Source organism: Felis catus, chromosome E1 (genome assembly GCF_018350175.1).
Source record: "Felis catus isolate Fca126 chromosome E1, F.catus_Fca126_mat1.0, whole genome shotgun sequence".
Lineage (NCBI taxonomy): Eukaryota > Metazoa > Chordata > Mammalia > Carnivora > Felidae > Felis > Felis catus.
Genome location: NC_058381.1, coordinates 43,866,847 through 43,989,080, shown reverse-complemented (window position 1 = coordinate 43,989,080; position 122,234 = coordinate 43,866,847). Strand labels below are relative to the sequence as shown.

Below are 122,234 nucleotides of genomic sequence, written 5' to 3'. Positions count from 1 at the left end.
ACTGCATTTTGTTGTCCGGTTTCTCCGGTAGTCTAGAATAGTTTCCTTGCCTTCTTTGTTTTCATGCCATTGATATTTTAAAGAGTTCAGACCAGATGTCTCGTAGCATACCTCTCCGTTGAGATTTTTTCTGATTGTTTCCTTCTGACTAGATTCTGGTTAAACATTTTGGCAAGAATTCTCCTGGGGTGATGTGTGTCTTTCTCTGCGCCGGCTGTCAGGAGCCGGGGGATGTCTGTTTGCCAAATTACCAGTGATCTGGGGCGCCTGTGTGGCTCAGTCGGTTAAGTGTCTGACTTCGGCTCAGGTCATGATCTCACGGTTCATGAGTTCGAGCCCCGCATCGGGCTCTGTGCTGACAGCTCAGAGCCTGGAGCCTGCCTAGGATTCTGATTCTGTGTCTTCCTCTCTCTGCCCTTTCCCCACTCATGCTCTCTCTCTCTCTCTCTCAAAAATAAATAAGCCTTAAAATTTTTTTTAAAAAAGCATTACTGGTGAGGTTGAAGTTCATCACTTGGCTCAGGTGGTTTCTACCAGATCTGTCTGATGCAACGTGCCCATCTTCCCCTTGTGATGTGTGATTCACCTGCGGGGTGATCACGTTTTGACATGACGCGAATATCTTGTTGCTTAACAAACATTTTCCCAAAAACTTCCAGCATCCACTGGGGTCCTTGTCTAAATTGATCACAAATGGTGATTTTCGAATTCCATCATTCCTTGCCTATTTTGTAGTTTGCCTTCTTTTTTTTTTTTTTTTTTTATTTTGAGAGAGAGGAAGCACAAGTGGGGGAGGAGCAGAGAGAGAGGGACAGAGAGAAAATCCCAAGCAGGCTCTGCTCTGTCAGCACAGAACCCGACTCAGGGCTGGAACGCATGAACCATGACGTCATGGCCCGAGCCGAAGTCAGATGCCTAACTGACTCAGCCACCCGGGCACCCCATAGTTAGTCTTCTTCTGTAGAGTTTTCCCTTCTCCCTTACCCCTCTGGTATTCCTTTGAATCTTCACAATCACCTCGCAGGGTAAGAATTGTTACCCCCATCTTGCAGATGAGGAGACTGAGGTTCAGGGGGCTTCAGGCATTGGCTGAGTGAGTGGCAGAGCCAGGATTCAAATTCAGGCCTTTCTCATATCTGAGCTCTCACCCGCTGCCCTCTGAAATCTTCTCGCATTTCTGGGTTTCCTCTCTGATGACTGGACTCTGAGCAGGGGTGAGGAGCAGTGCCTTCTTCCGCAGAATTCCTGTAGCAGGTGGGAGAGGCCTTTAGAGCAGCAGGGGTGGGGTAGGAGGTGGTGGGCAGAGATTTCCTCTCTTGGAAATCATGAGATGGCCTTGTTCCTGCCTCCCGGGCCTGCCTCCCACCTTAGAGGCTCTGCAGTGCTGACACCTCCCTCTTTGCTGTTCCCAAGGAGCCCCACCCTCTGCGGGCCATGCTCGGGTCTTCGCTGGGTTCCTAGCTCTGTGGAGCAAGACTGTGGTGACCCCAAGTCCCAGAGCCCCCGAGAAGGGCCCAAGGTCAATGACTCTGCTCCACTGACTCCTTTTTTGTTTTTTTTGAGAATTGCATTTTATTGAAATCTTTTTTGTTTATTTATTTTTGAGAGAGAGAGAGAGAGAGAGAGAGAGAATCCGAAGCAGGCTCCAGGCTCTGAGCTGTCAGCACAGAGCCCAACGCGGGGCTCGAAGTCACGAACCATGAGATCATGACCTGAGCTGAAGTCGGACGCTTAACCAGCTGAGCCACCCAGGCGTGGCCCCCACTGACTCCTAAAGACACACGGAATGATCTCACATCCCATTGTCTACCCAGCAATCATGGCCTGCCTAAGCCCTACTCCGGAAGAAAAGCTGTAAAGGACCAGAGGGATGGCCTGTGATTTTGGGGGGTTGGAGGGGACCCTCAGGAGTGAGAGCTGCCGGGTGGGCCCTCTGTCTCTACCTCCTGCCCTTCCCATTCATTCTCCACTTTTACTTGGCATCGCCCTCTCACCTGGTGTCCCTTCATGTACCTGCTCCCTCAGCGCATTGGCGTGCTAGGCTTTGCTGGGGTGCCAAGGAGACAGGACGAGGAGACGGGCAAGGAGAGAGGTCGCTAGGTGTTAAGCTCGGTGAGGGACGCTGGACTGCATGGGAAGCACGGGCTGCTGCCAGGACCATCTCCCTTAGCCTCCACGGCAACCGCAGGGGACACATCCAAACACGATCCCCATTTTCCAGATGAGGAAACAGAAGTTCAGAGAGGTTCCCTGCCAAGCCCAAAGCCCTACAATAAGTGACGGGGCTGGCCATTAAACAGCCCTTTCACGACTCTTCTCCCAAGTGCAGGGCACAGCTTGTGCAAAGGCCGGGGCACCGGGGAGGGGAGGGGAAGGCGACAACAGGAAATCGAGGATTCAGTGTGGCTGGTGGTGTCCCCTCCCTCTTCCTAGGTCCTCCTCCTCCTTGTCTTCCTTCTTCCCTCTCCCTGTCTCTCCTCCCCGCATACCTGCAGCAGCTGAAGCTGCCTCTTGGGTGTCTGATCCCCTCTACCCGCCCCCCCCCAACCCCGTCCCTCCTCTAGTCCCCAGGGGCTGTGAGGCCCACATTCCTCCCTGGCTCTCTCGGTCCCATTAATGTGTTTACGCTGGAGCGGGCCCAGGGGAGCCAGGCCGGACTCTCCCCACCCTGCCCCCACCAATGGAGAGGGGACAGGTGAGAAAGTCGAGGCTGGTCGGAGTCGCAGGAGATCCTGACCCAGAGTCCGAATTCCTGCCCCCGTCTGAACAAGTCCAGGGCGGCCGACGGTGGCCCCCGGGTCCCCGCACCCCTTCCCGCACAGCCCCTCCAGTGGCTGACAGGCCCTAATCTCAGCTGTCTTCATGCAGCCAGCCCTCCACGCCTGGGGTCACCTGACGCCAACACAGTTTAATTCAGAAGCTGATTTCTGCTTGTTGGCAACATGTCATTTCTGAAATTGCTTTCTCTGCCCAGAGGCGGGAGATGTCAGAGCCGCGCAGGTGTTACAGCGGTGCCGCCCCCACCCCCCCCATCCCCCACCCCAAGTTCAGGAAGGATTAAGGGGCGTGGGGGGCGCACATTAGATCCTCGAGCTCTGCTTCTCATGTTTCCCCCAAGGGGGGCGGGCGGGATGGAAGATGCCGGGAACTGCCTCGGCTGTCCTCTCCTGCCCGAGGACAGAGGCCCAGAGTTGGGTAAATGAAGGGCTGCTGTGGCAGCCGATATCCCGAGGATATCAACAGTACATTGTTTGGAGCCTGTTCCACTAGGTCACACAGCAAGTATGTGGCGGACCTAGGACTCAGACCCAGTGAGGGTGCAACAGCTAGACTGGGGTGTGGAGGCTTGGGAAGAGACGGGCCACAGAGCGGGGGAGCACTCGGGGGCTGGTTTCTATGCCTGCTTCATGGCTTGGCCTCAGTATCTTCAGTGAAATTTGCCTGCCCCCTTAACGCCCCCATTCCTGCAACCCACCAAATACTAGGTTTTTTTTTTTTTAAGTTTATTTGCTTATTTTGAGAGAGGGGTGGGGGCAGAGAGAGAGGGAAAGAAAGAGACTCCAAAGCAGGCTCCGAGCTGTCAACACAGAGCCTGACGCGGGGCTTGATCTCATGAATCGTGAGATCGTGACCTGAGCCGAAACCGAGCATTGGTCGCTTAACCGACTGAGCCATCCAGGCGCCCCCATCAAATAGTAGTTTGCCCCCTTGTTTACATTGACTTGGCATTCTGCATATACCTCGATTAGCAAATATCTCTCAATCTTGGCATCCTTTGCTTTATTGGATGAATGCATGAAAAGATGAATGAGAAATGAGTTTATGAGTCTTGCCCTCCATACTGATCCCTATCCCCAGTTCCCTCCCTAGAGGCGTCCTCCAGCGACCTCCAGAGCAGGCTTCCTGTTTCAGCTGGCGCCATGGCCCTCCCTGACACACTGGTTCATCATCTGTCAAATTCCCTGTCCTTTGCTCTCCTCCCTTTCCTTCCCCTCACTCTCTCTTGACTCACCTTCCCAACTCCCAGGACCCCTGGCTGCCCAACCATCAGTAACAAGGCCATGCAGAAGCCCAAGCCTGCTGGTCTCCTTATAAAGATGGCACCTGGGCCAACCCGCCCTCCTGAAGGAGGTCCCCACCCCTCACCTCCACCTGCTCCCTCAGGGTGAGCTTCTCCCTCTTGCCTCTCCCCTCCCCCCCCACCCACTCTTCAGAGGACCCACGGCTGTGTGTACTCGATCCTCGGCCTGGGTCAGGGCTAGGACCTGGCCGGATTGACTGGTGTTGAGCCCAGGACAGACAGAAAACGGTCCTGACCCACCTCACACATTTCTTGCAATAGTATCGAGCATTCGCTTTAGCCAAAAAGCCTTCATCGCTCCCATTTCATCTGAGTGCTGGCATAAAGCAGTACCAGCCGGACGGGGTAAAAACAGGAAATACATCAAAGACCCACAGAACTTCAGACCTAAACGGGCTTCTCCCACTTTACAGATGAGGAAACTGAGCCCCCAGGCGAGCAGCGGCGGTAACATTCTGAACGCAACAGTGGGGTCAGGGGCGGGCGGGTACCAGAGGGCCTTCTGAAGTGGGGAGACATTCCATTTCTTGACACATGGCTCTTCTCTTGCGATCATTTATTGAGGGATACTATTCATGTTCAATTACACATTAGGGTTTAGAAAAATGAAATCAGGATCAGTTTCACAGAGGATGACCAAATGTCCAAGAAGAAGGGATAGGTAGGCTTTTTAAAAAAAAAATTCATTAATATATTTTGAGAGAGAGGCAGAGAGAATCCCAGGCAGGCTCCCCACTGCTGGTGCAGAGCCCGACACAAGGCTCGAACCCATAAACCGTGAGATTGTGACCTGAGCCAAAACCAAGAGCTGGATGCTTAACTGACTGAGCCACCCAGGCATCCCAAGGGGTAGGTAGTCTCTAAAAGGCAGATAAACAGAGTCCTGGGTAAGTCAAGAAACATGTTACCTTTCTTCTCGGAGCCTCAGTCACTAAAACAAACAGGACAAAAACCTCTATGTAGGTATCCCTAGATAGACAGACAGATAGATAGACAGATAGATGGATGATAGGTATATAGATGATAAATACACATATAGATAGATAGATGATAGATAGACACACATATAGATAGATGATAGACAGATAGATGATAGATAGATAGACAGATAGATGGATAGATGATAGACAGATAGACAGATAGATAGACAGATGATAGGTAGATAGACAGATAGGCAGATTGCACACATAGTTACTCCTTTATGTACCAGGCACTGTGCTGGGCCCTGGGGATGAAGCAGTTAACAGGGCAGGCACAGTCCCAGGTCCTAAAGGACAGAAGACAGATAAACAAGTGACCACTATGCAGCAGGATGAAACCGACAACCCTGGTCGCCCCAGGCAGCTGAACTCGGTGGCTGGGGAACAGGGCGGGGAGAGCAGGGAGGCTTTCCACTGTATTCCTTGCTGTTGCTTTTGGATTGTGAGCCGCGTGAATGCATCACTTACCCCTCAAAGCAAACACAATAAAAAGGAGAAGAAAAAATAAAGTGCGAAGGGTGTTGACACGGGGTCAGTACAGGGTGCTCAAGGGGAGACTGTGGGGGTGAGCGGGGCGCAGACCTGGCCTGGGGAAGTGAGGGAAGGCTCCCCGGAGGAGCCGTAGCCCAGCTCCAGCCTGCAGCTCCTCCAGATGAGGACTTTGAGGGACAGGATACTGGAGGTGCCGCTGGGAGGATCAGAGGGTATTTCTCGAAAGTGCCTGGCACACAGGATATGCTTAATGTACAGCGGCCTCTACTGCCATTGCTGTCCAGCGAAGGCTGCTGCCACGGCCAGGGGTGAGGGAGAGGGGGCCCCCCCGTGCTGCCGCGGACTCTGCCCGGAGCCTCTGGGCGTCCCTTGGTGACAGGCAGTCCGGGCGCTGGCTGCCGCAGCATCTTACCGTTCACACGGATCCAGCCCCAAGTGCAGGCAGACAGGGAGCAGGCCTGGGCTGAGGGTGCCGTGTTCCGGGAGCGGGAGCTTGGCTCCCCTGGCGTCAGTTGCCCCTCGGACACGGGACCCAAAGCACCGCGGACCTCTGATGCAGAGGACACCTGCCTGGGTGCTTTCACGCCACAGACCGAGAAACCTCCCCGTGCCGGGAAGGCACGGAATCCCCTCCTAGCCGCGGGGCCAAGACGGGATGTGGCCACGAGGACCCGTGTGGTAAGCAGCGATGACGCACTAGCCCCTCAGCCCCATGACCCCCATCAGGAGCGAGGGGCTATGATCACTACCCCCACTTTGCAGATGGGGAAGCTGGGCATGCAAAGGTTAAGTCACCTCCGTGAGGTCACACGGTCAGACTTTGACCCCAGGAGGCCTCTTGGCCACTCACTGGCCCTCGAGGAGAGCTCCGGTGTCTCAGATTCTCTCTGCTTGTCTGCTCTGCCCTCCCCTCCGAGAGGAAGACAACGATTTCCTTCGACTCAGGAAAGCCCACTAAGCACAACTCAAACTTTATTTGTGTTCTAGACTTAGAGCCCCTGCTCACAGCAAATGCAGTTTTGGAAGTCTGATTTCCAGGGAGGCCGGATGGTCAGGGGTTGAGGACATCTAGACGGAGGATGGGGTGGGGGTGCACAGCTCACTGTTCCCTTTGGAGTCAGGACCTCTGGGGTGTGACAGCCTTCGCCTGACAGGAAGTGCTTCCCTCGGGAGGGGACTCAGCATGTCTCCCGTTGGCTGGGGGCCCGAGGGGAAGAGCCCTGACCCCAGGCAAGCTGTGAGCTGGTGACGCTGGTGACCATGGCCCCTCGCCTACTTCTCGGAAGAAAGCAGGAGTCACGTAAGCACATGGCTTCATCAGGGCCTTGGCAGGATCCAGCCAACTGTCAGTGGTCATGGCCTCCGGCACCTGGGTTGGCTAAGTGCACCTCTGATCTCTGGCTCCTAAAGCCTCATTCAGACCTCTGACCTCTGCGATCCTGGCCCCCCTCCTCCCTGGCACTCACCTGACCCCCCGAGATCTGTGCCTGGGTGGTAGTTATGAGAACATGTCTTTTCTTCCCTTCCGGACCCTGGAGGGAGGAGCCCCACACACTCCTCCCTGTGGTAGTTACATCTCACTGATCCTGAGTGGGGCCTTTGACTTTTGACCTTTAGAGAGCAGAAGAAGGCCTCTTAAAGCAGCAGACCCCGGCCTTGCAGAACAGGGTCAGCGATCTCTAGTGATAGACCTCTCTGTGCCGTAATTTCTACATCATCTGTGAAATGAAGAAAGTGATACTAACACCTACATGGTGAGGATAATGCTCACTAATATGGGAGCTTAGAACAGGGCCCGGCACACTATCAGCTCTAAGCCAGCATTAGCTGCTAGTATTATTATTATTATTATCATCACTGTTATTACCAGAAGACTCTGCCCCCAAGGTTCCTGGGCTGCCCCCCTCATACCACCACTTTGGCCCTACCTGAGCCTCCAGCCCCAGGGCCCTGCCTCATTCCCTGTCTGCTCTGTGTCTCTGTCCCCAGTCCCCCCTCCCCCTGTGTCCCCTTCCCTCCCTATAAACCCACTGCTCCTAAGGCCCTTGGCCAGCTAATAATGCTGCTGTCAGTTCAGATTAGAGCCCATTACGTTCCTTCATCTCAGCTTAAAATTTTTGTGGTTTCCCAGCTCTGCCTAATGTGCTCCACAAGGGGCAAGGGCTGCCCAGCTGGAGGAAGCTTCCGGAGAAGGAATGCGGGTCTGTGAATTCCCCAGGTGGGTTCCTGCCTCATGTGGGGCTGCAGCGGGGGTTGGGGGCCAGGAGGCGCGGCCCCTCCGTGGGCTGTGAGCAGGAGACCGGGGAGCTGGGGGTCTTGGAATCTTGGCCTTTATAGCCCCGGGGTAGACTTTCAGCCCAGCGTCCTGTGACAGACAGAGCCCTCTGGGGACCGTGGGCGTCTTGGGCACTCAATCCAAGAGGAGCCTCAGAGTCACGGAATTCTGCAACTGGGAGACTCCTGGCAAAACCACTGGGTCAGGCCCTGGGGCTGGGGTCCAGCGCCCCAGTCCCAGATGCTGCCTCTCTCCTCAGCCCTGCTGCCCCTCGCCTCCAGGGGTCACCAGCCACGGGCTTCCTCAGGAAGAGAGAAGAGCCTGAGCAGGGGGCTGGGAGGGGGCTGTATGCAAGGTCACTGTGGCACGTGCTCCCCACGGCCCAGCAGTGGGTGTGCCGGGACTCGGCAGGCCTCGACTTCCTTAATTCCTACAACAGCCCCCTAAGGTGGGATCTCCAGTCACACAGCTAGGAAGGGGGGAAGCAGGATCTGGATTCAGGTCACTCTGTCTCCCTTGCAGAGCATCTAGTGAAGGGTGACAGAGGAGGGCCCCCTGCAGGCCTCGGGGGCTCTCCCTGACTAGTCCCAGCCCCTGGCAGGGTTCTGGGTACAGAATCCCGACACACCTGCTCTGTGACTCGGGTATTACGTCTTACGAATCACGTGTAACTTTTGTGTGCGACTTTCCCGTTTTCAAAGTGTCTTCCATGGCTATCGTTCATCTGTTGAGTCCGCCAGTAGCTCCCAGGGGAGGCCGGGACTCAACAGCCCTTTTGGCAGATGAGGAAACTGAGGCCCGGAGAGGTGAAGCCCCTTGCAGGTGGAAGGTGGCAAGCCAGAACGCAGAGAGAGGTCCGCAGGGGCACCGCACTCTGGTGTCTAGAATGGGAGAGTCATTCTTCAGCTAACCCTCCGTGGCGTCCCCAGCCATGCTGCCCTAAGAGCTGAGAGGGCTCCGGGGGGTACCCAAGTAGCAGGGGTTCATCTGCCCCGCCCCCCAAACCTTCCCCAGCCCCAGTCCACCCGTTCAGTCAGGAAATTGTCAGCTTGTAGAGGATGTCAGGGAGCAAACGAAACGCTTCCCATACTACCTGGCCCGAGAGCCTTCCAGCTGTGATGTCCTCACCCACGGCCCGGTCTGGCCCTGACACCTGGTCCTGCTCCCTTTTTTTTTTTTTTTTTTTTTTTTACGTTTATTTATTTATTTTGAGACGGAGAGAGAACAAGTTGCAGAAGGACTGAGAGACGGGGAGGGAGAGAACCCCAAGCAGGCTCTTCACTGTCCGCACGGAGCCCGATGCAGGGCTCGATCTCACAAACTGGGGGATCGTGACCTGAGCCGAAACCAAGAGGTGGACGCTTAACTGGCTGAGCCACCCAGGCACCCCAGTCCTGGTCCTCTTTGAGCTCTGCTCAAGAGGGTGAGAGGATCACTCTCTGTAGAGCCTCAGCGACCCCAGAGCTTTCTTGGCCCCAAATAGAATAGTCTCTGTTTCTAGTGAAGGTTAATGCCAGTCCTCAGAGTTTCAAAGCCCTTCCTTACACTTCCTATGGGCTGGATGTGTCACAGCCCTGCTGAAAATCTTGGCTGTTACCCCCAGGCGTGGCCCCTCAGCCTTTCCCCACCGTCCCAGCCCACATCTCCAGGCCCCAAGCAGCCGAGTGCTTCCACTCTCCCTGAACGTGGCCACATTTTCCCACCTCTGCGCGTCTGCTCACGCCTGTCCTGCCGAGAATGCCTTTCCTGCCTTTGTCCACCTCAGTCATTCCTGCCCCACCTTCAAGACTCAGCTCTAGAAGGTTCCCACTGCTCCCCAAAGTGAATCATGCCTTCCTGGGAGTTCCACCATCAGACTGTTTTTTCCCGTCGTGTTCGCACTAACCGCCTTGCACTGTGGGCAACAGTGCAGCCGTCTCTCTCCCTGACTGGATTGTTGAGCTCCTGGGAGCGAGGCCTAGCTCTCATCCACCTTGATTCCTGCAAAAGCTCTTCCCTGTCTTCCTTCCTTCTTCCCTTCATCCATTCCTCCCTCCTTCAACAAATGTTTATTCCAGGAGGGTCAAGGCCTGCCCAGCTGGCAGAAGCTTCAGGAGATCTGAATCATAAATAAATTATTATTCACCCTGGGGAGAGGTGAGAACAGCACCAAATTTCGAGTTGAGGTTGAAAGCCTGAAGAAACCAAACGGGGGGCGCCTGGGTGGCTCGGTCGATTAAGCGTCCGACTTCGGCTCAGGTCATGATCTCGCGGTTTGCGAGTTCGAGCCCCGCATCAGCCTCTGCGCTGACAGCTCAGAGCCTGGAGTCTCCTTCGGATTCTGTGTCTCCCTCCCTCTCTCTGCCCCTCCTCCCCCCCATGCTCTGATTCTCTCTCTCTTTCTCAAAAATAAACATTAAAAAAATCAATAAAAAATGAAAAAAAGAACCAAACCAGAAAGGCTCTGGCTTCTAGAGGCTAGGAGGAGAGAAAGACGCAAGGAGACTAATTCATCCTTCTGGGCCAAGGGCAGATGCTCAGAAGAGCCAAGCTGGCCACATAGGGCTCTGGGTCCCTAGAGGGGCCAGAGAGTGGACACCATGCTTCCAGGGTCTCTGTGGGGGTGGAGACGTCTTCGTGGACGTCTTTGTCAAGACGCACAACAGGTACTAGCACGGGTGGTCGCCTTAACGCCATCTGCCTACAGCCGGTCTGCCGCGGCACCCAGCAGCCCTCCTCCCCCAACCCCTGCTTTGGTTTGTTCTAGTAACTCAAGACCGTAAGAGCCACCTACATCTCTTCTTCGCGACCAGCGGATTCGCTCCCAAGATTTGGAGAATGCTCCAAATGGCCATGACGCTTCTTAGGTGCTTCCTTTTTATCATCCACACGACAAGCACGCATTCGCTGAACACCCAGTGTCTTTAAAACACCATTGGGTGGCAATGACGTAATGAAGTTGCCCTGCCCTTGATTACTCAAAGCGAATCCCTCCAGTTCCTTTAGGCATAAAGAGGAGAATTGAAGACGGAGCGCACATCCTCAAGGGACTTACAACCTCCTGGGATGAAGCACACAGTTAAAGTGATTGAGTGAGTCCCTTTCCTTCTCTGGGCCTTCGGCTCCTGCTTTGTGATAACGAGGAGGATCAGACGCCCTGACCTTGAGTCCTTGCCAGGCCTCATATGATTCCAAAGTAGGTTCTACATACAAGGTCACTGAGTGATGTGCAGGGATCATTTCAGTCCCCCAAAGACAGGTCCCAGGAAAACTACCAATTGGGTAATTAGGCTTGCCCCGACCCCTCATCCCTTGAGGGAGCAGATGTGGACCTCAGCCGCCCTCCCCGCGGTGGCTGGCGGAAGTGTCGGGCGCTGCGGGGGTCCCCTGGTGGAATGTGGCCATGGTGGGCGCTGGGACAGAGGCCTCGGCTGACAGATCTAAGGCTGCCGCCTGCCACCAGGTCTCTGTAGGGCGGCCTGCCGGCCTCCCTCCTGTGGAATGACAGCCCTGCTCCCCCCTACCTGGCGTTTAATCTTTAATGCAGCCCCAACTGCCCTCGGGCAGGACCCATCAACCCACCCGCTCTGATAAAAGCGATAATTAGCTCTTTTTCAACTTTTCACTTCTCCCCCCTCCACTCTGATGTGTGAGCATTGGGAGAATTCCAGCTAATGGGTCTGCCCTCAGCCAATTCCCTGGCCCATGCAGGCCGGAATGCACGGGGTCATTAGCCGGGCCTCCCGGGCAGGGGCCTGCGCTTGGGACGTGCCTGCCTGCCCGCTCTGGGGTGCCCCAGCCACCCAGGAGAGGGCCCGGCCTCGGCAGAGCAGACCTGCCCAGACCTGCTGGACCCCACCGTCCTCAGCGGTGGCCCCTTCCTGCACCTCAGTAGAGCCCACGGGAAGGTGGCCTTAGGCTCCCATGGGGCCAGGCGGAGAGGACACGAGGCCATCCGTCCCCAGGCATCGCCTTGCTTCAGGGCAGGGAGCCCAGCCTGGGTTCAGCCATCGGTCAGTGTGGAGGCTGCTGGCTGGGATCCCCCCAGTCCCGCCCCGTCAGTAACTTGTAATAACTAACTTGTACACAGTGCCTGTCCCTTTCAAAGTCCCTCCAGATAGCTTAGCTCAGAGGTCGCCGCAGCCCAGGGCTTAACCATGCAGGCTCAGAAGCTGCCCCTCAGGAGCGCGGCGGCGGAGGGTGGGGTGGGGACAATTCTGGCTTCGTTCCTCTTCGCTTCTCCTCTGACCAGCTCCAGCCAACGCTCACAGACTCGTTGGTCACCTAGTACCAGAGGCTGCCAGCGCCTAGTACCATGGGGCCTCCATCACTAATGCCACAGGGTCAGAAACACCCAGATTGGCCACCAACGTCTAGAGCTGTTGCCTTCAAGGGTCGTAAATAGAGTCACTGACCCCTAGAATCAGAGGTTACCATAGATCAGGGCTACCTTCATCTAAAAACCCAGGGTTACCTTCACCTGCTGCTGTTGACATCTAGAACCACCTAGGCCCACAGGACACAGGCCCCTAAAACCCAGCAGAGCCCAGCCAGGGATGCCATAAACTAGAACTCTAGTATCACCACAAGCCAGTAACCACAGAGTTACTGGTGTCTAGTCCGTCCTTGGACTTTTGTTCATTTATTTTTAAAAGTTTTATTTATTTATTTATTTATTTATTTATTTATTTATTTATGAGAGAGAGAGAGAGAGAGAGAGAGAGCAAGCGGAGGAGGGGCAGAGAGAGAGGGGGGCCGAGGATCCAAAGTGGGCTCCATGCTGACAGCAGAGAGCCCAATGCGGGGCTCGAACTCGCGAACCGGGGGATGATGACCTGAGCAGAAGTCAGGCACTTAGCAGACTGAGCCACCCAGGCGCGCCACCCCCTCCTGCCCCCCATCCTTGGACTCGTATTGGATTGAGGAACTTTGTAGTAAGGTCACGCTGGCACTTCTGCATGGCTTTCCTCGCATGGGCTCTGCGTGTATTTTCCTTTACTGACTCCGTACGGCAATAAAATATCACAGAGTCTTCTGGGCTGCTTTTTCTACCTCCTGAACCGAAAGGCTTCCTGCCCACCTGGGTCCTGGGTTCTCACTGTGAACTTTTCAAAGAGGAAAACCAGAGATAGTGTATACAAGGAGCATATGGCCTTTTAATACAGTCTCCTCTTTTTGCAGAAGGTATTTTGGGGAGTCGGATCAAGGGACTTCCTGGAAGAGGCGGCATTAGTTTTGCAGAAACAGAGCAGACCATTACCAGGGACGGGGGCTCGTGAAATCACATGCTCTCCAACCCGCCCACTCAAGGGCTAACATTTCTCCACACTTTTCCGCCTTGGACACCACAGTGACCTTGTTGAGATACCCCAGGGAAGATGCAGAAGAAGACTGTTCTCTTTCTACTTCCCCATCCTGTCCTAGCCAACAAATACACAGCTTCGGAATATCACAGATGTACCCAGAGAAAGTTCCAAGCTTTTAACGCCTGACATCTTAGTAATTTCGATTTTTTAAAAAAGTACACATTTTCAATAATTCCCCTGGGATCCTTGGCCTGCTACTGCAAGAGTTTCCACCGCCAAGTTCAAGGGTCCCCCAGGAAGTAAGCTACTTGGCTGTTCTGCTCTTCTCTAGCCATGGCCTGTGCCCGTGGCTGTTGTCATGAGACCTGGCCTCATCTCTGGCCCACTGGGGCCTCCAGCTGCCCCACTGTGTGTGGGGGGGGGGGGGCGGGGGGAACAGGTGAGACCTGCAGGGATGAAAGAGCCAGGGGAAGAGTTAGGACTTAGGACAAGGAGGAAAATAAGGAGGCAGGTGAAGAGAAAAAACAACAGAACAAAAATAAAGGTCATGCTGGGGGAAACTCTAAATTCAGGGAGGATCCTTGCATAAGGGAGCCAGCCTCAACAGAAGGTCAGACAACTGTCTTTTTCAACAGTAATGATAGCAGCATCTCGAATCCCTCGTGCATGATAAACCTCATAACCTGCTGGTAGGAACATAACAGGTGCAGCTGCTTTGGAAAACACTTGGGCAATTCCTCAAAATGTTAAGCATGAGTTACCGTATGACTCAGCCATAGCATACCTAGATATCTACCCAAGAAAGGCAAAACACGCATCTGTACAAACACTTGTACGGGAATGCTCTCAGCAGCACGATCTCCCATCGCGTGAAGATGGAAACAAGCCGAGGCCCGCCAGCTGGCGAACGGATAAACAAACGTGGTCCATCCACACGACGGAATAGTATACGGCCATCAAAGGGAACGACGTGCCGATGCGCACTGCTACGTGGGTGAGCCTTGGAAGCGTTCAGCCGAGTGAAAGAAGCCAGTCACAAAACGCTGCATAGGCACACTGCACAAGGCCGTCTACAAGAAATGTCCCCAGTAGAAAAAGCCACAGAGACGGGAAATAGAGCAGCGGTTGCCTAGGACGAGGGGGGAGGGAGGAACGGTCATGGTTGCCACTTGGCATGGGTTTTGAGGGGAAGGTGGTGAACATTCTCTGAGAGTAGGGGAGTGGCTGATGATGGCCGCGTAACTCCGTGAACATACTAAAAACCACTGACTCGTGCGCTTGAAACAGGGTGAACTTCATTTATGTGATTTCTCCCAGTACAGCTGTTATCTAGAAAATGCTAGGCAACTGGGTCCGGTAAGCCGATTGTTACGTCACTTAAATCTTACGGTGACCCACATCAGAGGTGGGGAAGTGGCCAGCGGAGTAGTTCAGAGTGCAGAAATTCCAGGCCAACTGTTGAGAGTCTAACCCCAACTCCCCCCTCTCCTAGTCCAGGGACCTTGAGCAAGTCCCTCCGCCTTCATGAGATTCAGAGTCCTCATCTGCAAAATGGGCACCGCGATCCGAATGCCAAACGCACAGCACGGTGCCTGGCACGCGTGGGCATCATTGCTGTTACAGACCGTATACAACCGTCTCCCCTTCGTTTCTACTTCGCAAGCCCCCCAAAGTGCAATCGCTCTTAGAGGATAAGATGAAGAATAAGGAGGAGAAGCAGTAATGGGGGGTCTTACACTTGCTACTTTCGGTCAATTCCCTCCTGCGTGTTCTGCACTATGGGACAAGCAGAGTGGGAAGACTGTAATTGTAGCTAATCTCTACCTGGCACTTTTGATTTCACTTTTTTCGTTTTTTTAATGTTTATTTTTGAGAGAGAGAGAGCGAGCACAAGTGGGGGAGGGGCAGAGAGAGAAGGAGACACAGAATCCGAAGCAGGCTCCAGCCTCTGAACTCTCAGCACAGAGCTTGACGTGGGGCTCGAACTCACCAACCCAAGATCATGACCTGAGCCGAAGTCGGACGCTTAACCGACTGAGCCACCCAGGCGCCCCTCACAACAATTTTTTTAAGTAAGCTCCACGCCCAGAGTGGGGCTTGAACTCACAACCCCAGGATCGAGAGTTGCCCGCTCCACCGACTGAGCCAGCCAGGCACCCCAACATATCAGGCACTTTCCCAGCAGATTGATGTTTGCTTGTTTGTTTGTTTTTCATTTTATCCCAGAGAAGTGGTCTGGTCTGGAGATATCGTGAATTCGTTCATTACTGAGCACCATCTACAGGCCAAGCTCTGTGTTCTGGGATAGAGTGGGGACCAAGCCTGTCCAGGGTCTGGTCCTCATGGGGCTTCTATCCTGAGGGGGGCGGGGAGAGAAGTAAACCTATAAATAACTTGTTTTCTGTCCAGCTAACTGAAAGAAATAAAATGAAGGTAAGAGGGACTGCCTTATACAGGTGTTCACTGAAGTTTTCTCTGAAAAATTGGCTTGTGGGCTAAGATAGGATGCGGGCATTTGAGGTAGAGGGAATTGAGGCAGGAACAAGCCTGGCACGTTTCAGGAGCAGCAAGAAGGCCATGGTGTGGCTGGAGCTGAGAGAGCAGCAAGGGGAGACCCCGAGGTAGGCGGGGGTCCTATTACACAGAGGAAACAGGTCTGCATCAGGAACTTGATTTTTGTATTTAGTGCCGTCAGCTGCATGGGGAGTTTCTCCAGACCTCTTGTAGGGGGCGGACAGGAAAGGAACAGCACAACCCCAACCCATATACCTAGTATAGTGTCTCCCTATGCTCATAGCAACGGAGTGAGACTGGGTCATTTGCCACGAATCTTTTGGTTCCCTCCGCAATGTCCAGCTACCAGGCACCGCCTCGGGGCTGTCTGGAGCAAGATTTTTACCACTGAGATTCCTTCTGGTGCCTGCTATGGACACAGCTAGCTAAGCTGCGGCCCCTCCCTGAACGTTGCCTCGTAAGCATCCTCCTTCCGGTTGGGCCACGTGGAGCATGTGAGGTTAGGTGTCATTTTGCCTTTGCTTTAAATCAAGCCCAGTATTTGGCTGTGAGTTGTTTATGAAAAAATGGAGATTCGTAGATGCCTACTTGTGCCAACCTTGTCAGAAACAGATGGGGGTGGTGTCTGTGCCGGGGACTGGGCAACACGTCGGAACAGGCATTTTGCTCCTACCTATGTGGGATTCAGAGTAGTTCAATGGACACTAGTGTGTGTGTGTGTGTGTGTGTGTGTGTGTGTGTGTGTTTAAGACAGAGAGCGAAAGAGAGAGAGAGAGAACACTATGGCAGGAAGTTTTCACTTGGCCAAGTTTTAACAACAAACAAGGAGAAGTTTGTGGCCAAGCAGTCCTTCTAGAGGGAAAAACAAACAAAGCAGGGAGCTGAGAAAGCCAGGGATGGGTTTACCATCCTGGGGTGGGGGGAAGAAACACAAACTCCTAGATCTTTCTTCTGATTGCCAACAGACACTGTGAGTAGCCAGCTCCCCCGTCTTCTTGGTAAAAGAACACTGGTTCTGGTGAGACACCCATTCCCTCTGGAGAAGGGATCTCCACCCCCAGCTCAGGAGTAAATCCAGGTGTGATCATCCCTTTTCTGTTTTAAGAGATTAATTTGAACACGGGCAGGTGACGCAATGCTAGCCAAAGAGACTTGAAGGCAGGTTCTGCTGGGCTTGTAAGAATGGCTCCCTCTCTCTTAAAAAGGGACATAAGAGGAAACTGTTTCTCTTATGCTTCAGGCATTTACCGTATTGGTCGGCAGTCCCCGGGTGTGTGGCAGCCACTTTGACACCATGAGGTGAGCTGGCAAGCACGTGGGGAGTAGTCAGGCAGAAAAATAGAAAAAATTCTTAATTCTCAGTGGTGCCATTGAGTCCATGACCATGAGCCCCCTTGCCCAGGGTGTCCTGCAGAACTCTGCCTCTCCCTTGGAGGTGAAGTGCTCCCATCTCCTGGGCCCCCTCCCTGGGGCTCTACCTCCCCAAACACAGAGCAGGAGATACCCACTCACACCACAAAAAAACCAGCTCTGGGAGTTTGGAGCAGGTCTCCATGTGTCTTAAAGTTTCTATTTTTTTGCACGGCGGCCTTAGTGAGATGATCTTCACCTACATCACAGAATCCAAAGGTCCCCCATGAAGATGATGCTTAGAATAACCCACCCCCAGCCGGGGTAGGCAGCAGCGAGAAGATGCAGTTTTCTCCTTCTGCTGAGTCATCGCTGATCCCTTTTGTACATGTTGCACATGGGTGAGAGAGGAAGCCCCGGTGCGGGGTGGCACCTGTGGCTATGGAAGAGAAGGAAATCTCTGGCCCTATCTAAGGACTGACCCGTGACCTTGACTTCTTGGGCAATGAACACAGACAGCTAAGCCATCACTCCCAGAAGTCCACTGTGCATCCAGGCAAGTGGGCCTTACTTACAGCCTGGGACAACCCAGTGGAATGTCAAGCAGATGGCCAAGTCAGACACTGGTTGCTTCGTCCCGCAGGCTCTGGACTGTGTGTATGGGGGGCCAGGGAGTGCAAGGCGGAGAGATTTTGTGCCTCTGAGTGTGTGCCCAGCCCTGCAGGCCAGAGTCCTCCAAGGGACCAGCCCCAGCGTGAAGGAAAGACCCCGCCCAGCAATGACGAAGTGACTAGGACATCTTTCCATAGCATCTGGGAGGAACAGGCAGGGCCGGATGTGGGCCGCTGACCTTCTCCCTTCCTCCTGGAGAGGAAGCTCCTCCTGTAGCCACCTTTGTGCTGACCACTGGGCGGTTACAAATGCATTCCCTGCCTGTCGGATCTCTTCCTGAGAGTGAGGGGCAGCCCACCCAGCCCGGCCCAGCCCCCACCCTGGAGAAAGCCAGCCCAGGAAAGGAGCAGCAAGCCCTGGATCCTGACCAGTGCTGATGGGTGGGAGGCGAGGACCCGGAGGCCAAGCCAAGGCCTTCCCCCCACCTCTCTGGGAGCTCGGCTCCCTCCCCTCTCCCATAAGAAAATAGACACAGGGTCAGAAAGGACTTCCCTGAACTAATAGGACAGAGCCCAGCCAAAGGCCTGAACTGGGGCCAGCAGATGGATGGTGAGCATCTCTGGGCAAGGAAGGTGGTCAATAAATTTGATTGATTTATTTTATTTTTTAAAAATTGTGTTCATGTTTACTTGTTTTTGAAAGAGAGAGAGTCAGAGCGTGAGCAAGGGAGGGGCAGAGAGAAAGACACAGAATCCGAAGCAGGCTCTGGGCTCGAGCCATCAGCACAGAGCCCAGCGCAGGGCTCGAAGTCAGGATCCATGAGATCGTGACCTGAGCTGAAGTCCAACACTCAACTGACTGAGCCACCCAGGTGCCCCTCCATAAATTTGATTTAACAAAACACGCTTGCAGCATGTAGTATGTGCCCTTTATAATTATTACTTTATTTAACACCCCCTCCCCCAACTCTATGAGGATGGTGTTACAAATGCGCAAGTTGAAGCACACAGAAGTTAAGTGACTGGCCTAAGATTGCCCATCCAGTAAGGGGCAGAGCCGGCTTTTGAACTCAGGCTGCAGAGTCGATGCTCTTAACTCATATGCAGCCCTACCTCCCAAAGGTACAAAAATAAGAGCACTGCTTGAGCACCATATGTATACTAGGCGCTATCACAGTGGCCTGCCTGGAACCCACCACCTGAGAGACCAGCATATAACTGCCACAGCTACATTGCAGCTAGGGTGATTAGGATGATCAGAGCTATATTGTGAAGGCACCAAGGGCGGTTATACCGTGAAGTGGGGGGAGGGCAGGAGACAAGGGGATGAATTCCATCTGGTGGCGCCACCCACCGTGCGTTGTGCCAGGTACTTTCAAACATGTGATTTCACTTAATCCTTGTAAAAACCTCATAAGGAAAATGAAGGTCAGATCAGTCAAGTAACTTACCCAAGGATGCACAGCATGCCACTGGCCCCACTCAGGCCTCTCTGATAGCCAGACCTGATGGCTTTCCAGTATACCAGAGCGTACTAGGACTACTTGCCAATTAAGGAAACGGGGCTTGGAGAATTCAAGTAGCCGGCCAAGGTCAACAGGTGGCAGGGGGCTGAGCCAGGATCTGAACATAGGTCTTTCTGATGCCTTGATGAGCAACTGTCAAGGTTTGGGGTTCTTCCTGGCCCGCTGTCCTCTGGGTCCCAGTGTGGAGGGAAGGAGACAAGGGAGCCTGTGCTCTTGACCCCCTGGCAGAGAGACCTAACCATGTCCACGAGCACTCAGGCCCCCTGAGGCTGGCTGATCCCCAGTGGTTGCGGACGGTCGGCCAGTGCAGGTGTTGGTTTCAGTGGGGAGGACCGCACTGGTCCTCTGCTCTTACCTAAGGGGCCCTTTCCACTCTCCAGCCCCAGCCCTTGGCTCTAACAAGGCTTTGGAGACCCCCGCTGCGACCCACGTCTCCCGATTTAAAAAAAGAAAAGATAGTAAATATCGCCTCTCAAACTGTGTGCTATTTTCTTAAAAGCAGGGGCAGACAAAAAGGCCCCACCAATTTCTGCCTTGCCCTGGGCCCCATAACCGCAGCTCCAGTTGGGGGGCGGTGGAGGGGGGGTTCAGTCCCAGCACCGTGGGTGAGCAGGCAGGGGCCAGCCCGGCCTGGGTTGCCAACCCCCTAATCCCTCTCCGCTGGAATGTGCTTGATTTCAGGAGGCTAAGGTTTTGGGGTGGGGGAGCTGCAGAAGTCCCCTTTAAAAAGCCTAACGTTCAGGCAGGCTTGTGGCCCTGCTGTTTGACGGTTCTTGATGGATGAGCCCCCGACCCTCTTGTCGAGCCTCCTTGTCCCCCCTCCTCACGCGCCCCCCTCACTCTGTGAGGTCTGGCTTGTGCAAGGAAGCCTGTCAATGTTGGGACACGTTGGCCCCATGGCCTGCAGCGGGACGGAGGCCTCTGAGGGATGCCTGCTGTCTGGCCCTCTCCTCAGAGAGCTCCTGTAGCCCCCACGCCTCAGGGTTTTGGGCGCTTCCCTTTCAAAGCTGCAAAATTATTGCCATTAATGCCGCTTGTCTCCTGGAGGCACTCAAAGTACAGCGAAGGGGCCCGGGATGTGGAGGAATCAGGGCTGAATCGGGACTATATGCGGAGTTGACTTGGGGGGGTGTTGAGTGGGGGGTTTTGCCCTGGAAGGTGGCTGTTAGGATCACCCCGGGACTGCTGTGAGTTTAGCTGTGGACCCCTGTGGAGATGTGGTTCCGGCCTGGGGCCCTCCGAAGGAACCATAGCGGAGGCTGGCAAGGCTGTGAACAGCCAAGTGGCAAGTAAGGTTTCTAGCCCCATCCTGAGAATGAGTGACTCAAATTTTGTGCCCTTGGCACCCGGCTTGCCTTATCCTGGCCCCGAACCCAAAGCCCCATTCATCTCCAACGGAAAGCCTGCCTCGATTGCTCCCATACCCAGTTCTGAGACTCTGTGGATCCAAGGCACCCCAGAGGAGCCCATATGGACAGGCTATGCAGTCTGGAGAACTAAGAACCCAGTTTGTGCATCAGCACGTGCAGGTCCTGGGATGCCGGACTTAGAGGGACCACCTGAGTGGACAAGTACTATTCAAGGCAGCTCTCTGCCCTCCAGAGCCTGCAATCTCAGAGGGAAGCCAAGGCCAAGTACCCTGGACCAGTGCCGTCCTGACAGAAGCACAGCGGAAGCTACAAATGGGAGCCACGGATTTAATTTTAAATTTCCAGACGTCATATTAAACAAGGAAAAAGAAACAGGTGAAATTCATTTTAATAACGTTATCATTTCAACACGAATTAACGTGAAAAGGTATCCACATACTCTACGTATTTTTGCGCTAAATTTTGTGAAAGCCATTGTGTCTCTTACATTTGCAGCGCGTATCGGTGTGTGTTAGCCACACTTCGAGTCCTCAATAGCCACAGGTGGCTGGTGGCTAGTGACCGCCATGTAGCTAGGGCTGTGGGGACGGCACCTTCCTTTCAAGGGGAGAAAACAACCAGATGGGACGCACCAAGGCGTGGCGAATTTGGGGGCCTTGGAGAGGCCTTGAAGAGGGGCCTAGGGGCCTAGGGACTCCTTCTTGGATACTTTTCAGTCTGGATTGGCCTGTTTCGCCTCTTGGCACGTTGAACACAATCTGGGTCCTGAGCTCCGATTCCCAGACCTGCGCTTCTAGAACCCCTGTTTACAGGGCCTCATCACGTTCAACAGGCAGCGTGAGGTAGGGGAGTTAAGCCCCAGACAGGAATCGAGACATGTAGCTTCCCACCCCAGCTACGCTTTGAACTCTCTGATGTGGGTAGGTCATATCCCCTCTTTGGGCCTCAGTTTCTCTGATGGGAAATGAGTGGGTGGATTGGTTATCAGTTCACTGTTTATGAAGGAGATTTCTCCATGCCTCTCACTGCCCATGCCACACCTAAATCCCAGCGGACTCTTTGAATGGCAGAAATGAAGGGATGACACAGGGGCTCCTGCACGCTTAGGGCAAGCCCACGGGGCCATAGAATAGAGGCCTTTAGATTGGCACCCTTTGCCAAGGCCCACTAAGTTGCCACCTGCTAAACACAATCCCTGTCCCCCCCCCCCCCCCACACACACACACTGCCACAGCTTTGGTTAACTCATGGGTGTATATTGAGTCCTCCCATAAGCCGGATCCTCAAAGTACTGCCGTTCAAGGGGCTGAGGTGTTGAGGTAAGGCACTGTCTCCTGATATTCAGCTGGATTGATTCCTGAGGACATCCCCTGTAAGCCCACTGCCTCTCTAGCCTAGATTAGTTGAGCAGATTCATTGAGAGATACAAGCAGGTCTTTTGTCCCCAAGAAGCTTATGATCTAACCCGGACACTGATTATCCACAGAGAGCCAAGACTTCCACGAGGTGAATGCTAAGGCACAGAGGAAGATAAAGACAAGAGGGTAGAGAGGCTGCTGCAGGATGGGTGGTCAGGAAGTCCGCTGCAGGACGGGCTGGGATCTGAGCCAGCTTGGAAGAGGTGATGGATCGGCCCAAGGAGCCACAGGCCCGCAGATACGAGGGGATGTGAACACACAATGTGTTTGGACCCCCCATCCCCCGCCCACCCCGGCCCAAGTGAGAGCTGTGACTCAAGCCCATGGTCAGGCAAGGAGGCAGAAGCTCTAGGTTTGGGCGCTCGTCATGGATCAGACCAGGAAAGGTGAGTTCCAGGCCAAGGAAGCAATAGCAGGGAGCCACTGATGGTTCCTGAGCAGGAGACATGCATAAGGAGGCGTTTTAGGCAGGTGGATCTGAAAGCAATATGTCTAGAGAGGCGGGCAGGCTGCAGGGAGAAAACTGGAGGCAAGAAATGGACTCAGAAGGTCCCACGACAGTCACTGTGAAAGTCATTAACACTCAAATCTTGTGCGAAGCCCTTCGTTCCCCTTCTCTTGAATCCTCTTTCAATTCAGTAAAAGGACAGGGAGTGTCCTAACAGTCCCTGTTAGTACACAGGGAGTGTACTAACAGATAAAGAAGCTGAAGCTCAGAGGAATGAATTGATTTGTCCAAAGGGTCAAGTTGGAAAATCAAACTCAGGCTGTCTTTATCAAATCCTGAACTCTGCCTACTACCCTTTGCCTCGATGGTCCGGGAAAATGGGAGCCCGAAAGGAAGAGACCGGAGATGACCAAGGAAAGCTCTTGGGGTGGGGGAGGTATGTTCAGAGGGAAGTAAAACCCCGTGGAGCCAAGCATCCCTCAAAAGTTGTCACACTCAAGCACCGACCTGGCACACACCTGCTCCCACTGGTGCTGAGGTGCCCTGGCCGCTAGCTAGTGAGGCCACCCACTGGGTAACTTTGGGCACTTAACCTCTCTGAGCCTCTGTTTTCTCGTCTGTAAGTTAACATACCTGCACACCAGGGGCTTGGAAAGAATGAACGAGATCATTAGGGTCCAGACAGCAATCTCTCAGTCGGTCCCTCAAGTCTAAGTTAGGCCAATCGGTTCCTCCACGTGCTGGCACACAGGTCTCCTTGTCCCCCACGATGAACCAGGAGACCACCGCCCTCCCCCTGCAACTTCTCCCAAACCTTATGCCACCTCTGTCTTCCTCCGACCTCCCCTCCTCCCAAGCATACCCGCACATACACCTTGTTCCGTGGGGGCCCAAAGAGCTGAGGACTCGGAAGGCATTTCTCCAGTCTGGCAGAGGGCCCCCTAGAAACTGTGCTGATCCCCATGGGAATCACTTAGCAAGAGGAAAAGCCAGACCTTTGCCCTGGCTCTGCTCACAGGTGATGGGGTTAATCGGGAATTCTCTTTCCCTTTGCTCAGGGCTGTCGGTGAGGGTCTAGCTCCCTGATGACCTGGGGACACATTAGTCAGTGATAAGTGGGGCTTTCCAGCCCCTTTTATCCTGTTTACAATACATTGGCTCTCCTTGGACAAAACCCTGCTCCCCCCACCTCGCTCCTGGCTGTTATGGCTACATGAGACAATTTGCTGATGGACTGTCCATGAAGGGCAGCTTCCTTGGAGACCCCTCCCCACCTCCTGCAGCCCCCGGGGCAACATCCCCTCCACCTGGTGGGTCCTGGAAGGAGCCACACATGCTTGGTGGGTTTTTTTTGTTTTTTTTTTTTTTTTTTAGCTTTGTTGCAGCCCCTGAATTCAGAAATGCCATCCTTTCTGTCTGCTCAGCTTTAATCGAGGGAGTTTGGGAGCAAACCCAGAGGCAATGAGATTATGTTTCTCTGGCTTTGGAGAGTGACTAGGGTTTTGTTGCTGTCCAAAGCAGAAGCCATCAGAGGCATCTTAACTTATCTGTGGCAAGGCCCTTTTTGGGTCAAAAGGCAGGATAGTACTACGTAGTCTGGACCTTGGCTCCCCTGTCCCACCATCAGCTTGGCCAGGCATGTTCACTTCTCGAAGCTCAGCACACTTGTCTAGAAAACCAGGGTCCTGCCTCTCCCAGGTAGTTAGGAGCACAGAATGAGAACCTGCTGAGAAAGTCCTTAAGGAGGAGGCATTGTGTTCAGCACTCCGCCTCGATTTCAAGTGACAAGCCTTTCAGCAAGAGTGGCTCCTCTGATGCAGACAGCTTATAATCACCTAAAAGTCAACCTCAAATAATTCTGGGCCTCTGAAACGGCAGGCAAAGGTTCCAGCGTATGTATGACAGCACATCTCTGTGTTTTAAGGATCTCTTGGGCATCATTCAAGAAGATGATGGAAAAGGGGAGGGAGTGGTTGAGGAGTGATAGGGTGTCTCGATGGGCTCTTATAGGCTGGTAGGGGAAGTGAGACATAGTCCCAGCTGACACAGGGGTGTGTGAACATCAGCACGGGTGGGATGGACAGTAGGGGCAAAGGAGGCTCAGGAGGAAACAGGACCAGAAGGTGCACTGGGAGGGAGGGGCAGAGACCAGGGTGGGGGAGCATAGGGAGCACTGACCGTTTGGGAGAAGGGCTAACAGAATTGCTCTATTCAATCTCAATTAGGGGGCCAGAGACACACAACAGATTCATTGGGTTTCAGAGATAAGAATTAAGTTCCATCAAGTTGGACAGATCACTTCCCTGCTTGCCAGGAATGCCCGGGGCCCGCTTCTCCATGCGTCTTATCTTTCGTGTATTTCAAGGTCCAGCTGAAATCTCGTCTCTTCTGGAAAGCCTTCTTTCATCATCCACATTCAAAGAGATCTCTTTCTTCTCTGCATTGTGGCAGAACTTAATTGTCTTCTCTGCGTCGTTGCCTTTTCATAAGCCCTGTACCCTGTCTCTCCATCTAGATGATAGACTTTTTTTTTTTTTGGATGATAAACTTTTTGAGGTCAGGGGGCTATTGCTGCATAACAAACGACCTCCAAACTCAGTGGCTTAAAATACCACCCATTTTGCTATGTCTCTTGATGTCCTGGGACAGGAATTCAGGCATAGGCTCAGCTGGGTGATTCTTCTTTTCCATTCTTCTTCCTGGAGAGGTCACTTGAGGGGTTCAGCTGGTGGATGGACTGGTATAAAGGTTACGAGCTGGCTTCACCTACATGTCTGGGGCCTTGGCTGGAAGAGTTGGCTCAGTTGGGGCATGTTGAGTGAAGCACCTACACATATAGACTTTCCAGAATGATGGCCTTAGGGTAATTGGACTTCTTCCAAGGTGATTTGGGGTTACCAGCATAAGCCTTCCAAAGAGCTGGGTGGAAACTGCAAGGCTTCTTATGACCTGGCCTTGGAAAACCCAGAGTTTCTCTTCTGTCACATTATATTCATTAAACAAGTCGCTAAATCCAGCTCAGATTTAAAAGGAAATAGAATTCGACTCCACCTTTTAATGGGAGCAAAAAATATGAAACCACCTTTATTCAACTACACGGTATAGTCCTAAGACCCAGGCAAGTAAAGTCCCTGGCCAAGGACCCAGGCCTCAGTGGGCCGCACACTTTGGAGTGCTATTTTTGAATCTTTCTAAACCCCCCTTCAGGGGAGGCAATCATTCTAGTCTGTTTCTCCTCTTCAGGGTACTCTCCAAACTCCCGTCCCATGCATGGGACTGACCAAGTGCCCTGAAAAGCTTCAGGGCCCATGCCTGTGGGTTGTCCAGGGAAACCTGGCGAGCATATTGCTTCTATCCACCAGCACAGTATTTCTTTTGTGGCATTGCAGAAGATCAGGCTGCCTGCGTGGTAGTGACTTGCTGATTTGGGGCGATTCCCATTCACAGTGGATACAAGATGAGTTCAGGATTCTGGGGTACTGACAGTTGACCATTGACCCTTGGAGTTAAGCCACCTGTTTGGGTCTGTGCCATGGCACTTGCCAGCCTGTGTTCTGACCACAGGGCTGCCTCCACTCTACAACACACCAGAATAGTGGGGCTCCCCACCTTCACCTGGTAAGGGTGGTCATCCCACACCCACCACAGGCTTTGCACTGCAGGTCAGGTAGTGCTCCAGAGGTGGCCATGCCTATCTTCTGCTGGAGACCATTACTCTGCCAACTGGCTTTTACAGTCAATGCCTTTCCCTTCTTTTGATCACTGTACTGACGCCATGAGCCTCTGGGTCAGTCTTAAGTAGGGCGAGGTGAGGGCCATGCATCCCTTACATGCGTGGGACTTCTCTTTTTGTTTCACCCATGCCCCTGTAGCCTAACTACCCTTTGCCCTCTGCCAAATGGTTTCAGTATGTGGAAAGCAGTGTTGCAGTCAACACTGAAAGAGATCATATTCTAGGAAAGCTGTGATTAAGGCCTAACAAATTTCAAGAAGAAAAAAACATAGTTGGAAGATATATTATTGTAAATTTATACTGAGTAATTCTGAACAGTGAATTATTATTCATATTTTCCTGCATACTCTAGGGAAAACGTGCCATTAGTGTCATCATCAATGAAGCACAGTGACAAACTTTGGGTCATTGGAAGTCAGCATTCACGTTCAGTGTGAAGGATGACGCAGCATCACGAGTAATAATGTAACTAGCATTAAATAAATAAATCAAGACTCGGTTCAGGTATCATCTCCTCTTTGAAGCCCTCTTGAATCCCCAAACTAGGCTAAGTGTCACTTCTCTGTCATCACACAGTTCCTAATTACCTCTATCCCACACTAGCTACATAGTATTCTAATTATTTCTGTAGATGGTTCCCTCCTGTGTAGATGTGTATATTAAAGAACTTCTATGGCAAGCTGATGTATGTTTTACTCATCTTTGTGCCCCAGTCCTTGCACTGTGCCTGATACGTAGTATGAACTCAATGAATACCTGTATGGAGAGTCATGGAAAGACACCACCGGACTAAGTCAGGTAGACTCTGGTGAGCCTAGAAAAATAGTTCTAGTAGAACAAAGGAGAGGTTGGAAGGCAAGCTACCCATAGAGATGTTGACAGGGTAGATCTGTTGTCTATGTGGTTTAGTCATAAAAGAAATGAGAAGTTTCAAGTGCAGCAAGATGGGGAGATGGAGTTTTCTTCTCTTTAGAGAAAGGCCATGTCCATATAAACACCTTAGAGACTGAGAAGCAGAGGGGAGGTCTTCTGGACCTCAGTATCCTTATCTGCCTAACCCACCTCACCAGGATGCTCTGAGGTCCAAAGAAGAGCAAAATATTGGCATAAAAATTCTTTGAGAAAATTTAAAATTTCTATCCAACCTCTAAAGGCTTCTAACTACTTATAGAATTAAAAAAGAAACCTATAAATCAAAATCTAAGCATGACATTTAAGATCCCCCATGATCTGGCTCCAGCTCTCCTTCTAACACTATTACTGCCCCCAAGCCCCCTAAACCCAGCCACAGAAGGTCTATGTTCTTTCCCCCTTTTTTCCTTTTCTCAAGCTATCCCCTCAGCTTCAAATACCCTTCCCTTCATCTCCATTAGGCCAACAAGATCAACATTTACAGAGTAGTGAGCTTGTGTAAGATACTGTTAAAACTCCATTGATTCTTGAAGGCCCCATTCATAGGCTGTTTAGTCCATGAACCCTTCTTGCTTTTCTCCAGAATATCAATTGTAGTACTTACTCGACCTGATAATGTTGCTTGAGGGCGTGACTAACCCTCTCAACAGGCTATGAGAGAAGATGAGAGATTTGAGGGTTATATTACTTGTATTCCTCCTCCAATATGCGTGCCTGGTAATAGCAGGTGCTCATTAATAAGTATTAGAATAAGTGGGAAAATGTTAGGGAAAGAACGTACATGGGTGGACGGTCTCTTAGGACACAAGACTGGGTGGGCTCCAGGATACAGGAAAATAAAAGCATCAACTTGTCAAAGGAAGAGGAACATCTCCTCCCTTGGGAGGAACTGCAGATAAGCCTGGAGGGTGGACATGGGTCAGGTCCACGTGGAGAGACCGAAGCGTCCAAATCCTTCAAGTCTTAACTCAAATGCCACCTCCTACATTAAGTCTTTCCTGAATCTCCGACGGGGCTGACCCTAGCTCGGCTGTCTCTTTGGACTTTCTCCCTTGCAGCTGTTTATTTGTACCCTTATCTCACTTCCTTTCCTAGACCGCGACCTCTCTTGAGGGCAAGAGGAACCCGGTTTCCCCACAGCACACAAGACACGGTTACCACTCATTCATTGGGAGTTTATTGGAAGGATAAATGGGGGGCGGGGGGGTAGTAACCGGACATATTTGACACAGGAGATGCTTGCGCACAAGAGTTCAGCGGAGCGCAAGCTCCAGACCCACAACCGAGCAGTTTACTGGAAGCAGAGCGAGAACAGCCCCCCCAGCCAGCCTCCGCTGGGGAATGGCAGGTGTCCACCAGCTCTCCTGCAGCTTTGCTCTGAGGACCTCACGTCCCTACTTCTCCGACTGCCCTTGTCAACGCCTGACTCGATGCCGAAGCCCGCCCCCCTACCCACAACTATGCTTCCTCGTCCCCGATCTGCGGCAGTGCCTCTGACTACCCTTAGCCTTTTTGTCCGGGCCTCTTCTCCCGTCGCCCTCCTCTTCTGTCTCCACCACCACCGGCAGGGCGCGCGCCGGGGCAGCCCTGGCGGGCAGGAGGGGGCGGGTCCTGCGACCGGAAGCCGGTAGCCGGAAGCCGGAAGGGGGGCCGTGAGGACGTGTTCCAAGGAAGCCAGGGCCCGACCCGGCGGGGCCGGCGACATGGAGCCGCTGTACCAGCAAACGCACAAGTGAGGGCCGCGTCGGGGCACGGGCGGGGGCGCAGCCAGGCTGGGCGAGGCCGGCTCCCTGGCTGGGGCCTCGGGCGCCCGCCAGTGTGGAGGCCGAGTCCTTCCGCCGGGGCGCTGCCGGGGGCGGCTCGGAAGTTCTGTCTCTGGCGGGACGCCCAAGTCGGCGGCGGATGGAGGGTCCGGCCTGATGCGTGGGGACGCTAGGCCGGACGGCTCATGGGATCTTGGAGGCCGCGACTACCTGCTAAGTAGACTAGGTGAAGGGAAAGTCACACTTACAGGTTATAAATTGTTTGTCCAGCACCTGCCAACTCACTGCTCTGGGTTGGTAGAGATGGTGGGAGTCAGGGCCCCTACACCTAGTTTACTATTCACTTGGAGAGCCCAGGGACGGCCGAAAAAAATCTAAGGTGTGGCAGGATTGGATGGAGTGTAAATGAACAATACAAACGGAATCTTCTTTAGTTTAGAAAGATCCATCATTGAGCTAAGGTCGTCAGAATAAGTTTCATTGTAACTCACAGCTCCTAAATGACGTCGGCCCCAACTCTTGCTTGACACTAATCTGTTGTTGCTGCTACACTTTTTTCCCTTTTCTTTTGATTTGGTTTATACCAGAGACCATAATGATGAAGTGTTTGGTTTGAGTGCAAATATAAAACCTACTTTGTAACAGTTTTAAAACGACAGAATTTGCTCTTACCCTGGGAGCTCTATTCTCATATAAAAATTATAAGAAGGGACGGGTCGCCTGTGTGGCTCAGTCGGTTGGACGTCTGACTCTTGATCTCAGCTCACGGCTTGATCTCTGGGTGGTGAGTTCAAGCCCTGCGTTAAGCTTCAAGCTGGGCGTGGAGACTACTTTAGAAAAAAATTTTTATATCTCTATATATGATGGAACTTAAATAATCAGACCTGTGAGTCCATTGGAAAAGGAATGAAATAGAATTATTTTTGTGTTACTAAGAAAGGACAGATCTTTTAGTGTGTCTTTCCCCTGAAGTATTGAACCAGTCCTGGGAGTTCTGGTTCTAGACTTCTTTTTCTGATCTATAAAATGTTAGTTTGGAGCTCATAAACTTTGAGGCTCCTTTCAGCTTCACGATACTGGCGATTGAGCATCTTAAAAGGAAACACACAATCCTGCGAGCGTCAGCAATTAACTTTTGCAGTTGCAGAAATTAATGATTGAGGCTGAATTGACACAGCAGTAACTGAGCATCTGAATTTTACTGGAACTTTGAACCCACTTTGTGGTTATCTCTGGCCATGTCCCTGACAGTACATTGGAATGAAATCAGTACTTGAAAGTTCTGTATCTTGAAAACTCCTTCTTAACTGCCTGAGCAATGAGTGGGGGAGGGAGGGGAGGTGAAAATCAGAATAAACATTTTATGCTTAAGTAATACTGCATTAGGATGAACTTTATAGATGAATAAGTGGCCAGGCTTCTATTTTTGATATTCAAGTGGTTGTAGAGGTGTCTATGTTTGTCCCCTGTATAGTCTAGGATCACTCAGTGCCCTGGACCTTATTATCTCTAGAGATTCTTTTCGGTTTTAATTTTTTAAAAAATATTTATTTTTGAGAATTAGAGTGTGAGTGGGGGAGGGGGAGAGAGAGAGAGGGAGCTACAGAGTCCGAAGCAGGCTCTAGGCTCCAAGCTGTCAGCACAGAGCCCAAAGCGGGGCTCGAACCCACGAATCGTGGGATCATGACCTGAGCTGAAGCCGGACACTTAGCCGACTAAGCCACCTAGGTCCCTCTATCCCTAGAGCTTCCGATTCAGTAGGTCTGGAGCACAAGAAGCTCTATTTTTAACAAGCTCTCCAAGTGATTTTGGTGAGCAGCTGGGTGTGAAAACTGTTACCTTATCTGAAGACCAGTTTTCCCTTTTTTTGATTTTGCCTTCTGGTGAGAGGCTAAATGTAGAAGCGGCAAGGTGGGTGAGGTGAAAATGACCAGATGGTTCCCACTACTTTTAAGTAAAGCAAAAACAACCACAAATGTTTGTATGATGCCGTAAAGGTTATACAGCAATTTCATATTGCATTTGGATCTATGAGCCTTTAAATAGTTGTGATTATTTATTCATGTGTGTACCCTGTTTTATCGGAGACTGAGGCACCAAGGAGTTAAATGGCCTGTTCCTGGTTCCTCAGCCAGTCCATAGTGGGACCAGAACTTGCAACCAGTATCTTTTAACTCTAAAACTGTTCCCTGCTCGTAGGGGTCAGAGGCAGCATGGATACAAAATAGGTGTATAGGAAAGGATGAGAGTAGTTCTATGGACTTTTAAAAAGCAATTTCAGGGGCGCCTGGGTGGCGCAGTCAGTTGAGCGCCCGACTTCAGCCAGGTCACGATCTCGCGGTCCGTGAGTTCGAGCCCCGCGTCAGGCTCTGGGCTGATGGCTCAGAGCCTGGAGCCTGTTTCCGATTCTGTGTCTCCCTCTCTCTCTGCCCCTCCCCCGTTCATGCTCTGTCTCTCTCTGTCCCAAAAATAAATAAACGTTGAAAAAAAAATTAAAAAAAAAAGCAATTTCATTTCTACAGACTGGATTTGTTTGTTTGTTTGTTTGTTTGTTTGTTTGTTTGTTTTTAGTCAGCAACAGTGACCTTGTTTTCTTACTATGAGGTCTCTCTGCTTGGTGATGTTATTACCTAAGCCCACCACGGACCCCATGTTGCACAGGGCTAAGACTTCTGGTTTCTAGTGTCCACCTCCCCCCGCCCGCCCCAAGTCCTGCCTGTGCATCACCTGTTCCTTATTGGCTTCAAGTGTGTTGTCTGAATTCCCAGTTCGGTTTAAAACAGGCTTGCCACATAGCAGTCCCCCCTATGCCATGCCTGCTTGCTTTGTTGTTTTGCATTTGATTTCCTCCCAGGCATGAAATGTAGAGATTGGAATCATTTTCTTGGCCGTATCTCTTCTAGTTCATTCAAAGCATTCGGAGCTTAGGTGGGAGAAGTCAGTATTGTTTCCCTGCAACTTTAAAGTTTGTCCATTTTGGCTTAGAACACGGTATAAGCCACCTGAAGGGTGTTTATAGGGTGAGTGTTGCCATCATCTCTCACCCTGTCCTCCTAGACTTTAACAATTGGAAGGGACTGGCAAAATCTTCCATTCCAACTCCCTGTAGTCAGGAAGACCCTTTATAAAACCCGAAGCAGTTCGTGTACCCTGTGTTGAAACATGCAGGAGCTCTTTTTCTTCTTCCTTTTTTTCTTTTTTCTTTTTTTTAAGTTTAGAGAGAGAAAGAACACGAGTTGGGGGGGGGTGCGCGGAGAGAGGGAGAACCCCAAGCAGGCTCCCAGCTGTCAGCGCAGAGCCCGCCCGACACGGGGCTCGAACCCATGAACCATGAGATCATGACCCGAGCCTACCAAGAGTCGACGCTCAACTGACTGAGCCACCCAGGCGCCCCCCTTCTTCCTTTGCTTGAAGAGAGAGAGTTCATAATTATTCTGGGGTTTTTGCGGGGAGGAGCAGGTTGAGCTGAAAGCTACCCTCTTGAATGGGGCTCTTGGTTCTGGCTCTCCCTTCAGGAGCCGCAGTGGAGAATGAGCCCATTCCTCTGCCTGTATGTCAGCTCTACGTATTTGAAAAGCACCAGCTGCCCCATTTTAATGGAGTTTTTTTTTTCTTTTTTCTTTTTTCTCTTTTCTTTTCTTTTCTACTCTTTTCTTTTCTTTTCTCAGAGGCTTATTATCACTAGCACTTTTGACCATTCCTCTTCATGACTTGACTTCTAGACTCTTTCCCGGGCATCCTCTTCATCCATCTTCCGTCAGGGGAAGTCTTTAATAGGGGCCTTTAACAGACAGCTCCCAGGATGGAATGCCACTTGATATTGTACATTGGGGACTTTTTAAAAAAGTCTTCAGTGGGAATGCTTTTCATCCCTGACAAATTTAATTTTACTATTTTAGCCTAAATGAAAATATTACTATTTGTTTTGTGGTACAACATCCTAACCTAGGCTCATTATAGCACAGAGTCGTGTGCAAATGTCATCAACGTAAGTTGGTTTGTTAAAAAATCTTGAACAACACGTAGAGCTGAAGGCAGTCCTGTGGTAGAATGCTGGAAATCTTTGCTAGCATCCCTTGGGTACCATTATTTAGCCTGCCTTGAAGCCCTCGTCCTTAACGTTTAAAGTATTTGTCAATCCATGGGAGAAATGTACTATCTCATTATTTTGACTTTGCATTCTTCTGATTACTAGTCAAGTGGAATAATAGATACAGATATAGATGTAGATATTGATATAGATATAGATATGTTTGGGTTTTCTTTTCTGTCATTTGCTCTTTGCCCATTTTACAAAAGTGCTTTGACTTTTCCTGTTGATTTGCAACATTTTTTAATATACTCTAGACATTAGTCCTTTCTTATCTGCCGCGGGTATCTTCCAGTCTCTGCCTGTCTTTTTATTTTATTTTTTTAGAGCGTCTTTGGTGTAGACAGGTGTTTTGTTTTAATGTAGTCAAATTGACGAGTCTTGTGGTGTGTGTGGTTTGGGGGACAGTATTGTTTTTTGCCTCGTTTAGGAAATTCTTCTTCAACCTGAAGTCATAGTATGCATTCCTGTATTTTCTCCAGAAAATTTTAAAGCCTTGCCTTTTACATTTGGGCTTTAAATCATCTTGCGTTTCTTTTTGTGTCTGGACTCTATTCTTTGCTCCTGGGTCAGGGTTAGGGTTTGTCTGTCTCCGCACTGCAATGATGTTGTTTTGTTTGGTTTTGTGTTGTTATTATGGCTTTGTCATAAGTCCTCATAGCAGGTGGACCAGGTCATCCCTCTCATAGTTGATTCAGAGTTGTCTTGGATACTCTTTGCCCCCTGCCCCCCTCCCTTTTTTTCTTCTGTTCCCGTTCCTGTCAATACTGCTAATTTTCACATTTGCTCTATGAAGCTGCCATTGACAACTTACCTCATGGCCTACGTGCAGGCCTTCGGTAAAATCCTAATTGTCTTCCCATCGGCGTCGCCGTGCAGTCCTCTTGCTGTCTCTGTGGTTACCCTGACCCAGATGTTGGTTAACTCAAGCTGTGTTCCTCCATCTACCTCCGTACCTCCGCGTGCCCTCATTCTACACTATCAGGACCTATCCTACCGGAGGAGCAGTCTGGTCCCTCCGTCTCTAGTGGTGATTTCTAGTTTCCTTTCAGGGCCGTGGGTCTTACCCAGGTGCGCTCAGACTCAGTAGAGCGCTGGCCTTGCTTCTGGTGCCGTGGGTCATGTTTAGAGTCCGCAGGAAAGCCCTGGAAAAGACAAGACAGAGTTTGGGCTTCTGGCTTGCATTGGTAAATTTGGGTTCACAGATTGTGGTGCTCATGGTGGAGGCTGGTTGCTGACCTTTCCCTCAAGGGTTGGAGGTGATATAGTTGCTCAGCAGACTGCTTTCCTGTGGCTCTGATGTGAGAGACCGGAAGCACCAGGAGCCCGTTGTTGGGGTAGCATAGGCAGTATTCCAGAACTGATCGCAGACGACTGCTAGGAAGGGCTCTGGGGGTGACCTTGGTCAAGCCGCGAGGAGCCTCCGGAGAGCACGCTAGGGCCCGCCATCTGAGACCACGCTGGGGAGCCAGGGTACGGTGTCGCATTTCCCAATGAGGTGGCACTCGCCTGGGATTGCCAGGGAGAGGCCTTTATCGGACGGGACATCCCCGTCTTTCAGGACCTTCCTCTGATAGTTTTCTCGCACTGAGCGCCTCATCCCTTCTCCCCTCCGACCCCTACTCGCTTCCGGGCAGGCCCACCTGCTTGTAAGCCACGTGCCTTTTTGCCGATCCTTTTCTTCATCTCTTCCCTCATCAGGTCAAGCTTCCGTCTTCAGAGTGCTCTTTAGAACTCACTTGACGCCACCGGGTTCCGCCAGCTTTTACTCTTATTTTCTTACGTTTCCTTGGCACCACGCCACTGCGCGTAGCCCCTCGGCTTCCTTTTTGTTTACACTTACGTGTAGTGATGTTCCCCTAAATCTTCTTGGGACTTGTCATGTCTCTCTGGCCTGTCATTCCTAATTACATGGTTTCTCAAGGACAAGGATTATATCTTTCTTGCCCTTTGACTCTCCCTAGTGCAGACCAGCGCTCAGCACATCGGGTCAAAGAACAGAGAGTGGGATTGGCTGGGTCCGGATTGAGGTTTATCACTTGCTGTGTGACCTTGAACAAGTTACATAACCTTTCTGGGCTTCGGTTGTCTTATTTATAAAACGAAGATGATAATGGTCCTTTCCGCATAGGGTTATTGACTTTGCAGAATGTCTCCGATGTGGCAGGCACTTAGTAAGCGCCGCCTGTTAGTGTTCTTATTAATATTCATGGTAAAATATTGGAAACCGGGCCAAAACATGTGGCCTAAAGTGCCACTTAGCAAAGTTTACAGTTCAGTGATGCTGTCGATTGAAATCAGTTACACGTTGGCATCAGAAAATTTGTCTTTCCTGACCGAAGCACTGTCGATGACTCCTGTCTCACTCATTTCCTCTCTCTTCCTTTGATAGGCAGGTCCACGAGATCCAGTCTCACATGGGACGCCTGGAGACCGCGGACAAGCAGTCTCTGCACTGTGAGTAATTAACTATGGAGACCAGAGTCCTTTCTCCTGATGACACGATGCTAATGGGCTGGGTTTCCTGACCGCCTTGCTGCCTCAGGGGCTTAATGATTCCATGCCGAAGGAGTTCTGTTGTTAGGGGTGGACAGAAAAACCCTCTGGCAAAGCCTCTGACTTCTCTCATTGCGCCCCGTGGAATCCCACAGGCCTTATCCCCCATTGCCCCTCAACTCACCCTGACAGGGCCCTATGGGAATGGACCTCCTCTCCTCTGTCTTAATCTAATTACCGAGCCCTGGGAGGAATGTACTCCGTACACATTCAGAGATGTTTAACTGGAACTGGTCAGTTCTTCTGAGCTGAGAACTGTGGCTTTTTAGGAGGATTATTCAGAAACGAATAGCAATATTAATTAGTGTAGTTCCCACACTGTGGTTTCATTTGAGAAGAGTGCCGCTTTTTGTTTTACAGTTGTCTGTTGGCCAGAAAAGGTCCTTTCTCTGAGCTGGCCGCAACAGATGCCACTGGTTACCCACACGTTGCTGAAGCCACCCGTTCACCTCCCCACCTGGCTGTCGCCATGCCCTTTTCTGTTTGCTCATGCCTCCTTTTCGGAGCGTCAAAAGCATCTCTTTTCTGGGTTCTGTGCCCCACCCTGTTCTAATCTAGAGTGCATATGTTAGCTGCTGCAGGTTGGCCTAGGAGGGTGACATTGCTTCTTTACTGTCGTGTCTTTATTGGGCAAGAAGCAATCTGGGTACCTTTTTTTTTTTGTTAATGTTTATTTATTTATTGGTTGATTGATTGATTTGAGAGAGAGCGAGCACACAAGCAGGGGAGGGGCAGAGAGAGAGGGAGAGAGAGAGAATCCCAAACAGGCTCTGAGCTGTCAGAGACCCTGGTGTGGGGCTCGATCCCACGAACTGTGAGACCGCAACCTGTGCTGAAATCAGCCGTCGGGCACAGTCGGATGCTTAACCGACTGAGCCACCCAGACGCCCCCCTGGGTGCCCTTTTTGTACACGGTTTAGTTCCTATCCATCTGCTTTGTTTGCCTTCCCAGCGGTCTCACTGTCACACGATTAGAAATGGAAAAGAGGTCATGTTGACTGTTTATCAAGAGGGATAAGGAAAATGACTGTATTTATCATATCTTTACCTCTGTGGATTCTTTCCTGGGCCTTTCCTAGTGATATTCAGTCTATTTTGGGGATTCCAGCATCAGCCTGCCCGTCCTTATGGAAAGCCTCAAGGGAGCTCTTCTCTGTGTTTCACACACTAATCTTCCCCTTTGTGCTTTTTTTTCTTTTAACCTCATTACTGTAGGGAATTCAATTGGCAGCCTTCTTACTAGATATTTATAACTCGTATCTGAGAATAATCTCAAAGGAAAAGAGACCTCATTCTGTTTCAGAAGATACTGCATTTTGCTTAAAATATTTTATTTGGACAACCCAAATATTCATTTTATTTTCTAAAGGCAGGAAATTTATTTCTACAGATTTATCTGTAGCTTTTTAAACAATTGGCATTGCTATGACATTAACAGCTACATGTATATATGCGTGTGTGTGTTTAGAGCAACATTTACAGAATCAGTATCACTTGAATTTTTTTCCATTATTCAGTACGATATGCGTTTTTCTCCTTTTCGAATGGGTTTCTTTGAATTTATTGGATATGGAAAAAGACATGTTTATTGTATCATTCTAATTTAAGCTGTCTCTTTTCCAGCAATTACTCTTTTTTCTCTTTTGTGCAGTAGTGGAAAACGAAATCCAAGCAAGCATTGACCAGATATTCAGCCATCTAGAACGTCTGGAGATTCTGTCCAGCAAGGAGCCCCCGAACAAAAGACAGAATGCCAAACTGTGAGTGTTGTGACGCCTCTTGTCCAGGGGAGGCTGTCAGATATTCTGAAAATCCATTTACACATTGAAAAACCGAGACTCTGTGAAGATGAAGTCCCCCTAAAGGGCACAGTTTCGTTTCAATGATATTTCCTCAAAATAAAAAGCCTGTGAGGTTAGGGGCTCAGAAGCCTGTGTCTCCTTACATTGGGTCATTTTGAAATTTTGCCTCCAATACCGTTTTTCTGGCCAGACCCGTGGCCTTACTTGAAGCCTCCAGCAGCCGGGGAGGTGTGCACTGCCCTCTGGTTCCTGCTGCATTCTTGGATTGAGATGAAATCTTGCCCTTAATCACTTCAGTCAGCCGATTTATAATGAAATACTGATCTAACATTTGATACTCCGCCATGAAATTCAAATGAAAACCCTCACCACCTCCAGCCCAGCCCCTGCTCCCAAAAGTTCTTATGAAACTTTGTTGTTGCTTTACTCGAAAGGTGCCCTTGGGCTCCTTCTTGAAAAGCGATATAATCCATGGCAGGTCAGGGGGAGGTCCTTGAGCCTGCTTCCTGTCACCTGTTCCCTGTCATGCATCCAGAATCAGAGACCAGCAGATGCTTAAGTAAAGCTGTTGGGATCTCTTGTGCTACAACCGTACTTGAACCACAGGCCGCTTCTTTATTTGCAACATCAGTGATCAAAATCAGATCATTTTGGTGGGGACAGCATGCAGTGGTGTAGGGAGAAGTAAGGAAGCATCTTTCTTGAATACGAAGGCTGGCCGCTCAAAATGTGCGGCCCTGGGTTTCTGGAATGTAATCTCTGTCTCCATCAATTCCAGTCGTGTTGACCAGTTAAAGTATGATGTCCAGCACCTGCAGACTGCTCTCAGAAACTTCCAGCATCGGCGATACGCAAGGGAGCAGCAGGAGAGACAGCGAGAGGAACTTCTGTCTCGAACCTTCACCGCTAACGTAAGCCGGGCTCCTGGTTGGGGGGCGGGAGGGGGTGGGGTGGGGGGCAGTGTCTACAGGCACTCGGCAGCTCGTCGCCACTGAAACTCGGGTCCTGGAGCTTCATCTTTGTAGGGGGTGTCCGAAGCCGATCGACTGGAAGTAACAGTGGGCTTTGTGCCTTGCCACAGACGCTAGACCTAGACGGGGAACCTCCTTCTCTAACACGAAAGCCCGAAGTGGAAGCAGTTAAAGTGAAGGAGTGGGCAGGGGTGAAAATGACCTGGGTTTGACTGAGAGGTGGAAGTTCACGTGGTGGAAACGGTTTCTGATCAGATGGAGACAGATGGTGAGAACTGAAACCATTTGTCATGAGGGGCAGCATTTCAGAGCTGCCTGCAGGCACTTGCCATCGTGCTGTGTATGTGTGTGGTTCCCGTGTCAGGTGCCTTAAAATGGTTTTGCCCCAAATCTGAGCAGCAATTTGGAGGAATTTGTTAACAGGTCTTTTGTTGCGGATGGATTGCTTGACTTGAGCCTGTTCGAAAGTGGCCTGGTTGGTGTGCATGTTTGGTTTTTGGGAGACCCTTGCCCCTGCCCCTCGGTCTTAATAGGATCCATTCCTGCACATGGCTGTTGATGGCTAGAGGACACACTGGCCTTTTTCAGGTCCCTTATAATGTATTTCCACCAAGGGAGGTGGGTTTTGGGTTGTTTTGTTTTAACAGAGAGGTTCATTTTCTAAAGAGGTCTTAGCTCTCTAAGCCTGCCATCAGAATTCAAATCAGCCCACGTTTCACAGATGCTTAAGTCTCTGTGCTGTGTCCACACTTGCAGCAGATTTCCCTGAGTGTTTCAGAATGTGCCTGGGTAGTTTCTGCTTCTCTAGAGTAAGCAGTCAAGTAACACTGATTATCAATTCAGAAGTGTGATGAGGACGTGTTGGAGGCATAGTGGTAGGCACAGCTGTCTGCCTGCCTGCCTGCCTTCCTTCCTTCCTTCCTTCCTTCCTTCCTTCCTTTCTTCCTTCCTTCCTTTCGGTAGTTTCAAGTTTTCATAGCTGCCTTTCAAAAGCGTAATGAACTCTACAACACGCCAAAAGGTGTGTGGGCTTTTGATCACTATGGCATTGGGTACTCAAACCTCTTTTAGGTCAGGGATGGTCTCTCAGAATTCTTTTGTTTGCATATCAGCTCGGTGCGGTGCTCTGCACGCAGTGCCCCTTAATCAAAGTTGACTTTGCCAAATGAACTTCTTGCCGGTCACTCTGTGAGCTGGAACTATGATATGTTTTTCTGAGTGATAATGCCCAATTAGGCCTACCCTTTCAGGCGGAAGGGTGAGAATGATTTGTATACAGAAGGCACTCAATAAACGCTTGTCGAATGAAGAGAAGCCTCTCTTTGATTCATTCAAACACTGGAGTCTTGTGACCCACGGAGCATTAGCTGTATGCAGAACATTGTTGAAGATGCTGAGAGTAAAGCTTGTGAAAAAGTGAAAAGCTGTGGTCCCCGCCTGCTTCTCGAAACGCTCCCGTGTTAGCAGGGGGCACTGAGAGCAGGCGCATGAAAAGTGATTCTGAACGTATGCAGCAAGGAAGAGGTGGTTGAACCTCTTCGTGGTGATTGAAAGAGGGGAGAATGACCGTGTATGGCAGAAGAATGTGCGATTGTCGGGAGGCGGGAAAGAAGGGAACTATGGCCAGTCCTGACTGCCTTCTGTGTCCAGTCCGCTTCTGGTGTAAACTTAGAGCCCTGAGACCAGTCTCAGTGTTTCTTCCCACAGGATGGTTCAGAGGGCTGGCTCTGCACTCAGTAGTGAGATACAGGCCCCGCTGTACTGAACAGCTCCGTGTGATCTTAGACCTCTCTGAGCTTCAGTTTCTTCACCTCTAAAATGGGGATAGTACAGTAACTGTGTTATAACGTTAGGATAAGGATTAAGTGAGCTTAGGGTAATGGGCATCAGGGTGGAAAGTACTTGATCGGTGTCAGTTTTTTTCTTCCTTCATTTCTTTACAGCCCTTTCTGGACCGCTGAGGAGAATTGTCCCATCCCGACTACCCATTAGGCCTTCGTCTCCTTTGTCCTTAGTCAGACTCCATCTAAGTGCAGCGACAGCTGTAGATAAAACAGCTGCAGAACAAAAGCAAGCCTGTAATACTGTGTTAAGGGAAAGCCAAGGAAAGGAACATTTGGAACAAGCTAAGTTAATAGGGGAGTAGTCAGAGAAAGCCTTCAGGAGAAGCCCAGCAAGACCTTGCAGGACTGATGTTCCTTCTTAAGTGGTGGTCATGGTGGAGAGGCAGGGATTCACAGGCCGTGTGTATCTGGCTGTCTCTCTGGCTTGGCCTTGGCCGACAGGCGGAGCATTCAGACCTGCTGGGACCCCAGGAGCTGACCAGGCGGCAGAGCTAATCCTGTGCCTGCGTCTCTTTCACAGGACTCTGACACGACCATCCCAATGGATAGCTCGCTGCATTTCAACTCCTCCCTCCAGAAAATTCACCATGGCATGGACGACCTCATCGGAGGCGGGCACAGTATTCTGGACGGACTGAGGGCCCAGAGACTGACCTTGAAGGTGGGGGCTTTTCTGGGGGACAGGGAGGAGGCCCTTCGTTCTGGCCTCATCCACCAGTTGGGTACCCGCGTTGACGTCTTGGTTACGTATCCTCGCGTTTTGTTACTTTGGTGGTGAGACAGAGCCCTGAGTCTGGGGTCCTTTCTTTTGGAGCTGAAGTATGAGGAGTCCACAAGTGACCACCTTCCCTTCGCCCGCAGCTGCTACTTGTGCTTGCAACGAACCATAATTTGGCATCACTTGGTATCTGGGTCTTTTTCCGTTTACTGAACTTACCATGAAAGTGGCTGCTACGATAGGCACCACTAAGACCAAGAAATCCCACAACTGCCGAAATTACAGAATGCACGATTCTGAGAAGGCACACGTGGCCACACGTGGCCCCTCGCCCTCACGTGGTTTCCCGGAGAGCCCCTCCTGCCGACCACCTGATAGCCGAGACCTTTTGTGCTCTTGTAACTGAGCCCCTGTGGGCGGGGCCGGAGGGCTGCCTGGGTTGACTAGCCGCAGGCACAGAAGGGCTTCTAGAGCATCTGGGCTGGCCCGTAGCAGCTGCCCTCTCTGTAGTCCCAGGTATTCCTAGAAGCCCCGCCCCACTGGCCGAGGCTCAAACCCCCTGGGAGTGGTTTACAGAAACATTACACAGATTCTGATGTCAGTCATGATGTTTCAGCCTCAGCCCTTTTCCTGTATCAGCTCTAATGGATAATGGGGTGTGGGCTGTGCCTATTATCAGGGTGTGGTCCCCTGTGAACGCAGCACTCCCAGCCACTGAGCTGTGAGAAACAGTCACTCGGAAGTGTGAGATTTATCTTAGTTTTTGTTGGACCGCGTTGAGCCCGTCAGCCCTGCGGGACTTCAGTCCATTGCCGCACAGCCCCTGCCATCGTCACCAGGGAGAAGGTCAGGCAGCCCGCAAGTGGCCCTCACGCCCTGCTGCCAGCCGTGGTGCTTCTGGTGGTCTGGAAGTGTGTCTCCAACAGCTTCGCGGGTGCCCCTCCTTCTGAACGGCCACCTGCTGTAATCTGAACTGATACGTGATGATTAATCTGCCCTTTCTTTAGAAAATTGCGCATATCTCAGGAAAACAGTAAAACCCTTTTAGGACAAGCCTCCCCGTGTCGCACTGACGTCGACCCGGTGGGGGGTTAGAGCTTATTGCGAAAGCGAATGTTCGCTTCCTATCAAAGTCTGATATCACTGCGGAGTCTCAGCGGCATCTGCCCCTGTGCTGTCCCCGGAAGGACGCGCAGGGCAGCCCAGTGAGGCGGTTGGGGTCGGAACGTGAGGTTTCTAATTCAGTTTCCTCTGTACACCCGCTGCTACCTACCCGCCTTTTGGTCTTGATTCTCTCCATCCTCCTCCCACCCCACTCCTGCCTAAACCATTAAAAGGAGTGAAGTTGCTGGGCCGTGGCTGGGAGAAATTTGTGGCTGGAAAGGAATACATTTTTTGAAATTTATGTTAATTTTCAGGTGATTTTAGAAGCTGGGTACTTGTATTACATGCAGGGATGAAATAATCTGCCTTCAGAGCTAAGCAGAATCTTTTTTTTTTTTTTTTTTTAGAGTTTACTTATAATTTACTTAGGGTGTGCGTGCAAGTAGGGGAGGAGCAGAGAGAGACAGACTCCCAAGCAGGCCCTGAGGTGTCAGCGCAGAGCCCGGTGTGGGGCTCGATCTCACAAACCGTGAGATCGTGACCTGAGCCGAGATCACGAGGCGGACGCTTAACTGATTGAGCCACCCAGGCGCCCCAGAGCTAACCAGAATCTTTAGCAAGAGCCTAAATTTCACCATCACTGTCGTTGCAAAAACATGTCTCTGGCCTCCGCTGGCAACGGTAAAGTTTGACCTGAAAGATCTCTTCCAGGGAGGCTTGTTCGTCACTGGGCTGAACCCAGGGTTCGAGTGCCTGTCCGTGATGCCTCATGCTGTTTTCACTTCTGCCTCTTCTGTCTTGCTCGTTAACGTGTTGTTCATTTAAAAACTGAATGTGGGGCATTAGGTTAGATGCCGTCCATCCTGATGGGCCACGTGTGTGGAAGCGAGTTGGGGTCTGCCCAGCATCTGTTTATACTTGCCACTTCGTGAGCAGTCAAGTGTTCTTAAGAACAAAAATTGGAAAGCAGAGAGGAAGGGCAGGCTGAGTGCTGTGGGCTGTTGATTTAGGAGTAAAATACTCTTTTGGTCTTGATGGCACGTATACAAGGGGTCATTGCGTTGGTGACGGTCATTCCACGTCACCCGCTTCAGACCCTCTCGCGAACATGGACATTGAGCCACACGTTAGACGCAGCAGAATCCCACTGTGTTCCACACAGTGAACGGGCCGATAGCCAGGATTTTGGGGTCAGGGAGCAGAGGAAAAGTTTTCTGAGGTTTCCTTTTTTAAAAATATGTAAAACATTCTCATTTTAAAATTTTCTCTTGAGGTGTAACGTACATACGGTAGGCGTACGGATCTAATTCGTGCGGGTCCTTGAATTTGGACAGATGCATACACCTTTGTGACTCACACTGCTGTCAAGACGTAGACCATCCTCATTGCCCCCGGACAATCCCTCATGCTTTCCCAGCCAGCCTGCCTGCCTGCCTGCCTTCCAGGCAACCACCGTTCTGATTTATCTCACTGTAGAGTAGCTTTGCCTGTTAGTGGACTTCATATAAATGTATTACCAAGAGCGGCTTCTTCCTCTCAGGAATGTTTTCCAGGCTCATTCATACTGTTCCAAGTTGGTAATTAGGTCCTTTTTATTGCCAAGTAGTATATCCCATTGTACAGATACACTATAAGTGGTCTATCCATTGTCTGGTGGGTGTACACCTGGGTTGTTTCATTCTGCTGTGTTTTCCTTTCGAAGCTTTATGTTTAATTCTGTGATCCATCTCAAATTAGTTTTTGTGTATGATAGGAACTGAGGATCTTCTTACAGACATGTGCATGGTACATATGAGACATGTATGTATATATGTCCACGATATATATATGTACCAGGGTCCATCATTCCTGCACATTTGTGGAAAAGGCTTTTCTTTCCTCCTTGCTTTGCTCCGGTACCTTGATCAAAAGTCATTTGACCACGGAGTGGATTGATGCTGCTTATGCTTTTAGGTATGACCAAGAGACTGTCTCTAGGAGAAGTCCCATTCCTTGGCAAAAGGAGCTGACCTTTGTGTTTCCTTCTTTTCTCGTCCGCTCCAGGGGACTCAGAAGAAGATCCTTGACATTGCCAACATGCTGGGCTTGTCCAACACCGTGATGCGGCTCACTGAGAAGCGGGCTTTCCAGGACAAGTACTTCATGATCGGTGGCATGCTTCTCACCTGTGTGGTCATGTTCCTCGTGGTGCAGTACCTGACATGAGCCAGCCCCGCCCCGCGGCTGAGCGTCGTTCCCACCGTGCGAGAGTCTGTGTGAGTGTGTGTGCGTGAAAGAGAGAGGGGGGCCCAGAGGCTGCCTTCTTAAATGTATGCCCTTCTTAACTGTGAAGACCACTGGGAGTCATCGTGATCTGTAAGGTAGCGGGCGTTTCAGACCTGCTCTGTTTCCTGTAACACCTTGGAGGGGAAGCGAATGCTACCAAGATGCATGGTCCTAAGGAAATGAGAGTATCTCCTCTCTCTCTCGCTCTCGCTCTCGCTCTGTCTCGCCCTCTCTCGCCCTCACTAGGGGTGGAAGTGATGTAAGGGTAAGGGGTGAAGAAAGAAGAGGGAGGGAAAGAATGGTTTTGCTGTTCTTGTCCACGTAGCTGATGCTCGCCCAGGGAAGGCTTTCAATAGCGAGCCTTGCACATAGGACCGTTCACTTTGGCATCATTTGGCCTCTCTGGCTGCTCGCAGATAACCCAGCGCAGAAGCCAAAAGGAGGGGAAAGAGGCCTGCTTTCCTGCGTCATTATAACAGATGGATTTCCATGCTCTTGTGCCCCCTCCCCCCAGTGACATGCAGATGACTAATTGCTGGTACTTGTCACCCTTCCCTGGAAGCCACTACCTAGAGGAAGCAGAGGCACCGATGCCACTGCAGACAGCGAGTAAGATTTTCCACATTAGGGCCGTTGGGTGTTTCTCCTTCTAAAGCGAGGCCAGTGTTATTCCCTGAGAGTGTTCAGTCTTGAGGCTGAAGACCCCCATCACTGATTTTTTTTCCCAGTGGTGAACAGAATGATTGGCTTCTGTGGTTCTAGGACTGGCCTGGCATCCTGCCCGGGCTCTGGTGGGCCTTTGGCCTGGAGAACATTGCCGTGATGTGTCCATTACAGAATCTCCTCTAGTTTTGGTGTCTGATTCTTTGCTCTCTTTCCTCCCCTGAAATCCATTAGCAGCTGCCAGCCAAGCCCCCATTCCACCCAGCCGGTGTGGGCTGACACCACCCTGGAGACGTCCCGGGTGTCCTGAGAGTCTCTGATCTCAGGGACCAGGCACTTTTCCCTTCTCTGACCAACCCCAGATTAAGGTTGCACCAGTACCTGGTGCGTTGTGGAATTTATCGTAAAGCCAGCCTCTCTGTTGCGATCGAGCGCTGCGAATCCTAGAAAGACTTGGTTAGCATGTGTTTTCATCTGTCACAGGCCCTACAGCCGTAGGCTCAGTGGCCTTATGGCAAGACAAAACAATCTCAGAATTTCCCAGAAGAACTGGAAACCTGGTCAGTATTAACGCCACCTGTGATCGTCGTGCTCCGCCTACTTCGTGTGTTTCTTTTTTGTCACTTGGACCGTCTTCGGTCTTCTTTCCCTTTTCTGTGTGTCCCATCCCACCTCCCTTAGTTACTTCCCACCTGTTGCTGGAGCAATATTGGTTTTTTCTGGCATACCTTCTGGTGAACGTTTCTTCATGGTCGCAGATCTTTTAACGGGAGTTTCCTGGGTGCTGATTTCACACTTGGTGGGCTTTCTGTCGCTGCTTCCCCTCTGGGCTGAACAGGGGCCGTGGCTTTCCAAGGAAGGGGGAATCTATGACTCCATCATGAAAGGATTGAGGGCCTTGCCAGAGTGAGAACGGTGGACTGAAGGGTATACAGAGGGGTCAAGGTGTCTTCCGACCTAGGTCTGGCTTTGGGGAGGTGAAATTTCCATCACCCCCGGCACCCCTGTCAGCGCAGGGATCTCTGCAGTCCATAAACAGGGTTCCAAAAAATGGATTTTTAAATTGTGCAGACCCGTTGTCCTATCCCTGGGCATCTGAGGATCCTGCCAGAGATCGTATTTCAGAGGAAGGTGTATATATATATATATATATATATATATATATACACACACACACACACACACACACACATATACATACATATTTCTGTATATATACACATATATACGTATATATATTTATATACGTATATATATAAATATAACGTGTATATATATATGTGTGTGTGTGTGTGTGTGTGTGTATATATATTTATAATATACCTTCCTCTGAAGGTATATTATATATATATGGAGCAACTAAGCCATGTGGACCTGAACTCTAGGGGGCAGAAACTAGCACCCTGCCCTCCATTGGCTGATGTGATCTATCTATTTGTAGCATATACCAGTGTATTTCCACACTTGTCTTTATAGCGACTGTGGTCTTGATGAACCAGGAGAAGGCTTTCTATCCTGCTGTACCTTCAGAGCCATTCTCCCTGCTTTGTAATGAAAGTTATGCAGGCAATTCGTGGGTCTTTACCACTTGGGGCTAGGGAACAGCAGCCAGTGTGTCTGGAGATGGCCTGAGCTGGCTTTCGGTGTCCTGTGAGAAACATACCTTGGCCTAACGGGGGTTCTACTGTTTCTACAGCACCAACGCCCTCCCTCCCCCCTCCCCCCCAGAGTGTAGGGAAAGGTTCCAGGCCAAGGAAAGAGCACCATCTAGTGGACCTGGGGTGAAGTCTTAGGTCATGCTGGTGCAAGAATCTCCGTCCGGTGCACAGCATCTGTGACCTTGTGCAGGATTTGGGTGCACCTGTTGCAGATGAAGACAGGTGGGTTGTCAAGGAACTTGGGAATATCTTCATTCCATGGAAGTTTCCTCCAGGTATGACCACCTTAAGAAAGACCAAACTCAAAAGACCCCAGTAAGTTGGGGAGTCTTGATTTTATAGGAGGCTTCACTGCTGGGTTTTTACCAGTCTTTTGCCCTAATGAATTTAAGTGGGTGTGAATTGCAGATTTGGAGTTACACCCATTGTTTTGGAAACACATCAGTTAAATAAAGTTGAGAGTTATTTTATTTAGGAAATTCTATTTTGTAACTAAAACAAATGTTTTTTTGTGTCCAGGCCAGAGATTCTCAAACACTGCTCCATGGCCAGGGGCTAGGCTGGCTGCCTTAGAAGCAGCTGGGAAACTTTTTTAAAATTAGATTCCTGGGCTTATCCCAAACCTAATTTTTTATTTTTTATTTTTTTTAACATTTATTCATTTTTGAGAGCATGGGTGCAGGGGGCAGAGAGAGAGAGGAGACCCAGAATCTGAAGCAGGCTCCGAGCTGTCAGCACAGAGCCCGACGTGGGGCTCGAACTCACAAACGGTGAGATCATGACCTGAGCCGAAGTCAGGCGCTTAACCGACTGAGCCACCCAGGCGTCCCCAAACCTTTTAAATTAGTGTTTTTTTGAGTCTCTAAGGTAATTCTGATGTGTGTATTTTCTTGTCTTTCAGACAGAAGGCTTTTGTCTTAAAGATGATATCATGTGAAAATCTACGCTTAACTAGCTGGGCATATATATGTAAGAGCAAAACTTATCAAGTCCAAAATAAAGTCTTACTTGTTTATATCCTATCTGATTCCAGAAAAGATTTGAAGAGGCTTATAGGAAGTAACTAAAACAGTGAAATAGGAAGAAATAAGGACCAAGAACAAATCAGAGCAGAATGTCATTACCAAGAAAAAGTAACCCAAATGCAAGTCATGAAACCCTTTCAAAACTGTTCTGGGCTTAGTTTTGAGCCCCAGCAGCTGAAGCAAAGAGAAACATGGTCTGTTACTGTCTAACTGGGGGATTGGGGGTGTCCTTTCCTCAGAGGAAAACCCTTAATACCTCTTGCTTGTCTGTGGCCCTTCATGGAAGTCAGGTATGATTAGTCTCCTGGGCCGTCCCTCTGCCCTTCACAAACCCTCTGAATCAGGTTCTGTGTTATCCCCATGGTACAAGTGGCCGAGTTGTAGTGACTTTCTCTAGGCCCCATTGGGAGTCCTGGAGGAGCCTGCTGTCTAGCTTCATAGCCCAAGCTCATAACCATAGCACTGAGGTGCCTCCCGTGCCCGGGATGAGGGGCAGGAGATGGAGGGCGGTATGCCTGGATTGAGTATAGGCTGTAGGGCACTTGTGCCTCACCCAGCAGGTTCTCTGTCCTGAACTATTTTCCTAATTGAAAGACAGATTTGTGGGGGAAGCTTCTGGAGGTGGAGGATGGGAGCTGGACTCAAGCATTGCCACTAGGGGGCGACATAACCCCATCTGTGGCTGGTCGGCCAGAAAACTGCTCGGTGCCAGAGGCCTGGCAGATTTGGAAGAGGAGGAACCCACTGCAGGCTTGAGTCGGTTCCTTTTAGGTGCAAAATTGCCTGTGAATCAGGCTCTGGGCTGTTCCTTGAGGCTCTCAGGAAAAGACTGAACCTGACCTGAAACCTGTTAGTTCTGATTCTCAGGCTCCCCTTCTGCCTCGTCTTTCCCTCTGCATGTGGGCATATCGCACACAAGCATGGAAAACGTTTCTCAAAGTGTGTGTTCATTCCTTCTCCCCTTTTTGTGTCCTTTCATTTCACATGGCACAGTGGGGAGGAGGAGGGAGGTGGACAGGGCGGGGTGTGGGGGGGTGCTCTAGTGCAATTGGTAAGTTTCCTGCTGGAGGACCCCTCTGAACAGGTCCTCCAACCTTGGCTTTACATTGGAACTCCTTCCGGAGCTTTTAGAAATACCCATGTGTGGGTTTTACCCTGATCTATTCTGATTTCATTGGCCTGGGGCGCACCCTGAGCATGAGGAGTTTTAAGGGTTGTCCCAGCGATTGTCATGTGTAGACAAGGGTGAGAAAGACTATTCTAACACTCGAACGTTCTACACAAGGTGAGGCTGTTCCCCACGAACTTCCCTGAAGTCCCCTGCCACACCAGGGGAACCACTGCCCTGACCAGCTGGGATGGGCTTGGGGAGGGTGGAAGCTTAATTCTCCCATGTGGGTGGGGGAGGGGCCACATCCTTCCTGGCCAGTCTACACGCGCAGACACACCCCCCCCCCCCCCCCCCCCCCACTGACTGATGCCTCTGTGTCTGCTGAATAAAGCACTGTAGTGTGACAGGCCAGCCTCATCGCCACCTCTGGTGCACCGCTCAGCGCTCCCCCCGCCCCCCTCCCCACTTCATCCTCCTTGGACTGCTGGCCTGAGAACATCCCATACTCTTGCACACATCTGCACCTGTGCACAAGATGTTTCCTCCGGGGTGTGCCACAGACACCCCCATAACCCAGGTCACCTCCAGGAAGCCTGCCTCCCCCCCCCCCCATACCTCTGGCGTTGCGTTCCCTGGGGAACAATGGTCGCTTACGTGTGTCTCCGCTACACAGGGACTTCGTGCATCCTGTGCACGTAACAGGCGTTCGGTAGCTATTGGGGTCGATGGCCTGCGGGAGGGCACTTGATGAGCCCAGCCCATGCAGGTAACAGACTTCTGAGAAATGGGTACAATTGTTCAGCAAAGCTTTTGTGGCCAGGCTAGGAGGAAGCCAGAAGGTTCAAGGCCACTGATGCCACTAGCCGTGTGCTATGGCTGAAGTAACAGGAGAAGAGACATGGGACTTCGTGAGGAGAAATGCACCAACGAGGACCGTTTGGGGAGAGATTAGTAGGGTGACTAGTTCATCCTGGCCTTAAAACTGGAAGTCCTGGGGCCCCTGGGTGGCTCAGTCAGTAGAGCTTCCAACTCTTGATTTCGGCTCAGGTCATGATCTCACAGTTCGTGGGATCAAACCCTTGTGTTGGGCTTCGCGCTGGCAGTGCGAGACTGCTTGGGATTCTCTTCCTCTCTCTCTGCCCCTCCACTGCTGGCACAGTCGTGCCCTGTCTCGCGCGCGCACGTGCAATCAAGACAAGCTGGAAGTTCTGACTCCTCTTCAGGCTGGAGTCAATGAGGATGGTTGGCCATCCTAGCGAAGGGCGCCCTCAGCGGCTAAGACAGTCCTGACAAATGCAGACAGAGTACCCAGGAATAGGGCACTGGGACCTTGGAGGCTGGCCTCTGACCTAGCGACTCCACAAGTGGGGGCTCCTCGGCCCCCCTCCCCGTCTCCTGGGATGCCTCCTGGAGAGCTGACCTGGCCCTCCCAGCTCCTCAGTCTGGGGGATCTTGCCCCCAGAGCTTCTGAGCTGCTTGATCTGGGGCGTGGCCTGGGTCTCAGTGTCTGTGTGAATTTTCCATGCGAGTCTCCTGTGCTGCCAGGGTTGAGACCACTGCCCCAGTGCCTCCTAGGTGTGGTTGGTTGCTGTTCCCATCTAACCGGAAAGACGGGAACTCACAGGAAGCAACCAGAGGACAAAGTGACCTGCAGCATCCAGGTTAAGGGACAAGAGTCTAGAGAGCCTGTCACAGTGGGCTAACTAGGAGCTGCTTTTGGGGAGAGTGAGGTGGGGGCCTCAGGAGCTGGAGAGGCCACGCAGGGCACTGGTAATGAACTCTGACCAGCATTCAGGTGCCAAGAGGGCTGACGGGGCTGATGGGCCTTTGTGTGCTTGACTCACAGCTCCCAGCAAAAGTGCTGCTCACAGACCCAGGAAGCCTGAGGTGGGGCTGAATGGCTGGTGGGTAGTAAGTCATCAGAGACAAACGGTGTGCACTGTGCAGACGGGAGGCCACCCGCTCCCTCCCTTCCCTGTCCAGCCAGGACTGTGGATTCCTCGTTCTTTGCCCCCAGGACTGCGGGGGCAGGGCCCACCCACCCTCTGGCCCTGTTCTTGGCATGCATGCCCCACTAAGAGTGTCTCGTGCCCAGGGCGTGGTGTGGGGACAGAGAAAGGGTATCCGGGGGCTGGGCCTCTGTAGGAGGGATGAAGAATCACCGCCACCCCTCAGACCTCTCCATATCTGTGTGAATACCAAAAGGCAAAACCCTGAACCCACCCGAGGGTTGTCCAAGTTCTTGTTGCTGTATGCAAAGGGTGGGTGTAAAGTCAGTGTCCATGAGGATTCTTCCAGGAAACCATTTCTTCCTTCCCCCACTACTCCTTTGGCAGAGGGCAGCCTCTCTCACCGCAGCCCAGGGGCTCTGGGGGACTCTTGGAAAGCAGCCTCCAGAGCTGAATTCCAGAACAGAAGTCACGGCCGCCTCCTTGGATGCAAAAACACCTTGGAATAAATGTTCTGAGGTCACCCTCAGAACATTGGAGGGAACAGCAACTTAATTAAAGATGTAGAAGGCCTAAGACATTCACTTAAGGGAAAAAAAGAGTTCAATCCTAGTATTATCCCCTCTTAACGTGAGAAGTCAATTTAATAATGACAAGAGATGTCATGGGGCAGTGATAGGTGCCAAGCAAGTGGGGTAGACACCAGAGACCGAGTTCAGAGGACTGAGTTCATCCAGATGGGGAGTTAGGGGCGTGTGCACTTTCTGGGGCTGTGGTACTGACTGGCCTTCCTGGGGGAAATCAGGGAGGGGAGCGCCCTTTTCAGCTGGCTGGGTTTGGGTGTCCTGTGGAAAAGTGGGGAGGTACTGGGGGGAAGCAGGAAAGGGGATGATGGAGGAAGGCCAGGAGGCGCTGGCGTGAGCACCATGTAGGGACCCCTAGCTGTCGTCCTGCGACCAGAAATGTCAGAAGGAGCCCTGCTCGTGCCCTGGACTCTGGACCCAGGAGCCCCTGCCCAGTGAAGAGGGGTGCACGCTCCTAAGTGAACAGGGGTGTGTGTTCCTAAGACAGCCTCACCATGAGGGGCTGGTGTAAGTCTGCTGGGGACTCTGGGTGGCCAGTCTCAGGAGCCCCCAGCCACCTGGGCTCCACCTTGACCTGGCGAAACCACCGGATGGACTTGGGTAAGGGGGCTGGCGGTGCCGCGTTCCCTAAGAGCCCCCCCCCCCCCCCCAGCTCATTGCTTGGTGCTGACCTGCAGAGGAGGCCCAGGGGAGAAGCTGTCAGTCTGGGGCAAGGTACGGACAAGCTCATCTCTGCTGAGAGGGCAGGGACCCCAGACGCGATCTTCTGAGAGGCAACATGGTGTGGTGGGAAGGGTGGGCTGCAGATGGCAGGCGTGGCTGACAATCTAGGCTTTTCCACTCTTAGCAAGGGTAACCTAGGGCCTAGTCGTGCTCACCCATCTCTGGGTGTGTATGATGGGAGTAATGATAATACCTAATGGTGGTTCATATGCCCACACTTGGAACCTTGCCGGCCAGTGGAAGTGATTTGTAAGGAGGCAGAAGAGCTTAGGTGATGAAATCAAATGGTCCTGGGTATGCAGCTGGGCCCCATCCCTTACTAATGGCGGGACCCCGCGCAAGTCACGTGAACCAAAGCCTCTGTTCTCTTACCTTCCAGGGGTAAATGGTGCCCATCTCACAGGCCGGCTGGGAGCCCGTGAACACTGCAATGTATATAAAGTGCCCGCAGCACAGGCTGGGACATAGAAAGACAGTGGCTGTCTTTGGTGCCATTAATCAGCCTTGCTGAGTCTGGGCCCTCCTTCGACGTGATGTGGTGGTGAGGCAGGGATCTGACACCTCTGAAGAAAGTACCTCCAGTTGCCCTGGTTTTGTGAATAGGTATAACATTGTGGACATGATACTGAGTTTGGTATCAGAAGACCTGAATTCAAATCCCCACTTTATTACTTACTAGTGCTCACCGCTACCACCTCCTCCCCCCCCCCCCCCCCCCCCGCCCCGGTCTCTTTCTCCACCTCAGTATCCTCACGTGTGAAGTGGGGATGGTAATAATGACCTTCCTCAGAATCGCAGCGAGGACAAAACGACCAGGCATGTGCACCAGCGAGGATGCTCCGGATCGCGGGAACCGGCAGCCCCAATTCCAACCAGCCAAGCAGTAAGAACTTGCAGAGCTGGGACAGGCTGCGAGGTTGATTGATTCAGGGCTCCGTGCCCTCGGGCATCAAGGGCAGGCTTGGGACTGTCTCGGTTCCCTGAGGACAGTGGGACTCTGGGGAAGGGATGTAAGAGAGGGGAGAGGGATGGTTGAGAGGATGGTAGCAGGTTGCTGCCTGCTATAGTTCATTCATTTATTTGTTCAATAAACGCTCCTAGAGCCCCCACTGTGTACCCATCATGGGCTGGGCCCTGGAGTGCAACACGAATTAAGGAGGCCCCACCTGCATTAGTGACCTGTTGTCGTGTAACCAGTCATCAGGACACAGGGGCTTAAAACGACAATACTCTGTTGTTACACCTCCTGGTTTCTAACGGTCTGGACTTAGGACAGGGCATGCCTGGGATGGGTCACCTCTGCTCCATGATGCTAGAGCCTCAGCCGGAAGATTCCACGGCCGGGGAGGAGAATCGTCTGGAGATTCACTCCCATGTCTGGTGCTTGATGTCCGCTGCGCTCCTTAGCTGGGGCTGTCCACTGGAACGTCTACACGAGGCTTCCTCACAGCCTCATGTTCCAAGAGTGAGTGACCCGAGAGAGAGAGAGCCAGGTGGGAGCTGCATCCTTTCTGTGGCCAAGCCTTGGAAGTCACAGGACATCTTTCTGCAGTCTCAAGCCTCCCCCCCACTCCCCCACAGTGTGTCATCCATCAGCCACAGTGTGACGAAAGAGCAGGTGGGGTGGGATAAACCCATGGGTGTGGCCATCTCAGGGAAGCACAGTCGGCCACACTCCCCTTGAACAACGCGCCCATCTAGCTCACAACAGTAAAATACTCAAACTCTGTCACCATAGGTACCAGGTAGCATCTACTCGCTGGGGGAAGCAATGGCACCGAATCCCTGGATGAGTCAGATTTGACCAGGTGCAGCTTGGGAGGAAGGTCTCCGAGGGAACAGTGTGAGCAAAGGGGTGTGCCCTAGTGGGGGCAGGGCTCGGGCTTGGGCTTGAAGGCCAGGTACGGGGTATTTGAAAGCAGGTTCATTACTCTCTGCCCTGCTCCGTTCCCCACCCCTCTGCACAGGAGAACGTCCCTCTGTGTGTTCAGACGCCCCTGAGCTCGGGGGCGGGATGGCCCTGAGCAGCAGAGGCTGGCAGGATGGGGGCCGTCTCGGCATCTTGCCTGTCTCAGACCCTGTGCGGCAGCCTGGGAAAGTCCTGGGCTTGTCTCTGGGCGCGGGGGTGGGGATGGGGGACGGGTACCCTGTGCCACGGCAGGTCAGTTCAGTGGGCTGACGCTTGGGGCTGAGATGAAAACGTCGGGTTCCAAAGCCCAGAACAGAGGCAAAGTGGAGCTGGAAGGGGTCCCTAGGGACCACCACGGCTGACCTCAGGGAAAGTGACTTGCCAAGGATCATTCAGCCAGTTGGTAATGGTCGGTCTGGAATCAGAGTGGAGGTCACCTACTCCCGGGCCAGTGTCCCGCCATTCCTGCTGCCTGTGGGCCACCTCCCCGGGCCATCTTGGCCTGGTGCTAGTTTGTGGCCCTCAGCCCAACTACAATCCCCTGGCCTGGCACTGTCCCATATTCTCACCAGGCACAGCTAACTGGGGTGGCAGGAGCCATACCAAAGGCTTTTCGGATTTGAGGGCCTCTCCCGAGCCCCTCAGATACTGACGTGAACTGACACACACATTGCCGGCTTGTGATGTCCCTTAGGGGACGCAGACGGCGGTGGACAGAGCCCATGACCATGGCTGGAATGGTGGGTTCCAGAGTGAAGCCTGGCGGTAGGTGTCATTCTCCCCGTTACCCACTGAACTATATCTCATCCATCCAGAGTCAGTTTCTATGGCAACAGCAGAGTCCTTACCCATCATTTTCATCTGTAAAGATCCACCCCAGCTGCCTGAGGCCGGGCTCCTTGCCCAGCTGCACACCGGGCCCAGCTCCGCATCCCAGGTGTAATGGTGAATCGGCAGCCTGACAGCCGGGACCTCCTGGGAGGTGCCTGGTAACTGGCATAGCCCTTGAAAATGACCGCATAATCACTTCTTAACCGGGTCAGGAACTTGCTCCCAGTGGCCCCCTCTTGCTTCTGTGTCAGTCACCTCCCTCTTCTCCTCTGGAGCTTAGCATCGAAGACCTTCTCCATTCCCTTCTGCCCAGCCTCCAGAGCAAGATAATGCTAATCGAGGCTGCTCCGAAGCCAGCCGCTAACCTGCTAACCCCGGGGAGAGGGGAGCCTCCAGTCTGTGCCACCCGGATACACTCAGGAAACCCCGCCTCCGTGGCCCCAGGGCCAGAGAGCACTCTGTGTGTGGTCCGCGCACCCCACCCGCCAGCCCTGTTCTCGGCCTTGGCGGGGTGCTTCCCCCTCTAACCACCACCACCTTGACAACCCAGTTCCAAGCCCACGCCCGCCAGGAAGTCTTCCTTTCTACACCGTTTTCCTCTGCATCCTCTCTGCATGCCTGTATTTGGTTTCTGCAACATAACTTTGAATATATTGTTTCAGGGACAGGGGGAGATTCCTGAACCTTCCCCCCCCCCCCCTTTATGAAGCTATTTTTTGGTATATTTTTTGTACTGGAAAATTCTCGTAGTGGGTGGACCATGTTTATCTGCTCAGCATCCCACCTTTGGACTACAAGCCCTTAGCCCCTTTGCTGGTAACATAATCTCTTTCCTGTGTGACACCTGTTCCACGGGCTTCAGCCAGAGCTGCCTCCTCCAACAGGGGACGCACCTGAAACAGGCCTGGTCAATCCGAGGACTCTGTCCTTGTGCTTGGTTCGGGGATGACCACATGACCATGCAGAGCCAGTCAGAATCTTCCATGGTATTCTCATAGACGCTGCTGGTCCCCTGACCACTGTCCATTCTCCCTTTCGTTCTAACAGAAGCATAATTTTGTTAATCTAGCAGGAAGCCCAATTAAAAATACTTGACCTCTCTCAGGGCGCCCGAGTGACTCGGTTGGTTAAGCATCCGACTTTGGCTCAGGTCATGATCTCACAGTTTGTGAGTTCAAGCCCCGAGTCAGGCCCTGGGCTAACAGCTCAGAGCCTGGGGATTCTGTGTCTACCTCTCTCTCTGCCCCTCCCCCACTTGCACACGCACGCTCGCTCGCTCTCGCAAAAATAACCATTAAAAATTTTTTTTAAATATCTCTCCAGACTTTCTTTCTGCTAGAAGTGGTCATATCACCCAGTTCTCATCCATAAGATATGGGGAGAAGTTGCTGGGTGGATCTCCTGGAAAAGGATTTCAAAAGGAACCGACCCAGCTTGGTATGGCCCCCTTTAGCAGAAATCCTAAGGGATCAGTGTCTCTGTGAGATGAAGACGTCTTCTGCTGGAGGCCTTTCTTCCTGCTGTGTGGAGAGGCTGCCTGAGAATGAAACCCTCTAAGAGATGGGGGCTGGAGGGCGGACAGAGAAGAAGACAGTATCAGCTAGGGCCCCGGATTGAGCCACGCCTGAAGCCTCAGAATTTCCTCATTTGGGGAGCCAGTAATCCCATTTCTACGTAAGCAGATTCACATTGAATTTCTGTCTGTGTCGGTGAAGGAGCCCCAAAGGAAAATCTGCATAAGACCCACACCACGTCTGTGTCTCTGCTCTCCCCTCCCCAGCTACCCACAGTATGAGATGTTAGGTGCAGAGCTGGCCCGCCGCGAATAGACTTTGAGCCCCTCAAATCCTTTTCTCAACCAGAGTCAAATAAGAGCTTGAAAGCACTTAATATCTGAACTAGATGATACCAGGAACAGACTCTCCAGTTTTTATGGCCGGCTCCACCCAAGCTCACCTTGGAGGCACTGCATGGTGTGGTGTCCCTTCAGCACTCGCCTCCTCCAGGAAGCCTTCCAAACCAGCCCTTGACTCCATCATCCTTCCTACCTTTCTGATTACTTCCTTTCATTAGCCCTTGGGTCCAGCTGTACTCGGTCAGATGTATCATTTGAGCAGAGTTCAGACAAGAAAAGAGGGTCTGGACCGCAACCCTGCAGAGATGGAGAGTGGAGGGAAGAGGGGGAACTGCAGTTAGCAGGAGGGTGCGTCTCCGCCTCCAGGGAAAGTCTGAAGAACAGCCCCTAAGATTAGTCCTGGATCAGCAGCCCTTACAGTATTCTAATTCAGATCCTGTCTCCTCCTGTGCAGCAATATAAACAGAAATCTTCTCCCCACGTAAGGCCAGAATTCCGCCTTACAAGCTTTCTTATTTCCCCTGTTTCTTAACTGTTGTGTAATGATGGATCCTTTATTGGGAAGCTGGTCAAATCCGAGTAGGGGCTGAGGGGGTGGCCATGTGTGGACTGTCTCATGGCCCCCCGTGGGTGGCAGTCAGCTATATAGCCGATAGTATCGCGGGAACAGGATGGCACCGTCCTGCTCTCTGCCAACGTGCTGCAGTGTCCTTGTACTGTCTCGCCCCCATCCCTACGCTGAAGCCTTTTAAACAAGCCAGCTCAGTAAGGAGCGGATGTACATGAGGAGTCAGGGAGCCATTCATTGTGGAAGGACAGATAACCTGGGGAAAGGCAGTGGGAGTGAGGTGGGTGAGGCTCCCCTCGGCGAGCTTACTTGCAAGGAACCACTGAGAGCTGACGGCGTAGGTGGGGAGGGGGAGGGCAGAGAGGACGTTAAGGGTTGGTTGGTTTGGTGGGAGAGGAGGGATTTGACGGGGAGCGCCTGCATGCGAATTGAGTCTGTATTTGGTAGAAGAGGCAACGGGGAGACGAGGGCAGATCTTGGCTAGGAAAGAGACATGATAAAAATAGTGCTAATAATCCCATCATCTGCATGTGAGAGGATGAGCGCTCAGGGGAAACGGAGGCGAGGTGCGAGGCCAGGGTTCCACACCGGGGATCAGTGTGCATGGTGACATTTATGGAAGCTGGATGGAGTTGAGGTCTGCGTGAGCGACCCCTCAACTTGTAGACGGGCTTTGTCTCCTGGAGGAAGGAGCTGTGGCTCTGTTCCCCATGCAGGGACTGGTGGCTTTGGAGATCAGCTGCCACCAAATGTCGCTGGATCTGGGCCCACCCCATGCAGCCCACAGAGTGCAGGTCTCCTTGTCCTCAGGTGTCCAGGACTTTCCATTGGCAGTGACTGCCCAGGGGGGCCTCAGGGAGGACGGAAATGGGAAGCAGGCTGCGAAGAAGCTTTGGCCCAGGCAAACCAAACCCCTCCTTCGCAGGGCAAAGCAGAGAGGTAAAGAGCCTTTAACCTCACCATTTTGCAAGCATCCGTATCACACACCAAATGAGGGAGACGGGACACATTTGCGCAATAACTCGAGGCAGAGTCTCCATGGCAACAATTACCCAAAAATCCACCGCTGACAGTTACAACAGCGGGAGCTAGCCAAGAAGACTCTGGGGGTGGGAGGCATGCGTGGGGCTCAGAGGACGGCTTCCTTTTATTCTTAAACTGAAGGAAGTGCTGAGGGCAGGCACCGAGGCATCTCAGAGCCTGACTAAGCCAAGAACAATTGGAAACTGAAGCTGGAAGGAGCCTTCAAGATGAGCCACTCTGAGGCCTGGCTGTGAACCACTCCAGGAGGATGTGCTGGCTCCGGGCTGGCGACTGGGCCACCGGGGCATTGCCCTTCCCCCACCCACTCCTGGGGGACAGGAGTTCTTCCCGCCTCCAGCGGTCTTGGGATGGGGACACGGGAGGGACCCAACTTTCTGGGAAGCCAAAGGCTCTGGGGAGTTTGAGTTTGCCTCCAGACTGAGTCTAGTCCTTAAAAACCTCACGCTTGATACGGGTTGGGAGAACCCAGCTCTAGCCACTCAGCCAGACCCCCACCCCGACTTGCGGTGTGGCCCTTCAGCTCCCCCGACAGTGAAATGTGCCACCGACTCTGAAGAGCTGTTCCGAGGCCGTGCAGGTAGCGTGACACGGGAACTGCTTTACCGAAGTAAAGCCCAATGCAAAGATAAGACAGGTCTGTAGGGCCGTGCAGGGCAGCCTGGCACAATTAGCTGTGGCACTCAAGGCTCTCCTCCTCAGGCAGAGACGGGTCCCAGGACAAGTGAGTCAGTGTCAAGAATGCTAGGAGGGACCTAGAGTGTGGCCGGAGAGGGATACGAGGAGGATGGTGGGAAGGTGGGGGAGTGACTTAGCAGAAGCATCGTCTGCTTCCTACCAGTAGACAGATGGACAGACTGAATGACAGGAAACTCAGAGGAAGACAGCAGAGCATACAACCTCCAATGTTTAAATTTTTCATCAATTAAAAAAAATTTTTTTAAAGAAGTTTGGCTCAAAGGGAAAAGTATTCTGCTCTCTTTTTAGAAAAAGCCAAATCCACCCCCCCCACCCCCACCTCTTTTCTACATTTCTTTCCCCGTGCTCCAGAGTCCTTGACTATTTTTCAGCCTCTCTAGCTCAGGCTGCATGAAAAACTCTAGAGAAAGGAGAGGTTTTTCATCATCTCCTTTAGAAAAGAGGCAATTTGTCTATCTTTAGAACAAATGGAAAGACTCTGCTGGGTCTCACCTGCATTTGGAAGTGAAACTTTGTGACCAACTCCTGGGCGTGGCAAACCCCTTCCGGTGAGTTTGGTGAGAAGGGATTAAGCTAGAGCATCTCTTGAGCACTTTTCCTGTTCCAGCCTCCCCCCTGTGCCATCCCACCCTCCGCCCCAAACCTTTTCCCTTCCCTTTTTCTCCCCCTAACCATGGAAAGTCCTCCCAGCCCTGGATGTCCTCAGAAGCCATTCTCTTCCACTCTCCCTTCTGGACTGAGCAGGGAAGAGAGAGATACAGGAGTGAGGCCACATCAAGAAGATTGGCTGCGTCCTCAGGCAGGAGCCCCCAGGGCAGAATGCAGAGGGATCGCCATGGTCCAGGCTTCGGAAGAGTCCAGAAGCTCAGCTGGGTCAGGACACTCGAAAGAGGCCAGCCTCTTAGGACTGACCAAACTCAGTGATGAACCACCAGAAAGCCGCTTCCTAAATTCGGAACGGAAGGAATGAAGGATGTCTGTTCAGTCACTTAGGCTACACATGCTCACTGTTCTGGGGACACATGGCCGGGTGTCAGGAGACCGACGAAGCCAACACGGAGATGGGAAGGTCACTTGAAGGACAGAAACCAGAGCAAGGAGGCCGCAGTCCTGAGGGATGCAGTATGCAGTCACCTCTTCAGTGGCCCAGAAAGCTCGGCTCTCCCTTTCATTCATTCTTTTACTCATTCAGCAGACATTTGTGGCATATCTACTATGCAGATCCTACCTAGGGACGGCAGACACAGTAGCGGGAGGGAAAAAGGCAGGTGTGGAACTCTGCGAGGGACACTGTTAAGAGAATGCAGAGACAAGCCACAGATTGGGAGGAAATATTTGCAAATCACGTATCTGCCAAAGGACTATAACTATCATATGTAATGGATTCTCAAAACTCAGCAATGAGAAAACAACCCCACTTAAAAAATGAGCAGGGGCATTTGGACGGCTCAGTTGAGTGTCCCACTCCAGCTCAGGTCACGATCTCACGGTTCATGAGTTCGAGCCCCACATCGGGCTCGCCGCTGCCAGTGCAGAGTCTGCTTCAAATCCTCTGTCCTTCTCTCTCTCTCTCTGACCCTCCCCTACTCATGCTCAGTCTCTCAAATAGGAATAAACATTTATTTTTTAAAAATGAGCAAAAGACACTTCACCAGGGAAGAGATACAGATGGTAAAGAAACTCCTGAAAAGCTGTTCAACATCATCATTCACTAGGAAATACAAATTTAACCCACAATGAGATACCATTACCCACGTGGGAAGGCACACATACAAACAACACACACATACACACACACACACACACACACACACACACACAACTGACAATACCAACTACTAGTGAGGGTGTGGAGTCACTAGAACACCCATACATTGCTGATGGGAATGCAAAACGTAATCGCTGCCGTGGAAAACAGTTCGGCAGTATTTTTATAGAGCTAATCATACACTTTCCGTGTGACTCAACAAAGCTCCTCCAAGGTATTTTCCAAAGAGAAATTAAGACTCTTGTTTGCACGTACACACAAAAACCGTGTGTGAATATTCATGCTGGCTTTATTCGTAGTCACCAAAAACTGATTCAGCCCATATGTCCTTCAACCGAAGACAGACGGAAATAAAAATTAAATGAAAAAAAAGAATGGTGATACATCCATATGACGGAATGCCGCTCAGCAACAAAAAGGAATGAACGGTCGACACTTGCAGCAACCTGGATGTATTAGGCTAAGTGCAAGGAGTCAGACTGAAAAGGCTACATGTTGTATGATCCCACTTATCTGATATTCTGGAAAAGAAAAACCACAGGGACGAAGAACAAATCAGTACTTGTCACAGGCTAAGGGAAGGAAGGGGGTTTGACTACAGAGTGGGAGCACGAAGAAGCTTGTTTGGTAGAACTGTATCTTGATTATGTTGTTGATTACACAACCCTGAACATTTGTTCAAGACTCATACTACTGTCCATATCCCCCCCCCCAAAAAAAGTGAATTGTACTGAATGTAAATTTAAAAATAAACATACTGGGGCACCTGGGTGGCTCAGTTGGGTTGAGCCTCGGATTCTTGATCTCAGCTCAGGTCTTGATCTCAGGGTTGTGAGTTCAAGCCCTGCACTGGGCTCCATGCTGGGCATGAAGTCTACCTAAAAATAAATTACTTAAAATAAATTTAAAAACTAAATAAAAATTTAAATAATAATAATAAATAAGTAAACATATTTATAGGGGCTCCTGGGTGGCTCAGTCAGTTAAGCTTCTGACTCTTGACTTTGGCTCAGGTCATGATCTCATGGTTCGTGAGTCCAAGCCCCACGTCAGGCTGTGCGCCATCAGCACGGAGCCTGCTTGGGATTCTCTCTCTTCCTCTGTCTCTCCCTCTGTCCCTCCCTCTCTCTCCCCTCCTCCCCTGCTGGCTCTCTCTCTCTCTCTCTCTCTCTCTCTCTAATAAATGAATTTTAAAAACATGAAAACATACCAGTAAAAATATTCTATTTTAAAAATCCAGCTGTATTGTATGTGCCTCACATATCGACAGGGAAAACTTGCAAGGAAAAGGTTTTCAAAAAGATACACAAAGAAAATATTAACCAAAATAAAGCTGGTATAGAAATATTAATACCCAACAACATGTACAGCTTTCATTTAATACTTAGTATGCAGAGTCCTGTCCGAGGCCTCTGGGGGGATATGGGAGAAAAAAACTTGACACCCATTCCAGGGGACTATAGTTCGGGAGGTGTCCACATGACTCTAAATTATATGGGCAACAAATAATTTTTGTAATTCTGTGCAAACCCAGAAAGAGGTGGTACTTCTAAAGAAGAGACGAGGGAGTGAAGAATACTTGGAATTCTGATTGTAAAAATCATTTATTGATCAATGTAGCCGTTGGTTTCCAAAGACACCTGCCAGTGAACCATGCCTCCAGTATTCATGGCCTTGCATAGTCTGTCCTCCCACAATGCATCTGGACTGGCTCTGTGAGTCATATTAATAAATAGGATGTGGCAGAGAAGAAAATACCCCAATTCTGAGCCTAAGCCTTATGAAGGCTTGGCAACTGTGCTTCTGAGCTTTGGGGACAAAAGCTGGGCACTAGACAGACGACCTCTAGATGGCTGCAGTTCTTGCTGACAGAAGATCTGCCCAGCTGGCCGACAGTCTCCCAGTCAACCCACAGAACCATGAAGACATAATAAAGTGGTTATTGTTTCAAAGCTCAAATTTTTGGAGCTAGTTATAGATAGATAACCAAAACAATCACTTCTGAGGTGTGCCAGACATCGTGTTTGCTAATCATTTTCATAAATGATGTTATTTAATCCGTTCAACAAATACTTAGAGATATGTGTCATTAACCCCCATTTTACAAATGAAGAAACTGAAGTTTGGAAAGAATGTCTTACGACTAAGAATGAGCAGAAGCAGGGCTTGAATCCAGGGCCCTTCTTGATGTGGACTCGACATTCCCAACCATCACATTACATGGCCAAGTGGGGAAGTCGAAGGCTGAAAAACACAAAACATTTTGGAGTGAATCACGATGTCTCCCCTAGTGTGAGCTCTTTATTTATTTATTTACTTATTTATTTACTTAATTATTAAAATTTTTTTTAATGTTTATTTATTTTTGAGAGAGACAGAGACAGAATGCAAGTGGGTTAGGGGCAGAGAGAGAGAGAGGGAGACACAGAATCTGAAGCAGGCTCCAGGCTCTGAGCTGTCAGCACAGAGTCCAATGCGGGGCTCAAACCCACGAGCTGTGAGATCATGGCTTGAGCCAAAGTTGGATGCTCAACCGACTGAACCACCCAGGTGCCCCTAGTGTGAGCTCCTTTTAAGCTTTCCCCTCGTTGTCTTTTTCATCCTGGACTACTGAGAAGTGAAGGAGATTCTGGAAAGATGATCAATAAGTAGGCGGATGGTATAAATTGGAGATTTTATTATAGTTTTGACACATTTCATAACAAGCACTAATCATCCTCGGTGTTCAGTTGTCATTTGAGAAAATGTAAACGCTACATCTGCTCACTGCCTGCCTTTTCTTCCAGACAAAAGAACACATGTTCCTAACAAGGGAGTGTATTTTCTTCCTCACCCTCAGTCACCACTAGAGAAGCCTGAGCTTTGAGACAGGTGAGGAATGACCTCATCTTTATAGGCTCTCCTCTCCCCCACAGCCCAGGCAAGCTTCCAGAACCACTCTGGGCCCTCCAGGTTTTAGAGATCATCTTGGTCCCCACCTCAGGTTCATAGATGAGAAAACAAAGGTCCAAACAAAGGAGGTGTGGCTTCATCAAAAATATACTGAGAGCTGGCTGTGGCAGGGTCAGGCTAGGACCACATCTCCAGATTCCTTTTCCAGTGCTCTCTGAAGCCCAAGACCCTCTGGAGTCTCCTCTCTAGCTGCAAGCAAGCCCTAGACTCCTGATGGAGGTGACCTGAGTCTAGAAGTCTGGAAGAATGCTGAGAACAGCCAGCTCTTTTGAGCCCAAGACCTCAGCAGCCAAATGTTCAGCACCATAGACAGCTCCACCAGCCTATTTACTTGGGAAGCTCTTTGCCCTACGAGGAAGTGTCAAGGGAGAGAAAGAGAAAATTATTGGAATGATTTTGGAGAGAATCTAGTCCACCTCCCTCACTTCGCATGGGAGGAAACCCAGGAAATGATTAGTCCAAGATCACACGGCAAGTCAGTACGAAGCTAGAGAGGAGGCCCAGTAGCCCATCTCACACCTCTTCAGGGCCCACAGATACTTGGTCCCCATGACTTACTAGTGGCACAGCCAGAGCTTGAATCAAGGTCTCCAAAATCTACATCTCTTGCCTTTGGGGATGGCAAGGAACGAAAAGAAAAAAAGAAGTAAAAAGAAACTGAAAGAGCACCCGGCCCTGATGGGAAGGCCTGTGATTTGGCCTCTAACTTCAAGTCCTGGACAGGAGCTTCCTACTTCCCTAAGGTGATGTGGCCTTTTAGAAACAATCTAGTTACCATGGCAACCTCATCCCAGGTTTCATCTCCATGGCAATTCACTTTTTTCACCCGTCTGGTAAGTCCACATGTGATTGCCCATATGTACATTGCAGAAAAATTAATATACGATCACATTTTTTAGAAGTGCAGTATCTCATTATCCCAGGCTGCGATCAGGAACACAACAAGGCAGGATCCGGGGTAGACAGGGCCTGTGGCATCAAAGACCCAGAGCAGTCTTTGGGGGCCTCTCAGCCTTCTCGCTACCATCGCGAACCTTTCCTCATCTTTCCAGATCAGCACACCTTAAGCTCACCCTGGGTATAAAAAAGTTCTCCTTTTCCGTGTCCTCCCTGGTGTCCTGCCCATGACACAACCTCAGAGTGGCCTGGGACAGGAAGGAGGCTGATCCTTCTGACCACAACCTCTGCAGGACCCAGGAAGGCCTCCTCCTGCTTGCTTTGGCCCTGCATCTCAGTTGAGGGCATCCCTGTTTCCGCCTTTTGTGACAGACCACATTGCATGCCTGAACTGCGGACTGTGGGCACCTTCTTCAATATGACCTAATCGGCCAACTATTGTCTAGGAAATCGCCATCATTTCTAGTCCACTGAGGGCACCCTTCCTATTTTCCGGCAATGCTATGGATTTTCTTTACTGTCAGTCCTGATGTTCGTAATGATGTAGAGCCGGCTGGAGTATTCTGTCTACCATTTCGACCTAACCCTCTCCTGCTCTCTCTACTTTATTTTTTATAATAACAGTTTTCGCCATATGGCCTGTCAAATGATGGTGCTGGGTTGTTTCTCTCGCCCTCATCTTCTTCATCATCAGTAATAGTCCCTTTCATGCACGGGGTGTTGCCCTCACATGTGCAGCAGAGAAAAGGGAGAAGTGCTCACAAAAATATTCCTCCAACATCCCAAACAACAAAACAGAAAAATCAAGGCATGGTCTCATTTCCAAAGCTCGATGAAAATTATGAAATGTACCAGCTATTCACCTTCCAAATACCTTTTGAGCTCAGATAGACCTGAATCTGATTCTACCAATGATTAGCTGTGGTCTTAAATGAGTGATCTAAGCAATCTGAGCCTTGCTTTCTCAAAGATGACAGCAATATATGCCCTGCAGAGATTATTAGATATGGGCTATAGAAAAATCAGAAAGGATTATGAGATAAAATAGGAAAACTGCTTCACACCATTTCTGGCATGTGAAAGATCTTCTCTAAATGGCAAGTATGCTTATTAGCACCTAAAAGGGGAATCATTCCCATGAAAATTTTATTTGTCTCTGACTAAGGAGAACGCCCACCCTTCTCCTCGTGTTTGATTTGATTACATATCCTTGATTCCTATGATGAGTGCGGCCCCTTGAAAGCAGGGGGCTGTGTCCTCAGTTCAACAAAGGTTTGTGATATTCCTAAACTAAATAAGGCACCATGTTGAGTGCTGTAGAAAATACATACACAGGGAAGAAAGCTCTGGTCCTCAGGGATAATGCAGTGAGGGAGACAGACATGAACACCAGAGTCCATAACGCAAGGCAGAGAGAGGCCCACGCCATCCACCTTGGCAGTGTGCCTGGTGGTTAGGAGTGGGAGCTCAGAAACCAGTCTGCCTGAATTCGGGATCCCAGCTCCACTTACTGGCGGTACAACCTCAGACTAGTCTCTTACCCTGAGGCTGGGCCTCAGTTTCCTCAAATGTAAAATGAGGAGGGTACTAGAAGCCACCTCTTAGGACAGTTAATATATGAACAGAACACACAGAAGGGCTCAGTAAACATTACTGTTATGTAGATATACGAAGATATGTGATAGAAGAGATCAAAATTCTGTTTCATGGATGAGGCTGCGCTTGAGCTTGACCTTGGAGAATGAGCAGTTATAAGAGACAACGGAGGGGAAGAAAAGCATTTTGAGGGAAGCAGAGCACCGGGAGCCACGGAGTGTGAACTCTGTAGCATTTTCAGAATGGAGACTGGGGGCCAGATCACCGGAGCCGAGAGAGAAATGCCGTGAAAGGGGCTGGCACAGAGGTTTAGGACAGCCCCTGCGAGGTCAACCAGCATCAGCATGATACTCGCAACCAGTTACCCAACACCTCCCGTGGGCAGAGCGCCGCGCCCAGCTCAGCCATCGTTGTCTCCTGGAATCTTCTCAACAAACACAGGAAGCAGGCTTTATGATCCCAATTTGACAGATGAACAGTGTGACTCAGAACACTTCATTAACTTGCTGCTGGTTCTGTAAAGTCTAAACTCATTCCCTTCCCTTCGCCTGCTCCCCGACACCAGCGCCCCTGCACGGATGGTCACACGGGTCTTCAGGACACAGGCGGCAAGCAGGGACTACATAAGACCGAAACACCAAGGGCTTCTCTCTTGGGATCAGCACCACCTGACGGGTCACTGAACAAGGAAGGGCCTCCTGATTCTGAAGCCTGTTTCCACCCGCAGATGTTCTGCTGCAATTGGTCTGGGGGGTGCGATATGAGCAGCAGGGCTTTGAAAGCTCAGCTGGGTAATTCTCACGAGCTGTCAAGTTGGAAATCATGGGTCCAAGGGGAGGCCTTGCACCAAAAGCATTGCTGCTGACGCCTGGCCCTTACTGTGGCTCTCCAGACCTGCTCCAATGGCTCCGTACTGGGCCTCTCCCGCAGCAGGGAGCGGGGCCATGGTGGAGGCCTCCACGGCTGGGTCCTCAGCCCTCCACTTCTGGGTCCCTCTTCCTGTCCCATGTCTTTCCTCCTCATTGCCCTTCCCAGGTCCCCCAGGTCCCCAGAGCTTTCTTATGGCCCAAACTTCCCCTTCCCCATGAGGGATCAATCTGGCTGCCCTCCTGGAAAGGACTCAAGACCCCCAAATTGATCCCATTTCCCTCCCTGATCCTGGCCAGAGCACCACCCTCATTTTCCCCTCTGTGGGGCCCACACAGAGCAAGGCAGGGAGACTGGCTGGTTTCAGCAGGAGGGACTGATGGCATTTCTTTCCCTCCCTCTCCCGTTCCACGGTAGGGGTGAAGCATTGGGAAGCAGAGAGAGGGGTAGAGCCCAGGGCCCGGTTTTGAGGAAAGGTCGCCCTTCCAGGGAGGCCTGGGCCTGGTGTGGTGGAAACCAGACAGCAGAGTCCACGTGGGGAGGGGAGGAAGCCCCCTCGAGGCTGGTAACTGCTTTTTCTTCGAAGCCCAGCCATAATCACCCTCAATGTTGTTACGGTAACAGGACCTGGAACAGGAAAGGAACCCCAGCAAGAAGGTGAGGGTTGCAGGTAAGATCCCTGGAAGCCTTGCTGAACTTCACCTTTGGAGCTCATGTCTGTCAGCCTGGCCCAGCTCAGCAGGAAACCAGCAGTTTGCACAGCATGACCCGCAGTGATGGAGGCTGTCCCCTGCCTGGGTGGCTGTGGCGTCAACATCTGGGTCCCATGTCCTGGGCTTTCTGCCCAAGCTTTCCCCTGCCAGACAGGCCCCAGGAGAAACGCAGGTTCACAGCCAGCCTGCAAGCTCCCATGAGAACCCTGTACCCCCAAATAGGTTTCGTCTAAATAGATTTGCTGGTACCCGCCCCCCAAAATAGAGGTCATCATCAGTAAAAGGTAAAGTGGGAATAATGCTAGTATCTGCCCCCAAAGGATTGATATGAGGATGAATTTAGATAATGCCCTTAAAGTGAGTAGCACAGTGACCATACTAAATAAATAAATAAATAAATAAATAAATAAACAAATAAATAAATAAAGGTAGGTTACCATCGTTGTAATCTGGTTTGTGGAATACAGCGCCCTTTTGGGTGCAAAGGAAGATTCAAGGCTCTGGTGTCCGAGGGTGTCTCTGTGTCAGAAGCTGTCCATTGGTCTGCCCGGCTGGGCCAGCCTAGGTGTGGATAGCTCCAGGGGTACCAGTCCCCAGTGATGTGGTCTTTGACTCCTCCAAGATGGTAGGACACACGTAAAGCCAGACGATCGTTTTATAGGAGCTGGTTTCCTGACTCTTGCTTATTTTTTTTTTCCTCAGCATTCCAGAGTGTTCCCCATGGATTAAACTCTCCATTTCTATGCACTGGAGTTACAGATTCCTCTGAGTTTGGAGGCATATGGCGGCAAGAGTAAGCAGGTGCTTCCTCAGGGCACTTCCCCAGTGGTCATGCCAGAGGCCTAGATGCTTGCCTGGCCTCTGGAGTTCAGGGATCTGGACATCCCACATATCCCTCGTGACCTTGAGTAACAAGAGAGAATCATGAGCTGCACTCAAGGGATGCTATTCAGAAATCCTTCTAAAGTCCTTTGTATAAAATGTGTGTGTGCACGTGCACACATACCTTTTTCCCCAAATTGGAATGCTGGATGTGGGCTATTTGTGTGGGTACCCACAACCATCACGCTTCCTTCTTTCCCTCTGAAACCCCCCTTAATGCTCAAGGCTGCCCTTGGTCTGCTGCTGAGTTGGGGTCTGGGGAGGTTCGGGGAGGGTGACTCCCAGCAGCCAGACGAGCATGGCTGTGCCAAGTGGGCTCCAACAAACAAGTGGGAAAGTGAGTAGCTGTCCTCCATTGCAGGGGCCATCTTGCTAGTGAGAGCACCCGACCCCAGAAATTGCATCCCTTGGGACACCCGGCGGGGGCAGGGGGGCTCAGTCTGGTTGAACATCCAACTCTGGATTTCCACTCGGGTCATGATCCCAGGGTCATGGGATCAAGCCCCGCGTTGAGCTCTGCGTTGAGCATGGAGCCTACTTAAGATTCTCTGTCTCTGGGCTGGCATGTCACCTCCCCCACCCTTTAGGTACAGGTGTGACCTTGAGCCCCTTGCCTAACCTCCTTGGGCCTCAGATTCACCACCAGTGAAAGGTAAAGTAGGGATAATGCTAATATCTGCCTCAAAGGATTGTTATGAGGATGAAATTGAATAATGCCCAGTTTTAGCCCTTCCCCAGATCAGACGCTTGCAGACAGTGGAGCCACGCACTCGCCCTTGGCCGATGAGTGGCATCTTTCTAGCCCGTTAACACCGCTTTACTCTAATTCTGCATCTCCAAGAGGTGCCTGGGTTCTGGGCAACGGGGTATCTCATAATGGGGGACTGAAAATTCCCTGAATACAGCTGCATATGGAGGTCATTTTCTGCATTTTAAATGTCCTGGGTCCTCCGCGCCACAAAGCCCTCTCCCACCCTTGCACCCCCCCACCCCCACCCCCGGCAGCAAGGGCATTTCTTCCCGCTACTCCTGCTCCACACAAGGATGGTGTCCAAGCAAGCCCTTAGATGGGGCTTTGGCCTTGTAATTTAACTAGATCTAGCGCCCCACCAACCCCCCGATTAAATTTTTATTCACTGTTCTGATATATTAATTTTGCTTTTCTTCCCTTTTGCAGGTAAGTCACTGATTTTTCTTTTTTTTCCCCTCACGGAATAGATTCCAATTTCCCAAAGATTTAAATAATCTCCCCAGCTGTCTGGCCACGCCGCAGGACCTGCCCGTTCCCCTCCAGGACTACCTCCTGGCCTCCTCCAAGTGGGGTCTCAAGAGCCCCCCACCTACCCCCCACGGCTCCGCAGTCAGGCGGCCAACCCGCCTGTGAGGTACACAGCGCACCCACCCCGCCCCAGCCAACACACCTTACACTTACACACACACTCCGCGAAGAGTTGCGAACGGGAAGCCGCCGGAAGCCCGACGGCAGCAGGTTTATTACCACGGTTCTTTTCAAATGCAAAATCCGGCCCACGAGCTCAGGGATTCGGATTCATCAACTTGCCCCACCCCGCAACTCACCCGCACACGGACGCGTCTACGTACGCACAAAACTCCCCCGCACGTGACCTCAGCCCCACGCAGCCTCCCACGACCTCTCCCACCCCGCCACGCTGAGGCGCACACTGGACCGAGCCGGGTGTGGAAGTCCCTTCCCGCGCCACCGCCTCGAGTCTCACAGTGTCCCCGGGCCGGGGCGCCCCGAGGCCCGTCGCTGTTCGCGCGGCCCGCCGGGCGGCGGCGGCAGAGCCCGGGAGGGGCACGAGGGTCCCGGTCTCCCTTCTCGTCCGCTTGCGGCCGGGCTGGCGGGGACGGGCCGAGGCGGCCTCAGTACAGCCCCAGGATGGCGGCGCCCACGTCCTTGGAGGGCCGGCGCTCCTCCACCAGAAAGTTGATCATACTCTCCGACTTGATGAGCAGGTTGCAGCCCAGGAAGAACACGCCGAAGACCACGGTGAGCGACAGCACGCAGAGCACAGCGATCTGCGCCACGCGCGACACCCACAGGCTGCGCTCGTCGGGCGCCAGCCCCGCGGGGACCCCGTCGGTGGCGGCCAGCGGCGCGCCCCCGGGGCAGCAGCCCAGCCACGTGCCCAGCCCGTGGCTGCGGTTCCCCAGGGTGGCCCCGCCGCCGCCGCCCAAGCCGCCCGCCGCCTCCAGGCCGCTGTGGTTCAGGAAGGTCGCGTTCATCGCGGCTCGGCGCCCGGGGTCTCGGCGCGCCGGCCGGGGCGCGCGGGGAGGCTGGCCGGCGCCCGCGCTCCCGGAGATGCTGGGGTCCAGCCGCGGGCGAGGAGAGGGGAAGACGGGAGGCCGCCCGCGCGCCGGCACCCCTCGGGCCGCCTGGCCCTGGGCACCGGGCGGGAAGCGGCGGCCCGGAGGAACGAGCAACAGGCTGCGCGGGAGCTGGAGCCGGAGAGCCGAGCGCGGGTCGCAGTTGCCTGCTACGCGGCTTGCCTGCCCCGCCGCCCCTCCCCTAGCAACGGCCCCGCCCCCTCGCGCCTCCTTCCTGCTCCCCCCCCGGCCCCCCCCCCCCCCCCCCCGAGTCCTCTGGGTCCGAGAAGCGGGCAGCCCCGCCCCGGGGGCAGTGGCGGAGGGTTTCGGGCTGGGAAATCTCCCCGAGGCGCCCATCCCGGGAATCGGTGCTCGTGGCGGTTCAGCTCCTCCTGAGGTCGGCCCTAAATTTCTGCTCCGCTCTTTGGCTCCCAGTAAACCTTCCTGGACATCAGAGAAGTAGCTCTCACCCCCGGCGTTGGCTGCCCTCTCCTCTCTCCCTTCTCCATTGGGGCTGTGGCGCTGGGTCCGAGCGGTCCCACCACGCCCCACCACGCCCCACCACGCCCCTACCCGCTCCTCGCTGCTGTCCCCAGGCTGAAAGCAGTGGCTGCGGGGCGTGCTGTCTTCGTCCTTCCCGCCCCACCCCCATCCTGCCCCATTTGATTTTTTTTTTCCACGTTTTTATTTATTTTTGGGACAGAGAGAGACAGACCATGAATGGGGGAGGGGCAGAGAGAGAGGGAGACACAGAATCCGAAACAGGCTACAGGCTCCGAACCCTCAGCCCAGAGCCTGACGCGGGGCTCGAACTCACGGACCGCGAGATCGTGACCTGGCTGAAGTCGGACGCTTAACCGACTGCGCCACCCAGGCGCCCCCCATTTGATTTTTTGTTTTTAATTCAAAAAGAAGTTCTTGAGGTCTCCCCCCCCACCCCGCCGCGTTCCTTTTGGCCAAAAACGCACCATTGCAAACTAGAAAGTATGGATTAGCAAAATGAAAAAAAAAAATCGAAAACCTCAAAATCCTACCCCCCAGAGTGTCGACGTTACCACCTTGGTACAAAATCTGGGCTTTTTTTCTTTGCGAGTCTCCATACATTTATTCAAATAGAGGTGCATTGTTAGTACCTACTGTTTTGTCATTTAATTGTGTATCTTTTCGTAGTGATAAATATTCATCTACAACAGTGGTTCTGAATATTCTGGAGGACTTATTATGTCGGGGTTGGGGGCCCCAGAATGTGCATTACTAATACCCTCACAGGTGATGTTCATGCTGCTTCCGGGTCCTGCTTTGAGAACTACTGATCTGTGATACAATTTTTAGTGAAGGAATGGTGTTTCAAGGGTAGAGACTACTACCATTTATTTAAGGAAGATGTTTATTTTTGGATATTTTAGTTGGCCCCCCTTTTTTGCATCAGAACCAATATTACCATAAAGAGCCTGTATCAAAGTGTATGCAAAAACTATTTTTTTCTTGATTTTTTTGAACAATGGACCCACAGAATCCAAAGATTACATCCTACCAAATTGCTCTGCAGAAATGAACCAGTTTACACTGCAGCCCTATGGGGAAGGCGGGGGGCATTGCCCCCGATCCTGGTTATTGTCATTATTTTCATAATTTTTGCCTGTGTTTATGGGATGTGGGATGGTTTCTCATCCTTGTATAACTTGCATTCTTTGAGCTGTGGAGAAGGAAGGAAAGCATCTAGGAGTCTTTTCCAGAGTCCAGGCAGAAGATGCTGTGGGAGGCTTGGATTCCGCTGGTGGTGGCGGAGGGAAAGACCTGAGGATGGAAAGGGCTTGGCAAGTGGGCGTGAGGGTACCCAGGATGTCCCCAGCATGGAGTATCTCAAAGCCACCGCTCCGCCATTAGAACTAATACACGTGTGTGTGTGTGTGTGTGTGTGTGTGTGTGTGTGTGTGTGTCTCCTGGGAAGCTATTAAGTTTCTCATTTTAAACATGAAGAAGGGTGCCTGAGTAGCTCATTCGGTTACGCATCAGACTCTCGGTTTGGGCTTGGGTCACGGTCTCGCGGTTTGCTGAGTCTGAGCCCCACGTCCGGCTCTGTGCTGGCAGTGCAGAACCTTCTTGGGATGCTCTCTCTTCTCCTTCTGTCTCTGCCTCTGCCCCCACTCACAGTCTCTGCCTCTCTCCAAATAAATAAACTTTAAAAACACTTAAAGATGAAGAAACTGACACACGTAAATACACACACAGAGACACCCAGGAGAGACCGACGGATAGACCTGGCTCACCTTCCTCCGTCCTGGAAAAGCCGCTTGGGACAAGGGCACTCACAATTTTCTGGGCAGGAGTCTCCCTGCCCTGACTACACCCCAGAGCCAGGACAGAACAGGGAGACAGCAGGTTCCTGATGACATATTTTGTTCCCTGCTTTTGACCAGTTGGATTTCTTTAGAGAAATGCTTGGTTATGTCCTTTGTCCATCGTTCTCCTGAGACCAACCCCCGATCTTGAATAATACGCTCTGGACGTGGAGCCCATATTCTTGACTCCATCCGGCTGAGGTCAGGCTGCCTGTGGCACAGAAAGCAGAGGCAGGAGGAGTAAAGGTGGGGTCCAGGGGCCTGCCTACTCCAGCAGGAGGCTGTGAGGAGACCGATGGCTGACCTTCCCTTTATTAAGCACCTACGATACGCTCAGTGCATTAAATATATTACCTCACTGTTACACCAGCCCTTGGTTCCACTGGACTGTCCTCTTGACATGAGAAAACAGAGGCTCAGAGTGGTGAATTGGCTTACTGAAGATCACACAGCTAGTTAAGCATCAGAGCCAGAATTTGTCCTGTTCCAAACAGGACAGAGCCCTGTCCTGTTCCAGAGCTATGTTTTCATTATTCCCATGCCCCTCTCTTCCATCATCCCTGCGCTGGTTTCTGTAGCTACCTGCGGGGAAGAGGAAGGTGCTGTCTTTTTGACCTGTGGTCAGGAAGGGAGAGACAGAACATGGCTTGTGGAAGTAAGCAAAGACCACCCACGTGAGAGCAAGCAAAGGCTGTGTTTTCAGAGCTCGCTACCACAAGGGAGTCAGCCCCCATCGCTTGAGTTTGGAAGAGAATTGAAGGCCGGCCGAGGAATAGGAAATCTTTATAATGGGAGAGAGGGAAGGCTTCAGGTTCTGCTCAGAGGCTGTTGGCATGGAACCTGTGGATGTGCTCGCTAGAAAGGGGGGTGCCCTATGTGATTGGGTTCGGGGAGCATGTTTGGCTTTTCCCAGTTTGTCCTACGTTGGAAGCAGGGGCAAAATGAGGGAAGCTGTCAGCTGTTGGTCCAGTCTTGGCTGCGTCTGGGCTATTCCTACACGGGTATGCTTTGGCTTCCCAGACTAATGGCAGCAGAGAGTGGTTTCCCTCCTTGGCTGTTGCTACAGGTAGTGATCAGAGTTCTGTTTTTCTATGTGGCGTGGCCCCTGTTTGTCTGTGTATCTGGTCTCTCAGACTCCTCCCCAGAGTCCTGGAGGAGGGGCCTTCCTGGCCTGGTGCTGGCCAGAGGCTTCCTGCCTCGGGCTCCCTCCTGCCTTCTGCCCTTTCTGGAGCCCCTGGTCCCGGTAGGTCTCCTTGCTATTTGCTGTGCACCGTCTCAATTCCCATAATAGCCCCCAAAGGGAAATTATATTCGTTATCATTGCCGCATCATAGCTCGTTCCCAAATTTAGCAAATATTGATGATTTCACAGTTTTCTGAGGGCCAGGAAGCCAGAAACGGCGTAGCTGGGTGGTTCTAGCTCAGGGTCTCTTGTGAGGTTGTAGCCCAGGGCTTGGTGGGGGCCCACAGTCACTTGAAAGCTCGCCTGGGGGTGAAGGGTTGGCTTCCAGGATGGCTGCCTGACACAGCTCTTGTCTTGAGGCCTCAGTTTCTGCCCAGGTAGACCTTTCCACAGAGCCCCTCTTGAAGAACGTGCTTGGCGGTGGACCACTCGTGGGAGGGGTGGAAGAGTGAGCTTGTAGAGGGCAGTGGGTTAGCTATCATTGTTAGGTAAGCTTCGTGGCAACCTAATAGAGAGAAACCATTAGCCCCATTTGACAGATGAGAAAATGGAGCCTCTGAAAGGAGAGAGATTTTGCCTGAGGACACAGAGCCTGTAGCTGATATGGCCAGGATTTAAGCCCTTCTCTACCTTAAAACCTGACCCTAGCTCTTGCCAGCCCTTGGTGTGCGTCCAGGGGGGTGGGGTGGGCTTCGTTGTTAGGGAAAGATGCCCCTCCCCCAGCCCCCAGAGCCTCTGGGAGGCCTCAGGAGCCTGAGAAGTTGTCTGTCAACTGGGCTGCCTTCTCTGCTCTAGAGACAAGGAAGCTGGTGCCTCTGGGCCCAGCTGCCACCCACACAGGACTATTTTTACCCTCCACCTCAGTGACAAGTCTGCATCTCCCCGCTCTGGAAAGGCCATCTGGGTAGTCTGGCTGTCCCAGGAAGAGCCTCCACCCTGAGGCCACCGTTTATGCCCCGCTGTTCCAGCAGCTGTTTCTAGATGAACCTTTAGCTCTCTGCCATGCCTTGGCCAACCGAGGTCAGTACGACGCCTCCGTCCCCTGGATTCCTGTCAGCACAGAGCCCTACGCAGGGTTCGAACCCACGCACCGTGAGATCGTGACCTGAGCCCAAGTCGGACACTTAACCCACCGAGTCACCCAGGCGCCCTGGGGCCATTTTAACGATACGAATGATTTTATTTGCGTCTTCAGACTACACACAGAAACACTTGAAAACTGCAAATACATGACTGTTGTATAACGTACTTCAGGGAGTCTGAGAACCTTTGGACATAGTTTATTTTCTGAAGTGGTCTCAAACAACCCCCTAGGATCCTGCGTGTGCTATTCATTTGTTTGGCAAACTCTCCCCGAGCCGGTAAAGGTTGCCTCCTGCCAGGTTCCTGTCCAAATGATCTCATGTTTCACCCTGGCAGACGGGAAGTTAATAATGTTTTACTGCAACTCTCACAGAATTAAAATAAACACAATTGTCAGGTTCAGCCTTTGTCCCCCATGCAAAGTGGAAAGCAGAGGAGCCCCCCCCCCCAAAGCAGCAGGAGGGAGAGACACGGCAGGGGTTTCTGTGCAGTGGTAGAAAGGGGGCAGCGCCTGTGTAAGTAGCACGGCAGACAACTGAGACACGGATCATGGGGGATCGTGGAGCTTCACACCCCCTTCCCCCCACCTCCCCTCCCCCCACCTGTCCGATTTGTGTTTTGGAGAATACCTGGATTTGGAGGACCTAGGATCTATTTCTGCTTCTGCCCCTAATTGACTGTGTGACCTTGAGCAAGTTAGTCATTCTCCCTGGGCCTCGATTGGCTCATCTGTAAATCCAGGGATCTGGATCAGATCATCTTCCGTAAAACTGCATTTAGAAAAACAGGTAGTGGGTCAGACGGGCCATGGTCTGCCTTCCTCGGCTCTACATTTCCTGAGGGGTTCAGAGAGCACGGCGCCCAAGATCTGTGCCTGGTCTGCACCTAGAGCGCTGCCTGGGCCCCCATTACCCCAGCTGTGAAATAAGGAGCATGATTAATACCTGCGCCCCGTGAACTGCCCCTTAGAGGTGACACTGACCAAAAGAGGTCTGTTTAATACAGGACTTCTCAGAGCCTTTAATACGTTGGTGTGCATTGTGAATTTCCCGGGGGGGGGGGGGCGGGGCGGGGGAGGGGATGCAGGATGCAATATTTAACTAACACAAACTAATATTTTTTGCACGATGTACCTTTCAGCACAGTTTGGAAAATGCCATCAGCATAAAGAAGGGCTCTCAGTCTTCCTGGGGCTGTACCCCTTTAATAAAAAGGACAGTAGCGGATGCCATATACTGACTCTACATGTGCCTGAACTTACATCCCACCCGCCCTGCCCCCCCCCAGCCTCAACTCTGCAGGGTGTGTGATAGTATTCACATGTCACAGGTGAGGCTCAGAGAGGTGAAGGAACTCGTTCAAGGTCACACAGCTGGGACGTGGCAGGCCTGTCTGGCTCCCAGGCTTCTCCCCTGCACCACACTGCCTTCTTAGCTGTCCCTGCCCTTCCACCTCAAAACGCAGACGCTGGCCCACTTGATTCTAATGCGCAGCCGAGTTTGATAACCATTGTTATAAAGGCAGCGATTCTCAGCATTGACTATAGAATCGCCTGGAAAGATTTTCTAGATGCTGGGAGCAGGGTGGGGGGTAGTAACAGGAAGGAGACGCTCGGGGCCTTTCTGGGGGTGTAGTAACGTTCTACATTTTTTTTAATGTTTATTTATTTTTGAGAGAGAGAGAGAGAGAGACAGAGCACAAGCAGGGGAGGGGCAGAGAGAGAGGGAGACACAGAATCCGAAGCAGGCTCCAGGCTCCGAGCTGTCAGCACCGACCAACGCGGGGCTTGAACCCACGAACCGTGAGATCCTCACCTGAGCCGAAGTCGGCCGCTTAACCTACTGAGTCGCCCAGGCGCCCCCTCCGCTTGATTTTATAATCTTCATAAGAGACAAGATGTTCAGCACTAGATTGTAACCATACTAGACTCTAACCCTAACCCCAACCCCAACCCTAACCCTGACCCTAACCTTAACCTTAACCTTAAGCTAAGCCTGATACTTTTTGATTTGTGTGTTGGATACTTGGGTGTGTCCACTTCTGTGAAAATTGTGGAGGTATACGCTTAGGATTTGTATACTTTTCTCTGTGTAGGTTATTCTATAGCAAAAAAAAAAAAAAATTTTTTTTTAAGGAAATAAAAAAAAGCCGTTGTCCTCAGCGCCTTCGCTGCCTCCTGAGAAAAGGCAGTCTGTGGCCCCAAACTCAACGTCTTGAAGATGCTTTTCACAGCATTGAGCAGTTGTTGGCCTTTGAGTGTGTGCCTGTCCTTGACAATGAACACACCTGCTTTCTTACCGCTGCTGCTTCTCCCTGGGCCGGTGCCGGGCTTAGCTACAAATTGCCCGCTGTTGTGCAGTGACAGGTACTCAACGGTCAGGCCCCATGGCTGGCTCCACAGCGTCTCCCTCCCACAGTTGGACTGAGAGGACCCCACGCTGCCCAAGTCCCAGGACTTAGGGCAGCAGAGACATAAGCAGCTACAGCAGGGACATAAGCACCTGCGCCTAAGCTGGGAGCCCTCTGCTCACGTCTGCCTTGTATCCTAATGAGTCCCTGGACACATGCTCTCTGGTCTTCACGTACAGACCCGCCGGTGGGCCCATGGATGTCGGAGATGAAGGCTCTATTTCTCATCATCATCTGCAGCGAGGTGTCATCACGCGACTCAGTTCTGGCCAAGAGAATGTACATGGAGTAGTCTGCACAATTCTGGAAATTGCCCTAAGGAGGAGAGTGCTCTTTTCCCTCTGTTCTTTCCTGTTACTTGGGATATGGCCTGGAAGGGCTGCGTTCCAGCAGCCATATTGTGCCGTGGAACAAATCATGCTCGAGGATAAGAGAGCGACAGGACAGGAGAGGCTGGGTCCTCGCTGTCATCTTTGCCCCCTGGAGCACCCTGTTGGCTGTGGGCTGACTCCCTCAGAGCATTTAACATGAGGGAGAAATGAGCTTCTACCCTATTCGAGCCGATGGCACTTGGGGTTTTTCCATTCCTGTCAACTCAACTTAATCCTAAGTAATACTCAGGGCTTCTGACTTGATCTTTGGCCTGAGTTCCTGCCCAGCGTGAGGAGCAGGGTCCTGGCTTGCTCCCCCCGTGGCCTGGAGTGCTGCCTCCACCCCATCTCGGCGGCTGGACCCTGCCAACTGCACCCCATCCGTGCTGCCTGCAGGATTTTGTGTTGCTGGGCTTGCCTCTTGCCTGGGTGGACTAGAGCCCATCATTCCAGTCGCTTTTCTGGGGTAAGCCCTGCTTCCCTCTCGTTCTTTTACCCTTGGATCCTTCCCGTGCCTAACAGGCTGGCCGCTTTCTGGAAAACTACAGCAGGGCCAGTGCCTATAATACCTTCCCCCGTGGACAGTCCAGGAGCAGCCAGTTTCTGAGACATAAAAACAATGGTAAGGTCATTCATTTATTCATTCAGCAGATGAGTGTCTATCATAGGCCCTGGGATCACAACGGTAAGTGAGATGAGATCGAGAGGCAGGCCTAGCATGGTGGGTACAAGCACAGGCTGTAGAGTGAGAATATCAGACACAGCCATCCAAGGCACTGGAACTGATGACAAGCATTTTCAGTGGTTTCCTTTAAGAATATGTCCATGGCCTTGGCCGTGTGTGCAAGCCCGTATGAGTCACTACACCTGTCTGGTCCTCAGCGTATCTGAACACGACATGGCTGAACTGGATGATGTTTAAGACTCTGTGCAGGTCTGTCCTCCTATGGTAGTCTTGCAAAAACAAAACAAAACAAAGCACCCAAATCTTGACCTGATCAAACCCCTAGATTCAACGACAGGAAATACAGAAAACAGAGCAATGCGTGAAGCCACGTCATGGGTTTGCAATCACAAAAACCCAGACTGAGGACAATCTGCAGGATACACGACACGCCTTCTCCGGTGATAAATCGCAAGCAAAAAGAGAAAGCTGGAGGAGGAACCTGGGGATTCAAAGAGATTCAAGAGACATCAACCAGTCACATCTGAGCGCATCTGATCCCAATCTTGATTGGATCAAACTGTTCAAAGTGTTTTTTGACCGGACACCATTGGAGATTTGAACACTGGCTGAATACGTGACGATGTTAAAGAACTGTTGTTTCAAGAAAGATACTAGTGATTGACAAAGCGCAGAGACGCAGCCAGCAGCAGGGGCCTATTATGAAATAGGGCCGGGGAGTAGGGGAGAAGAGACTGCCGGGAGTCTTACCCCCAGCTCGGCCATTAGCTCACTCGAGTCCCTTCCTCTCCCCAGGCCTCGGTTTCCCCATCTAGGGAATGAAGCAGGTGGACCCAGTGTTTAACCTTGGCTTCCTTTTGCTTTGTCTTCACATGGGCAGCCCTGGAGCCTTTACTCGGTGCCGTATCAACCCCACCCTGTGGCCACAGCAGCCTAAAAGCAGCAGGAAGGCCGGAAGGCCAGAACCGCTGGCTCCTGCAGAACCTAGAAGAGGCCACCGCCCTGGGGCAACTCGCTTGAAGGATCAAGCTGCAGGATCCCCGGCGGGCTGGTCCAGTCCTGAGGGAAAGGATGAACTTCACTTACTCACGAACCATGGGCAAGAGTTAGCTGCTCCCTGGGATGCTTTGGCCTTGTTCTGATAACTGGGCGTTCTGGTGAGTTCTCTTGGCCTGCATCCTGATCTGGTCAAGCTGCTCAGGACTCCAGCTGAGGTGGGGTACCGCTGCCTCTAACACACTCCTATGGACCCACATGAACAATGGCACCGCATTGCTACAGGTCACGTGCCCCTCGATTCCTCGTGCTGGCCTCTGTTCAAGGCCATACTTTCATCACTATGAACGTATCAGTCTTAACACGGAACCTCACGCAGTGCAAATGCTTAGCAAATAAATGGGGAAGATTTCCTTCCTGGACCATCAGAGACGCTTAAAATTCTCTGGAAGCATCAGGAACTTTATCTCCAGGAGGATAAGCTGAAATACTCATCGCCTGCTACCAACACCAACCAGTTTCACACATGGTGTGGGAATTAAATAATACCCCAGCCCCAAAGAGAAAGAAAGACAATTCTGTTATAATGAGCAGTAAGAGCAGGCACCTGGGTGGCTCAGTTGGTTGAGCCTCCAACTTCGGCTCGGGTCACCATCTCGTGGTTCATAGGTTCAAGCCCCGCATCGAGCTCTGTGTTGACAGCTCAGAGCCTAGAGTCTGCTTCAGATTCTGTGTCTCCCTCTCTCCGCTCCTCCCCTTCTCTCTCTCTCTCTCTCTCTCTCTCTCTCTCTCTCTCTCAAAAATAAATAAACATTAAATTTATTTGTTTAATGTTAATAAATAATGTTTATTTATTTTTGAGAGAGAAAGAGAGAGAGCAGGGGAGGGGCAGAAAGAGAGACAGGGAGAGAGGGAGAATCCTAAGCAGCATCCGTGTCAGAGCCTGACACAGGACTCAATCCCATGAACTGTGAGATCATGACCTGATCTGAAACCAAGAGTCAGAGGCTTAAGTGAGTGAGCCACCCGGGTGCCCCTGACCATTTCTTTCTTTCTTTCTTTTTTTGAATGTATTTATTGTTTAATTTACATCCAAGTTAGTTAGCATGGGGCAACAATGATTTCAGGAGTAGATTCCTTAATTCCTTTTATCCATTTAGCCCATCCCCCCTCCCACAACCCCTCCTGTAACCCTCAGTTTGTTCTCCATATTTATGAGTCTCTTCTGTTTTGTCCCCTTTTTGTTTCCCTTCCCTTATGTTCATCTGTTTTGTCTCTTAAAGTCCTCATATGAGTGAAGTCGTATGATTTTTGTCTTTCTCTGACTAATTTCACTTAGCATAATACCCTCCAGTTCCATCCACATAGTTGCAAATGGCAAGATTTCATTCTTTTTGACTGCCGAGTAATACTCCATTGTATTACCCGAGTAATACTCCATTGTATACCCCGTCTTCGTTATCCATGTCCATCAATGGACATTTGGGCTCTTTCCATACTTTGGCTATCGCTGATAGTGCTGCTGTAAAGATTGGGGTGCATGTGTCCCTGTGAAACAGCACACCTGTATCCCTTGGATAAATACCTAGTAATGCAATGGCTGGGTCTAGGGTAGTTCTATTTTTAATTTTTTGAGGACCCTCCATACTGTTTCCCAGAGTGGCTGCCCCAGCTTGCACTCCCACCAACAATGTGAAAGAGATCCTCTTTCTCCGCATCCTCGCCAACATCTATTGTTGCCTGAGTTGTAACATTAAAAAAAAGAAATCAAAAACTGGTAAAAAATGAGCAGTAACAGCTACACCCGCCATGTTGGTATCAAACCCGGTTTCAAATCCTTGCTCTGCCTCCCACTAGCTCTGTGACTTCGGGCAAGTCACTTAACCTCTCTGCAGCGGATTTCACAAGAGTGCTGTGAAGGTGAAATTGTTGACTGCTTACGGTGTTTGGCATCATGCCCCACACGCTGGGAAGGCTCAGCCTGTGTTAGCAACAGTTCTTACTGGGAATCCTCCGTGGTAGCCTCCCATGGGTGCTCCCCATCTCCTCCCCACCCCCAATTCCACCTTGTCTCCTTTCCCTCGCCCTTGTAAAAAATCTTTTCGGTGCTTCATTCTTTAGCTTAGTTGGCTGATGGAATCTTGTCGTGTTGTATAGTTGGTGGGGTTTCAGGCAAGGCGGAAAGCCAATAGAGAGGCTACTCCAGGCCTAGGTCTTCCAGAGGCACCTTGAGAATCGCAACTTGCTGGGGCCATCTCCGACTACTCCTTATCAGCCCTGCAGATAACTCACGTGGAGCTATGGCTACCCGCCCACCTCCCCAGGAGGGGAGCACACTGGAGGGACTTCTTAATTGTGGGTGCCGGGCGACTCACGCTTCCTGTATGTGGGCCGCTGCTTCCCCCTAGTGGCCACTGGATAGATTGCACAGCGAGTTGGCCTGAGGACAAGGATGTGGGAGAAGTACCTCCCCCCGCCTCCCCCGGGGAAGGGGGGGGGTGGTTCTCAACCATGAGAGACCTGTAACTCCCTTCTCATAAAATGTATTGTGTGTAACTATAGTATACCTTATTCAGGTATTGGCCTACACTGAGCGGCGTATTTCTAAAAATACGATTTGATAATCTTTGACGTACGTATATACCCATGAAACCGCCATCACAATCAAGATAGTTAATATCTCTTCGCTCCCCAAAGTTTTCTTGTGCCCTTCAGTAACCCCTCCCTCCGCCCCTTTCTGCTCCCCCATCCCCAAGCAACTACTGGTCTACTTTCTGTCATTATAGATTGGTTGACATTTTCTAGAGTTTCTTATCAATGGAACCGTGCAGTATCTGCTTTTCTTTCTCCTCCTCTTCTTCCTCGTCCTCCTCCTTCTCCTCCTTCTCTCCTCTCCCTCCCTCTCCTTCTCTTTCTTCTTCTTTTTTCGGTCTGACTTCTTTCCCTCAGCATAATCACTTTGAAATTTATCCATTGCATGGACCAGTAGTATATTCCTTTTTATTACTAGGTAGTATTTCCATTGTATGAATGTACTGCCATTTGTCCTTTCAGAATGCTGGTACTTTTAAAAATCAGTCTACTGCCCTAAATATAATAGGAACTGAAAGAAAGAACTAAAACAATAGGTAAATCCCATGTAAATGCTCAGACATGATCGCGCCGGAACATACAATGATGTAGGCAGATACTTCACCTATACGTACAGTTACATGGACCCGCTTCTTTGCCGGAGGCTTTGGTTTGGCTCCAAAGGCCAGCGGTTGACCCCTCCACACAGGAGGGGACGATGCTGTGTGGCCTGACGCGTGGGGCCCGAGACTGAGCAGGAGAGGTGGACACAGGCAGATGTCAGCTCCGTGGAAAGATTTGTCACAGGGCTGACCATCAGGGAGGCATGGCCAGTCTCATACGCTAAGGTCCATATTTGATTTCTCAAAGGTGTGTTTGTATTTTACTTACCTTGCGTTTCCGAGCGCAATACGGGGGCTTTCTGGTGGCACTTTTCTGAACCAAGACTTAAGACTTACTTCCTGCCCTCTGCTCTAAAGGCCAGTAGCAGGCATTGGCACATCTCTATCCTGCTGGGAGCCTGTCTCAGGACGGAATATACTTTTATGGAAGAAAGTGTTTAGTGGTGCTTTTGAGGCAACAAGACTTTAGAAACTTCTACTACAGAGGCGCCTGGGTGGCTCAGTCAATTAAGCATCCGGCTCACATCATGATCTCATGGTTTCGTGAGTTCAAGCCCCGAGTTGGGCTCTGTGCTGGCAGCATGGAGCCTGCTTGGGATTCTCTCTCTCTCTCTCTCTCTCTCTCTCTGTCTCTCTCTCTCTCCTCCTCCTCCTCCTCTCCTCCTCCTCCTCCTCCTCCTCCTCCGCTCACTCTGTCTCTCTCAAAATAAATAAACTTAAAAAAAAAAAGAAACTTCTAAAAATAAAGCCTTCAGTTATACTTACCTTCTTGGATAATCTATCCACCATGTTATTATTAAAGGAGTCTGTTGTTTGGTGGTAACCCTTGACTTCAGACTGGCTTGTTCTTGCAAGTAACCCATTCCAGAAACTGAAGAATTTCCTTTAACCAGCTCTAATGCTACAGAGAAGTATCAAAGTCCATAGCAAGTATGGTGGGACATATAATATGCGAGGTCTCTAGTCTTTGTTTCTTTTTCTTTTTCTTTTTCTTTTTCTTTTTCTTTTTCTTTTTCTTTTTCTTTTCTCCTCCTCCTCCTCCTCCTCCTCCTCCTTCTTCTTCTTTTGAAAGAGAGAGAGCGAGAGCGCATGTATGCACCCATGCATGTGAGTAGGGGAGGAGCAGAGAGAGAGGGAAGGAGAGAGAATCTTAAGCAATCTCCACATCCAGCGTGGAGCCCAATGAGGGGCTCGATTTCGTGGTTTGTGAGATCAGGACCTGAGCCCAAATCAAGGGTCGGATGCTTAACTGACTGAGCCACCCAGACCCCCTCTAGTCTTTGTTTCTTGATTCTGTTTTTAATATGCCACCCACACGTCCCCCCCCCACCGCCCCCGAAGTCCCTTAAATATCTTAATGCTTCCATTCTTATCCTTTGCTTCTTGTTGTTTGCCTTGGAAATGTTTTCCTTCTATTTTTTTCTAACTTCTCGTTGCATGATCAGTCCGTTTGTTTTGCTTTGTTTGAAGGAAAGCAGTTAAGACTACATATTTGCTTCTAAATACATTTTGATTAAGTTTCAGAAACGGCCTATGTTCCTTCATTCTCATCGTTTTAGAAACCTGTTATTGCAGATTTTAATTTGCCTTTGACCTAATCATTATGCAGGGGGGAAAAGTATGTGCGTGTTTCTTTGAAAGTCCTAAGAAATTGGGTGGTTTCTTTTACACTGTAGCCTGAGTGTGGAGCCTATAGAATTCTCCTTTGTGGAGAGCTTGACGTATTATTTGTAGCCTAGTTTAGAGTCAAATTGTGTAAACATTCGTGAAGTAGTTGAGAAGGTGTGTATTCTGTGGGATAAAGTACAAGCCCGATAATAAAGCCAAAAATTCAGTCTTCTAAATATATGGTTTGAATATATTCCAAAGACAGTGGTGGACCATCTCTGGTGTCTCCGTGCCTGTTTGAGCCTATAAGCTCTGTGGTCTGTACTCATTCTCTTTGGTCTCATTGTTCCCCACATGCCTTTCCGCTCTGCACTTGGAGAGCTTTTCAAGTGTGTGGCTCCGGCCTCGAGGAACTTTTCTGTGCTGTGGACTCTGCTCTTTGCGCCTTCAATGCAGATCTCCTTCCCGGCACTGGATTTGGGTTCCTTGCATTCTACGTTTCGGCAAGCTGTATCCATCTTTCCCATATTTTATGGAGAACTCAAAGCAGACATTTCCTTACAGTGTCCTGTTTTCTAGAGCAATTTATTTCCAGAAGCATCCTCTTCCAGCATTGCCCTGAGAACTGGCAAGAGAAGTCCCCAAGTGGGCCCTGTGCTTCAGAGTTCCCCACAACGGGGGCGCCCGGGAGGCTCAGTTGGTGAAGCCTCCGACTTAGGCTCAGGTCGTGATCTCGCGGGTCGTGGGTTCAAGCCCCGCATCGGGCTCTGTGCTGACATCTCGGAGCCTGGAGCCTGCTTCGGATTCTGTGTCTCCCTCTCTCTCTCCGCCCCTCCCCCGCTCGTGCTCTGTGTCTCTCTCAAAAATGAATAAACCTTAAAAATATATTAGAAAATAGAGTACCCCCCAACAAAATAATCAAATTTATTAAGGACCGCACAATGCCCCTGGCGCTCAGCACTCGCACAGCAGGACCTAACCCTAAACATCCGTGCTCTTCAACAATGTTCAGGCCCCAGGGAGATGCTTCACATCTGACCCTATATTGATGGGGAGAAAAATGCATCAGCTTCGAAAAGTTTAACGAAAGCTTGATGGGCCCCTGCTAGGTACTATCTCGGAGGGCAGAGAGATTTTCAGCAGAGAAGGACTTAGGTAAGAAAAAAGACAAATTAACTTGCCAGATCTTTCCTCTCCGCCGGAATGCAACAGATTAAACACAATGAAAGGGCATTTTCTAGTCGTGCTGACTATAGTTTCTTGTTTGCATCTTCTTATTCGTGGTTCTGGGGGTCCTACACATGAATTAGGACGGCATTTGCATCCGTTGTAAATGGAAACTGAGGACATTTTTGCGACATTACATAAGCCATGTTACACAGTATTCAAATTTGCATGTATATCTAGGCTTTAGACATAACGATACTGATTCTTTACACAGTCAGCGAGATGGACACTGAATGCTAGAATTATGAATTTTAACATTTTTATTTAAAAACTCGGGGCGCCTGGGTGGCTCAGTCGGTTAAGCGTCCGACTTTGGCTCACGTCATGATCTTGCAGTTTGTGGGTTCAGGCCCCGCATGGGGCTCTGTGCTGACAGCTGAGAGCCTGGAGCCTGTTTCAGATTCTGTGTCTCCCTCTCTCTCTGGCCTTTCCCCTCTCGAGCTCTGTCTCTCTCAGTCTCTCTCAAAAATAAATAAACATTAAAAAAATTTTAAAAGTAAAAAAAATAAAAACGTACTTATTTTGGGGGGGGGTGCCTGACTGGCTCAATTGGTAAACATTAAACATTTGAAAAATAAACATTTTTTAAAAATTAGAAGAAAAAGAACATGTGACTCTTGATCGCAGGGTCACGAGTTCGAGCCCCATGTTGTGGTTAAATTTACTAAAAATAAATATATAAATAAATAAGTAATAAAAAGTTACTTATTTATAAATCAAATTTTAAATTAAATGTATAATTTAAATACAATTTAAGTTAAACTTTAAAATTAAGTTATTTAATAAAATTTAATTAAGGTTTTAGAGAGTATAATGATACACAGTATTTGGACTTACGTATATTTGATATAAAAATTTGATAGTAATTCTAATCTTTATTTTGCCTTCTGCATTATTAGATACTTTTCAATGTTTAAAAAAAAACCCTAACTTTTTGGAAAAACACTGGAAAATTTTTTCATAAAAAATTGTCGCAAAAAAATTAATAAAAAATGAATATATTTACATTTTTGTTCTTTGAATATAATTGTTTTTAATCCTTAAGTAAATTTTAAAATCTTTTTTTTTAAGAGGAAGTGTGTGAGTGGAGGGGGGCAGAGAGAGAGAGAGAGAGAGAGAGAGAGAGAGAGAGAATCTTAAGCAGCCTCCAGGCTCAGTGCTGAGCCCCAAGCAGGACTCCATCCCAGGACCCTGGGATCATGACCTGAGCCGAAATCAAGAACTGGGTGCTCAACCGACTGAACCACCCAGGCACCCCTAAGATCTTGATTATCATAACATAATTAGGGGCGCCTGGGTGGCTCAGTTGTTGACGCATCCGACTCTTGGTTTCCCCTCGTGTCATGACCTCACGGTTCTTGAGTTCAAGCCCCGCATCAGGCTCTGTGCTGACAGTGAAGAACCTGCTTGGGATTCTCTCTCTCTCCTTCTCTCTCTGCCCCTCTCCCACTCGCTCTCTCTGTCTCTGTCTCTCTCTCTCAAAATAAATAAATAAACTTAAAAAAAATAACATGATTAGCGATTTTGCTGAAAGGAAGAGAAGAAAAATCCCATGGGATATTCATCATCATTTATGAATGAGGTATACGTTTCTTACGCATCCCGACATCGTCAGCCCAAGCTGCAATGTCCTTGGGAAGAAAAGTCTGGAGGCAGAAGGTACAGGGCAGCACTGCCCACTTAAAGGCTCTTCCTGCTACCTTCTTTCCGCCAGCCCCTACCATCCTGTTGCAGAGGGTAGTGTAGCCACCGGTAATAAAACTTTCCTTTGCCTCCTTTCTGCAACAGCAGGTGGAAGTATGTTTCGGACTTCTTTGGTGACTAGTGACACTGGGATGTGTGAGCTTCACGGGGAGGTGACAGATTGTCGGGTCACCGCTTCACAGGTGGTTAACCCCACGCTCCCTCCTGTGCGGGCCTCTCTTGGTTGCAATTGACAGAAACTCACCTCGAACTTATTGGCGCAGGAAGGGACATTTATTGAATTGCAGGATTGCAGTAAGGGCAAGACCGTGTTTGGGTCCCGGAAAGGGTGGACTCTAGGATTGGAATCCTGTCTGGACTCTGCTCCCTCTTCAAGGAAGCTTATCCTCTCAGATGGGCTGTGTCCACATGATTCCAAACTGTCGGCCTCTGGCCTCACTCCTGAAGGCTTCCCCTGTAAAGCTGAGCTGTTCCACTTAATTTCTATTCAAAATATAGTGGTGGGGGCCACAGGCACACCCTGTCACCCGGAGCACAGTGTCCTGTGACTGGCATTCTCCACTACTACCCCATGGGGGAAGGAGTTCCCCCAAAGGTGGTACCACCCACCAAAGGGAAGGGAGGTGAGGAGGCAGAACAACCAGGACCCTCTGTGCTGCCCCACCCAGGGGCCTTCATGACAGTGATCACCAGTCAGTGCTTCCAGACCCATCTGTACTTTCTGCGGGAAGCTTGCATGGGCCTCCGTTTGCATGGTTTGGACCCAAGTATGTCCAGGAGAATGATGACGTCACAGAACTGCGGTTCCAGAAGGCAGGGTGGCCCAGCGCTCCCACCTTCTTTAGAACATGGGGAGCTGTGACCTAGGCGGGGCTAGAGTATAGTTCATGAGGAAGAGACTCTTCGTTCTACTGATTCTTGAGGAAAGCCCTGGCTGTCTGGGACCTGGGGTCAGAGAGGGGTAGGAGAGAGGTAAGCTTCGGAAGGGGAGGTGAGAATGCATCTACCAGAGGCACCATATTCCCCATGGAGACCCCAAGGGGGTACTTCATGGGCAGAGAGAGAGCTCACCTGCTTCCCAAGGCTCAGTGACCCCTGGCGAGTCTCGGAAGGAACCTCCTGAGTCAGGGTGGAGCAGGGTTGCATGGGACACACTCATACTAAAAAATTATTTGTTGTTTGTCTGGAATTCTAATGTAGTTGGGCATCCTGTAAAATTTTCTTTACTAAATCTGGCAACACCAGGGGGAGGGAGAGAAGCAAAAGAATGTTCACAAGCTCAGGCTGGTACGGAGTGAGGTTAGAAGACATCTGTGAGGAAACAAGGCCATTAAGGCAGCCATCTTGCCCAAGCAGAAGCTTCCTGACTCTGCAGCCTGTGGGTGGAGGAACCTAGGCCTTTGCTCTCAGGGACATACACCTACTTTCAGGGCAAAGATACACACGCACACAGTGACAGAAATAGCCCCATTCTGTGTTTTCATGGCATTGATAGTTTTTTTCCCAATGTTTATTTATTTTTGAGAGAGACAGAGAGAGAGAGACAGAGTGTGAGCGGCAGAGGGGTAGAGAGAGAGGGAGACACAGAACCCAAAGCAGGCTCCAGGCTCCGAGCTGTCAGCACAGAGCCCGATGCTGGGCCTGAACCCATGAACCACGAGATCATGACCTGAGCCGAAGTTGGGTGCTTAACCGACTGAGCCAGCCCAGGTGCCCCATCCAGTTCTTCACCAAGCTTCCCACCACCTTAGATTTAATATCCATTGATGATTCTTGCCCAAACTAATCTATGATGGCTGCAGAGTGATGATTTTCCAACCTCATGACCACCTCCACGTTTATCACTCACCATCTTATTGTCAGGAAGTGCTCCAACCCCATCCCTGTTATGTATCTGTTTGTCTATTTATTACTATTAAGGACTCGGGGATTCCTATCTCTTTCACTCGATTATAATGTGTCACTATCATAATTTTTTTCAAAGACGCTCTAGGCCCAAGGTGGGGTGCTAACTCATGACCCTGAAATCAAGAGTCGCTTGCTCCACCAACTGAGCCGGCCAAGCTCCCCTGTCACTATCTTTATTTGTGTTGATGGCCAAAATGTCCCAGACTACCTTAGAAACCATTCTGTATTAATTCTGTAGCTATGACACCAAAGGCGTAAGCAACAAAAGAAAAGGTAGAGAAAACGGTCTTCATCATCATTGAATTCTTTTGTTTCTAAGAATACCATCAAGAAAGTGAAAGGCAACCCACAGAATGCGAGAAAATATTTGCAAGCCATGTATCTGATAAAATTTTTTATTTTTATTTTTTTTAATTTATTGTCTTTAATTTTATTTTTTATTTGTTAAGAGTTACATCCAAATTAGTTAGCATCTAGTGCAACAATGATTTCAGGAGTAGATTCCTTACTGCCCCTTACCCATTTAGCCCATCCCCCCTCCCACACCCCCTCCAGTAACCCTGTTTGCTCTCTATATTTATGAGTCTCTTCTGTTTTGTCCCCCTCCCTGTTTTTAGATTATTTTTGTTTCCCTTCCCTTATGTTCATCTGTTTTGTCTCTTAAAGTCCTCATATGAGTGAAGTCATATGATGTTTGTCTTTCTCTGACTAATTTCACTTAGCACAATACCCTCCAGTTCCACCCATGTAGTTGCAAATGGCAAGATTTCATTCTTTTTGATTGCCGAGTAATACTTCATTGTATATATATATACCACACCTTCTTTATCCATTCATCCATCGATGGGCATTTGGGCTCTTTCCATACTTTGGCTATTGTTGATAGTGCTGCTATAAACATGGGGGCGCATGTGTCCCTTCAAAACAGCACACCTGTACCCCGTGGATAAATGCCTAGTAGTGCAATTGCTGGGTCGTAAGGTAGTTCTATTTTTAGTTTTTTGAGGAAACTCCATCCTGTTTTCCAGAGTGACTGCACCAGCTTGCATTCCCATCTGATAAAGAATTTTTACAACTCAATAAAGAAGGACAAATAACCCAACTAGAAAATGGGCAAAAGATCTGAATACTGAATTTCCCCAAAGATATGCAAATGGCCAAAGAGCACATGGAAAGATGCTCAGCGTCATTAGCCACCAGGAAAATGCAGATCCAAACTACCATGTGTACGACTTGGCACCATTAGGAGAGCTTTGATCAGAAAGACAGTTAATGACAAGTGTTAGCGGGGGAGGGGGGCGGTGGGCTCCGTTGGTATAGAGCATGGTGACTCTCAACATCAGGGTCATGGGCAGAACCTACTTTAAAAAAAAAGAGTAAATTGAATGAAAAAAACAAACAAGCGTTGGGGCACCTGGGTGACTCAGTCAGTTGAGCCTCTTGATATCAGCTCAGGTCATGATCTCACAGTTTGTGGGCTCAAGCCCCGCATTGGGCTCTGCGTTGACAGGAGCCTGCTTGGGATTCTCCCTCTCTCCCTCTCTCTCTGCCCCTCCCTAGCTTTTGTGCACCCTCTCTCTCTCTCTCTCTCTCTCAAAATAACTAAATAAACTTTATAATTTTTTTTTTAAAGTAACCAGTGTCGGTAAGGATGTGGAAAAGCCGATGGCAATGTAAAATGGTACAGCCACTTTGAAGTCAGGCAGTTGCTCCAAAGTTGAAACTTGAAGTTACTCTATGGCTCAGCAGTTCCATTCCTTGGCGTATATGCCCGAAGGAATGAAAACATTTGTCCACACGAACACTTGTGCGTGAATGTTCGCAGCACCGTCATTCATAATAGCCCCAAAGTAGCCCAAAAGTCTATAAAACGATCCATAGAGAGACAAAAGAAGGATTCATCACAAGGAATGAGATCCCAGTGGCTGCCACAACATGAGTAAATCTTGAAAACATTGTTAAGCGAAAGAAGCCGGGCTCAATGGCCCCCTATGGTGTGACTGTTTGTGTGCAGTGTCCAGGTTAGGTAAATCTAGAGAAATGGAAAGTAGGCTTGTGGTGGGCAGGGGTTGGAGGAGGGGTGGATTAGGGACAGCTAATGGGTATGGGGTTTCCTGTTGGGTTGATGAAAATGTTTAAAATTGACCGCGGTCATAGTCGCACAGCTCTGCAAACACCCTATTGAGCTGTGCGCTTTAAATTAAGTGATTGTGTGGTATGTGAATTATGTACTGGGAATTTTATCTCAATAAAGCTGTTACCACGAAAGTGTTCCAGATTTGGCCAGTGGGTGCCCCTCTGAGCTGGCTCTCATGTCCATTTGACGTGCCCCAATCCATATTTTGAGCACTTTCTTACTTTCCAGCACAAGATAATTCAGACTTATTTTATACCCTTTCCTACTCCAGCCTAGGAATCAACCTTTGTCCCAGAAGTCTTGCTTCCTATTTGGGGGGGAATGCAAAACCAAGATTTAGGCATTTATCATTTCCTTTAATCATCATGACAACCCTAGTAAGTCGGTATTGGCATATCTTCATTTTACAAATGAGGCCCAGAGAGGTAAAGTATATTGCCCAAGGTCACACAGCAGCCCAACCTTTGAAAGCAGGCGATGTGAATCCAGAGTCCCCGCCCCTTGCACCTCCCCCTACACACACACACACACACACACACACACACACACACACACACAGTGTGAAAGTGAAGTTTATTTCTTCAACAAGGTGACTTTTACTTCAGTGATACCACTTTTGAGTGGAAACAAAGGTGTAGAGCTTATAAGACAGCCTGTCAGGAATTGCACAAGGCAGGGTATACCCTTGGGAAAAGTCACATATCATGCGTCTGGGAGCGTGGGGTTGAGGGCAGATCAACACCCAGTGGCCTGGCCCTTCCTACGAGAGCACATGTTCAAATCCACACACACAAGTACCAGTAAAGCCCAGTTCTCATCAATCTCCTTTGCCAGCCTCACTCCCCACCCCTGTACCCAAATGCTGCCCATAGCCAGGTGTCCTTTACAAGAGTGAGAATGGCTAAAAGGAGAAAACCTGTAGATAAAAGGAGATCAGCCTCAGTTTTTCACTGTTGACACCGGGCAATGGCTACATGGAGATTCATGATATTATTCTCTCTTATTTTGTAAATGTTTGAAAGTTTCCGTAGTAAAAAAAAAAAAGTATAAAATGGTGAGAGGAAAGAGAAATAGCCAGGCAGGGAACCGTGAGTGAGCCAGGACATTTGGCTGCTCTCTCCAGATTCCTCAGGTGCTCAGAGGAGACCAGCAGCACGTCTGGGAGATCCTCGGGACCACAGGCCCTCAGCTGCACCTTCTCCCCTCTGAAGATGATGAGGACGCTACTGATGTCCTTGGTCAGCTGCCTCGTTGCCATAAATGAGGCCAAGCTCATCAATCGCTGTGACTTGGCCAGAGTGCTGCACAAGGAGGATCTGGATGGGTTTGAGGGCTACTCCCTGAGTGACTGTGAGTGCCGCTTTCTCACACTCCCACCCCCCCCCCCCATTCCTCTTCTGCTCCTGGTCACCCCCTATGTGGCCATCTTTCCATCATTCGTCTTTCAAAGACAAGTTCAAAAAGCAACCCTCCCCGAGAAGCCCCTCCCAACACTCTATATTCCTTCCACAATTGTTAACTGAGCACTTACTATGTACCGGGAACTATTTTAGGGGCTGGGGACAGAGACATCAACAAAGCCCCTTCCTTCACAGTGTTCGCATTCTAGGGGGAGAGGCGAGTCCCAAACACACACACAAACCTATGAAGCACTTCCTGGTGGTGATAAATGTTATGCAGCAGAATAAAGCCAGGGGAGTGAGAGGTAACCTTGTCCTTGAAGGGGAAGTCAAGGAATACCTCTCTGAGGAGGTGACATTGAGCAGCACTGAATGAGGCAAAGGACCGGGTCGCCCAAATGTCCGGGGAAGAGCATTCCAGGCAGAGGGAGCAAGCAGTGCAAAGGCTTCGTCCTCCATGGTGGGGCAGCGTCCTTCTGCCCAGATCTTGCACACACCTGTCTTGTGCTGTCCTTTTCGTTTTATCTTGTCTTACGGTCCTTTAAGGTGTGTGTCTTCATTCTTGTACTATAGGCCCTCTGAAGGCACCAGCTGCCTTTGACCCAGCTAAATGTCCCTCACTGGGTTTTGCACGGGTCACGGCACACAGTAGGCGATCATCAAGTGCAGGAGACGCGGATGGACAGCGGGATGATGAGCGGTTGTACTGAGGGGCAGGTGGATGGACCGAAGGGCGAGGGGAGAAGCTAATGGGTGTTTCCAGCCAGCTTGCCCCATCTAGCCTCTTAGGCCTTGTTCCTTTCTTCGGCTTCCCCGTCTCCCTTTCTCCTCCGTATCCTTTGTCCCTCAGTTCAGAGCCCTCTAAAAACCTTCTTCTCCCTGTTCGAAGGGCTGTGCCTGGCTTTTGTGGAGAGCAACTTCAACCTGTCAAAGGTAAATGAAAATGCAGACGGCAGCTTCGACTATGGCATCTTCCAGATCAACAGCCACTACTGGTGCAATGATTACAAGAGTCACTCGGAAAACATTTGCCACGAGGACTGCAAAGGTCTGGCCGGGGTCTCAGGGTGGGAGAGGTGAGAGGCTGAGTGGGGTCTACTCACAGGACTTCTCTTCCCACTCCAAGCCTGGGAATGCACCCAGAGGGATGGCCCGAGGAGTCCAGGAATGCCTTTGCTGAGCAGAGGATTTGACTAGTGGCTACGATGCCCCTCCGGTTAGGAGATTCTCCGGGGTGCAGGCTCCAGAAAGGCTCTGCACACCCAGTAGCAGAGGACAGCAGCGGCCAACATTTATCGAGAGTGTGTTATATACTAAGCACTTCACATGCCAGCTTGTCATGCGGTGGAAACTCTTATGATCCCCGCTTTACAGACGAGCAAACTGAGGCTCATAGAACCAGTGCTGAATGCCAGACTGGTGGCCCTGAAGGCTCAGCTCTAACCATCAAGTACTGACTTTGTTTGGTTAATGGCCTGGTTGATTCGAGGCCAAGGGCAAACTCCCCACCTCAGAGCCACTGCTGGAGGCTCCACAGGTCCATGACTTTGCCCCTTACTCCCTCTTTCGTACTCTGATCAACATCCCTGCACTCTTCACCTGAAGAGCCTCTCTCATTAGGCAAGGTTTACCTTGGCCTCTGTGCTGCCTGTTTTGACATTTCCTTTCCCTAGAAACCCTCAAACGTGGCGTGAACCAGCATGTACCCTAGCTAGGATGTGTGGTAGTAAACATACATTTACTCCTGCCCCTCCTGCCCCTACCCCTAGCCACCCTTGACCTCTAGCAGCCATTGTGGGGATATCTCAATGGGCCTCTGGGAGGGAGCCCTTGCCTAATCTGGAAGGACTCAGCCCCTGGGGGGCAGGGAGAGCCAGTGTCTGCCTCGGTCTCTGGGACTGTCCTCTGTGTTCTCACGGGTGTTCTCTGTCTCCCCTTCAGAACTGCTGAGCCCCGATCTTCTCTCAACCATCAACTGTGTGAAAAAGATGGTGTCTGGAGCAGGGGGAATGAAGAACTGGTGAGGAGGTCACTGTGGGACTAAGTTAGCAGGCAGAGCCCCAAGAAGGATGTAGTGACAGGAGGGGACAGGAGGCAAGGACTCGACCCCTTCTAACCGTCTAGAAAAACGTGGGAGAGCGGCGGGGCTCGGAACTGGGACTTACAAGACTTGGGATCTGGGTCTTTCTCTGATGTTGTATTAAAACCGCTTTGGACACAGTAGCAAAGCAACTTGAGTTAGCTGAGGGAGATGGCTTCGGAGGGGACAAGGTGTCTCACCGAGCTTGCCCAAGGGGTCTCTTCTCGGGAAGAGAACGGAGGCGGAGCTGGGAACTGTCAGTGTGGCTCTCCTGACAAGTTTCTGCCTCCTCGTGCATTTCCTTCACTACTTTCTTTGTAGAGCAGTATATTCTGCTCCACATTCCAGAGGACAGATCGTGGCTGCCCCCAAGCTAACGGGCTAATGTTCTGAGCAGTCACGGAGACTGGCTAGTCTCAGCCCCAGAGTCCAAGGGGCTGGGATAGAGAATCTGATTGGCTCAGCTTGGACCCATCATCCCCGCGTGGTTCAATGAGCTGTAGGTGTGGGAGCAGTTAAGCAGTACCATCATGCTGGCCACGGGTGGGGGGTGGGGCTGGCCCTCTCCATAATTCGCAGCAACATTTTCTGTAAAAGGTGCGTAGCTCCTCAGCTGAGCAAATACCCCCAAAGCTGTCAGCTTCCCAATGGGAGACAGTGCAATGGTTGCTTCACTTTTCTGAGCTTCAGATTGGAGATAGATGATAGATAGATAGATAGATAGATAGATAGATAAGTTGCCTCTACAGGTGCCTGTGAGGATGGAGGGGGTTAAGTGCCTTGTCTACTCTAGGAACACCATGCAGAAGAGACGCTGACGGCTATTAGGGATGACCCTCTCTGGAGGGAGAGTCGATAGTTGCCCCTGAGATTGACGGATTGGTTATTTATCTATCTATCTATCTATCTATCTATCTATCTATCTATCTTTCTGTGTGTTTAGTGACTCTCAGCCTTGTAAAATGGTGCGCTCCCCCTTCGGGGCCAGAGGAGGATTTGAAAACGTGGGAGCATACTGGACGGGGGGAGGAGCCAAACACCACAGATAAGAGAAATTTAAAGGAAGGCTCAGAGGGGCCACAGGGGGACAGACCAGAGAGCGAGCAGTGAAGGGGGTTCTGTGCATTGCCGTGCTGTGCTGTGCTGTGCGTTCACTAAGTGCTGGGTCATGGATGTGGAGAAGGAGCTACTAAGTAGGAAGCAAGAACCCAGCCTTCTCTCCACAGGGTGGCATGGAGGTTGCACTGTGCCGGCCGGCCACTCTCCTACTGGATGACGGGGTGTCACAAGGAATGAGACAGGCGTGGAGTCCTTCCAGCGTTCCTCTTCTCGCCTGGGGATTCTTCATGCCTTCTTCCTCTTGCCTCCACTTCACGTGATTTTCTTACTTCCCATGTTCAAAAAGGACTGACCGGAGCCCCAGAAATAATTGGGTTTCTAGGGCTTTCTCCTTGTACCCATCCAGGCCCAGGCCCCTGGTTCCTGACTGTCAATCGCAAACCAAGAGAGGACCACAGTGAAGAAGTTGTTCTATTTGGGGAATTGTTAAAGCATTCCTTGTGCAAAGAATGTGTTGATTTATTCATTTTTAATTCCAGATATCGAGTACCTAGTATGGCAGGAGGGTGGTAGGGACTAGAAGAAGGAAGGTAAATCATAACTATTGGTCTTGAGGTGTTCACCATCTGCCTGGAGAAGCAGAGACATACACGAATACTGGCTACAGCGAATGAGTGGATACATACAATGAATACATGGTGCTGATGTGGAGTCGAACCTGCAAAATGACAACGCAAAGACAGAAAAGGGGCAGTTGGAGGAATGTTCCACCCATGGCTACAATCGGAACTGCCTGAATAAACTGTCCCACCTGGGCCACTGCTGTCCCTACTTCTGAGCCTTAACTACTTCAGCTCTGAAGTGAGAGATTTGACATTTGAGTGGTTCCCAGACTTTTGGACTTCACAGACCAGTAAAACACGAAAAAAGTTAAGTCCATGTTAACATTTCCAACTTTTTATTTTAATGCCCAAGAAAGACTATTAATCACAACAACTATCCTCTATCAGCATCTCCTCATAAAACAGTTTTTAGCATGAAAAATGAAGGTCAGGGGGCCCGGGTGGCTCAGTTGGTTGACCGTCAGACTTCCGCTCAGGTCACGATCTTGCGGTTTGTGGGTTTGAGCGCCGGCGAGGGGCTCTGTGCCGACAGCTCAGAGCCTGGAGGCCGCTTCGGAGTCCGTGTCTCCCTCTCTCTCTCTGCCCCTCCCCCATTCGCACATGCATGCTCTCTCTCTCTCAAAAATAAATAATATTAAAATCATTTTTTAAATGAGGGTCATATTTATAGGATAATGGAATAGATTTTGTTTTGTGAAAATATTTTTTTTAACCCTGCTTATATTACCTTGTCTTGCTTTGGCAAGGACTGGTGAAACCTTCACCACAGACCAGCAGCAGTCTGAAGGCCACTGTTTAGAAACCTCAGGAGACTGGTTTTGTAAGGCCCCTTCTGGCTCAGACATTCTAGGATTAAAATAAGGATCATTAGGACCTACTTTCCCTCTCAGTGTGTCAGTCCTCAAAATAGCTATTTGGATGCCGAGAACGGCCCTTCTGCACAAGCACCATGAGCTCCAATATTGGTGGCCTACCTGTCCTCACTCTGATTTTTTCAAATTTATCTCTCCTCCTTACCCTGCTTGCCAAACTCCCACATCATCTCACCCCAACAAGCACACACGTACACCAATTCATCAAAATCACGTAGGGAAATCAGGGAATGCTTTTTAAGGATTTCATTAACGGCTAATGACTTATAGTTTGATTTGTATATTTAACATTCATGAAAACATTCTTAAGCCAAAGGATTGCATCTTTAGTGGTCATTTCCCACACAACGTAGAGAAATCCAAATTTTTTCAGTTCAGTAGGTAACTTACTAACTGCTAGTAGTCTAAATCTTCCCCCGGAGTGAAGAGGAAGAAGAAGGCTGCCATAAAATTGTCCACACCCAGGGATCCTGTAAGCTCACCCTTTAGACCCTACTGTAAAAATACACTTGACTAATGGTGCCTGGGTGGCTCAGCCCAGGTCGTGATCTCACAGTTTGTGAGTTTGAGCCCTGCTTGGGGCTCTGTGCTGACACCCTGGAGCCTGCTTCGGAGTGTGTGTGTGTGTGTGTGTGTGTGTGTGTGTGTGTGTCTGAGTCTCCGCTGCTTTCACTCTGTCTCTCAAAAATAAATATTTAAAAACAATTTTTTTAAATACACTTGACTAGAAGCACTAAATTGTACGACATTGAGACAATGGAGCTGCGGGAGAGGAAGTAGAGGCAGAGACCCGCCCCAGAGCGGGAGGGGCGAAGGAGAGGTCCGGGGGACAGCCCCCGCCCCACCCCGCGGCGAGCTGGCCCCGCCCCTCGTACGAGCCCCTTTTTAAAACGCGCGGGCGCGCCTTGCGCAGGCGCGGGGCCACTTAAACCTTAGTCGTGCCTGCGCCTTGGTGGTAGGATGGCGGAATTGGTCTCTTTTACGGTTCCCACCGAGAGTGACAAAACCTTGCTGGTGTGGGAGCTGAGTTCTGGACCCACGGCCGAGGCCTTGCGTGTGAGCCGGGCCGGGAGGGAGGGAGGGAGGGAGGCAGGGAGGGAGACATCCCCACCTCCCCGTGACTGGGAGTCTCAGAGTCTGGCGCTGAGCGCCTCGCGCGCCTTGTAGTCTCCGCCGAGAGGAATCTTAGTTCTAAAAGGGACCTTTGCAGTCTCAGCCCCGACAGATTTTTGAGAGGTAACTCTCAACAGCCAGCACATGTTGCCTTCTAATGCTTCTCGAATCCTAGGATTTCAGAGGGAAATCTTTTCAACGAAATGAGAAGTGCTTTGGGTTGCGTGTGCAGGAGGGCTTAGGGAATAGAAGGCAGTTTTGCTTCCTGGGCGCGAAATTTCATGCACTTACTTGGCGTGGGACCACCCCACAGCATTCTCTGTTGGCAGTATTCTCCCAGTTTGGCCTTCTGTATTCGGTCCGAGTCTTCCCGAACGCTGCAGTGGCCCGTCCTGGTTTCTACGCCATCATCAAGTTTTACTCAGCAAGGGATGCTCACAGAGCCCGAAAGGCATGCGACCAGAAGCAGCTTTTTCAGAATTCTCCAGTGAAGGTGGGTCCAAGTGGGAAATTCCTAACTCCACTGGGACGAAGGGTTGAATTCAGCAATAATAGACCAGGGTTGGTATACCACTGTAGTTTACAGAATGCTTTTAGATGCATTGCTACACTGATCCTCCGGTTTCCCTGGGTTTTGGGTTGTTTTGTTATGTTTGTTTTGTTTTCAGATGAAGAAACTCGAACTCAGGATAGTTAAGTGACTTACTTAAGGTTCATGACAGTAACTGGAAGGTAGAGGTCAAACCCAAACTTACTGATGTTCAACCCCGTGTCATTTTTTGGTGCCCTTAATTTAACAAAGCTTCACAAGAAGTCTTGTTTCTATTTACATTATGGGGATTAAAAAAATTTTTTTTAACGTTTTTATTCAGTTTTGAGAAACAGGGCATGAGCAGGGAAGGGGAAGAGAAAGAGGGAGACACAGAATCAGAAGCAAACTTCTAGGCTTTGAGCTGTCAGCTCAGAAGCCGATGTGGGGCTCGAACTCATGAATCCTGAGATCATGACCTGAGCTGAAGTCGGACGCTTAACCGACTGAGCAACCCAGGCCCCCCTCTATTATGTGGATATAAAATGACAGACTCTTTCATCAGTTGTATTATAAAGGATGCTTCATCGTCATTATCATCGTCATCACTCCCAAACTGCCTATTCAGAACTCCCTTCAACTCCTGGGAAAATGGTTAAAACATTCTTTAATACACCACAGAAACTTTATTCCATACCAACATGCTGTGCATTTTACTTTCCCAGAGCCCCAGAATTATATTTCATGATGAGCCTCAATTCAATCACCATTTCCTTATCAAGGGCCATGTCAACTCCTTTGAATAAGTTGAGTGAGGCTTAGATTGCCAAACCTTTCACTTTATAATTGTATGTTTTCATCAGCTTTCTCTAACTGGCTTCTTAATCTAGCTACTTCCTATGGACTTGACTGCCTGTTCTTACCCATATGCCCTTCCTTACTGATTTAATCTGGATCGAATCTAAGAATCCTTTTCAAATGTGACTCTGAGTGTACTATCTCCACTTGTTCAACACTGTCTTCAATCCTGGCTCCACTCCCTATGATTGAAATGATCACGTGTCAGGCATTCCTTAGTTTGCAAGCTTCTAGCCTGTGAAAATGTCACCCAGCCACTCAGCTATTACAGATTATGAAATAATTAGTTTGTATCAGTTGTGAGTAATGAGGTGTTTTTCTCTCATTGGACATTAAGACCATTTCACAAATGGATTTTGAGATTTCACAGCATAAAGCCCAAAGTCAATATATAGTTGACAGGAGAGAGCATTCATATTAAATTTCTTTATTTATTTAACAGAGCCTTGGGTTACCACCCCCCCTCCCCCCACCCCGCCCACCCCCCCCTCCCGGCTGCTTACTGAAATTGTTGCCCAATTTACCTATGTGTTCCTTTATACTTTGGCAAGTACACATAGTTTCTGGTTGTTTGTTTGTTTGTTTGTTTGTTTACCTTTTATAAATACATATTTAAAAAGAACATATTAAAAAATTTTTTTTAATGTCTAGTTAAAAAAAATTTTTTTTTAATGTTTATTTATTTTTGAGACAGAGAGAGACAGAGCATGAACAGGGGAGGGGCAGAGAGAGAGGGAGACACAGAATCTGAAACAGGCTCCAGGCCCTGAGCTGTCAGCACAGAGCCCAACGCGGGGCTCGAACTCATAGGCCGTGAGATCATGACCTGAGCCGAAGTCGGACGCTTAACCGACCAAGCCACCCAGGCGCCCCTAATGTTTATTTTTGAGAGACAGAGTCAGAGCATGAGCGGGTGAGGGGCAGAGAGAGAGGGAGACACCTAATCGGAAGCAGACTCCAGGCTATGAGCTGTCAGCACAGAGCCTGACACGGGGCTCGAACTCACAAACTGTGAGAATCATGACCTGAGCTGCAGTCGGATGCCCAACAGACTGAGCCACCCAGACGCCCCAAGAATAACATCTTACAGTAAAATCAAGGAAAGGCCTAAGGCATCTGAGAGCTTTTTTTCAGTAGCATGAAGGAAAACGGTTGCCAGCAAGAACTGTGGCAAGGTTATCTAAGGTGACAACTGTCTCTACCACTCAGGGGCTCAAGGCCCTTCTGAAGCTTCCTGGTTGTCCAGAACAGCTCCACTCTGCCTCACCATTAGCCTGTGCTGTAGCACTCAACATTTAAAAGTTCATCTTCATTTCTCCTTCCTAGCAGGCAGCTTCAATTGGAGAAAGTAATTTCACTTTTTTATCTACTCATCCATTCACTTAATCCATAGACCTGTGCTTGATTCTAGGAATGAGAAAAGAATAAAATATGGTTCCTTCAAGCACTTAAGGAACTGATAAACTAGTGATAGAGGAAGTTGCACAAACAAATCAATAGAGTTAATAATACTTTGACTTTTTTGAATTATTTGAATTTTTATGAGTATACTAATATACTACACCCCACTTGAAATAGACATTTTTTTTTTTCTTTAACGTTTTTAATTTATTTTTGAGACAGAGAGAGACAGAGCATGAACGGGGGAGGGGCAGAGAGAGAGGGAGACACAGAATTGGAAGCAGGCTCCAGGCTGTGAGCCATCAGCCCAGAGCCCGACGCGGGGCTCGAACTCATGGATGGCGAGATCGTGACCTGAGCCCAAGTCGGCCGCTTAACCGACTGAGCCACCCAGGTGCCCCGAATTAGACATTTAAAAAAAGAACTAGAGGATGTAAGAAATACACTGTGTGTGTAAGTTACTTAGAGAGTTAACACTGGAGGTATTTGCATTCTCAAAGAAGCTTATTAAGGCAAATGAACCTCTTATTGTTTTATTTGCTTATAAAATTTACAGAAGTATGTATATTCCTTCTTCTAACAGGGGTTAGTAACTTGCGGGGGGTGGGTGCTGCTGATTCAGGTCCTACTCAGGTCCATGTTACCTGCTCTTGAGGTCATATTCTCAAACAGGAGCTACGGGATGAGACAGCAAAAAGTTTACTTCCCTTGCTTACCTACAGCCCTATAATTTGCTTCCAGAGGGCTTCCTTAGTTGCTTTCATCATCACTTTCAATATCAGAGATCACGGAAAGCCGATTAATCAAGGTCCCTGGAAATGATGCAGAAAAGTCTATAGTGTAAAAATAGTACATAGCATTTATTTAGGGTTTATTAGGAGCTGATTTCTTAAAATGTTTCCAGTTTGATCTTCACAAGCTCTCTATGAAATAGGTATTGATAAATCTCAGGTGTATCCACAGGAAGCCTCTGTGTCAGGTTATGATATTTTCAGGTCTATTTCTTATGTCTTTAGGTTCGTCTTGGCACCAAACATAAGGCGGTTCAACATCAGGCCCTTGCCCTAAATAGCTCCCAGTGCCCAGAACTGGCAAATTATTACTTTGGTTTCAATGGATGGTCAAAAAGGATCATCAGGGTAAACTTTATAGATTTTCTCTGACTAATTAGAATCATTTCAACACTGAAATTCTGGACTTCAGAGAGGAGAAAACTGGGTTGTGGGGAGATGTGAGAGGCCTCTAACTGGAAGTACCTGAGCCTGCCACCAAGAATTCATAGTAATCTCAGTAACTTGGGTGGTGGTGTCCATAATCTTGTCCAGTATTTGTATGGTGTATAATAAAAACCAATTGTCTTTATCCATTTGTAAGTCTTACTTGATTTTGAGGCTATAGGATACCTCCATTGTGGGCTGGGATTGCTGGAGTTTAGTTTGCATTTTTTTTTTTTTTTTTTTTTTAGAGAGAGAGGCAGATTGCAAGCGGGGGAGGGGCAGAAAGAGAGGGAGAGACAGAATCAGAAGCAGGCTCCAAGCTCTGAGTTGTCAGCACAGAGCTCGACGCGGGTCCCAAACCCATGAACAGTGAGATCATGACATGAGCCCAAGTCAGAAGGTTAACCAACTGAGCCACCAGGCGCCCCTGGTTTTGTTTTCAATAACAAAACATCTTGAAGCTTACATTCAGATCCAAGGAAGGACCTTCCATTTAAAATCCTAACAGCTTGGGGCGCCTGGGTGGCTCAGTCAGTTGAGTGTCCGACTTTGGCTCAGGTCATGATCTCGCCGTCCGTGAGTTCGAGCCCCGCGTGGGGCTCTGTCCGGCCGCTCAGAGCCTGGAGCCTGTTTGGGATTCTGTGTCTTCCTCTCTCTCTGCCCCTCCCCTGCTCATGCTCCCTCTCTCTCGCTCTCTCTCTCTCTCTCTCTCTCTCTCTGTGTCAAAAATAAACATTAAAAAAAATAATAATAAAATCCTAACAGCTTCAGGATCTTTCTGACCTTGAAGAAAGGGCAAATGAAGATACTGTGCCACCACTTCAGAAGCAGAGCCTGAAATTCTTCTGTGCTTTAGAGGTGGTGTTGCCATCCTATGAGTGCCGGAGTCCCGGAGCTGGCATGGCCGAGGAGCCTTTGGATACCCTGGAGGAAGGTCCGTTTACAGTGGAGGTGGGGTGGGGGTGGAGGGGAGGCAGAATCCCTCTTTCTCTCTAAAAACTCATCTTTTCAGATACATCATCCAGCCCTCCCCCTTGCTAAGCTCCTAAAGCCCTAGGCAGAGTTTTTCTGGCCTACGGTACAGGCTTTTATCTCAGGCAATACCTGAAAGAACCTTTAACTTTAAAATTCTAAAGCTGACTTTCTGCCAAGAAGTTTAGGAGGAGGGAAGTAACGTTTTTCCCATTTGTGGTTAAGAATTCGCCTTGTGCTAAAATAGTCCTTCAAATACATATCTCTTGCAGCCTGCAGTGATCCCAGCAAAGTGATCATCTAAAGATTTAAATAAACTCTTGTGTGAATGTTGAGTCCTTTGCCTCCTATCAAAGGGCTGGAGTGTAAAGAGTCAAATACAGATGCCTAGAAAAGGTATTCCCATTGGTACTGTTTTCTCCCAGTGCCTACAGCACGTAGGCTTAGGGTTTTCCGGGAGGGGCAGGGCTGTTAGCAAGGCTAAGGGAGTAAGGCTCCCTTGGGTGATGCCCAGGAAGAGACCAGGGGGTCATGTGCACTACCACCGAACCTTTCTCCCCATGTGACTCCAGCCCTTGATGCACAGGAGAGTAGGGTCTGCAGTAGGGTCTGAAACTATAGTTTCCGCCTGTCCGTTTGAAATCTACGAGCGATGTGAGATCTGTGCCACTTTCTTGGCTTGAGTCTCCCTTTTGGTACTTCCAAAACTTCTGGAGTAGATCAGGGCGGTCAAAATGTGCCCTGCCAGGATATACCTACAGCAGAGTCATTCAGCCTCGTGTTGTGCCTGCCCTTACTTGCTAAGATAATGAACGACGAATCATGGATGTATTTTCACCTTTACACATATAACCCCCAAATCAGTTATCATTCAGATAGGCATGTTCAATCCATTTGTTTTGGTTGGATGCAGGGCCATTATCATTTCTTATGAAAAGGCGGACAATCCAGAAGCTTGCTATTCAGAAGGCTGTGTCAGATGCATTCCAGAAACTGCTGATTGTGATTTTAGGTAAGATTTACTTGATTGTCCTTGTAGTATATCAGTTTCAACGAGCCAATAAACTCATTTTGAAAAGTTAATTGGATGAAAACACTTCATACTCTTTTATTCACCAAATGCTTTCAAAGCAGTAGTCTCAAATTTGTTCTTTGTGGCATTTGTGAGAAAAATGACCACAAATATTTTTGTCCCCAGTATATAGATATACAGTGATTTACCTCTGTCCACACAGAAAGTGTTTGACCCAGTCTTCTTTCTTGATTGTTTGCTCATAACACAGAATACTATTGTGAGTATAAGCTTTGGGGGCACGTGTGTGGCTCAATCAGTTAAGCGTCCAATTGTTGATTTCAGCTCAGGTCGTGATCTCACGATTTGTGAGATTGAGCCCCATGTCGGGCTCTGTGCTGACAGCGTGGAGCTTGCTTGGGATTCTTTCCCTACCTCTCTCTCTGCCTCTCCCTGACTCTCACATGCCATGTGCTCTCTCTCTCAAAATAAATAAAAAACAAAGCAAAACAAAACAAAAAAACTTTGAAGCTTTGGACGTCTGGTGTTGAATCTTAGCTCTGTCTCCTAGATTTCTTATGCAATTTTAGGTTTTATAGTCAGATTTGAAGTATTTAATCTCTCTAAGCTGCAATTTCTCTATCTGCCAAGTAAAGGTAATCATTCAACTTACCTCATGGGGGATGAATTGTAAGAGCAAATGAGATGATGGAAAAGTTTAAAACTATCCCTGAAACATGGTAAGCAGAGAAAATATGTTAACTTGTTATCATCGTCTTCCTGTTGGAGAATTTATTAGATTATGTTTTTGGAATCAATTCAGCTTCAGTTTTTGTTTTTGGCACTGACCTATTGGGTGAATATGATTCTTCTATTAGGGTCAGCTATATGTTTGTGAACCTTGAAAGTGGCCAGGCTATTGAATAGCATCGATTGTGTTCTCTATTGCGTTCTACAATGGTGTGAATGTTACAGGCTGTGCTCCAAGGGAATTTTATAATTAGTAATGAGTCCCCAAACAATCGCCCCCCCACCACCCCGCCCTCGCCGCTTCACAGTCTTGCAGGCTTAGAGACTAAGAAAGCCTAGCTAAGTTTCAGAGGCCTTATTTGCCCCTAAGAGTTGACCCTGGATTGGTCTCAGGCTTCCAGCCTGGACAGCTCTTGCAGTGAAAGTTGACTTCCCTGGTCATCAGGTAGAATCTCCATTAGCTGTCAATTCCGAGTAACAACCTTTAAGAACCCAACTCAACCTTTGGGTTGCTGACCTCTCCGTAACATGCTCTGGTATCCCTTGTACACGATCCAAATGTTGTAGCTGTACTTTGCCTTAAGGGGAATTGTATTGTCTATAAGGGACATGGGCCAGTTTCTGCCAATAAACTGTCCAAGCGCATTCTCTCCCTCCCCCTCCCCCTGTCTCCAAAGCATTGTTCATTGTATCTGGTGGGATTTTGTTTCTGGGGAGTAGACACTGGCCTTGTTTCTAATAGGAAGTATCAGCTATAGTCCATGGTCTCTATTCCAGAACTCACACTGACCTCTACCTAATGCCTTACTGTCTAGTCATCTGATTTTGAACATTGTTGTTTCCATAGTTTTAACTTCCTGTGTCATTATTCCTTAGTTCCTATCTCTTAAGATGATAGCGTTTTTGAACCACACAGTCCGTAACTTCATGTGTATTTTTTCACACATAGTTATGATTAAAAATTGAAGTGTGAGGGGCGCCTGGGTGGCGCAGTCGGTTAAGCGTCCGACTTCAGCCAGGTCACGATCTCGCGGTCCGTGAGTTCGAGCCCCGCGTCGGGCTCCGGGCTGATGGCTCAGAGCCTGGAGCCTGTTTCCGATTCTGTGTCTCCCTCTCTCTCTTCCCTCCCCCGTTCATGCTGTGTCTCTCTCTGTTCCAAAAATAAATAAACGTTGAAAAAAAATTTTTTTAAATAAAAAAAAAAAAATTGAAGTGTGAGATGAGAAAACTTCTAGGAAAATGCTTTTATTTTCTGCTTTTATAAATAAAAAGAATGTCTAGTTATTGGGTGCTATCATTGTATACAGCTAGTTTTAGAACAAGGAAAATTCTGAATTGATCTTGTTAACTTTATTGATTTTTTAAATGTTTATTTTTGAGAGAGTAAGCAGGGGAGAGGCAGAGAGAGGGGGACAGAGGATCTGAAGTGTGCTCTGGTGCTTACAGCAGAGACCCCGGTATGGGGCTTGAACTCATGAACCTTGAGATCATGACCTAAGCTGAAGTCAGACGCTTAACTGACTGAGCCATCCAGGCGCCCTCTTTTTTTTTTTTTTCCAATCCTTATTCACTTTATTTCAGAAAGTGGTAAAATAGCTGTGGAATACAGACCCTGTGAAGAGATCACAGATGCCAGTACTGAAGACGAGCTACAGGATTTAATTCAAGTATGTGGAGATTAAAGTTCAGGGGTGACATAGCCACTGTAGCCATAATGTAAAGCAACCAGCAGAATTTGGAAGACTTTGGCATTAGCTCTATCATCCTTTGGGAAATGTGAAACTCAGAAATTGCTTTTGACTGCAGGGGATTTCTGGGGCTTTTCCTGAAGTCCTGACCCTTGGCTCTGACCCCTTATTTGAAATTTGGAGAGCAAATTTCATCAGAGCACTCCCACAGTTGTGGACATAGGAAAGGACACAAGCCTTTTAGAGCTCCCCTCAAACAGAATCTCAAGGATTTGGGAACAGAGTAACTATGGCCTTAAATGTGATTATACTACAGCGTTTGAAACCATTATGCCATTCAAATAGGGTGTGTCACCCAGATGTCGGCATCTCATATATATCTTGCATGAATATCTTGCTGAAGAACTTTTCTGTAAATCACTCACATGGATGTCCTGAATTAGGGATTAAGTTGCCAAAATAATTTCTAAAAGAAAATACTAATGTGCCACATACAGAATGTTAAAAAAAAAAAAAAAAAAAAAGGAGCAAAAATGTGTTTCATGTCATTGAGAGCTTAATTTGGGGCTAGATTTGTGAATTTTTTTTATTAGGTTTTTTTTTTTTAATTTTTTTTTTTCAACGTTTATTTATTTTTGGGACAGAGAGAGACAGAGCATGGACGGGGGAGGGGCAGAGAGAGAGGGAGACACAGAATCGGAAACAGGCTCCAGGCTCTGAGCCATCAGCCCAGAGCCTGACGCGGGGCTCGAACTCACAGACCGCGAGATCGTGACCTGGCTGAAGTCGGATGCTTAACCGACTGCGCCACCCAGGGGCCCCTAGATTTTTTTTTTTTAATGTTTATTTACTTTTGAGAGTGACAAAGAGCGTGAGCTGGGGAGGGGCAGAGAGAGAGGGAGACGCAGAATCTGAACCAGGCTCCAGGCTCGGGGCTGTCAGCACAGAGCCCGATGCGGGGCTCGAACCCATGAACCACGAGATTATGACCCTCTCTGCCACTCCTCCACTCGCACTCTATGTCTCTGTCTCTTGCTCGCTCCAAAATAAACATTTAAAAAATTTTTTTTTAAACAACAGTAAGCATTTATTCCTCAAAAAACATCTTTTTTAATGTTTATTTTGAAGAGAGAACAAGAGAGAGAGTACAAGCAGGGGAGGGGCAGAGAGGGAGACATAGGATCTGAAGCAGGCTCCAGGCTCTGAGCTGTCAGCACAGAGCCCAATGCGGGGCCCGAAGCCATGAACGGTGAGACCATGACCTGAGCCAAAGTCAGACGCTCAACCAACTAAGCCACCCAGGTGCCCCATCCCTGCAAAGGGACGGGGGGAGTGGTGGCCTTTGCAGGGTGGAGGGAGGCCTGGGCCCCAAGTGATTCTGGGAAAAGGGCCCGCTCTGGTGGTGCGGAGCCCATCTCCAGGGAGCTAATAAAGGTGACATAAATAAAGGGTGGGACGTAGGCGGGGGAGGGGCGCGCAGTTGCTAACAGTGCGCGCGCGCATCACGGGGCTGCCATAATGGTTTGGCTCCCGCTCAGTTCCCAGCGCCAGTACCCCACTCGCCTGTGTCGCTGCGCCCCGGAGCCTCCGCGAGTCATGTCCCGGCTGCGCCTGTTGGCCCCACTGCTTGTCCTTATGTGGCAACCGTTGTGGCTGCTGGTCCAGGCAGCTCAGCCTCCGGAGTGGGCCCTGGACCCTGCCCAGCTGACCGCCGACCCCACGGAGCCGGCTGAGCCCCGGTCTTCGCGCTCGTCTGATCCCCCACCCGAATCGCCCCAGGTACTTACACCCCCAGCTGAGCCGGTGGGCTTTAGTTACCTGGGGTCCTCTGCTCCAGCCCAGATGTTGACCCCGCCTAAGGAGTTGATGGAGACTTTGGTTCCATTCCTGGACACGGATTCCGTCGGAGAACTACCCCCAGGGCCAGATGAGGATCTGAATGACCAGCTAACCCAGCATCAAAGGCTCCCAGAGGTGGTTCCAATGCCAGGTTGGGATTATTTAATGTTTCCCAAGGTTACAGGTAAGCCTTTAGATGTGGAACTTACCACAACTCCAGGGCCTGATAAAGGTGTTGAGTCTTCTATAGCCCAGCAAGAGGCCCCACCTCAGCCTCTTGAACATACTGAGGAAGCAGAACTGTCTCTAACCCAGCAAGAGACCTCGGGTAAGCCTCCAGAGGAGGTTGAGCCTTCAAGTGAGCAGGAGACCCCAGGTCAGCCTTCCGAGCCTCCTGGGGTGATTGATCCTTCTCTAAGGCAGCAGGAGACCCCAGCTCAGCCTTCAGTGCCTCCTGAGGAAGCTAAGCCTTCTCTAAGCAAACAGGAACCCCCAGCTCAGCTTCCAGAGGCCCAGGAAGAGGGTGAACCTTCCCCTCTCCAGGAGGAGGGCCAGGGTCAGCACCCACAGGCCTCTGAGGGGAGTGAACCACCTACAACCCAGGAGGAGTCCCCAGCTCAGCATCCACAGACCCCTGAGGAGGTTGAACCTTCTTCAACCCAGCAGGAGGCTCCAGCTCAGTATCCTCAGGCATCAGAGGAGGGTGAGCCTTTTCCAACCCAACCAGAGACCCCAACTCAGTATCCAGAGCCCCTTGAGGGGACTGAACCTTCTCCAGCCCAGTCAGAGGCCACAACGCAGCATCCAAATCCCCTTGGGGAAGTGAAACCTGCAACCTATCAGGAGGCCCCAAGTCAGCATCCACAGACCTCTGAGGAAATTCACCGTTCTGCCACTCAACAGGAAGCCACAGCTCAACATCCAGAGCCTTCTGGTGAACCTTCTCCAACCCAACAGGAGGCCCCAGCTCACTCTCCAGAACATCAGGTGGTAACAGTTTTTCCTCAAGGTCAGAATCAAGCTCAGCTCCTGCTGTTGCCGAATGTCACTGTTAAACCTGTGGATCCTTCAGTTACCATGACCTCAGAATCCACTAATGAGGTTGAAGCTTCTCCACTCCGAGAAGAGGCCTCAGCTCAGTCTGGAGTGTCCCCTGAGCAGTTGGAACCTTCTCCAATCCAGCAGGAGGTCCCACATCAGCATCCAGCTGCCCCTGAAAATGCTGAGCCTTCTCCAATCCAGCAGGGAGTCTCCACTATGCCTGAAGATCTTCCTGAGGAAATTGAACTTTCTCCAAGCCAGCAGGAGAGCTCAGCTGTGCCTCAAGTGCCTGTTGCAAGTATAGAACCTTCTGCAATCCAGCAAGAGGTCCCAGCTCAGCAACCAAAGCCCAATGAGGGGGTCGAGTCTTTTCCAGTTCAGTATGAGCATCCAGCTCAGCCTCCAGGGTCCTCTACAGATGTTGTAGCTCAGTCTCCAGGACAGCATGAGGTGACATTCTCACCTCCAGGTCCAGGTGAAGCTCAGCATCCAGTGTCACCTAATATCACAGTTAAACTTGTGGATCTGAGGGTTTTCATAAGTCCCCAGGCAACTAAGGAGGTTAAACCTCTTCGAGTGCAGCAGGATGTCCCTGCTCAATCTCCCCCTGAGCAAGTTGAATTTTCTCCAGCTCAGTCCAAGCGTCTTTCCCAGTCTCCAGAGTCCCCTGAAGATGAGTCTTCTCCAGGCCAACAAGAGGTCCTAGCTCAGACTCCAGACCCTCCTAAGGATGTGGAACCTGTTTCAGGCCAACAGGAGGCCCCAGCTCAGCCTTCAGAGCCTCCTGAGAAGGTGGCACCATCTCCAGTCCAGCAGGAAACCCTATCTCTACCTCTCGAGCCACTTAAGGAGATAGAACTTTCTCTAACACAACAGGAGGTACAAGCTCAGCCTTCAGAGGCCCCTGAGAAGGTAGAGCCATCTCCAATTCTGCAGCAGGCTCCAACTCAACCTCCAGAGTCCTCTAAGGAGGCAGAAACTCCTCCAGCCCAGCAGGAGGCCCCAGTTCAGCCTCCAGAGCCACCTGAGGAGGTTGTAGCACAACCTCGAGTCCATAATGAGGTGAAAGTTCCACCTCTAGGACAAGAGCAAGCTCAGCATCCAAACTTGCCCCATGTTACTGTTCAGCCTGCTGACCTGGAGCTTACTGTAACTCCACAACCTACTGTGGAGGCTGAGCATTCTACAATCATGCAGCAGACTATAGCTCCTCCAGAGGACCTTGAGGTGACATTTCCACATTCAGAGCACATTCAGCATCCAACCTTAACTAAAGTCACAGTTAAACCTTTGGACCCAGGGCTTACCATAACTCCAGAATCCACTACAGAGACTGAACCTTCTCTAACCATGCAAGAGACCCCAACCCAGCCTCCAGAGCCACCTAAGGAGGTTGTTCAGTATCCATCCCAACAGGAAGTGACAGTTCCAACTCCAAGTAAGGATCAAGGTCAGCGTCTAGCATCACCCATCATCCCATTTCGTCATGTGGAGCTTACTATAACTCCAGAACCTATTACGGAGGCTGAACATTCGACAACCCTGAAGAAGACTACAACTCCTCCCCCAAAGGACCTTGAGGTGACACTTGCACATCCAGAACAGGTTCAGAGTCAACATCGAAACCTGACTGAAGTCACAGTTCCACCTATGGACCTAGAAATTCCTGTAAGTCAGCAACCAGAGACAGGTTTTCCTCCAACAACTCAACATTCTGTGGTGCATTTTGTAAACTATACCTCCGAAAAGGCATACACGACTTTAACTTGGCAACCAGAACAGAATGCCACCACAAACCTCAAACTATGTGAGCGTTGTACCTGCAAAGATGAGACACTGTCGTGTGTTGGTCTCAGCCTACAGCAGAGGCTCTGCAGAGTGCCCGTGCCGGAGCCCGACACCTACAACGGCACCTTCACCATCTTGTAAGAATCGCCTTTACTTGTTTGTTCTCTGCCTCCTGCTTGACATGGCAGTCTCTTCCTCAATGTCGTCCTGGGCCTTCCTCATCTCCCCAACCACGTTGACTGACTTTCTCTTTTTACCTTTTCTTTGTCAACTATCCCTTATCTTCATTTTCCTTTTTACTACTGTTCGCCCTTCTCCAATCTTTTACTTGTAATTGTCCTTATTCTTTTTCCTTATCCAATCTTTAGCCCCATTATTTCATTCCTTAACCTCTACTCTCCCATTTTTGCTCCATCCTCTATAATAGGATACAACAGAGTAGTGAAGAGTAGAGATTCTGGAACTAGATTGCCTGCATTTGGGCCGAGGTCTGTCATCTAGTAGCTTTGTGACTCAGTTTCCTTTTCTGTGAAATGGAAATTATGATAGTTACCATCTCATGGGATTATTGTGAGATCTAGATGAGGTAATACATATGAAGCACTTGGATCAGTGCCTGGCAAAATATGAGTGTTAGCTGTTATTATTTTGATTCCCCAGACCTCATCTTTGACCCCCGGCCTTCTACATACAGTACTCAGTTTGAGCCCAACCCAAGAGTAAGTACTATGGGCGCCACACGAGGATGCAATCGTCTTCAGAACATGAAATGACAGGTGGGAAGAAAGGAAATGGTCATAAAAAGGGAGGTGGCATGTAACTAAGTACTAAAAGAGGTACCATGGGTGTTGGAATTCAGCAGACTCTGTAATCAGTGGAGTATGGAGGTCAGGGAGAGCTGCATGGATAAGCTAACACTTTAGCTGAGACTTAAAGAGTGGCTCTGATGTGTTAAATCGAGAAAAAATGGGTATAAGTCTAGGCAAAGGCACGGCTGCAGGAATGATCAGGAGTCCAGAATTAGGTTTAGCAGTTAAAGATCCAATTACGAGAAACCTTGACTATCAGCTAGAGAGGTTTGAACGTTACATTCTGAGTTATAGAGAGCCATTGAAAGTTTTCAAGCATGAGATACAGACCATTGAAACAAGAGGATTATTTTCAGTTCCCCATGTAGGGCGGTCTGGAGAGGAGAGCTTGATCCAGCGAGACCAGATAGAATGTTCTAACAAAACCTGGGAGTCAAGTAACAAGGGGCCGAATCAGAGTGGCTGAAAAGAGTAGAAAGAAAAGCCTTGAGAGCACTGCAAAGGAGGAAGTGACAAAATAGACTAACTGATGACAGTCGCGGGTGGGGTGTGCACGGGAAAGAGAAAACTCAGATATTACTCTGAAACTTCTGTCCCAGATAAGGAGAATGATGGAAGTTGAGGCATCTTTTACCAGGGAACATAGAGCAACCAGAAGGCTTCAGGTTGACTGGAAATGTCCACCAGGCACATGGGCAGATGGGTATCTGTTTTGAATTTATTCCTGACTCCCCTGAAAAAAATGTGTATATAAACTGACCAGGTAAGCTGTTGCTGAGGGAAGAGGACAAAACTACAGGTAAAGGTTCAAAGTCATACGCAGAGTTAGCGGTTGAAACTGAACCTCAGGCATTTAATAGCTTCTTTTAAACATGTGTAATTCATGGATACATGAATTATCATGGATACTTTTTTTGTTTTTAATGTCACAGGTATAGAGGATAAAATGTGAAAATCCCACCCCACCCTCCCTACCACTCATAAGATAACTCCGGTCACCTTTTTGGTGTGTGTCCTTCCTTCCCATCTCTTTCCTTTGCATTTTTTCCTAATTTCCTAATGGGGGGATACTTTTTAATTCCTTGCCCAGTGATTTGTTGCTTTTCCCTATGCAATATGTCTAAGAAATCTTTCCATGTTAGTTATTCTAATTTCTAACTTCCCTTATCCTTCTAACACCTAAAGAGGTTTCAGTAGAGGGCTTCTTTACATTTGTTTGCTGATAATGGTACATTGTTTACCATTTTTTTCGTTGAATTCTTATTTTCTCATTGATTTGTGGAAGGAACCATTTTAGACACATAAGTGATTTGGGGGAAAAAAATACTTACCTCCAGAGTAATTAACAGGCGTTATCTACCCAAAGAATGGAACAAATAGGACGTTCAGGTTCTAAGGAGCTGCCTTGTTTGTGCCAGTGGCCCCCCGCTAGCTCTTTATTAATTGCACCACCTGGGATGCTGATAGCTGCGGAAAGTAGAAAGTTGGCATTTACTGCATTGGAATATTCCCCACAAGGTTGCCAGTGATTCTCTTATTTATTCTGTTCATTCCTTTCCTACCTATTCAAGGATCTGAACTGTGTTTCTTCACAGAAATTTCCAAGGAAACTCTATTTCTTACATTGATGAAAATGTATGGAAGGGATACCGTTGGGCTGAGAAACTGTGAGTATATTCTCTCCAAATACGAATACAAAAAAAATAAAAACAAAAACAAAAAACTAACTGCATTCTAAGGTCCTTCTTGGTCCAGAACTTTGAAGTCAGTAGCTCTGAGGAAAGGTGTTTCCCCTTCCATATCCCAACTCAACCTCTACCGATTGCAATTCTGTGTTAATTTTTTATTTTAACGTTGATTTATTTTTGAAACAGAGAGAGACAGAGCATGAACGGGGGAGGGTCAGAGAGAGGGAGACACAGAATCTGAAACAGGCTCCAGGCTCTGAGCTTCAGCACAGAGCCCAGTGCAGGGCTGGAACCCATGGACTGCAACCTGAGCCCAAGTCGGATGCTTAACCGACTGAGCCACGCAGGTGCCCCATTAATGTTGGTATTCTCAAATCCTTTTGTGTTTTCTCTGTTAACTGTGTCATTGACTATAAGCTGTTATATTTTTTATTTTCTGTCCTGAATAGAATTGGCTTTCTCACTCCATTCGGTCATTCCTGAGTGCAATTTATCTTTGTAGTTGAGATTTGACTTGCTTCTGTTTTCTGGTCCTAAGGAAGAGGTGAAATGAACCACGGGGCTTGTTATTGGTGACACGTCCCCCTGAGAGTTAAAGAAGAGGTGGAGGTGACTTCTAATGGCTAGTCAGAGTGTATACCCTTCCTCCAGGGTTCTGGGACCCTGCCCCCTTCTGACACCAATGGCTCCTGCCTGGAAGAAAACACCCTTTGCTGCCAGATCCAAGGAGGAAGGATGTGGGGTTGATGTGCTGTCCTTGGTCCTACTGCAGTATCCCAGCTAATCACCCTGTAGGTGGCTGCAAGGCATTTCTGGTGGGGAGTGTTTGTAGAGCTACTCCCTTGGCTTTGAGCTAAGGTTGTGGATTTTCTAATTGTATCTTTTCTAATCATTCTTAGGGACTTTGGTGGAGTTTGGAGTTTGGTAGAGACTTGGCATGTTTCAATCTGCCAGCTTGAAATAGCACAACCTCTTAGGAAGGCAATTTGGTACCCCTGTTAAATCCTGGAGAAACTGGGGCGCCTAGGTGGCGCAGTCGGTTAAGCGTCCGACTTCAGCCAGATCACGATCTCGCGGTCCTTGAGTTCAAGCCCCGCGTCGGGCTCTGGGTAATGGCTCAGAACCTGGAGCCTGTTTCCGATTCTGTGTCTCCCTCTCTCTCTGACCCTCCTCGGTTCATGCTCTGTCTCTCTCTGTCCCAAAACTAAATAAACGTTGAAAAAAAAATTTTTAAAAATAAAATAAAATAAAATAAATCCTGGAGAAGCTTAGGCAAATGTGTCCTAGGATATAAACAGAAAAATGTTCAAAGCAGCACTGTTTATAATAACTAAAAATTAGAAAAATCTAGTATCCACCAACAGTAGAATGAACAAATAGCGTTACACGGGTATTTACTCTATACTTATTAAACTGAGCATTTATGTTATGTGCATTTTATGCACATTTTTAGTTCTCACAGATATTTTTTAGTTGGGGAAAAAATTAGATGGCTTTACTTGTAGCACTGATATGGTTATAAATAGGGCTTCCACAATAAAATTTGGGAAAAGAGAGGAGGAAGTGGCAGTTCTGTCCATGTTTTTGTCACTCAGGGCTGGGTTCTAACAGAGATTTTGTGATCCAGAGAGTAGGCATTAAATGTACATTTTGGTGTGAAGAGTGGATAGGTGTGTGTGTGTGTGTGTGTGTGTGTGTGTGTGTGTGTGTGTGTGAGAGAGAGAGAGAGAGAGAGAGAGAGAGAGAGAGAGATAGAGACAGACAAAGGAGTATGTGAGAAGAAAAGATTTGAATCAAACAGCAGAGATCGCCATCCCTACATTAAATAAGAATTAGTGTATTTGCTGGCACCATTACCCAGGTTTCTCTCACATCTAGCGGTCCGGTGTAGCAAATAGTTCTGGTTATTTTGCATTTTGACCCAGAAATGACCTTTTCATTTTGCAGAATTCTCAGTGAAAATTATCTGACCGAATTACGTAAAGACACATTTGAAGGCCTGCTATCCCTCCAGTATTTGTAAGTTAATCAGTTCATCATTTATTATGAGTTTTTAGTGATATTATTTATTAAAAAATACAGGGTTCAAATTAGATAATTGCAGCAATTTCTTCTAACAGTAGAATTCTATAATTCTCTCTATTAAATTCTATAACTCTGTAAGTCTGTGGGGACCCAGCCCATCTCTAGCATTAAATACCTCCTATGCATTTTCAACTTTTTAATTTTATAGACAAGAGATAGGAAAAAGCCCTTCAGTTGTAGAGGAAGAGGGGTAATGAGGTGTGAGCAATTATGGACACCCATATGAACCTTGTTATGTAAGTGTTCATATACCATCTGCTTTTATTTATATTTATTATTTATGGCCCATGGATCAAATCCTGTGTGTGGTCTGTCTTGATACAACCAATGAGTTCAGAATGATTTTCATGTTCTTAAAGGGCTGTAAAAGAGAAAAGAAGAGAGAAAAACAGAGAATATGTGACAGAGACCGTATATGGCCTGCAAAGCCTAAAATATTTACTGTCTGGCCTTTACAGAAAAGGTTTGAGAAAGTTGGCTTAGTAAAATGAGAGGAATTGAAGTTAACCTCAAATTGTCACCTACAAGACAAGAAAATATAGAACACTTACATTAATTTGAATGCCATTCACCCAGAATTTTTAAATAATGTAATCTAAATTAAATATTTAAATATTAAATATTTAACTAAGCAGGTGAATTATGTAAGCAGTATTACCAAGTACATATTAAATTATCAAGAGAACAGATTAAGGATTTCAGTGTGGGAAATTTTATTAGTTTATTTTATTATTATTATTTTTTATGTAATTTATTAAGTTAGCTAACATACAGTGTGCTCTTGGCTTCAGGAGCAGATTCCTGTGATCGGTGTGGAAATTCTTATGCCACCATAAAAATAGATGTTTAAAATGATGGTTAAGGGGTTGGGGCTCCTGGGTGGCTCAGTTGGTTGGGCGTCTGACTTTGACTCGGGTCGTGATCTCACAGTTTGTGGGTTCGAGCCCCGTGTCGGGCTCTGTGCTGACAGCTCAGAGCCCGGAGCCTGTTTCAGATTCTGTCTCCCTCTCTCTCTGCCCCTCCCCCACTCATGCTCTGTCTCTGTCTCTCTCAAAAATAAATAAACATTAAAAAAATGATGGCTGGGGCGCCTGGGTGGCGCAGTCGGTTAAGCGTCCGACTTCAGCCAGGTCACGATCTCGCGGTCCGTGAGTTCGAGCCCCGCGTCAGGCTCTGGGCTGATGGCTCAGAGCCTGGAGCCTGTTTCTGATTCTGTGTCTCCTTCTCTCTCTGCCCCTCCCCCGTTCATGCTCTGTCTCTCTCTGTCCCAAAAATAAATAAACGTTGAAAAAAAAAAAAGATGGCTAAAGGGCACGTGGCTGTCTCAGTCATTAGAGTCTGCAACTCTTGATCTCAAGGTTGTAGGTTAGAGCCCCATGTTAGGTATAGAGATTACTTAAAAAAAAATGAAATCTTTAAAAATATAATGATGGTTAAGTGGTATAGTTAGAAATGTTTACACTAAACAAACATCAGAAATGCCTCTAACTTCGCTAATTACAGAATAAACATCTCTCCAGCCTCATTGTCAAAGAAGAAATGTTTGCATAGATCTCTGTACATTAGACATACAGAGATACTAATGTTCTTTGCTATGGAGGTTCAGTGTTTATTCTTTGCCCATGCCATCCAAAGCTGTGTATTTCATTAATCCTTTTTAAAGAATTTTTTTAATGTTTATTTATTTATTTATTTTTTTTTTTAATTTTTTTTTTTTTTTCAACGTTTATTTATTTTTGGGACAGAGAGAGACAGAGCATGAACGGGGGAGGGGCAGAGAGAGAGGGAGACACAGAATGGGAAACAGGCTCCAGGCTCTGAGCCATCAGCCCAGAACCTGACGCGGGGCTCGAACTCACGGACCGCGAGATCGTGACCTGGCTGAAGTCGGACGCCTAACCGACTGCGCCACCCAGGCGCCCCGATGTTTATTTATTTTTGAGAGAGACAGAGAGAGAGAGAGACAGCGTATGAGCAGTGTAGGCACAGAGAGAGAGGGAGACACAGAATCCGAAGCGGGCTTCAGTCTCTGAGCTGTTGGCCCAGAACCCGATGCGGGGCTCGAATTCATGAGCAGTGAGATCATGACCTGAACCGAACGAAGTCAGATGCTCAATCGACTAAGCCATCCAGGCGCCCCTCATTAATCCTTATTAATGATGTGCTTTAGAAAATAGATTCTTCTTGCAAATGTGGAAGGCTTAAGGGTAGTGAGTAAAAGGAATCTCATATGACACTGAAAAGAGTCCTTCAAATTATCAAACCTTCCAAGTCTTAGGAGACAACCACTTTGTATTGGTCTTCTTGGCTACCTCTGCCATCTGGGCTCCAAACGTTACAAACACAGTTTGGAGAAAAACAAAAGAGACAAACTGCGCAATGGATTGGGCCTTTCATTATTTCTACTATGAGGTACTTTGTAAGCCAATTATTTCATGTTAGGTGAAGTGTTCTCATTCATTCATTCAAAAAAAATGTGAATCAAAACCTAAAAAAGAATGTGACAGGCCCGATGCCCAGTACCATAGGCACGCAGATGGTTAAGACAGGCTTCCCACCCTTGTAGGAACTCATGATTTCACAGGGAAAATAAACAGAAGCTTAAACCATAACGCATAAGCACTGAATGGATGATGAAGCACTGACAGAGTGCAGAAGAGGGAGCCACAAAGTCATAAAACCACATTTCTTTTCCGTCATTTTGCTCCTTCTACTCTCTACCCAGCTGTTAATTTATTTTATAAATACTTGAGTTTGTTCTTTGTCCATGCATCAGTTTTAAACACAGTAGACAACGCAGATGAGCAAGACTAGTCCATACTTTCACGGAGTTTATGCCCAGAGGAAATGGAATGCCAGAATAACTATATTGAGAAGAAATTGGGGCACCTGACCGGCTGAGTCAGTAGAGCATGCGACTCTTGATCTCAGGGTCGTGAGTTGAAGCCCCAGGTTGGGCGTGGAGTCTACTTTAAACAATTCAAAGAAGGAGAAGAAGGAGGAGGAGGAGAGGGGGAGGGGAAGAAATGGATTTGGGCAATGAGAAGTATAAGTTGTTTTGGGAACATAGAAGAGGGGGGAAGACTTCAAGTTGGATCAGGGAAGTTACTAGAGAAATGCTGTTTGAACAGAACCTTGAATGGCTATGACGTGTCATCGGATAGACATCTTGGGAAGAATATGCTTGCAAAATAGAGTGAGTGAAAGGCAAAATGCAGGAGAAATTTCTTTGGTATCTGTAGAGTAGGAAACTAGAGCCAGATTTAGGATTTTGAAGGCCTTGGATAATATGCCAAGCTACCGTGTTATCACAGCAGTGCTCTAGGACAAACTTTAGACTGCACCAGGGTCACTTGGAGGCCTTGTCAGAACACAGGTTCCACCTCCACAGTTCCTGATTCACTCAGTCCAGAGTAGAGCTGAGAATTTGCATCTTGAGTAAGTTCCCAAGTGACTCTGATATTTGAGAACCACTCCTGGAGAATTAATCTGGTGACCGTGTGCAGTATAGATTAGAATGGGAGAGACCAGAGATGACAATGCCAGTCAGAAGACGGTGGTACCTATGTAGGTGGAAAGTGAGGGACTCAGCTGAAATCCATGGAAATAAGAGGGTCAACTATAATCAAGAGTGGGTGTTTCCAAATAAAAATCCAGTACCATGTTGTTTTTTTGTTGGCCCCACTTGCAACTGAAGCAGTTGATAAATTCATAGACCGTTTGGGCAATGTACAACCAAAAATAAATTTCTATTAATATGATAATATAATTCTGAGTTCGTTCAAAGTTAGGTATTCAGAAGGCTGTGTCAGATGCATTCCAGAAACTGTTGATTGTGATTTTAGGTAAGACTTACTTGATTGTCCTTGCAGTATATCAGTTTCAACGAGCCAATAAACTCATTTTGAAAAGTTAATTGGATGAAAACACTTCATATTCTTTTATTCACCAAATGCTTTCAAAGCAGTAGTCTCAAATTTGTTCTTTGTGGCATTTGTGAGAAAAATGACCACAAATATTTTTGTCCCCAGTATATAGATATACAGTGATTTACCTCTGTCCACACAGAAAGTGTTTGACCCAGTCTTCTTTCTTGATTGTTTGCTCATAACACAGAATACTATTGTGAGTATAAGCTTTGGGGGCACGTGTGTGGCTCAATCAGTTAAGCGTCCAATTGTTGATTTCAGCTCAGGTCGTGATCTCACGATTTGTGAGATTGAGCCCCATGTCGGGCTCTGTGCTGACAGCGTGGAGCTTGCTTGGGATTCTTTCCCTACCTCTCTCTCTGCCTCTCCCTGACTCTCACATGCCATGTGCTCTCTCTCTCTCAAAATTTAAAAAACAAAACAAAACAAAAAAAAAACTTTGAAGCTTTGGACGTCTGGTGTTGAATCTTAGCTCTGTCTCCTAGATTTCTTATGCAATTTTAGGTTTTATAGTCAGATTTGGAGTATTTAATCTCTCTAAGCTGCAATTTCTCTATCTGCCAAATAAAGGTAATCATTCAACTTACCTCATGGGGGATGAATTGTAAGAGCAAATGAGATGATGGAAAAGTTTAAAACTATCCCTGAAACATGGTAAGCAGAGAAAGTATGTTAACTTGTTATCATCGTCTTCCTGTTGGAGAATTTATTAGATTATGTTTTTGGAATCAATTCAGCTTCAGTTTTTGTTTTTGGCACTGACCTATTGGGTGAATATGATTCTTCTATTAGGGTCAGCTATATGTTTGTGAACCTTGAAAGTGGTCAGGCTATTGAATAGCATCGATTGTGTTCTCTATTGTGTTCTACAATGGTGTGAATGTTACAGGCTGTGCTCCAAGGGAATTTTATAATTAGTAGTGAGTCCCCAAACAATCGCCCCCACCCCCACCCCGCCCTCGCCGCTTCACAGTCTTGCAGGCTTAGAGACTAAGAAAGCCTAGCTAAGTTTCAGAGGCCTTATTTGCCCATAAGAGTTGACCCTGGATTGGTCTCAGGCTTCCAGCCTGGACAGCTCTTGCAGTGAAAGTTGACTTCCCTGGTCATCAGGTAGAATCTCCATTTGAGCTGTCAATTCTGAGTAACAACCTTTAAGAACCCAACTAAACCTTTGGGTTGCTGACCTCTCCCTAACATGCTATGGTATCCCTTGTACACGATCAAAATGTTGTAGCTGTACTTTGCCTTAAGGGGAATTGTATTGTCTATAAGGGACATGGGCCAGTTTCTGCCAATAAACTGTCCAAGCGCATTCTCTCCCTCCCCCTCCCCCTCTCTCCAAAGCATTGTTCATTGTATCTGGTGGGATTTTGTTTCCGGGGAGTAGACACTGGCCTTGTCTCTAATATGAAGTATCAGCTATAGTCCATGGTCTCGATTCCAGAACTCACACTGACCTCTACCTAATGCCTTACTGTCTAGTCATCTGATTTTGAACATTGTTGTTTCCATAGTTTTAACTTCCTGTGTCATTATTCCTTAGTTCCTATCTCTTAAGATGATAGCGTTTTTGAACCACACAGTTGTTAACTTCATGTGTATTTTTTCACACATAGTTATGATTAAAAACTGAAGTGTGAGATGAGAAAACTTCTAGGAAAATGCTTTTATTTTCTGCTTTTATAAATAAAAAGAATGTCTAGTTATTGGGTGCTATCATTGTATACAGCTAGTTTTAGAACAAGGAAAATTCTGAATTGATCTTGTTAACTTTATTGATTTTTTAAATGTTTATTTTTGAGAGAGTAAGCAGGGGAGAGGCAGAGAGAGGGGGACAGAGGATCTGAAGTGTGCTCTGGTGCTTACAGCAGAGACCCCGGTATGGGGCTTGAACTCATGAACCATGA

General features: G+C 49.5%; 3 protein-coding genes, 1 long non-coding RNA gene and 1 other non-coding gene across 6 annotated transcripts; 2 read left to right on the top strand and 3 right to left on the bottom strand.

Moving 5' to 3' along the window:
* Positions 1–28,602: 28,602 nt before the first annotated feature.
* Positions 28,603–45,498, top strand: GOSR2 (golgi SNAP receptor complex member 2). 2 transcript variants are annotated; one of them, XM_023244483.2, is made up of 6 exons: positions 28,605–28,727; positions 35,241–35,305; positions 37,056–37,164; positions 37,985–38,117; positions 40,542–40,682; positions 43,887–45,498. In XM_023244483.2, exons 1-6 carry the CDS (start codon positions 28,699–28,701, stop codon positions 44,046–44,048), a joined length of 639 nt encoding a protein of 212 aa, XP_023100251.1. In that variant the 5' UTR covers positions 28,605–28,698; the 3' UTR covers positions 44,049–45,498. The 2 variants fall into 2 exon arrangements, with proteins under 2 accessions (XP_023100255.1, XP_023100251.1); XM_023244487.2 differs by lacking the exon at positions 40,542–40,682 and having other exon boundaries at positions 28,603–28,727.
* Positions 45,499–62,077: 16,579 nt separating this feature from the next.
* LOC109494397 lies at positions 62,078–70,032 on the bottom strand. The gene is made up of 3 exons (XR_006589406.1): positions 69,832–70,032; positions 67,955–68,420; positions 62,078–62,736 (listed from the first exon to the last, which is right to left on the bottom strand). It is a non-coding gene; the product is annotated as an uncharacterized LOC109494397 (transcript).
* Positions 70,033–70,069: 37 nt separating this feature from the next.
* Positions 70,070–70,888, bottom strand: RPRML (reprimo like). Its single transcript, XM_045044341.1, has one exon. The coding sequence runs from the start codon at positions 70,644–70,646 to the stop codon at positions 70,284–70,286; it is 363 nt and encodes a 120-aa protein (XP_044900276.1). The 5' UTR covers positions 70,647–70,888; the 3' UTR covers positions 70,070–70,283.
* Positions 70,889–87,783: 16,895 nt separating this feature from the next.
* LOC111557834 lies at positions 87,784–88,316 on the bottom strand. Its single transcript, XR_002738226.2, has 2 exons — positions 88,220–88,316; positions 87,784–88,012 (listed from the first exon to the last, which is right to left on the bottom strand). It is a non-coding gene; the product is annotated as an uncharacterized LOC111557834 (long non-coding RNA).
* Positions 88,007–96,944, top strand: LOC105260088 (lysozyme-like protein 6). Its single transcript, XM_045044340.1, has 5 exons — positions 88,007–88,501; positions 92,698–92,924; positions 93,864–94,050; positions 94,916–94,994; positions 95,848–96,944. The coding sequence occupies exons 2-5, from the start codon at positions 92,786–92,788 to the stop codon at positions 95,911–95,913; spliced, it is 471 nt and encodes a 156-aa protein (XP_044900275.1). The 5' UTR covers positions 88,007–88,501; positions 92,698–92,785; the 3' UTR covers positions 95,914–96,944.
* Positions 96,945–122,234: the final 25,290 nt, after the last annotated feature.

What these genes read in the sequence shown, in the direction of transcription:
- GOSR2 (XM_023244483.2), top strand. Translation starts at nt 28,699, where the DNA reads ATGGAGCCGCTGTACCAGCAAACGCACAA. An exon ending in AAAAGACAGAATGCCAAACT is followed by an intron (nt 37,165 to 37,984) that starts GTGAGTGTTGTG and finishes CATCAATTCCAG; the next exon opens with TCGTGTTGACCAGTTAAAGT. An exon ending in CCCAGAGACTGACCTTGAAG is followed by an intron (nt 40,683 to 43,886) that starts GTGGGGGCTTTT and finishes CGTCCGCTCCAG; the next exon opens with GGGACTCAGAAGAAGATCCT.
- RPRML (XM_045044341.1), bottom strand. Translation starts at nt 70,646, where the DNA reads ATGAACGCGACCTTCCTGAACCACAGCGGCCTGGAGGCGGCGGGCGGC.
- LOC105260088 (XM_045044340.1), top strand. Translation starts at nt 92,786, where the DNA reads ATGATGAGGACGCTACTGATGTCCTTGGTCAGCTGCCTCGTTGCCATA. An exon ending in GGGCTACTCCCTGAGTGACT is followed by an intron (nt 92,925 to 93,863) that starts GTGAGTGCCGCT and finishes CCCTGTTCGAAG; the next exon opens with GGCTGTGCCTGGCTTTTGTG. An exon ending in GGGGTCTCAGGGTGGGAGAG is followed by an intron (nt 94,051 to 94,915) that starts GTGAGAGGCTGA and finishes TCTCCCCTTCAG; the next exon opens with AACTGCTGAGCCCCGATCTT.